Source organism: Rhea americana, unplaced genomic scaffold, assembly GCF_003343005.1.
Source record: "Rhea americana isolate MKP2758 unplaced genomic scaffold, rheAme1 scaffold_387, whole genome shotgun sequence".
Taxonomy (NCBI): domain Eukaryota; kingdom Metazoa; phylum Chordata; class Aves; order Rheiformes; family Rheidae; genus Rhea; species Rhea americana.
This window is the reverse complement of record NW_028186520.1, coordinates 66487-210665: the sequence shown is the minus strand read 5'-3', so window position 1 is coordinate 210665 and position 144179 is coordinate 66487. Positions and strand designations below refer to the sequence as shown.

The following is a 144179-nucleotide window of genomic DNA, read 5'->3' as shown; positions in this document are numbered from 1 at the left end:
TTTAGGATAATGGCAATGGCTTGAACATGTGTCCTAGCAGTAGGAAACTTGGCTTCAGTTCCTTCCTCTGTTAGCTGAAGTGGTTCAAACTTATGTTTTCCAGCAGTGTCCTACCCAGTAGTATTTTCTGATACTGGAGATGCTCAGCAACCAGTTTCCTGAACTGTCATCCCTAAAGTGATTAGGAAACTTACCTCAAAAGGGACTGGATGGTTCCAAAAGTTGCAAGCAAATAATATTGGTCTTTGATGTGTCTCTAGCTCTAATGGTGAGCAGTCTTTCTCTTTGCCTTCCAAACAGCATCCATGGCCTGTCTCCCATGGCCTGTCTCTTAAAGCCTTAACCACTGGAAATTTGAACTTACCAGTCTCCTGTGATCCATCTGAGCCTGGATTTAGTTCCATCAACAGGGTACCAGCTGTGTGCCACATGTTTTAATATGTGTATCAGCTACTCAGAAAGACTTTGTGAAAGAGCTTTATGGAGACAGTTTGCATTACAGATTAAGGCACATTTGCTACAGAAGTGTTCCTGTACAGCTGCTTCTTGTGAAGTAGTTGATGCAGACAGTGGTAGCCCTCTACCGCCAGGTAGAAATTCCACATGGGGCTGGCACCAGTGAGGAGTGCTAGGGGTTGTAATCTGCCTCCACAAGTCGTTCCTAGTTAAAGGTCTCCTCACCAGGTTGATCAGCCTATTGGCACAGATACATTTGCCCCACTTAATCAAGTGGATCCCATCTCAACTCTCAAAGAGGATCCTGTGATCATAAAAGCCAAATCCCTGTTGTCAACACCAACTGCACAATCAGTTGTTGATGTGCAGGGTCCATCCACTCTTCTTTCAACCATTTGTTGCTGTTGGAGAGTCCTCTGCTAGCAAGACCATGAGCATCCGAGTCCATCTTCTCAGCAGAAGGTGCAAGGACATTCCCCAGTGGATTTCATATTGCAGATATCTATGCTGCTAGTTTCCACCGTATTGATGAAAGTGGACTGGGATGTGGGGTGAGTTAAGTGATTTTTATATTTCCCTCCAGAAACCCTCTGAATGAATAAATTAAGAATAGATTGACCTCACAGACATTTTGCCTTAATAAAATTCAGTCTGTAAGCCCTGATTGCTTGGAGTGAAGGGGAGCTTGAGAGAAAGAAAGAATATCAATGCTTAGACTACAGCAGCTGTTTTGGCTTTCTTGAAGTTGTTGGCCTTACTTTTAGCATGGCCGTGCACTCCAGGTGATGGCAATTAGTTCTATAGCCACTTCAGTGGTATGTAGTTTTCCTTTGAACCTGCCTTGTGGTCATGAAGAGTTTCTCCAGGATGTGGAGGCTGGAAAATTCAGGTCAGGGCTCCTGGGGACTTTTCTCACTGCCTCTTTGGTTTTGATATTGGGATCACGTTGGAAGGAAAACTTCCTTGATCTTCCTGATATCCTTTCTTCCAGTTTCCTTGCTTTTCTTTTTGGATCCAGGAAGCTCGCAATACCAGAATAGGAGAGTGATTTAAAGAGGCCCATTTCTGCTGGTGTGAGGCTAGACCTCCTGCACACAGCCCCAAGCTTGTGCCCTTTCCATGCAGAACTTCCCTGCAGTAGTTCAGGAGCTGGCAGGCACCAATTGTATTGGAGGTATGGAGGAGCAGCCTTTCCCTACAGTGAAGGAGACAAATGTCAAGTAATTTGGGCATAGCCTAGAATAAATCCAGAATGGACACAACAGGGCCCAGAAGTTGGGAGGAGCTGTAAAAATATATTTTTATTCCTACCTCACAATGGCAGCTGGGTCTTGCAGTTGTTGCTTTCTCTTTTCCTCAGTAGTCTGGGGAGGAAAATGCATGGGATAGCAATGGGATGTTTTCTACCTTTCAAGTAATGTCGAATACCATTTAGAATGGAGAGCAGAATGTATTGACCCACTAGCTCTAGCATAGAGTGGGCTTTGGCCAGCAGCTGTCAGAATTATCATTCAGTTATTGTAAATGTGGCTAGAAAATGCAGTCCCAGCTCCCTTTGCTACTTCAGTATTGCCCACTAATTAAGCATCTTTCTGCTGGCAGATGTGTTGTCCTCAGGTCTGCTTATCTTTAACAAGAATCTTTTTTACTCATACCCCTTTCAAAGATAAAGCCCTTTCAGTGTCTGTTTCACTTAATTTTCTGCCATGGATAATTGGATTTTGCATGGTATGCAGTAACATTTCAACCATGGGGCTGAGAGATGAGGTAGTACAGGTTCTGACTGTGACAAGGCAAACAGGTTAGGCTCTTTTCTAAGTCTGAGCACGTGCTGAAAGTCCATCTCCTATAAAAGGACTGTCTTTCCATATAATCCCATTAAGTGAGGTGAGTGGGGAGTGCTCTTCCCAATGAGTGAATACAGCAACACGCTTTGGAGCAAGACAAGAAGAGAGACCTTTCTGGGTTGGTTTTGTGCTTGAGAGTGCCTTGCTTTTAGGAGAAAGTTAAATGAAGAGACATCCCAAGCATCACTGCTTCCTGGCCTGGATGTGCACACTGGAATACTGCCTGAAAACAGCAGGCAGCACTGTGGCTTGCTTGCTGTTCATGTTGTGTAGAGAGTAGTTTAGCGTAACCATGCAGAAATGTCTCTGGGACATTTGGGGATCCCAGGCAGCTGGCTGTGATTTATTCCCATGTTTTGCTTTTGTTGCCCAAATGCTCTTTAGCAGGCTGTACCCCACTTTTCTTTGCTTGACATGGGGGTGGCATTATGGTACAGAGTGAGATACAGGTACAGTGTTACATGTTGGGAGTCGTGGTAGACATTTCTGTTACGGCACTTGTTCAATTAGATCTGTCGTGATATCAGAAGTTAGAAGTGCAAGCTAGTTTGTCTCGAAGGGCTTGCTCTCTTCTAGCCATTGTGAACCAAACAAATCATGCTTTCCAGTGGGCTGGGCACCATTGAACTTGATGGGTCACTGCAGCAGCATAGCTGGTTTGCGTGTCTAGCCCTACTTCTGCAGAGGCCAAGTTCAAGGGAGTATGTCCCTGGGCCCCCTGGGCAAACCCCCTGGACCAGAAAGGCCCCCAAATTCCTCCTCTTAATCCTCTTTTCAAGAGCTAAACAAGGATTTCTTCAAACGGGTTGCAAAATAAAGAACCAGGAAAGAGAGGCCTTTTCATAGGCCTTTGGATAATTCTGCCTTGGTCATCCAGAGCAAGTGGACATGGAACTGTGCTGGGGCTGCCATCTGGGCTGCATGTCTGACTTACACCTTTATGGGAGTCAGCATGGTGGCTTGTGTCCAGCTGAYAAGACAGAACTATGTCTTCCACATAGATCTCTACGAGACTTGGGGAACTTGCCAGGGTTTTCTCACTGGGATGATCACTCAGAAGGGCTCTCTGGCAACATTGCAGGGGTTAATATAGTGAGTATGGGAGGATTATTAACTTTTTACATTAGTATGGAGAAGCAATAGCTCTTCTAAAGTCTGTGCTGAAGTGGCCATTGGGAAAGGCTGATATTTAACTTTCCAAAAAAACTCATTTCAAGGAGTACTGTAGTGCTTTTCAGATTAATTTTAAAGCAAGTAATCTAAGAAGTCTGAGGAAAGTAGAATTTCAGGCAGTCAAGGGACCAGAAAGCTAGAGGATTTCAGTACTGCAGAGGCAGCTGGGGCTGCTAAACTCTGCCCAGAGAGGATGATTCTCAGGAACTGGTTTGCTTCTAGTACATTGGTGAAGTTATGTGGGTGGGAGACAAATGTGAGCTCCAGATTTTTAGAGCAGAAAAGGTTTTTATGCCTTGTTAATGTGTCCGGTCCCATAAACATGAAATCTGTAGTTTCCTTTCTTTCTTTCTTTCTTTCTTTTTCTTTCTTTCTTTTTCTTTTTTTTCTTTTTTTTTTTTTTAATTTATTTCCAAAAGACTGATTTGAGGTAAGGAACTAATGGCTCTTTCTATACATCTCCCAGAAAGAACCAGAAGGAAAGAAATAGTTCTGCATAACTCTGAAACCAGCTCTCTGCCAAGGGATCTGTTGAGTACTTCAGGTCAGGAGTGCTCTTTCCTGAGGGAGTCACTGTTTCTTACTCCCCTGGTTGCTTTGTCATGGTGTGAAGCTTCTTATCTGGTAAAATAAAGGAAACTTTTATGTCTCCTTCTCTGGATGAAGATATGACTGTTCTTGGATACTGCCCTCTTTATTGCAGCAACCAGGACTTCCCAAGATGAACTCCATACAGGGACATTTATCAGCATTAGTCCTCTTTATAGGCTTCGTTTCACTGTACTGTGTGGTATCTGAGAGACATACAGAAGGATTCTTGCACTTTTCCAGAAGTGTGTGGTCTTTATTGCATTCAGATGTGCTAAAATTAATAGGTCACCTCATCTATGCATGAATAGGCAGGACTTCAGGCAACAGAAGAGGCTCCTTGAACAGGTCTCATTGATTAGCAGGAGTTTTACCTTGACTCTTCAGGCTCTGCAACAAACAGAGCTTCTAAATGTTCAAAATTAACTGGGATTGGACTTTGGTTCCTGATGACAGACAAGCTCCTTCCAGTGAAGACACCTGAGTCCTTGAGGATTCTTGCTCAATGTCAGCTCCAAAAGACTCTTGTGATTCATGGGAAAAAGTCATATTCCCTTCCCCTCCTCATGTCAGAACACCAGCTGCCACCAGTGAGCAGGCCTGTAGGCATGGCTAGCAGGCATAGTCTCTCCTGTACACCCAGCTCCAACCCAGTATTATAGACTGCTTCAAATCCTTATACTGGGAATGGGAAAGGGACATCCAGAGAAGAAGCTTCCTTGCAATGGAAATCTGTAAGCTAGTGAGGTGTCCTGTAGGAATGCATCTATTCTGATAAGTGCAAGCTGGCATAATCCGACTCCACATCTTGTTGGATGAATGTATCTATGTATTTTCGATGGAAGTCTTCCTGAGAATGCCAACTGCATTTGTCCAAGGGGGATCACAGCAAGTCATGAGTCTTGTTTTGGGTTGCATTCATCTGATGTCTAGCACAAGAGCATCCTGCTTCATGACTAATGCTTCCCCTGATGACCCATAATGGTGAAAACTGGAACTTTTTAGCATTAAGTGACAATTCTGCAAAAGAAAATGATAAAAATGTTGACATTATTTCCTCTTTCTCAAACCCACTTGGTCCTTGGGAGCTATGGTGTCTGAGTAGAGAGCATCACAGCTACTGTGGCTGAGTGAAGCTAGGAACTGCCATGTCCTTCAGCTGCCTTTTGTCATAGTGATTGGATGAAGGAGCGTATTTAGTAAGGTCTTTGTAGGGCAGAATAAAGAGAATTTGTCAACTGAGAAAGCAGAGGATGGTGATCTCAGTTGTGACACAGATGCCCAGGTTGGGAGATCAGCAGTCCCACATCAGAGCAGTCCCAGCACAGACACTGTCATTTTATAGACCTTATTTCACATCTTTCTATGTGCCATCCCAGGTACTCACCCACTCTTTATGCCACAAGGGGAAAAGTGCCTGGTTCAAACAGGAGAATGCTGATTGCTGTGAAACCTGGGATAAAACAGCTCTTTAACACTTCTCCCACACCCTTCCAACCTTCTTTAAAAGGCCACCATGCTGCACAGTGTGATAGAATAGGAGCAGTCAACAGTGCTAGAGACAATTTGTTTTTGCTCTGGCAGATTTCTCAGCTGACTCTATATACGGGACTGACATTCCAGCTGTGCAGGCCTTTGGAAGGGGTAAGGAATCTGATGGCATTCAAATTCACTAAAGTCTAGGCCTGGAATGGGGAAGGAATTTGTCTTCTGAGTATGACCAGTGTGAATCCTGTTGCCTTATTGATTAGTTCCTGTTGGGTTTTGAGAAGTCAGCCCCTAATCCAACAGAGCCCTGTTTGTGTGAATTGTTTTAATTGCAGTGTCTAGCTCTCCTGCACTTAAATTCTCTGTCGGGATGGCTGCTTAGTGTGTACTTCTGGTGACCTTCAATTTAATTGTCTAATTGCTTGCAGTCCATTTCAATTACTCCAGTAGTGTCTGCTAGCTCTGATTAAAACTGGTTTCTTTCCAAAAGTATCAAGTTTCCTCCTATCTCTGCATAAATAAAATATTTAGCTGCATACTAAAGTGTCCCATAACATCCCTATGGGATAGAATGAGTTTAACAGGTGAGATACTTCATTTCTTACTGCCTTGGGTCATTGTTGCTATTTCTAGGTCTCTCAGTTGTGATACTAAGCCCCAGCACTTCTTGGCATCAATATTTTGCTGCTTATGGAGCATTATCTATGAAAAGAGGCTCTGCTGATGTGGCACAGGAAATGCTCAGGGCAGGAGTAGTTGAAGCAATGGAAGTGGAAGAGGAGATGGTACATTTGTGCCAGTTCAGGAAGCAGATGAGGGCTTCAAATAGACTTGTTGAGTTCCAAGAAAGCTCATCCTTGTAGATCTCCAACGCCCAGCTGGAAGACCATGAGTCTAACTGGACCCACTCTGAACAGGAGATTGGACCAGTAACCTCCAGAGGTCCTTCCAAACCTTTATTTCTCTGTGATTTTATGATGGAGCCCAAGGACTGTATCTTGAGGATGTTTCCTCAGAGACCAATGAAGGGACCAAGCTATTGCTCACCCCACAGCTGTAATAATGAGTAAAAGAATACAGTTTTTCCCAGATTCCTCTTTAGTCAGCACAAACTTCTTTTTATAAGAAGTCTTTAACTTTGATTACTGCAAACACTCCAGTTAAAGGCACTCAGCAGGTAGCTATGGCAACCCTTGAGATAAGTGGTCTAAAATATACCAGGTAAAATAATGAAGGGATAATAATACGGTTTTAGTTCAAATAAACTATTAAGTATGACTAATGGTTTTACATTTAAAAAATATTCATACACCATATTTCTGGGCTATAAATTAGTAATGGTTCAAGGCCTATTGTTCGTCCCACCACTGTAGGTGGTCCCTAAAGAATACTGTTAATATATGCCTCCTGAATTTGTTAAGCCAGCATTCGGCAGGAGAAGATAAGTCTTGTAGCTCCACAAAATAAAACTCGTAAAGGGAGAAGAGAGAGGGGGAAGGGATCAGGCAGAATTATCCAGGCAGAGAGAACAACAGCCCCTTCCAAGAGGTGGTGGAACAGGGCTGACCTAACTAATTTAGTGTGGCTTTCTTCCTCATTTTTTTTTCCCTAAAATCATCTCTATTGGACCAAAATTAGACTGACTGGGTGTTAAATGCTGTGCATACTCACAGGTTGGGATAGTCATTACCATGATTTAAAGAACTAGTCTAAAGCGTTTTCCTAACTTGTGTCATGCAGTGGAGGACTAGCTGGCTGATAGCTAGAACTTCCCACTATTTGAGAGCTGACATTTCTGTGAGGAGTTGGTCTCATGCCTATGAGACATGAGACTCCTCAACAGAACTGCTAGCCAACGCAATGAGAAATTTTAGGAAAGCACAGCTGAAATTTGCTGGAGCTACACATTGTGTTTCTGGTTGGTAGTGAATCTTTGATTTTCTGAAGATACCCACAACCACAATGAGAGCATCTTTCCTCCTACTCTGCTCTTCTCCATATATGTTTCCCACCTTCATCCTACTCTGAAAAGAGCCTTTCCTTTCTAAGCTTTCATTTGCCTTTTGTCTGTGGGTCACACTAAAACAATTATACTTATCCAAACAGCAGGGAAGAACCTATCATAGAAACCCTGCATCCCCTTCCTCCTTCCATGAAGGATTTTGGATCATAAGATCCTTGCAGCTTCTTCAACTGATTCACTCCGAGGCATATAATACATAAAAGATTATTGTGTTAGATTTTTTCCAAAGTACTGGCACTGTGAAGCTGCCATAGTAAACAGAGTGGTATATGTCCTTTTTTTCTTCCTCCCTCATATTCCTAGGTAGCTGCACAAAATCCTGAAGGTCATAAGAAAAGGTACTTTATTGTTCTTATCAGCAGGAAAAAAACCTGTATGTGAATATACTTTAGGCTGGTAGCCAGGATCATAGGAAGAAAGGTATAGTTCTCCATGGAGTTACTTTTAAAAATGGACTTTGTCATTGATTTTTTATTTTTCAGAGGCTCTTCTTGACCAATGGAAATTCCTCCTCCAGGAGGTCTAAGTATCATGGTGTGCTTGTTTTTGTTAGGTAGTGCATCTGAAAGAATTTAGCACAACAACAGAATCCTAAATCATGCAGTATGCAGTATTTAATCAGCCATTGCCCATGGCAAGATTTCACAAGGAGGAAAGGGAAGGAGAATATGGATTCCCTTCATCTTCTTCAAGCAATGAGACCCAGCAGATAGGGGTCACATACAGTTTCAGCCCTCTGCATAAACCCAGAGGTGTTTCTGTTTTGCCTAGCGGACTCTCCTGCCCACTCCCAACTCCTGGAATTCGCCAATAGTCCTGCAGAACTCAGGAATTATCTTTGAGTCTGTGGCTGGCCAAGGAGGATCTGAGTGTGCATCTTCCCTATTAGTGTTATTCTCCATTTTGAGATGAGGATGATGCCTTACCAGGTGCAGCCCAACCAGGGTGCTAGTGGTGGTACCCCTTGAGATAGGCAAKGGCGAGCTTGACTCCCTCCTCACCCCTTCCCTTGGGATCTGCCACTGGTGAGGCAAGGATCCAGCTCTTCTGGAGTCAGAGTGGCGATCTGGGAGTCCAAGGCCCTTGCATCAACCTGAGGAAACCTGCTGAACTGGGCCCTTCCTCACTAACCCGACTGAACTGTGAAGAAGTTCTGGATCAGACCTTCCCAATGCTCACTTCATTGTAGAGGCAATCCAGAAAGCCATGCTTTCAGCACAGCAGGTCACAGCAGGTGAACTGGGGATTGATGTTCTGCCTCTGTTCATTAAACCCCTAAGCTGGGCTTCAGCTTCTACGAGCTCATTTAGTCTATCTTGTCTGGGTTTGGCACAGCAAAGCCTGGATGTCAGGTCAGACTCTGTGTGGTACCACCTCTAGTTTCTCAGTCTCCATATTCCTGAGTCATTAGTAAAAAAACGAAAGCCAGTGCTCAGATTCCCTATTGAGTTTTACTTCTGTTTGTTAGCAGGTGGCAGGAAATCAGCTTGTGGAAGGCAGTTGATACTGACACCTTCCTGCTAGCCAAATGCTGAAACAAATGTTGGCAGTTTTGGCAATGAGTGCCAAGGGACACACTGGAAACAAGGGGTAAGAAAAAAGGCAAGAAGGTTTGAATCTCATGCCAGTGGCAAACACTTCCAAGGAGAACCTGCCGAAACAGCACTGTCTGGGTGTGCAAGTGCAAGGCTGTAAGAATAACATCATAGGAACAACAGCATGGGAAAAACAGGTGGAAAATCCTGCCCTAGCGGTTCTGGAAAACACTCTTATGGTAGTTTTGTTGAGAGGCTGCAGAACTGGAAGCAAAAGGCAGGCTTCAACTTTGCAAATGGGAGGCCCTGAGCATTACAAAGGTGAAGGCGCTATGCGGTGCTGTGCGATATGGTGGTAACTGAGCCTCCCTTGCTCATGTGAGCTTGCTCCTATAGTTAGACCTGTTCTGAGGAAGAGCCTTGCTTGATGGAAACTCTGGGAAACAGCCGTGTTTCATCAATTTGCTATACATTCTGCGTAGCAGAATCATTCAGCTGTACGAGGTGTTGTTCTAGTCCACAAGGTCATCCTCTCTTTCTTGACTTCTCACTTGGGTTTTATCTGGTTTGTATAAAGATGGTTGTACTGTATGAACTCCTGGTTTTGTTTCAGGTAGGGATGTACCCTCATCAAAATGCAGCTTCCTATTAACCTGTGAATAAAGTCAGTACTTCCAAATTTCTCATGAAGCAAAGGAAGCCTTATGCTCCCCCAGGATGTAGTGTGTGCATCAGGTATTAGAGCCACTGTAAAAAACATGCTTGTGAGAAAGTTTCTGGGCAACTGGCAATTTTTTTCTAGCTTTGCATTAGCCTGTCATGATGCTTGTCTGGGCTTGACTGAGCAATGTGCGAAACACATTGAAAGAAAACAAAATAAAACCAAAAAAACACTTCACAAGGTAAAGTACTGTTCAGTCCCTCTCTCTTAGTGGTGAGAGCAAAGTGCTTCCCTAACTCCCTGTATTTCCTCTGGACTGTTTGGGGATTCTCCGTCACCTAGAAATGAGGCAAGGAAATGCTCAGTCCAGCTGAATAAAGGTGACAAAATTTAATATTTATTCTGAGCAATTGCTTTTAAGTAATCCAAGTTCTGTTTAGAAACTTTTAGTTTAGTCAAAACTGCCTCTTTCCATAATAATGTTTTTGATTTGTGAAAAACTTTCAAGTTTTTGATGGATGGGAGAGTTGGAATATAATTTCTGAGCTGAATCTCGTTGCTTAGGCACTTTAGAGGTGCCCACTTAAAAAGTGGATAATAGTGCTGTGCCATCCTGCTCTCCACTGTTGTTTTTTTTTCCTTGCAACTGCTATTCTTTCCCATGCTGATATTTCTGTTGAGATTTTCTTTCCCATGCTCTGTGCTTGCCTCCTTCCCCCTCCTGCTTGCAATTTCTGACCCCAGCAGTGGTGAGGAAGAGCAGAGGCTGAGCTGGGTGTTAGGCTGGCCTTCCACAGCAGCTGCAGAGCTATCAGCTTGCTTACGTGTTTCCTCTGCTCCATGAATTACAGCTGGGTGTCTACAACTGAGCAAATACACAAAGTGCCGTACGTCATCTGATGTACTTAAAACCTATCGTACTCCAACTGACAGCTCTCCAAATCCCAGCTTGCTTTACGCAAGGGCAAGAGAATGCTTTTTTTCAAAAGAAAGATCCAACAGAGATCACTTCTCCATCTTTCTATGAGGTGCCAATGAATAGACTGGCTTAGGAAATGTATTCTGGGCTCCACAAGTAAATGCTTTAATTCTGGAGTGGAGACACACATGAGAATGAGATTGATTCTCTGCTTCCCATGCAAATGCTTTCATAATTGAGCTGCGATTAGCAACTCYGGGGCGGTGCACTGTGTGTTTTTATAGACCAATAATAGATGTCTAGGGTGATTGGAGGCAATCAGCTTTCTGCCTGGAATTGTACAAAGCCCCAGATGTATAAAATGATAGGACACTGAAGTCTTCCCTACTCAGACTTATAAATACCCCATACTCCAGAAAGTAGGCCAGCTGTTCAGTAATGGGGAACAGGCAAAAGATCTGTGGACATGGTATTGTGCATGGCCTGGGCCATTGCCAGCTGAATCCGAAGGATTCTTCTGCTTATCCAGTGTCAGTGCATCTTCCAAACTACCTATTAGCTCTGGGTGTCATTATCACAGGGCTCCACTGCTGCTGTTCTAGCACTTCCTGAAAAACAAATATTTCCCATTCTCCAGAAGGCAGTGAGCCTTTTGACTTTGAACCACCTAGAAAATGGGAGAAATGATGGATGCTAACATAAGAAAGATCTAGCTGATGAAGGGAGCAGAGTGGGGAGACATTTACTGTCTCCCAAGTGAGGAATCCCTAGGGAGAAAGGAAGCAAATTGTGCTTGAAAATAGATACTGATGTGTTTAAAGCCAGAGGAGAAATTGAGATCAAGCCATTCTCTGTTTTGAAAGTGGAATGAAGACAAATATCCAATACTGTAATAAAGAGGATTCTATTAACTGTAGCCTATGCTTACCAAGGCCAGTCAGTTGTGCTGTAGCAGTGTGAGATGGATAACTTTACAGTCTTTCCCTGAACTGATATTACATAGTGTTGTTAGAGAGCTGCAGCAGAAAGTTATTCCTTTCCTGGCAGTGCTATGCTTCAACAAGGAAAGGACTCACGTCTCTGTTGCTTTGTTGTATTCTTAGCTGTTCCCTAATGAATGCAGGGCTCAGGGATAGATCATTCCCCCTTCGTCCCCACAAAAAGCAAGATTTTTCTGACGCTTTGCTTGCTGGGCTGCTGATCGTTCTGCAAAGTCCAGTGTCATAGTCAGCAGAGGAGGAGAAAGTTGGTAGCAGTACAGAAGGGGGACAGAGAGATATTCAGACAAAAAGGAAGTGACCATATGCCTGAGGACATTCAAAAGGTAATGTGAAGAACCTTTTCCCCACCTGAAGTCTTACCTATCCATCAGGACCTTCCTGGATAAGATTTCAGCTGAGATTGTGGGTATATCAGACCAAGCACAGGCTTGTGGTGCCGTTCACATTCCTGGCTGCCTGACATGAAGGCTCCCAAATCTGGTCGTAGGAGTATTAGCCTAAAGGGGGGTGATGATGGAGAGTTTTCCTTTTTTTAACTCTTGGCAAAAGTATTTGCTAACTATAGGAAAGCACTATTTTCTATGGCAGATACTCTAGTCAGCAAAGCCAAAATGTTGTTTGAAACAGTGTTTGTTGCTGGGTTTCTGCTGCTGCAGCTTGTGTGACAAGGTAAATTTTGCTTGTTGGAAGAAGACTCTCTTTGGAAGTTGGCAAAGACATGAGTAGATGGTGCCTTTCAGTTGCAGAGCAGAAAAGGACCCAAATCAAGCTTACATGGATCTCTTTAAGCCATAAAAATTCACGAGAACATGAATGCRACCCCATTATGGATCTGCAATAAACGTGGCAATAAATTAGAGGCAACTGATAATGCAACACTAATGTATATTTGCAATACAGTCACCACATGATAAGTGTCCATTTATAAAGCGATAATGAAGCAGTTCTGGATGCCTTGAAAGTCACCTCACGACACTGCTAAGTGAAAGGAAAAGATCTCTGTACTTGACCCAAAGGAAGTGTCAGAAACTGCAAGGGGGGAAATGTGAACTACCTTTGCTTCTCTGGCAAGGCTGGCTGGAGGAATGGGGAATCTGAGTTGATTTCTCCAACTTCAAGCTCCAAATCTGGCTTTGAGATGATGCTTTTGGAGATCCTTCCAAGCAAGAAGGGCAGTGATTTGCTGATAATTCTGCCAGATTGACACTGCCCTCAAAATATTATGAAACCCTCATAAAGCACATAGTAAATATACACATCAGTTGTGATGGTAATCAGATGAAATGAAAGGAATAAGTAACAGGCAGGATTAACAACCTAAAATTTTGCATTGCTTTATAAACCTGGAGCTAGGCAGCAAAGCAATGGGCAGGACTTCATAATTACAGCAGTAAAAGTGCAAGTGTTCTCAGCGTGCTCAGAGCAGGAGAGTCAGATGAATACTGCTGAGCTGGGGAAGCAGTTAATTCATTTCATTTCTGTAAATTTCCACCCTGTCTGGTATAACTTAACTTACAGCCAACGAACACAAGAGAGTTGCATCCAAGAGAACGACTCCTGTCAAGATGAAACCAGATGTAACTGTGTTATTTAAAGATTTTAAGGCTAGAAGGTGTTATTATGAATCTGTACCTTGCCCTCTTGCAATAATGCAAGCCTTGAAATGTCACCTAGCAATTTCTGCATTGAGCCTATAGCTTCTGTTTAAGTGAAGATGCAGCCTTTAGCAAGCTGGCTGTAGGCTTCAGGTGACAGACAATCTACTATGTCCCAAGGAAGGTTGACCAGTGATTAACATACCTGGCAGTTAAATATGTGCACTTTATTTCTAGTCTGAATTTGTCTAGCTTCAGCTTTCAGTGTTAAATAGTATTTTGATTTTTTTTGGAGATTGAAAATCTTACTACTTCTCAGTAAATTATATATCCCATATATATTTAAATAATTTCTTAGCTCTTGCCTTTGTTAGAAGCTTGGTGTATATTTTTCTTCATAAAGCATCTTTTCCAGAACTAAGCACTTTTTTGTTGCTCTTTTGTGAACTATTCTTTCTTCCTTTCCCTCCATCTGGAAACAGATTCAGGAGTGGTTACAGTCTAAAAGTGTTGCTTTGCTCCTACCTGGTATTCCCTAGGACTGTACAAAAAACATTTTGCCTGCAGTTTTTGTAGTAGGAATTGGTTTTTATTTRAACTTTTCTGTAGTCAAAAGTTCACTGACAAGTAGTCAAAGTCTTTTTCAGAATGTAATTCTGTGAAGACAGAAATATTTTTTGGTGAGCTCTCTATTCTCCTTTATCACCTTTCTGTTCTTGTCATGGTTTGCAAGATACTGTCTACTGGAAAAGTGAAAGAACTGGGTCATTGTTTTTCCTGTCCTAATCTATTCACTTTGCCCTTTGCTTTTAAGGTTGGCTGGCATATTCCCAACCAAAGTAAATAGCTCATTATCAACCTTGACAACACTAGCTAATGACCTTGGGTTCTTCTGTAACAGATGGACGTTTAATTGCTGCACCTGATCACAACACTTGTCGATATTATCTGATTCCTTTATGCACTGGGACCTCACAGAGTGGCTAGCAACACTCAGGAGAGATGCTGTCATCAAATCCAAAACTCACATCTGGATTTTCCTTGTCTTATCTGGTCATGAGGGATGCTCAATTCCATATTGGGTGGTATGTTGTGGTCTGATCTAGGCACATGAAAAGTGTAGGACTGGAAAGTATTTCAGTGTCACTGTATCCAGCCCTCTGCTTTTACAGATGACCGCCTTCCTCCTCCATCTCCCCAGACACATTGAGTTCCATCCAGCTTCACCAGTTATCTTGGAAGACTGATCTGGAACATGCACTTCTGATATTGAGATGATACATAAAACTGTGGGAGAGTTGTGCTGGGTTTCCAGTTCTGCTTTACTGAGTGACCACACTCAAATTATGTTCCTTTTAAATTTCCTCAGTTTCCTCTTTTTAATAATAGAAACAGTGTCTTTCTTCTCCTCAGCAATAAAGATAGAGATTGGAGGATGGAAAAGGCTGCAGCAAACAGCAATTCTAATATATATACACTGAGAGTTGACAAGCACCACTTGATCTAATCAGACCTGCTTTGAGCAAGGAGTTGGACTAGGTGATCTCTGGAGGTCCCCTCCAACCTAATTGGTTCTACAGTTCAGTGAATATGAGCCATTTGAAGTTGTGTTGATTTTTAATGTTTGCATAATTTTATTCTGAGACTGACTGTTGTAATTGTTGGATTCATTTAAGTGAATGGCTCTTGATATTTTTTTTTTTTTGAATGTGCATTAGCAAATCAATAAAGAAACAATTTAAAAGAAACAGATAAATTAGATAGTGGAGCCCTGCCTCCAGGCAGATTGATGAAACCGCCAAAGGGCCTCAGGCAGATTGGCCTGATCCAATGCTGTCTCAAACACTGAAACACAGGAGACCTTTGAAATCCAGGTTGGGCTCCAGTTCCTTGAACCTGGCTTACTTAAATCTGGGGCCACTCTGATTTATGCATGTGTACCAGCTCAGGCTCCAGCCTTTCTTCTCTCTTCTTCCTTCTTCTGAGAAGAATGAGCTGCAAACTATTCATCTGCTCCTGTTCATTTGTTACTCAAAGGCAACCTGCAAGGGTTTCTATAATTTTTAGACAGGCTGGTAAAGCTGAATCACTCTGAACTGAGGAAAGCTGGTGCTCTCGGAAATGCCTAGCATGAGACCTCCAGGTTACCGAAGTCTTTGTAACTCTTGGAGCTAGATCAAGTGTATCTAGTTTTACAAAAGCTATCCATTCACTCAAAACTGTAGCTAGATTTGAATGTTGGAACAAGTTGCGTTACGTTCAGTGAATTTCATGTCTTTTTCTACTGTCAAGGCCATGAAAATATGAAAGTGCTATAATTTGGCATGACTCATTCAATCCAATATATTCCCACTCCACCTGTATGCTTACAGTTGTATCTGTGTGATGGTGTGAGGAGAAAGGTGTGTTGTTCCTCACCTTGATCACACAAGGACTGGTACCAGGAGAAGGGCAGTCATGGGAGACCCAGGCAGAATGAACCTGTTGGGCAATAGGTTGGACAAGTGCTGGCTAAAAGCAGCTGCCAGGCTCAAGATTTCCAGAAAGAAGTTCTTGATCTTCTTGAGGAAAAAACAGTATTCCCAACTCAACATGCTTGAAAATTATCAAACATGTGCCTTCAAGAAATGAAATCAGCTTAAAACATCCTCAAATCTGGAAGTTTACATTTCCTTTTTTTTTTTTCTTTTGAGTCTTTCAGATTGTACTTTCAAGTTGTTTGTTCTCAATGACTATCAGGTACTTATCTAAAAGAACAGAAACTGATTATCCTGGAGTCGGTGGACTTCAACAGCTAGGACTTCAGAAAATGGAGAGAATATGGATTTGGTCATGAGATGGCAGTCCTTTTTACAGAGAGTGGTTTATGTCATTTTAAAAAATACTTTGACTCTGTTTTGCTCTGATGATCAAATCCAAAGTTTTTTGAACTTACCTCAAACTTTAACAGTGCCACACATCAGATGCTGTTTTTGACCAGTTAAGGATTTGGAACCATATTCAGAATCAGAGGGGCAAGTGAGCTGCTTGATGATTGGAAGTGAGTGAGAAGGGCTTTAAAAAACCTCATCCTTGCTGTTGCTTGCATCTATCAGAATTTTTCATCCTTTGCATTAATGCAGTCATTTTGGTTGTGCTGCAGAGGGGCATGCATCTCACATGTCTGACTTTCCTGATTTGTGCTTTTGTGCATTTTTCCTCAGAGCTTTTTCAGAAGAAACTGGTTCAGTAATTCAAACATGGATGAAACTGCCTCTTTCTGGCAGGTCTGCTCTCTGCTGCTTCCTTTTTTTAGTCTTTAAGATGTACTACAGTTTCTCCAGGGAATATTTGCCTTAGCCTCGCTCAGGCTCCAGCCCGAACATCCTAGCCAAGCCATTCCTAGCATTTTTCTTGTAGAATTTAGTTTGTTATACTTTTTCTGCAGGGTCTGCATGTACACCACCCCCCACCCTATTTGCCTCTAGTGATTTAGAGTGCAGTGTTCACACTGAGCTCAGAAAGCTCCTACGCTCCTTTTCATTGCTATCTTCAGCGTGATCGAATGAGCTGCTGTGGTGTATGATGAGCCTTCTCTGCATCGATAATAGGAGTTCAGACCCAGCGACGTCCTGTTTCTGGCAGGGGAAATATAGCTTTGATGGCTCAGAACAATTGCAGCCCTTCGTGCATATAGATGAGCATCAGTCAGTTTTACGCATGCCGGTTTTACACGGCTCACGCCACCTCAGCCAAGCAAGAGCAACACAAAAGGCAGAAATGTGTTTTTTCAGCCTGGCTGAATCTGGAGCCTTCAGGAGGTGTTAGTGAGCCATTGCAGGGGAAAAGTCTGCAGTGCAGTTGTTTTGAGTTGTACCTGATGTTCAGAGAGTTAAAGACATTTAATTAGCACTCTGCTCACTTCAGATTCTTTGAGAATCCTATAAATCACTTCCAAGCCGGAAATTCAGGCTGACACTTGGGCCAATTTACCGACAAAAATCCGAGGGAGATTTGCAGGGACACAGGGACTTTTCACACATAATCATGCTCTGTCTCAACAACTAATTTATGGGAGTTGTTTGATATGAGCATTTATTCATGTCTTATAAATATGGTCTGCTTTGCAAGAGAAGTGTACATTAGAAAGCTGTCACAATTCAGAGATATTTATCATGGCTTCAAGTTCCTTTTCTTTGAGACGTTAAAAGATTATCCCAGCCTGCAGGTGACTCTGCTGCTGCTGCCTATTAAGTACACTGAATCATGCAGTGGTTTAAGACTCAATGCRCAGCTAATATGTGTTAGATTCCATAGGTGTAGACATCTGGGTGAATCAGTTAAAGAAATATCATTTTCATTTTTCCCTATTAAAATGAAATAGTTCTACTTCTAATATGTATTTAAAGTTATTTTTTAATATGAATAATTTGGTCCAAATTTAAAAATGAGCAACAAAAGTGTAAAATAAAGAGAGACCTGCCTCACAGTGATAGATATGTTCAAAATTTTTGCCATAAATATTTTGATGTTTTTTTTTTTTTTTTTTTTTTGGTCAGAATTTTGAAATTAAGGGAGAACATTTCTCAGTGGTGTGAGTGCTGTGTTTTTTGTTTTGGGGGAAAGATCCGTGCTGCATATTTCATAAAGGCAAAGACTAACTGTTTGTTGTCATGAGAGGCATTAAAAAGGGGGGGATTTTGTCCAAGTGATGTTTCAGGTTACAAACGTGCAGGCATAGCTTGCAACTTCCCACTGTATGGCTGCCACTTCAACCCTTCTGATCCGTACTCAGGAAGAACATTTAGGAAGAGCTCAGTGTATGGAGGGAGAAATCCTAGCTATCACCATGGGCAGCTTTTCCACACCATGTGATTTTGGATTTAATTTCTTTCTGGTAACTCCCACCTAGACCCCTCCTGAAGGACGACCCCATCACCTGCCAGCCCAGTCACCATGAACTTCCCACCTGAATCTTTGGGGAAGCTGGAAGCCTTGCTGGGTCTTTTGGTTGCACATGGTGCAGTCCTAAGGGAAAAGGTGAGAGGCCAGCCCTGGGCCCGAGGCCGGCATACCATGTCTGGGTGGGCAGAGTTGGGTGACCTGCTGATCACAGCCTTCAGCCTTAGGTGCTGGGGCAAACTTCACCAACATTGGCAGGACCARAGAAGGTCCCATTGTACCTTAGTCTGTGAGGTATGTAGGCAGAGATTATGCAACTATCAGCTCTCTAGTATCTTTTAATAAGGCCCGTTACTTATCTCCCACGTAACTGAGAGAGACTTTCTACGCATGCCCCAATATGATGACTTCATTGTTCACTGACAATGATGAACTGATTAAAATGAAGATGTGGCACCTGATACTTATTGCAGGGCAGCGAGTGCATTTGTTTCCGCTCATCTTACTGCAGTTTGTTGTCGGGCTGGAAAATGTGGCCTGCACGAGTAATGCTGATTGCAGTGGGGTGCTGAAGGGGGAAGTGAGACAAGGATATGCATGAGAGACAATTTAGTCCTGAGCAGGAAGCTGTTGAGGAAAGATCAAGGAAGAAAGCTTCCTGAACAGCCCTGCCTCTGGTTATACTGCTAAGAGCTCCCAAAATTTGGACATAGTGTTCTTGGTAGTGAAAATCATCTGCCCTTTCTCCTCTACTTTTGCCCAAATTTCTGAGGAAGTGGTTACTGCTCAAATATTATGAAATCAGAAGACATTTTGATTGCACAATGCCTATTTTAGATTTCACTTGCCCTTGTTTTATTTCAGTAGGGCTCCTCATAGCTGCTCTTATTAATTTTGATTGTCAGGGTAGCTTGCAGCAGTAATCACTTGTGCTGTTGTAGATCACAGAATCACAGATTCATAGAATCATAGAATGACTGAGGTAGGAAGGGACCTCTGGAGATCATCTTGTCCAGCCCCCTTGCTCAAACAGGGTCATCTACAGCATTTTGCAGAGGATTGTGTCCAGATGACTTTTGAACATCTCCAAGAAAGGAGACGTCACAACTTCTCTGGGCAACATACTCCAATGTGCTGTCACCCTCACAGTAAAGTTTTTCCTCATATTCAGGTGGAATTTCTTGTGTTTCACTTTGTACCCATTGCTTCTTGTCCTGTTGCTTGGCACCACTGAAAAGAGTCCAGCCCTGTCGTCTTGACACCCTCTCTTAAGGTATCTGAAAACACTGATAAGATCCCCTCTCTGTCTTCTCTTCTCTAGGCTAAAGAGGCCCAGCTCTCTCTGCTTTTCCTCTTGAGATGCTCCAGGCCTCTAATCATCTTCATGGCTCTATGTTGGACTCTCTCCATGTCTCTCTTGTACTGGGGAGCCCAGAACTGGACACAGTACTCGAGATGAGGCCTCCCCAGGGCTGAGTAGAGGGGCAGGATCACCTCCCTCCACCTGCTGGCAACAGTCTTCCTAATGCACCCCAGGAGACCATTAGCCTTCTTGGCTACAAGGGCACATTGCTGGCTCACAGTCCGCTTACTGTCCACCAGGATTCCTAGGTCCTTCTCTGTAGAGCTGCTTTCCAGCCTGTCAGCCCCCCCCAGCCTGTCTTGGTGCATGGAGTTATTTTTCCCTAGGTGCAGGACCCTACACTTGCCTTTCTTGAACTTCAGGAGGGTCCTCTCTGTACAATTCTTCAGCCTGTCCAGGCCTCTTTGGCAGCACAGCCATCTGGTGGATCAGTCACTCCTCCTGGTTTTGTATCATCAGCAAACTTGCTGAGGAGACACTCTGCCCTTTCATCCAGGTCAATGATGAAGAGGTTGAACAAAACTGTCCCCAGTACTAACCCCTGAGGGACACTGCTAGTTACAGGCCTTCAATTAGACTCTGTGCCACTGATGACAACCCTCTGAGCTCTGCCTTTCTGCCACTTCTCAATTGACCTCACTGTCCACTCAGCTAACCCACGCTTCCTGAGCTTACCTATGAGGATATCATGGGAGACAGTGTCAAAAGCCTTGCTGAAGTCAAGGTAGGTAACATCCCCTGCTTTCTCCTCATCTACCCAGCCATCAGAGAAGGCTATCAGATTTGTTAAGCATGATTTTCCCTTGATGAATCTATACTGATTACTCCTGATCCCCTTCTTTTCTTCCACATGCTTAGAGATGACATTCAGGATGAGCTGTTCCATCACCTTTCCAGGGATGGAGGTGAAGCTGGCTGGCCTGTAGTTTCCCCTGCCCCTCTACTCAGCCCTGGGGAGGCCTCCTCTCGAATACTGTGTCCAGTTCTGGGCTCCCCAGGACAAGAGAGACATGGAGCTACTTGAGAGAGTCCTGCGTAGGGGTACGAAGATGATCAGAGGACTGGAGCATCTGCCCTCTGAGGAACAGCTGCGAGAACTGGGCCTCTTCAGCCTGGGGAAGAGAAGACTGGGGTGCGGATCTTATCAATGTATATAAGAACCTGAAGGGAGGGTGTCAAGGGGATGGGGCTAAACTCTCTTCAGTTGTCTCATGCGACATGACAAGAGGAAATGGGCAAAAACTGAACCACAGGAAGTCCCTCCTGAATATGAGGAGGAATTTCTTCACTGTGAGAGTGACAGAGCACTGGAAGAGGTTGCCCAGAGCARTTGTGGAGTCTCCTTCTCTGGAGATATTGAAAGCCCACCTGGATGCAACCCTGTCTAAGATGCTCTAGGTGACCCTGCTTGAGCAGGGGGGTTGGACTAGATGATCTCCAGAGGTCCCTTCCAACCTTACCAATTCTATGATTCTATGATTCCTGTCTCCTCCTTCTTGCCCTTCTTGAAGACTGCAGTGACAGTGGCTTTCTTCCAGCCTTCAGGCACCTCTCTTGTCCTCCATGACCTTTCCAGGATGATGGAGAGTGACCTAGCAATAACATCTGCCAGCTCCCTCAGCACTTGTGGGTGCATCCCATCAGGGTCCATGGATTTGTAGGTGTCAGGTTTGCCCAGAAGATCTCTCCTTGACCAAGGGAAAGTCCTCCTTTCTCCAGACTTTCTCTCTTGTCTCCAGGCTCTGGGATTCCTGAGGGATGGCCTTGGCAGTAAAGACTGAAGCCAAGAAGACATTCAGTAACTCTGTCTTCTCTGTATCCTTCCTCACCAGGGCCCCCACCCCATTCAGCAGTGGGCCCACTTTTTCCCTAGTCTTCCGTGTGCTACTGATATATTTGCAGAAGCCCTTCTTGTTGTCCTTGACGTCTCTTGCCAGATTTAATTCCAAATCAACCTTAGCCTTCCTCATTGCATCCTTGCACCTTTTTTTGCCTTGTCCTTGTTGCAGCTGTTGCATATAGAAAGAGAGGGGTTGTAGCATTATTGCCACATGGACCTTGCTGGTCCTGAGGGGAGTGGCTGATCCAGTGAAATGGATGTTCAGTCTACAAGATGAGCTCCAGTTGTGCTCTGGCTGTGTCTCTGAAAGATCATCCTATCCTTTTACGTGGACTGATAGTTTATCTATCCCTAAAATGTCTCACTTCTGTAGAGAAGAGTAGGAAGGTCCTAATTTCACTGCTGTCATCTTCTCTGTCAAGGCAAAGATACTGCATCCATGACATTTATGCACTTGAGTGAAAGGTCCACCTTACACATTAAAGCCTTGTTCTCTGCAGCAGCTGGAAAAGGAGAGAGGGGATCCTCCCTAGGTAGGGAGACTTCCTACACAGTAGGAAGGGCATCTCCTTACAGCTGAGTTTGGGTCTGGCAGAAAGGGATGACACCATCTCGAACAACCAAAGCGGATTGGCTTTGTGTTGCTGTCTGTCCTGCAGCTTGTTCTGCCACCTGCAGCAATAGGTCCTTTCCCCAAGCCCCTTATGACCCTGAGGCAGACAAACTGATGGGCAGTGGACACATGGCTTCCTGGTGGGCACATGGCATGAAGAGTGTATTGGAGAAGTGAAGCTGGAAAGCTGAACTGCAGGATGGAGTGGTGTAAGAGGCATTTGATGATTTCATGGGGCTAAGCTTGTGCTGCAGCTGTGCAACCTACAGAAAGCCTACTGCTTGCATTTTGCAAGAAGCTGCATCTCTCTTAGTGAAAGCCTACAGATTGTTATTTTTCCTCTCTTTCCTTACTCTGTTTCTTATTTTATCTTAGTCTTTTCACTTTTCCTTAAAAAAAAAAAACAAAGAAAAACAACAAAATCTTAAATGCCATTCAGTCTGGCAGCCCGAAGATGACACTACCAAAATCACCTTGGCAAGCTCTGCTGGGTTAAAGAGACACATTTGGCAGCTTTTTGCTGCTTTTCGTAAGCAGAGGCTGTCCTTTTGGGTTTGTTAAGCACCTAAAATGATTGGATGAGATTGCAACACTTTCTTTTAATGATCCCATTGGAGGCTGATACAGTTTTCCAAGGCATATGCTACCCATGATGTAACTGGTAGTAGATGATAGACATGCAAGTGTCTCATTTGGGGGAAATTGCAAATTACAATAGTTACGATGCTGCAAATTAAAGAGAGATGACATAGCTCGTTATTCCTGGTCCTGCTTGTATGACATCAGGCACTGCTGAGGCATGAATATCATTGAGGCACTGCAAGTAACATCTTCAAGTCTCCCCTGTCTGCAGCTAGAAGCTGTGTGTGAGAGGCTTGGTCTGGTCTACAGGCTTCATAGAGGGCTGTGTCAGCCCAGAAGAGCGGAACTGTATTAGCTTCAGAAAGGGAAGTGAGGTGCAGCTTTTGCTCCCCATCTTGGCTGTCCATCAAGAAGAAAAACAAGTGCTTGAAGCTAAAGGGCAAGGCTCAGAAGAAAAGAGGACACCTAGTTTGAGGGAGCTCTGGAGCAGGCTGCCACAAAGCCCTGAGCATTTGGGTGGGTCTCGATGGACTGATTCCTCAGGGATTGGGGTCCCCACAGTAGTAACAGGTTGGGTCCATGGAGCCAAAAGTTCCCACAGGACACTTCTATGACCGTTAATGCTCACAGTGGCCCCATCAGGGCATGAACAGACTCAATAGCATTGGCTAAGAGCTGTAATCACACTGGGAACAAAATACTTGGCAGCGAAAGGGGGACTTTTAGACGCCTGTTCTGCCAAGCAGAATCCATAGGCTTGCTTTTGGCTAGTGCTGATCTCTTCTCATGCTAAATCTCCTCTCCTATTAAGAGTTTAAGCCTAATTCCTCATTTAAGTTTATCTAGCATCTGCTTGAAGCTGCTGTTCCATTTTATGCCTTTGTGTGTGAGATTAAGACATCTTTTTACCACAGAGTATTTTCTCCCTGTGAAAGTATTCATGCAGTCTAATCAACTCCCCTTTCCTCTTCCTTTCTGACAAGTGAAAGCTCAGTCTTTCTGAGTGTCTTCTCTAATGCACTCCCCCAAATGCTTAATCATTTTGGTAGCTCTTTTCTACATTGCCTTTGAATTTTCCATGCTTCCTTCCGTCTCCAGATGCCAAAAAGCTGAATAGTATCCCAGGACTAGTCTCCTTGTCACAGCACGAGAAGTCACAGTCATGTGTCTGTTATAGCAGTATTGTACTTCTTTGCCAAACCCTCACTCTGGGAGGTCACATTCAGTCCTTTGGCTTTTGTGACACCCATTTGCTAAGTCAGTACTCCCTTCTGTGTGCAGTCTCTGTCCCATGTGTTTCTTCTCTCTAGACACATGGTTTTGCATGGTCAAGCAGACTTTGTATGAGCAGGCCTGGCTCTCTCAGTGATCCAAACTACTTTGTACAGCAGCTTCATCCTCATCAGTCTGCTAGGCTGCCAGTGTGTGTATCACCTGTCAATTTTATCTGTGTCGACTTGCAGATTGCAGCTGAAAATAGCAAACCATTCTGGGCATGGTCCCGCTTCTTGTGCCACCTCAGTAGAATCAGTCCTTTTTAGTGCTGATTTGCCATGAGTGGTTGCTACTTGATATCTGTCAGGTAGTCAGTGCCTAATCTGTTTAGTGCAAGCTTTATTGAGGTCATACAGTACGAATTTTTTCTTGAAACCAAATGACATTCAATACTGAGTCAAAAGCCTTCCAAATATCTAAGCCTATTACATCTAGACAGTTTCCTTTATCAACCAAACTTGTAATCTCATCACAGACTGAAATAAGATTTGTTTGACAAGCTCTATTTTCCATAAAATCAGATTGATTGACTTTATGGTATGCCCATCTTTAATTTTTTAGAGAATGAATCCTGTATGGAGATGTTCACAAATTTATTGTGGATTGATATCATCCTGCCTGCTGTTCTGGAATACTTGCAAGATGTTACTACTCTCTGAGGGCCACCTCTGCATGGGCTATATTGCTCTGTGATGACAAAAAGAGGAGTTTTCAGAAACTAGGCTTCTAACTGTGCCTCAGACCAGGGGAGCAGGGAATCCCATGGAGGGGGGCAGTCTGAAGGGCAAAGAAGCTCAGGAAAGATCTTCAAAGACAGTATCCTTGGGGTAATGGCTTTCCTGGGACAACCTTAGGTGGCCAGAGCAAGGATTCTGGTCTCTGACTGTGTTATTGGAGCTCCTCTGCCTGCTGCTGTGCTCCTCGTGTGTGAGGAGAGATGAGCTTTTGATAGGCTGGTCCTTCTCCTGTTGTACATCTGGGAGGAGCTGGGACGGGGTCACATTCGGGTTGCCCAAAATGCTGCTGTTCCTCTGTACCTGGAGATGAACTTTTTGTCATATAACCCCCACACCTGATACATGTGAAGACAAACAGATACATCAGGAAATTGGCTTAGCTAAGCAAGGAACTTAGCGTCAGCATAAATACTTGTTTCATTTCTACCAAAAATAGGATGGAACCAAACTGTCGTTTTGCAGGAAGTGCAAATTCAAAGCTATGTTTTTATAGGACCTAGCACTCCTGTGCTTTGGGCTGAGATAGGAATATTAGGTTTTTGCTGCAGTTATAGACAGTTCATTGACTTGCCTAGTTTATAGCAGTCCTGTGATCTCCTAGAATGGGTGAAAAAGGAAACCTAGATGAAGGTGCTCCCGCACTTTGGACCTTGGCCTGAGGCACTGTATCTGGCTTCTTGCCATCCTTGCCTTTGTTATCTGCCCAGAGTAAAGCAAAAACAAACACATTAACAGTGGTATTGGGAAGCCACTCTTAAAGAGCCCCATTCTTCTAAGAGCTGTCAATAAAGATTGCCTTTTGTAAGGCTTCACAGGTAATCTGCTCCCTGCCTGTCTGCAGGATGGTATGGCAGCATATGGAAGAGCACAGCATATGAGAAGTTAATTCCTCAAACAATGCAGATTGCCTAGCTGTTTGATGCAGGCAGTATAGGGAGGCTTGGTGAGAGTGCATATCCCTGTGTTTTTGTACCAACTTCTTTAAGAGCAAGAGACTTCTTTTTTCCAGCTTTCCCTGGAAATTTCTTGTTATCCCAACCTATTCCAATGTGCTATCTGGTTTACATGTGACATTTTCCTCTTGGAATTCTATATAAAAAGCAGTCAGAAAGGCATGTCCATCTTGCAGGCAGAGCATGGCAAAAGGTGCTATGGGGGACGTGGAAGCCTGGGTAGGGATGTCTCCCATGGAGGAACCTCATATTCTATTTTTTTGTTTGTTTGTTTGTTTTCCAGAAGAAGGTTAGGTTCTGCCTATCTTATTTAATGGAATGATATTATATGTTAAAACCTTTTTGCATTCCTAGTGAGCTGCCAGCAAGACAGCTTAGGGAAGGAATAAGGATCATGGTGGAGGAGACATTGGAGAGCAACACATCGCAGCAATGCTGCACTAGATGCTAGGGCACAGCAGCCACAGGCTGCATGCTTGTTGGTGCTGGAGCCAAATGCTTGGCTGTTCAACAGCTCAGTTACTCCAGAGCTGGGCAGCTCACCATGCTGCCAATGGTCTTGGCTATGTCTAACTCTGAGCAGAAAGGTTAAGACCTCAAAGCCTGTGCAACAAGGAGCTAGAAAGCAGCAAAGCTTCCCTCAGGGCCTGGGAAGAGGCTGAGGGAGAAGAAAGGTACTTGACTGGTGCAGAGGACACCTTCTCTGTAGCATGAGACATGACTTGACTATGACCGATTACTCTTCATCACTGATGAACATGGCCTAAATTACTGTTGGACAGTTTATATTGATGACAGTGAGCTGAGTTTCAATGACTTGCTCTTAATAACTTCAGAAGTCAGCAGCTGCAAACATCAGAGCCATTCTTAAGTTAGAGGACATGTGAGAGGAAAACACACTGCCAAGAAAATCTAGGATGGGGTAGCAGCCCCTGAACCACAGGACATTTTACTTCCCAGGCCATCTGTGCTTGCCTCCACCTCCAGAAGCTGTAGCGTCATCCCTTCCAGCAGCAGGATGCTTCACAACTTCTACCTCAGCCTCAGCCCAGGGTTTAAAAACTCATATCCATCATATTCATCCTTGTTTGTTGATATTACTGAAAATCACAGGGTCAGCAATTATTCCAGCTAACTAACCCTGTAACGTACCCATTCACATCCAGGTTTCTTCTYTGGGCTTGTGGGGGGCTGGCGATCTCTTGCCCAGCAGAAATATGTCTTGCAGGAAGAACCAAGCTGAAGGGAGGAGAACAAGCTGATGTTTGTACACAAGACCTCTGAAGCCACCTGCCTTCAATCTTAGAAGTCTTATTTTTTTGACACATTAACTGTAAGTTTAGCCACCTACCTACTTACACTAATTAGTCACCTACACTAATTTAGGAAAGGGGGCTGGAGGTGAATAAAACTCTTTGGATGACCTCTTTTTCTCAGCTCACTCCAAATCTCCAGTCTTTTCCTAGCAGTAAATGCTTCATAGAATCATAGAATCAGTAAGGTTGGAAGGGACCTCTGGAGATCATCTAGTCCAACCTCCCATGTCTATTTTCAGCCAGCCTTGGTACATGTCAAAGCTGAGTGTCACCACCACAGAGGGCACAGGTTTTCTCCTTAACACTCAGGCAGTGTGTATGGGGGGGTCAGCCTGGACTAGCTAAGATGTGTTTTGTGTTGATATCTACATCTATATCTCTGTCTCTCTATATATAGCTATCTATAATGATTATATGATATCTACCTCTGGACACATCTGGTGAGTGCCCTTGCTTAAGTAAGTCCCTCTGTAGTGATGGGCTTCCTTCCTCTGCACTGATTTGCCACAGCCCTTCCAGCTACTGCTGATGCACATTAGCTAACTTGTATTTTCTGAAGTGTTTTGTCTTTTTTAGTAACATTGACAGAGGGTCTATTCCTTGTTGTGTTTATGTACAGCAGCTGTACAATTACTGTGAAAAGCTGGAAGGGCTCCAGCTAGTCTGTATTATCTAAAATATTCCCAGCACCTCACCTAGTGCTTGAGCTAGCTCCATTTGGCTCTTGTCTTCTCACAATATTTATCTGCCAAACATCTTTTTCAGGTAGCTGGAATTGCTCATACAGATCTCACTGGAGTTGAAAAATTGATATAAATTTCCTCTGAATGAGGCTTAGCTAATCTGCAGTGTCTTTTGGCATCGACAAGGCATGGTTTAACCAAAACAACAGCAGTTCTTGTTCCCCTGGCAGCAATATCCAGAACCTGGGTACTGGAGCAAGTCCTTGACTGAATTTGCATGATCAGACCTTTGTGACCTATCAGCAGAGTCAAGGAAAGGTGGGGGAATATATCAGTGCATGTGAGTGTGTGTTCAAAATGTATTTTCTTGTTTTTAGAAGTGGAGTTGTTTTGATTGGGAGTTTTCACAAAATGTATAAAGCAGAGAAGGAAAACCTGGGGGTAATGTTTTCGAGCAGAGTATAACTAACTTTGGAGACTCTTCCTGAGTCTGAGAGTGCCTCAGGGATGTCCAAGTGTCGAAGGAGGTAACTAGACACACAGGAGTCTTTTGAAAGTGCATACAAAAAATTCTGAAGCCCACTGGATGCCTCATCCAGATAGACTTTTGGCTCTTGAAGAACTTAATATGACCCTAATGTGCTTAGGAACAGCTGAAAATACCAGTGAGAATTGAGCTGCATCCGTAAGTCCCCACAGCATTCAAAGAATTAGCTGCTATTTGCTGCAGGAACGGCGACAGAGGTGTCACTTGGGTGTTCTTTGAAACTACCTCCTGTTGGGAAAAACAAGTTTTTGGTTTCTAACTTACATATTTCTGAAAAATATATCTGTGACTGCTGCCTCCATGCTCTATCTACGAAGTATGGGTGCTAAATCCCTGGATTTGTCACTATTTTGCCTTGCTTGTCTATTTAGAGGAAGAGATGGTCTCTACTTTACCCGTATACAGCTCAAGCACTCAGATCTTGGGCATTTCTGTCCACATTCCTCTCTCTCCTCTGCTGGTCTAAGTAACCAGGGAAGTTTGCAGATTTTCGTATAGTTTGAAGTTTGGCAGCAAAACCACAATGAACTGTAGTATTCCAAGTATCTAAACTTCGAACAGTTATGTAACACTGAGAACATTGTTACTTTGACAGTCCCAAGGTCAGATATAGCTTGGCTGAAATTTGGGAAAATACGTTATTATTTTTGGCAGGCTTTTGAGAAATATAACTTTTGGACAATATGGAATTACTGCAAAGATGACAGAGAAGAAATAGATAAGGATGTGGAATGTCCCTTTTTATTTAAAGGAACCCCAAGGCAGTTTTGACAGGCCCTTTTCTGGACTCTGCGTATTTTGTTCTGCATTTTCTGTTCATTCAGCTTCCCTTCAAGATTTATCCGCAGTATCTTCATTTACCTATTTTTTTTTTTCTTTCAAGAAGCAAAACACAGAAGAATTGAGATAAAACCAGACCTTCCATGTCTTCCTAGTTTTAGGAACTTTTGAAGCTCAGAATTTTGAATAACTCCTAACATACAACCCCTTAACACTCCTTTGCTATTTCAAAATAAAATTAAATATCAAAACATGAGAATTGCACTTGTAGCTTGAAATGGAGTTAGAAAACTTATTGTCACTTTTTGGGGCTAGCTTTTCAGCCAATTTAAAATGCTCTATCACAGTCAAAGCTATGCTAATTAGCAGTAGATGAAAAGCTCTATCTCTACATAAAACCTTGCCTGGAACTGATCATTGATTTTTAATGCTACTACACTGATTTTTAACTAACTTTGTCATTTCTGTTTCATTAGTTAAAAATATATACATAAATATATATATACRTACATACAGAGATGCTTTCAAGAGAATAAATTAATTTCTTTATGGCTTTATCACTGTCAAGCAAAACCTATGTATCCTAGGAGATAAGAAGATTCTTCATATGACAGAATTTTTACAAAATAGTATTGGGATGAATAGCCATTATCTTAAAGAGAAAAAACACTCAGCACAAGTGCATGAAAATAAAAATGAGCATTTCAAAGTCCTCTGCAAGCGTGGGCTGTTTTAGATTTGGAATTTGCAGCAACCAACTCCTTCGTAGTCTTCAGTGCACTTGTCCTTGAACAGGTCTGGGAGATAGGGGAGAATTATCCAGAGCTGGAGGGCATGGAGAGACTGAACCCACAAACTGCAGATGTACGTAAATACTCAGCTCCCAACTATCTATGCACTGGGCCCTCTTTTGCTGTGCACCTCGCACAACGCAGAGTTGACCACTGTGTGTGCCTCAGAGTGCTGCAAGTAACCCAGCAGCGTGAAGAGCTTGAGTTGTTGACTGCAACCTCTGGATATTTCGGGGGAGGAGAGGGAAGGGAAGGTTGTGCCTTGAAACACACACCTTGTGTGCCTGGCCCAGGACCCCACATTGCAGTAAGAAGTCAGCGCGTGGAGGAGTGCTCTTCCTCTTTCAAGTGGCACTAAAAGGCATCTGATCAAAATGTGTGCTTTTTCCTGTAGCTTCCCTAACCCTCCTCCCTTTCCCACTCCCTTATGTGTTGCACTTTCCTCCTGAGAATATGCATATGTGCTTTCCCAGCCAGGCATCTGCTTTTAAAGATGGTCATGAGTAAGGATGCTCAAAAGAGTATTACAGCTGTCCCTGTGCCTAGCATTAGATGGTTACTCAGAGCTCCCAGAGCCCTGCTGTTCCATGGCAGTCTTTTAAATTCCCTTCCCCCCCCCAATGATACTTTGGGGTTCTGTGAAGTGGACTAGATTATATGCCCAAAGTTAAAAATCCAGAGGCAAAGTGATGTTTGTTATTTTTATTAGATTGACATGTGTACTTTGCAGGTTGATGTGTGGCACAGCACCCATCTTTGTGGGTTTGCAGTTGGCAATCCTGAAAGTGCGGGGAAAAATGTGGGGAAGAGACCAAAGTGCAGAGATGGCTAAACGTTTTTTTTGGCAGCAAGCCTTAGCTTACTTTGGCCATGCTCAGGACTCCTTTCATGTGTTAGCATCTCATCCAAACTGAAACAAGTGTAAAAAAGCCTCTAGTATTTCAGGTTGATGGTGGGAGTGTGAAACTAATGCAGGCTAATGGCTTTCCAGCTAAGTGGGTACTGCTCAAGAAATACTCTGTTTTTATAACAAAAGAACATTATTTTTTACCCGAAGGAAAATAAACTGCAGAGAAAAATGTTATTACAAAGAAAACCCTCTTCAGACCAAAGAAAACAAAGTATCATGGTTGATACACACTTACGCACAGCAAAATACTTCATGCCAGGCACGTGCATCCCACAGATACCTTGGTTTGAGGGTTTGGCTCTCAGAGCTCCATACTGGTAGATTCAAAGCTTCCTTGATGATATGACTCACGTCAGCAATAGTGGCAGAAACCAACAGCCACAGAGGAAGAAAGAAAAAAATGAATTCTGGAGGAAGGAGCAAGGTACAGAAAGAGATAGGAGATGCTGATATTTCAAGTCCTGCCTGTGCTTGAGCTTTTTGAAATTCATAAGGATTTGGGCTGACACTCTATAAACAAAAGTACATTTCCCTTCACTCAATTTTTAAATTCTCCAGAGGTAAAAAATGTTGCAAACAGACAGTTCTTAGTATTAGGTCTATTGTACATGGTGAATGCATATAGCGCTCCCACGCTTGTGGAGAAAAATTGAACAGTCAAAGCATAATTTAGTTATACATTCCAGATATATCTACTCCTCAGTTCAATATATTCATTACCTGGTATTGTTCCATGGCTACTTTCATTAATATGCATGAACAGCCCAATATACAGTAAAGGTAAATTTGTGTTCATATTGTTATGTAGATTTGATAACTCCCTAAATAAAATGTTGACATCTGTAGCTGGAAAGGACAAGTTTCCATGCTTCTCAGTTGGTAGGGTACAGATGGGGTTGGAGTGTTGTAAAGCCTGACCCTAGCACTGGGACAAACTGGGAGCCTGCTTTAGCTCTTCCTCTGACTCCTGGGCTTAGGTCCAAAAAGTGCAGTTGGGAAGGGAGTCATCGAACTGCCCCAATCTGAATGGTGGAAGACAGCTACTCAGCCAGCTGGTCCCATGCATGGGTTGCAATGTAGACCAGAAAAGAGGAGCCTCGCCCTAAGAACTGTTGCTGGCTACCTGCAAACAGATAAGAAAGATACTCTCATCCATACCCTTGTTTTCAGCACTCAAGTGTTATTCAGTCCTGCAGGCCAGCCTGCCTATCATCTCCCCTGCAAACCTTGCTACTGGCCTCACTACTGGGAAGTCTCTTCTAGAGATCTTTCTCCTGTATCTAAATAGGTGTACCATGAGTCCATTGCCTGCAGCTCTGTCTTTGCTATAACCCCACTAGGTAGCTGTAGACAACAATAACATCTCCCCTTCACCTTCTTTTCTCCAAGTTGAGCCAACCTAGCTCCCTCAACCTCTCTTCAAACTCAGTAGGCTCCAGCCCCCAGCCACTGTAGTGGCCTCCATTGAACTCGCTTCAGCTTGTCCGTATCTGTCTTGTACTGGGGAACCCCAATCTGAAAACAGCACTCCAGATGAGGCCTGAGAAGTACCAAAAAGTAATGATGTTGCCTTGCAGTGTGAGAGGAGGAGTATTCTGACATATCCTCTCATCAGCTCTAGTCCTTCTGCAGCCACACCAGAGACCTTTGGCACCAGCACACCCTGACTAACACACACACCTCTCATGACAGGCCTTACAAGCAGCTAGAAAGGTGGATTCAATCTGGCTCTGTCCTGCTGTCCCTCCAGCTTAGGCATCAGCCTGGCTGTTTTATTGCAGATGTTTCTGAAAGAAAAAAAATACATGCAGAGCTCACACCAGGAAAAGCAATGAAGTCACCTCCTAGGCAAGGTCTAGCATTTATAACTTCCTCCACGCTAGGTCAGGAAAGCCTGCACTGGTCTTTGGTGGAGCTGTACCTTGTAATAAGATGTTTGACTTCTATATTTTAAAACAGGGAAAAAACTAACCAGTTCAAAAAGGCAACTTGATTTTGAGTGATGAGGGAGGGGAAAACAGGTGAAAACCCAGCTGGCCTTTGGGCAGCCAGCCAAAATGTTTAGATTACCCACCAGCCTTTATTAAGCTCAGACCTGCATCCCTAGTTCCTTCCTGAGCTATGCCATAGGAATGTCTGCCTCTGGGCATGCCTCTTAACCCTAAGTTTGGGTGGTGTCAGGGGTGCTTGCAAATTATCGCAAACCCTGGTTGTGTAGTTTCAAAATCCAGTGTTCTCTATTGTGTGTTTCAGTCTACAATGTTGAAGTGAGATGTACTACGCAATGGAAGAGATCAAGGTTCCCTGATATTATTAGGAGCTTCAGATACTGTCCAGGATGTTCAAAGGATCAAGTGACTTACGGATTTTAATGAAATGAAACAAATAAACAGACCACTACACAAGACAGAAAAAGAAAAGAAAGCTGCTGTCCTAGAATCATAAATAAGTCCACGCATGAAGTAGGTCTGAGATTTATATCAGTATTGTTCCATTTCCCATGTACTATTGCTGCTTGATCGCTCTTCAGTGCAGAGGGGGTAGGATTGTTTAGTAATAGGTTCTGTGTTCTCTGAAACTTGTCTATGCTTTAGGAAAGGTTGTACCAACTTCGACTGTAATTTCTGGGAAAAATCTTTTTTTCCTAAAATAAAGGAGTCGAGGATTCTGGTTGTTTCCAGACAGGCACAGAAAAAATATTTATAAGGCTTTCAAATAATCTGATAGCTGGCAAAACTAGCTACCCTTTTTGAAAATTGTTAATAAAGAGTAAGAGCCCATATCACAAACAGTGTGACAGTGGTTCTGCCATTTGCTATGTGGTACGTCTTGGACTCGATCTAAAACTGTGTATGTTTCATGGAAAGGGATAGTCGCCTGTTAGCTTTTATTCTTCTCATTTTCGATTCATGTTTTGTCTTTGCACATTCTGACTTTATTTTCTTCTCTATCTAGTCTTTTCAATATGCCCTAGGGTGCCATTCCTAGTCTCAGCTCCTGCCACTGTAGCAGTAAAAGCATTACAGTCTTGCCTGCCACGAATTAGGTCTGCTACAACTTGGAGAAAGCCATAAGCAGGCAGTCTGCCTTCAACTTGGGTGGTGGAAGGGGGGACAGGTGAGGAGAGAGGACCTGGCTGAGCGCTCAGCTGCAGTACTGTTTTGTGATTGCTAATGAGCTATGATGGTGGGATAAGAGCTGCAAAAGGTGAGGAAGATGCCAGCTCCACAGTCCCAAGCAGTGATGGGGAAAGATTACTTCACTCACTGAGTAATATAGTTTTATGGCATCACATAGCAGTCGAAGAAATGAATCTCAAGCAAACGGTGCTTCTTCGGTAGGCTTGATGTATGCCAGATATCCTTTCTTTAGAGTTTGTTTGTTTTTTCTTTAGCTTGCCAATATATCAGTGGCTTTTAGCTGTCCTGCAGGAGCATTTCCACAGTTATGTGGGAAGAAATCTGTAGATATTTACATTTCCATTGTGGCAAAACAAACCAGAAATCTGTCTTGCTCCAAAGATGCAACTGTTATTTTCTTTCACTTCATAAACTGTGACAAGAACAAGGTGGACAGATCTGCAGTACTGAAACAGTTCTGCTCCTCCTCTCTTGCAAAGACTCAGAAAGGCAGATGAAGCCGCAGAACAGCTACTGCACAAAGAAAAAGCCAACTTCTTATATAGATCTCTTCAGCCTGGAAAAAAATATTTGAGAGAAGACCATCCTAGAGGTTTGACGAATGAGGCATGCCAAAGAGAGGGTGTGTAGGGAAAGGCTTATGCTTTTACTTCTAACAAAAACCTAGCTGTTATATGGAGCAAAATGAACACAAAGAGTTGATTCTTCACAGATCAGATAGTTGAACTATGTGCTGCAAGATATTGTAGAGCTTAAACGGCATACAATCACAGCTTTTCTTGTAAAAAAAAAAAAAAGCCACTTTTACAGAAAGAATTCTTCTTAAATGTGCCCATGCTTGGGAACTGTGAACCTCTTTCCTCCATCTGATTTGGGAGAACTGCACATCTCTTGCTGTGGAATGGCCTGGATCAACAGCTTTGCTCTCCTCCAAGCTTGACAGCTTAGACTACTGAAAATGGAAACCAGGCTCATATTAAAATGCGAGCATTTTAGTTTATGCATCAGACTGATATTATGCTGTAATTGAATTATATTCCCATGGTGCATATAAGATCAGGCTTGTAGTAATACAAATAATTAGCAATTAAATCTAATCAGATCAGTTAGCACATGGCAGACTCCACATGAAGAAGCTGGCCAAGCCTGTGTGTGGTAGGGAAATCCAAGGAAGAATGAAAAAAAGCTAATATGTGTGGATGGAGAGGGAAGAAGTGGAAATAATAGGAAATTAATTTTCAAGGGACTCCCTCCCACAAGAAAACCAAGAATGTTGTCTTAATCAAAGATCCTCTATGCAATATTCATCACTCTGCAGCTCAGTTCTTGCAAGATGCTCCATCCTGACCTGTCACAACCTGCCTTGAGTCCATCTCAAATACTTTTACTCATCTTCTTTTCATAAGCGGGTAATGCAGTGAGTGAAAGGCCAGTACCATAGCATATATAGAGATGCAGCTTCAGCCAAAGGGACCTCCCTTAGCTGCCTCCCAGCTGACAACAGACAAACCCTTGCTGATGACACAGACACTTCAGCATGCCAGTAGCATGCTGGCGTGGGTTCCTAAACTGGTACTCCCACTAAGCTCTAAGTAACTGCAGTGCTGTAGAGGCAACTTTGGATTGTAGAAATGTCTGTAACAGGAAGGTCCATGCATGTGTATTGGGAAGAGTGGCCTGAAAATGCACCCGGGCATGGGGCTCAGAAGGACTACAACACATGTCACAGGAAATGACAATAAGTATCTTAATGGAGCTACAGACACTCAGAGCCTAGTAACTACTGCAGGAGTCAAGAGAGACTAGCGCTCCTCAGCTGAAGCTGACTGTCAGGAATCCCTTTCCTTGAATGAGTCCAGTGGACTTGTACTGTAGTTGTACAGGCCCCAGGGATACAGGCACAATCTTCTTATCTATTCTGAGGATGCTGAGCTGGCCCTTGAGTAACATCAGAGCTTGGCAAAAAATTGCAAGTGTTTATGTTTCAGGGGCTGGAGAGATCCTGAAGGCAAGGAAAAGGGTGCTGCCTGTCAGCCTAGGAGAGCTGGATTAGCTGAGGCTGTCATGCCTAGCCTTCAAGGCAAGATTGATTTCAGGACTGGATGGGAGCCAAGGGCTTGGGCAGCAGGAGCTGCAGAGAGGCAGGGTGTGTCTTGGTGCCCATAGCCTTCCTTCTGAGAGCATCAATGTGGAGCTGCTTCGCTGTGCCCGAAAGGGACTGCTGCTGTCCTTGCGCTGTGAGGTCCCTCCTTTGGGCCTTGTCATTGCAGAGTCTTTTGACTGACACTGACGTCTTGTTTCTCTGAAATTGTCTTCACTCCTGACATGTGGGAACAGCCTCTGTGGAGGGAGGCCAGTAAGTAAGGGGGTTGTAAATGAAGACAAGGATATAGTCAAAAGGACTTGATTCAGACGGGAGCCTTTCTCCCAGATCCAGGAACAGACATACAGATAGACTTCAGGCCCCTGCTGGCAGGGCTAGATCCTGCCCTTCAATCTTTGGTAGCCTTTAGAGCAGGGGAATTTTATGCAGGGAGTATGAGAGCAGGCAAAGAGGTTCTGCTATTGCATGTACCAATGAGTCTTTCCCAACAGAAGTAAATACTCCTTCAGCACAGGTAGCAGAGGCAAAATCTTTGCACAAGAAGCCTTCTCAGCCTCCCTCACACTGCTGCTGAATGGAGTCAGTAGATGTTGCCTAAAAATATGCTTGGGGTGGAAATAGCCTGATTCTTCTTCACATCTGCTAACCGAATAGGTTACCCTATGGCGATTTCTTTCCCCTTAGACCCTGCCTGTCTCTCCACTGGGTGTGGGCTGAGCCTGGGCAATGTGGCTTGGACCCAACTGAAGTAAGTGCTTCCAGGGATAGATTACTCAATGCATAGGGCTTAGGACAGCTATTCTTCATGTACTGTGGAGAATTTCTCTTCATACCRAGGAGAGGTAAAAGATGTGGAGATGGAAATTGCTGTGTGATAGGTAATACCACAGTCTGAACATCTGTCTCTGGCTCAAAATTGAGCAAAATACTGCGTTTTGGCACTTCCCTCAAAAACAAAACAAAATGTTTTTAATAATTTCAGTTTGGATCTGTCAAAACAAGATGTCAAATAAAAGAAAATTCAAGATGTGCTTTTGCCAGCTGGACTTCGGTCTGATCAGTATCAGATATTCTGGAGACAAAACATTTCAAAATCAAAATAGTCTATGTTACATCTCAAAAAGGTCAGTGTGAAATATTCTGCTGCTGTGAAATGGTTTTACTTTTTATTTTCTCAATTATAAAATGTCCTTGAAACTGCAGCCAAGTTTTCCTCTTGATGGAATGGCATTTTCTGATTGAAAATGTTCTAAGGAAACATAAAGAAGATTTAAAAAATGTGACCAGCTCTAATTGCTGCTGTATGCCAAGAGTATGCTGACAGATCCTTTTTTTCTGAGGGAGCAGGAAAGGGGAGATTGCCTGGGCTTCCTTTTTTAATTTGATGATTCAAGAAGCTGCTCAAAAGTTACTGGTATGAATCACTGGCAAGGTCCCAGAAATGGTCAAATGAACCAAGTGGTCAGATGAAATAGTAAAGCAAGGTGAGGATGGGTTTTGATTTAAACCCTAATCTACACTGAGGTAATGTTCTCCATCTGAGCACCCACTCTCCAGGTCTGGTGTATGTCACAAAGGAGGTTGACTGGGACACACAGCATCTGGCTGTGTCCCACAGACATCCTATGAGGTTTGACTACCAGTGACTCAGCTGACAGGGCACTGGCTCTGGGGTGCTTCTCATTTTATCTAAATAAGCTGTTTAGCTGATGTCAGTCGCTGTCCCTCAAAAGGCTTGAGAGGAGGAGGGAAATGTTCTTTTTCTCATGCCATGAGCTAAGGAGTTTGCACCATCAGTGACACCTAGACACACAGAATGGGGGAGTTGTTTCTACAGACCATTTTATTTTCAGTTCTGGTATGAAGTTTCTATATTTGACTGGCAGATCTCAGCCGGTCCTGGCTGGGGACACCCCTGAAGCGCTTGTTGCAGACCAAGGAATCACTGAACATACCACTGTGTGGCCAACTCCACCTTCTACTGACCTCAGCCAGAGCCCCTGCTGCTTGTTGTGACTGTACAGCAGCATTTTTGTATGCATAGGGACACATACAGCTTCCTTTATGTCAATGTAGCAGTTGTATCTATGTCCTTTCTAGTTTCCGTGGTGGCTCATTTCCTTGATTAGACTATTATTCTCTCACAACCGTAAGTTACTCATAATCAAAGCACCTTAGTAATAATGCAAGCTATTGCTTTATGAATCTATTTTTGAAAGAAAATCCATATTACTTAACCTGCATATTGGCTCATTTGGACATTTCTTTTTTTGTGTGTAGACAGTCTTATATCTTAGGTATGTCTCAAATGAATAGAAAGTAGTGAATGTGCCAGGACTATTGTAGGGGCCTTCAAAATATAATGAATAAACCATTTCTAGGACAATATGAAGAATGGAGGCCCCAGTTCTAAATTTCAGGCAAACTCCCCTGAGTAGGCTGGTGAGCAGAGCTTTTCAAATAAACCTGGACAGGGTGGAAAAAAGGACTGCCAGGAACCTCAATAAGCTCAGCAAAAGCAAATGCTAAGTCCTGCACCTGGGACCGTGTGAACCAGAACAGGCTGATGGCTAACTCACTAAGGAGCAGCCATACTGGAAGAGAGTCCCAGTGGGGTGAGTTAATGGGAAGTCTGCAGTGTGCTCCTGCAACACAGAAGGCTGACTGCATCCTAGGAGGTATTAGCAAGATAGCAGCTAGCAGCAGGAAGTGAATGACCAGGCCTTTATATGGTCCTGGTGAGAGGCCATCTGGAGTGCTGTGTCCAGTCTGGAGCTCCCCAGTACAAGAGAGAGAACAACAAACTAGAGTGAGTCCAGCGCAGGCCACCGGGCTGACTGGAGGCTGAAGCAAAGGATGTATGAGAAGAGGCTGAGGAAACTGATTCAGTTGATCTGGAAGAAGAGAAGCTGAAGGGTAGATTTTGTTGCCTATAGCTACCTAATGTGAGCATGCGGAGAAGATGGAGCAGGATGAGAGAGGCACCAGCAGGTAGAGGAAGGTAATCCCCCCCCTYCTTTCCTCTGCCCTGGTGAGGCCACATCTATAGTACTATGTCCAATTCTGGGCTCCCCAGTACAAGAGAGACATGACAGACTGGAGCAAGTCCAGTGGAGGGCTACTAAAATGATGAAGAGACTGGAGCATCTCTCATCTGAGGAAAGGGTGAGATAACTGGGATTGAATGCAGTAGGAGCAACAGAGCTACTCATAATCGATCAGTACAAGAGGTGTTGTCTTCACCATGTCACCACACACTTCAACAGTACTGGCAACTCCTGTCCACATTCCCTTGACATGACTGTGATCCTGGTGGCTGCAACACTGATTCCTGCCTGTGAGGTCTGAAGCAAAACCCAGTGTTCTGGGTCATGCAGGAGAAAAAGGAGCATCAACTGCAATAATCAGCCACTGGAACAGCACATCATTAATAGACAGAAGCTGTTAGCAAAACCACACAGCAGGCAAAGAGCATCTTTTCAATGAACATATAAGGAGAGCATAGGGCTGAAGGCCTCATGGGGAGAAAACTGGCAGAACAGCAGCTTGAATTTAATTCTAGAAGGAAAGGAGTTCCTATTTTTTAATTAATTCATTCATTTGTCCAACCTCATTTCAACTCAAGATGAAAATTTTAAAAGCTATCTCAACCCTCCCTCTCTCCCCGCCCCCAGTGTTGAACCAATGTGGAAAGCATAGCTCACGCACAATACTGGGTTGGTTTAGTCAAAAGAACTGCCACTGTTCTTGTTCCTTCCTCTCCATCTCCATTTGATGCCTCTTGTCTTGGATTTGAAGCTCTCTGAGCTCAGGACTATCTATTCAGACAGCATCTTGCCCTGAAGAAGCCAGGCACATAGTGAGGTCTCCTAGGTGCTACCCTAGTGCAAATATTATGGAATCACAGAACAGTTGCGGTTGGAAGGGACTTCTGGAGATCATCTAGTCCAACCCCCTTGCTCCAGCAGGGTTACCTACAGTGTTTTGCAGAGGGCTGTGTCTAGATGAGTTCTGAATATCCTCGAGGAAGGAGACTTCACAACCTCTCTGGGCCATTTGTCCCAGTGCTCTGTCACTCTCACACTAAAAGGGGTTTTCCCTCATGTTCAGATAGGGCTTCTTGTGTTTCAGTTTGTGCTTGTTGCCTCCCTTCCTGTCACTGAAAAGAGTCTGGCCCCATCCTCTCTACACCCTCCCTTCAGATTCTTATATGGATTGATGAGATCCGCTGTCAGTCTTGTCTTCTCCAGACTGAGGAGTCCCAGTTATCTCACCCTTTCCTCACATGAGAGATTCTGCAGTCCATTGATCACCTTAGTAGCCTGTAGTGCTGCTACCAGGCAATTTTAACAAATTCTGGGACTAAAGAAGCMTGGTTTCCTACAGATGGTGTGTGTCACAGCTGGTTGTGCACTCTGAAACGTTCCCACCAGTTGGGTCTTTTGGCAGCATGGGCATGGACTTTGTAACATGCGCTGGGCTCACTCTGTGCCCTGTCTTTGCAGGCAGAGATGAGGTGTCTCTCTTCTAACCCACTGGTTATTTTTATGAAGCTTGTAGGCACTGCACTGTATTAAAGATGTCTACACCTCTGTCACATTTGCTTGAAATTGGTTACTGAATTAAAAAGTCACCAAAGCACACAGGTCTCTCTTATAAACACCCTCCAGCCAGTCATCATTCTAAGTGCGGATGCAGGAAGAAGTAAGGGGAGATTATAGAGCTGTTGATTGCTGACTGCCTGCAAATTTCCTTTGCAGCTCACCAGCTGGCATTTCCAGAGTGATGCATGGCTGCGTGCCCAGGGAAGGTAGCTGTCTCTGCTATGCGCAGACAGGCTTGTGTCTGCCCCGATCTGTTCCAGCCTCAGTGTACACTGATGCTTCCAAGCATCCTGCTTGCCCTCTGCGTGCCTCAGCGGGGAGCTCCTGCAAGCTGACCGCGTGTCAGTCCACATGCATGGGCAATGGGAGACATTCATCTGAGACTGACAGAGCAATAAAAATGCTACATTTCCCAAATGAAGTCACTGAGAATCAATGGAGGCATCAAGGGGTTATGAAATCCCATCAGATGGCAGAAGTAATATGTAATTAGTCTCTGACCTAGCCTATTATTTGCTGTTTCCTTGAGCTCTGAGACTTTCACAAAGAGTTTTCTTTCTTTCTTTTTTTTTTTTTTTTTTTTTTTTTTTTCCTTTCTTCTCTGTGAGTCTCTCCAGGGCTCTCAATGCATCTTTTGAGGCTAATCCACACTGACACCCTACATTATAGGATTAAGTTGGAGCATTCATGCTCTGAACTTTACAGGTTGATATTTTCCTAGTAGTGAATCTTGCTTGTCACTATAGCCTGTCATCTGCTAAGAATATCAGTGTCACTTCTTTGACACTTCCTGATTGAGTCAATGTGAGGTGAAGGTTTCACTTCAGAGAAGGAGGGAAGCAGTGAGGTAGCTGCAGTCTTTGGGAGAAGGGCTTCTCCTTCCTTTCTGGGATGGTAGAACCCTTTCACAAACTGAATACGTGGCCAAAATTCAGGAGGACRGAGCAACTTGTTACCCCAAAAGTGAAGCTTGTTAGAAATGAAGCCTCTTTTAAGCCTGGAGAGAACATAAAGGGACTAATGACTTCTGAATAACAGGTACATTCATGCTGAACTGAATGATAGTTTCAAAAAGCTGCTTTAAAAAACACCTGTAGTCATTTTCCTAGCATCCTTCTATAGATAAGAAAACCTCCAAGAATCTATCTTTGCTGAGGAGCTTCTTGTTGGTACTTTTTCCGGACTTCTGATCCACCATTCACAGCAGACTTATAATTCCTACCGCTTCTCCCAGCTCTCACAACCATTCCTTTCCCAAGGTAGGGATTAGACACAGCAAAAAGCAACTGTGTCTAACAATGAACTTGCATAGGGTGTTTTTGTAGTTCAGCATTTGGGCTGAAATATAAAGAGCTGAGAATATTTCATAGCCAGTCTTGAATGGTATAGCTCTAAACAGTGGGAATCATTTCAACAGTAATTTATGAAGATATTTCTCTGATTATGATTTCACCGTTCATATAAGTTTGTACACTGCAGTACTACCTAGAAATACTAACATAATCTGAGTAAGGCAGGATCATAGAATAGGATTTCTGCCAAATTAGCCAGCGCACACAATAGGAAGTTTATGCCAGCTATATTCTGGCTTGTGGAGGACAGATGGTACCTGGTCTGACACAGAGCTTGCAGGTGGAAAGATAACATGTTGGCATATTTTTGAATGCATCTGAACCGGTGGAGTATTTGACAGATCATCCTCCTCTCAGCTCTTTCTAGCCGGGCTTGTCAGGACAGCAGGCCTTTACACATCTCCCAGACTGCTGGGGGAAAGAGGTATTGGTAGGCAGTACAGGCATGGCAAAAATTGTTTCCACATCTGGCATCTTTCAGGAGCATCACTGCAGATGGTGATATATAGTCACGGCACAACAAAAAATGAGGTGAGTCCCTCTTTCTCCTCCCAGAGAGGCCGTACAAGCAGGCAAACATGTTTTTTTGTTGTTCTTGATGTGCAGGCTTGATATTCCTTGTGTGTGAATGTGCACTGACTTCTTGTGAAGCCATATAACTTTCTAAGTGTACCCCAGTCACTGTGTCTCCTCATCCAGCTGTGCAAGGAGGATCCTGCCTCTCTCAGCCAGACTGACCCTGCAGGCATGCTTGCCCAGAGCTGCAGGTCCATGACAAGCCACTAATGTAGAAGAAATTTGTTTGAGTTGTATACGACAAGCAAAGATAGACCCTCTGGTTTGTTTCTGCAACAAGGTGCTTCAGTTTCTTGGATAGGTAGTAGTTTATAGCTGCCTCCTTAGTCTGGTTTGATGAGGTGACTTGGACACTGTTTTGAGAAGCAGTATGAAGTCCTATCTGTCCAGAAAGCGGACAGCAACAGCTTAAATGCTGTACAAGCTCTTCTCAGCCCACTGAAGACCGAACAGAGGACAGCAACAGCTTAAATGCTGTACAAGCTCTTCTCAGCCCACTGAAGACTGAACAGAGGAAGATGTTTTTGCAGGAAGAGAATCCTCCTTCCAAGGTAGATGTAAGCCATGAGACAGCCTCAGAGCACCTCATGCAGTCCTTCTTGCTCTTCTACCAGCTGCCAATATTCAAAGGAGCTCTCCTTAGATGTTTCCTCTGTCTCAGCCACATCACAGTGTGTGGCTACACTGAAGCCTGAGTCAAGAAAACCTTGAGTCAGATACTACTTTCACAGCAGTTCCTCTCAGATTTCTCCTTCCTTTATCAAAACTTCCCTTACATTGCAGAACCAACCCGTCCTCTGGAGCTTCAGAGGTCCTTTCTCAGCAGAAGCTCAGACTGTAGCATTTGTGTTAGTGCCACGAATGACTCGGTTTGAGTCCCTTTGGCCAGCACGCACCCCTAGGTAAGCACTTGTGCTGCAGGTACTCAGAAAGTGAACCAAAACTAACACATAAAGCTATCAACAGGACTTTGATTCCCATCTTTGGGCTGCAGTGAGGATCTCTCCCTGGGATGCAAGCCCCCTTTAGCTTCCCTGCTCGTCCTCCCAGTGTGGAACCTCGATTGCCATACAATGTCCCAGCCCTGTGTTGCATCACGGGCTGCTCCAGCAAGCTCAGCACAGACATATCCTCACTTTTGAGCCAGGCAATGCTCCCAGAGCTGCTTCTGCTAAGCAGGTCTTTCCTACAGTACTGCACTCATTTACAACCCCTTGGGGCTTTCTGGAGATATCAAAGCTTCCCCCCATTGGGGATGCTGTTTTTAAGGCTAGGTGTGAAGGCCTCTATGAGATTTTTAAGCCCCCCCCCCCCCCCCGTGCCCCTGGGAAAGTTTCTTTTGGCTCCAGAAGAGGCTTTTTCCTGTGAGGTCAACATTCAGCCTGTACAGTCATCATCAAAAATCATAAGGCAGACCTTTCATCTGCAAGACTGATTTAAAAACAATGTAATTCTTATTATTTTTAGTAATATGAAATGATTCTGGAGTCTCTATACTTACTTTCTAATTTTTTAATTTCCATGTGAAACTCATGTAAGGACCAGGAAAGATTGCTTTATTTTTAAAGAAAATTTGGAGTTTCTTCTTCAGTAGCAAATTAAAACAAAAGAACTCCAGTAGTAAAACCAGTATCTTTTTGTGCTAGATACAATACGGGATGGTCCATGCTTCTTCTGCAATTAGGTGAATCAGTGTACTGGGGCAAGTTTCACTCTAATGCCTCACATCCATCCAAATAAAGTATCACACAGAGCATCAGCAGCTGTATACCATGTGTTTTAATAAACTGTATAACTAGCAGAAAAATAGTTTTGGATGTGTTAGTCCTCCTCCCCCCTAAAAAAAAAATCAAACTGAAAATCAAAATAATGCCAACACCAAAACAGAAGGAAMAACTTATCCCAGAGCAAAATAGACACAAAATACAGAATTAGAACAAAAGGTCTTTGATGACATTCTTGGGTAAAGAAATTATATTGATAAAACGCAAGGTAGTGAATAATAAAGTCCTCATTGTTTTGATCTTTTTTTCCCCTTTCTATATATGTATATACATACATACATATTTCTTCTGATAAACCCTTGGTAGGATGAAATGGTAGATCCAGAAGACAACAAAATAAAAGGAGCGACTGTGGGGAAGAAGTAAAGAAGAAAATTAGTGTGTCATTGCAATCTGTGAAATAAGAACAACGTTCAGCTCTCTTTCTTACAATATTCCATTATGGGGCAGCACAGCAAGATAATGTCACATATTATACTTCCATGGCTACGCTAAGAATCTCTGGTCCATGTCTGAGCTGTGAGTTTGTAATCTGAGCGATCTCATTCACTGCTCTGTATCTAAGCAGTACTTCAAAATGGAGGAAGCATTCCTTCCTCTGGTTAATTCCCATGCTTTTCCATGATTTTAAATTTTAAGTTGATTAGAATTTCAGTTTGCATTTTTTTCTTCTAGGTTTCTTGTATTTACTTTTGCACAGGTCTCCACAGTAAGGTGGAACAACCCAAATAAGCAACGTGCCACAGGATGTGCCTTTATCATGGTGTGACTGGATGGAGAAATTCATTTCGCAACAGATCCCATGCTACTTTGACCTCACACTCAGTCTGTGGAGCCAAGTCATGCAGTAACCCCTGCTGTTCTGCTTTGAGTGGGCCTGTGGGTCACATCTTAATCCAAAAACAGGGAAAGGAAAGAAAAATATTTTTCTTTTCCTTTTCTTGTTCCATGGAAACCTACCAACACAAGAAGAGTAGGTAATACCATTCTACGCTGAGGTCTCTGCTTCACCTTTAGGCAAATGAGTCCTGCATTCAAAAAAAAAAAAGAAAAAAAAGAAAAGAAAAGAAAAAAGAAAGAAAAGGGAAAAAAAAAAAAGAAAATATACTCTTCCTCCTGTTGTTGTATTGGTCTTTCAGAGAATGAGCCACTGTCCATGCTTTTCCAGATCTTGATGCTGTGCTTAAGAAGCAAACTAAGCACAAGCTCATGCTGGCTGTAAAGTTCAGGTCACTGAGAAGGTATTCAGAAAACAGCTAGGATGCCAGCTTCTTGTAAACTCCATATTGCAAAGAAAGCAAAGCCAAACCACCCCTCCCAAACACAAAACTTTTTCTCTTTCTTTTCTCTTTCTGTTTCTTTCTTTCTTTCGTCTTGTAGAGGTGTTCACAAAAAGATGCAAGACTTGTGCATCAGAAAAAGTGGAACTATCCTCATCCCAGCCTACCTTCCCACCCTACAACAACACACAAGACCATTTTATCCAGTACCTGCCCCCGGAAGGTATATGTTTGTCTCTTAATTGTTTTGGAAAACCATACAGTCTGATCTGCTGGGAAATTCTGTAGTATGGGCACCAGATGGTTGGTTCTCCCCTTTCCTGAGGCTCATAAATGGTTGTTTTTGGATAGATAGGCAATAAGAGCCACAGCCACCCCAACGTAGATGCCAGTTCCAATTGTGATGGACAGCACAGCCAGGAAGAGTGCCCGCCGGGAGTTGGAGCTTGCATGGTGGAAGTCCCCCTTGGCTACTGCTTTGTTTGTCTGCAAGATATACAACAACAACACATTATATTTATTTGTTTCATCTGGAAATGAAGATGAGACACACATTTGGCTGAAACATGCTCCTGGGATATGACAGTAAACTAGTTGGAAATCTTTTTTGTCAACGTTTTTGGTTGAATTCGGTTGCCTGCCTCATTCGGATGATGACAGAAACAATGGCAAGCATCTAAAGTGACTTTAAACTGCCTTTCAAGTTACATATATCCTAGTATTTAATGCTACACTTTATGATGATTCTTCAGTATGTGGACAGATGGATCATAAGACAAGTGGTCTGAAGGGTCTGTCGCCTTCAGACACATCTGCAGCCCTGCTTCTGTGAGAGATGGAATCCATATTCCAGCCTGACTGGAAAAGACACCAAGAGAAAAGCCCTTTAAAAATGTCACTAGGATCCAAATACTCCTCCAAGTCAACTGAAATGTTGGATCTGTTCTTACACGCAAAAGAGCAAGAGAAGCTGAACCTTTTTTTGCAGTGTGCTGTTCCTGAACATATTGCGTAGGTAGAACAACTAGCCCGGGATAACCACCACAGAGAAGACAGATAGACAGCACCAATTGCCTTGCATCCACCTTGGATCTGAACTTCAGTACAGGACACCAAACACTTAGGAAGCCAGAGCTAGGAGACACTGTTTCAGCCTTTACTCAACTGAACACTTACGCATATGAGCAGGGCACTCCCCTTGATTGCCAGAGTGATGATGCATATGCTTAAGTGCCAGTTTGAAGTGGGGCCACTAATGTTGGAGCCCGTCTTCTGCTTGGGAGGTGGTGCATTTGATTGGATATGTCAACTGGAGGAGGTTCTATTTTGATCATGTCAAAGAGGATTTGGTGTCTCTTACTCTGGTACTCAGTAGCTTATAAATGTTTCAGAAAGAACCAATGTCAAACAATACGTGTTATGAGAGGAGGAACAGGTTGCAGGAAGGAGGAAAAAGATCATTTCCAAACAGCAACATGCAAAAAAACTAGTGTCATGTCCCTTAATTTAGATGCGGAAGACATCCTACTTACTGTGCAAAGGATGTCAGACCAGGCTTTTTATCAAGGATGAACTGTGATTTCATGAGCTTCTTGTCTGGAATCTCCAGACAAACAAACAAACAAACAAACAAAAATGCAGAGCACTTTCTGGAAAAAATCCAGAGGTTTAGGTTTATGGACACATTTGTTAGGGCATCTTAAAAGTCTTGGCAAGGAAACCAGAGAAAGCTTTGGAAAGAGTTAGTCTTTCAGCCTTCCTCAAAGATTTTCTCCAAGCATCTGCTATCCAAAGCTCCTATTCACTGAAGTTAGGTTGGATTTATTAGACAAAGAGTAAATTCACAGGACAGGAGCTGTTTGTGCGTTTGGATAAAGAGAGGTAAACAATTTCAACTCCCAAAATGGAGGGAAAGTTTGAAAATATTGTAATATTTCAGTTTGTCATTTCTGAAATATCAGGTTATAGTATGGAAATTTCTATAATATTTTGAGCTGACCTTTTAAGTGAAATTTTGTATAGTTGTAAAACAGTGTTTTTCCCCTAAAAAAATGACCTAAATTCAAAATGAAAACAAATCATTAGCCAAAATGTCAAATAATATAAAAACCTGACAGTATATCTTGATTGGATTTAATAAAACAGATTCTATCTACCCAAAATGATGTGTTGAGCAACCCATAGGGATTCAGGAGGTTGTTTTGTTGAGCACTAATGGCTTCTTTCTCAGAGGATGTTCTACCTGGGAATAAATCTCACAAAAACAGCTCTTTCCTTGATGAGCTCTTGAGGATGGTCCTGACTTTCGCGAAAAGATTGTAGCTCTGGTGAAAATCCAGCTTCTCATTAAAACACTCAGACCAGCAAAAGATAGATTTCATGTATTAACCATGTGTTGCCATAGAATTACTGAATTTTGCAGCTTCTGTCATTATGATACAGTTTGAATTTGGCCAGCCCTTTCCTGGAATTTCTCATTTCCCACAAATTACTGGACCCAAGATTTTTTTCTTTTGGCCTAATGCATACTTTGTGATCTAGAAAAATCAAATTCCCAGTGGATTTAATTCAGGAGGCAGAGACCGTCAGCGAGGGCACAAAGGAAAGACAATTTGATATTCCTCCTTTAATCCATTTGAAAAGGCTTCCACTGAGATGGAGAAATCACAAATGCAGAAACCATTCTCCATCAGTGTAACTCCAGTCTGAAAGAGTTCACTTATGATTTGGAAAAATCTTTACTGCTGTTTCCTCATTAGTAAAACAATCCCGTTACTCTCAGATGACAGCATATGCAAATTATGGCCTTTTCTGCCGGTTTATGCTAGACAGATCTGGAAAATAGTTGGAATACAAAATGTAACTAACTGTGGCCAGTTATAATGGACTAGCATTTGGCAACTATTCAAGAAGACATATTCAAGACATCATGGAAATAGATATGAATTGCTTTATAGTTTTCCCTCAGTTTCTGATGACCAGGTGTATGTCTTTGTCTGGAAGTTGCTTTAATGGATGGACAATATCACCTGGCCACACACTTTTAGCCAATGGCTTCAGTGGAAGGAAACTAGCTTCTCTATGTCTCAGTGTGAACAGTTAGCCATTTTTTTTTAACAAAACAGGGATCAGATCTTCAGTATATCAGTGCACTTTGAGAAAGTCCCTTGCTTGTGATAACCATCCAACAGCTTCTGTCCCAGTCCTTCTGATGCCTGGCTCAGAGAAGTGACACTGAGTTTTGTGGGCTTCTGCAGTGTGGATGCCTGTGCTCTAGCAAACACCATGTGGGAAATGAGGACAAGAAATGTCTCGTGTATATCAGAGAACTGAGTGAAAACCACTACCACTTCCTTTTTCTATAAAGAGCAGATCGTGGCATGGTGGAGAAGGTGAAAGCAGTGGTCGTTACACTTGAAAAGAAATGAAGACATCTACATGCAGACAGTGGTCAGGCTGTTCACTTGTCTTCATAGGGTCTGTGTCTCAGATATGTGTAGCTGAAAATTAAAACTTCTCTTCTTAAAAGGCTTTTCCACCTAATCCCAGAATCAAACACCGTAGGAGGACAGCAAGATGCAGTCATTCTAATCTCTGACATCTAAAAAAGATAGAAGTGCAGAGAGAAATATCTGCTGCAAACACTACTAGGATTTTGCTGCCAGCCAAAATATTGGGACTTCATGCACAAAACCAAATCCACCCTCCCCTTCTGAAACATATTTTTGCCTCAAAAGCATGATTTTTTTTTTTTTACAATGCTACTTCTTGTAATTTTACACATCTGGTTAAAATTACCCCAGAAAAAAAGACTGATGCTGTCTCCACTTTCATTAAACAGCCTCATCTTGGACACTCGCAGCACCTGTGATGGACATCCCTGGGCACCAAAGGCACCTCTGTTCAGAAACCTTTTCTAAGATGACAAGTCTGTAAATCCATCCAGGAGTTTCTGCTCAATTAAAGGTGGAGATTGGGTAAAGTGCACCACTAGGGTCTTGCTAAGCCCCTGGGGATGAAGTGACAAATGGTAAAAGGCAGTGTTTGTCCAATCATTCATACCCACTCTGGAGGTGCATTTGTGTGAACTCCTCATTGCAAACTCAGCTCTGGCCTCACTGAGTGAATGAGACAATAACTTGTTTTTCCTTTCCCCTGAAAAGCAAAGCCCCACCTATGAAAATTCCTGGGCTGAATCCTTAGCAGGTATTAACTAGCCTAGCACAGTTGACTCTGGAGGGTAGTGCAGCAAGGACTTGTGTAAGAATAAAGATGCAAATGCTCTACTAACAAAGGCCTTGATTTACTAAAGCATCTCCAAGCTAAGCGCTTTAGTTTAAGAAAGTAAGGAATCCAAGCATCCATACTGATGGGTTAAAAGTGGGCACAGAAGTAAATGCTCTACCTAATCAGAATTATATCTGTGGATCTATTATTCTATCCATTTACTTCTTCCCTACATTGGTAAGACTGTGGCTGGCAGTCAGATGATTGATGAACCAATTTAATACCGTCTTTGAGCAGCAGGACCAACAGGCTTGATAAACAGAGCAGGTGACAAGTGCAAGACATTGGATGAATTACAAGTGGGGAATAATTCATCATATCAGCATGAGGCAAGCTCTGCCACCGTGCAGCCAGAAGATGACATATATTTTCTACAAAGGGTTCATCTCCATCTGCCACCACTGCCTCTTCTGCCACCACTGCCTCTTGGTAGTCCTTTGGTCTGTTTCCCCTGGAAGCCCAGATATGACCATCAACTTGCCAACTACAGGCACAGGCTTTGATGAAGAGACTCCAAGACTGAAAGCAAGGGATAGAGCAAAGACTAGCCTTCAATCAATCCTGTCTTCTAGAGGCTTTGGAAGTGGAAAGGCTGTTCTCTTTTCTCTCAAGCCAGGGAAGCAAGGGAAGGGGAAGGATACCTGAACATCTTACTTGGTTTAACTAACAAAATGAAGGTCTTCTTGCTTTGAAACACTTTCAAGGAACTCCTCTAGAATTTCCACTTGAGCTTCTGCAAAACGTGTTCATCATTTCTCTGGGTATGTTTTATGGGCTAGGAGAAGTTAAATACTGTACCTCCATAGCTGCAAAGATTAAAAAACTACATCCCACAATGACTCATATATCATACCCACAAAATACCTTCTGGCAGGCTGTCTCAGGAAACAAGAAACATATTGGTCACAATTATTAATCCTACCTCATCTCCCTGAGACTAGGGAGCAGGAATGGCCCCATGCAGTGGGAACATAGAATCCTGCACCATTTGGTCAGTGACAGAAAGGTTTATTTTCATTCCATGGGAAGAAATGGCTAGCAGAAAGCAGGGATGCACAGGCTCCATACAGCTATGACCCCAAATCTTACTTCTTCAAGTGGCAGGCAACAAATGCCACAGCATGAGGTGTAACTCATGCAGAAACTGCTTCTGCTCCCATCTTCTCTCCTGCCTTTCTGCCAGGCAAGAAATTGGCCTTGCTTGGAATTTGTCCAACACGTACTTCTGCTGGCATCAAATTTCTGGGTGATGAAATCTTCCCCCTTCTGGCCTGTGCCACTTACTTTCATTAAGCAAAAGGACTCCAGAGCCTTTGCTAAACATGCAAGTGGCAGAAGGGTGAAACTGGGATTTGCCTCTGGGTCCTGAAGACAGAAGGGATGTGCCAGTCAGCAGGGAAAGTCATGGGATTGGCCAGCACTAGACACAGGGAAACAGACTAGGATGTGGCAGGAGTGTTTTCAACCCTGAGGAGAGCTCTATGGCATCTGGAGGAGGGCTGTTCCAGTTCCATTAGACAGCTCTGCAGGCAGAAATATTACTCCAAACAAATGGCAAACGGTCCTTATATTTGTTGAACATTCGCAAATTCCATTATGTCTGTAGTATAATAAAAATGTCAGCCTGTTGTAACTTGCCTTTCAGGCACTGAAGAGCTCTTTTGCAGATTTTCACCATTTCTGCTGTGAAGTTAGCCCAAGAGATAGACATGATTCTCATGTGACCATTCCCTGTCTGGAACTTATTGTGGAAACAGTGGGGATCAGATATCACATGAAATGCAGACATTCCTAAATAGACCAAGATACATAAACCTCTCAGACTCAGTCCTGGACTTAATCTCTGCTGATACTTAAGTTTCTTTTCTTCCTCAAGAGAAGGCATCTGGTCTAGTCTAGCCTGGCCTTCTGAATGTGGTGTCCAAAACCAATTGCAGGATCATCTTCAGGAAATCCACACTCCAGTGCTGTTAGGTAGAGATTAGATATCTAAATTGGAATTTGTGTCTTTCCTGTAGAGAGGGATCAGCCCTGTCCTGAGCATTTAGAAGACAAAAAACATAAGAACTTGACCATGACCTGCTCTCACTGTCTGATAAGCTCTGAGATCCAGTTAGATGGCTTAGCATGCTGCTAAGGACTGTGTTACAATAGATTTTCCGCTAAGGTGATGCTCAGATACCATGAGAGCTTCGGGAAGCGATGACAAGAGGGTGATACAGACATGTCACCAGAGTTTCCTTGGCTCCTGAAACAGGGAAAAATGGTATGTGCAACTGATGCTGCTGCTTTGCTCAAGAGCTAAGTGCTCTGCTGCACCTCAGAGTGACAAAACACAGTCTGGCATGAAAACTTACCCCTCAGGGATTTCTTTCTACAGTGAATCCTCCTTCTAGTGTATGGATTTGTGCCTTTAGTGGCCAGAATGTAGCAGTGTGCAATGTGAGTGCATTTCAGTGGGCGTTTGTTACTTCCAACTAACAGTCCCTCTAACCTGCCTCACCCTTTTCCTGACTCTGACTGCACAGCAAGGCAATGCAATGAAAGAGCAGGCTTATCACGGTGAACGCAGGAGCAGCTACCTGCATGCAGGCAGTGAAAGAGGACAGGTTGGTAACTGTCTTGTGTTTTGGAGTAGTCTCTTTTCTTGCACTTCAAATCTAAGTGCTTTTAATCAAAACTTTCTCCAGCCAGATCTTCAAGTTACACTCTTCTTTGAGTGAGTATCGCCTTCCCTGCCCTGCAACAGATAGGAACTTTCAGAAAAATACTACCAAGTTCCTGAACAGTAACGAGGCATGTGGAAACGAGTGGCCTGTGTAAAGGAATTTGTACTACTGCCTAATTAGCTGATGCTCTGTTGGTGGGAGGGGGTATACTGGGAATAATACGTATTTCTGGAAGCCCAGGAAAGGCTCAAAAGAAGAAGGTATGACTGCAGAGAAGAGGATGTGAATGGAGACCAGTGTGAGCCTGCTTCTTCTACATGACCAACTTTCATAACATCTGGGTTTCAGCTGTCTGATCATTTTGATATCCATGTTTTCTGCTGGAATCTGAAAATATGACATAAACTAGGACATGACTCAGCCTCCAGATGGCTGACTGTGGCTTTCGATTGTGTATTCAAGTGCAGATAAAACCATAAATGTCCGAGTGAGATTTTGACACTTGGAAAAACATGAGAATAATAATGAGAAAGGCAGGCGTAAAAAGCCTGAAAGAGCAGAATGCAGAGAGATGTTTTTAGATAAGTTCCACAGCAACAGTAGTTCATTTGATTGTGCTTGAGAGAATGAGGTCTCAGCCTGTGATATGGGGACATTTTTTTTTTGACAGATAAAGGAATTTGAATTCTTTGATGCTTATAGTGAAGAAATTTTCCCTCCTCCACTTTGCCTCTAGCCCTAAGCACAATTTTATGTTTAGTGATGAAAGAGAAGAAAATCTGGGAAAAGTGACATGTGGTGGATCTTACTTTTGACATACAGGCATATGCTCATACAGACTTACACACAGTAGACAGGGGCTTGTGCCTGGACACATAGATGTGTACACAATCTGTCCAGAGTTGGATGCAGCTACTCAGGTACCAAGTCCATTGAACAATTTTTAATGACCAGTTTGGTCCCTTTATAGATTTGGACTCTTCTACCATCTGCCCACATATAGCCCTGCTGCCCCATGACTGTTTAAGTGCACTGAACATTTGTATGAAAGTGAAGTACATGGTCCCATCCTGGGTAACTGTGGATCCCAGATCTCATCTCTGGGAGCTTCTCTGCACATGAACCTGTGCCAGCCCATGTGGGCATGCCTCTTGTATTGAGTGGTGGCAGCAACCCCCAGCCCAAAGCCAACTCTGAGAAGTGGCAGTGGAAGCTTCTTTATGCTGTTTTCATTCAACTGAGGACTTATCATTTCAGCCCACTTCATTATCCCTTGTGGAAAATGAACAGGTCATTATGTGGGATTATTGTCAATCAAAATGTCTGTAGTACTAAGTGAGAGGGACGTTATGAGAAACAATCTCTGTGCAATTTGGCATGATCTATCTTGATTTTGCACGAGTTGCTTCTGTCTGCTTATGGCCTGCTTCTTGATTTGTGGTGGGTGGAAGAGCATGTTGGTGGATACTTTATGTTCACTGCAGTGGCGCTAGTCTCTCTCCCAGCCAACATGGGCCTTACCGTGGAAGAAGGAGCAGAAAATGCTGTGCAGCACAGCCAGAGAAGATCCTAACCCCTGACCCCCACATCTCACCCTGGGAAGAGATATGAAAGGGGGTAGTGGGGCAGAGAGAAAATGGGGGGTTCTGCCTTGAGCACAACAAAGTCTTTGTTCTTTACATAAATTATAAATTTCCTAGCTAACTGTTTAAGATTTTTAGAGGTAAGCTTAAAAACTTTTAATTCACCCTTTCTCTTTTAGTTGATATGAGTAGTATTCTCAGCTTTGTGTCACAACCATCTATTATTTCTTCATGTGTTATCCTGTCCTTTATCTACTCCTTAGCTGACATTGCTAGAACATTTCCTCTTTCCATGATCTCCCTACCCAAGGCAATAATCTTTGGGCCCTTCATTCCCATGCTTGCTCATGTGTGTTTTGACATGCCAGTTTGTCCAGGGAGTGGGCAGTGACTGTCAGCTTGTGTATCCATGCAGCTTGTCACATGGGGGAGAGCTGCCCAGCATGAAGATTGGCTGAGCAATGCTTTCCTCCCCTCGCTGGTGACAGGGGTTAATTGGGATTTTTCTCCCCTATTTAGCCAAATGCTGGATGGACTGGTGAGAGCTATACTCCTTCACAAAGAAAATAGGCCAACTGGTTCAAACCTTATCAGTGAGAACTGATGGACAAGAAGACAGACAATTACAAAGACCTCCCAAAACTAATTCAATCTGTAAATGTTACTAGTATATGGGTTGAGAGATGTGTGTATTTTAACAGCAAGGAAATGTCCAGCCTTGGTTTGCTACTGATTGCACAGAGAAGGCTCTCACATACAATCGAGTGGTAAGATAGCTAAACAGCAGCAAGCTGTAAACTCGGTTCCTGAGAAATGCTGGTAGCTTGATTTTCCAAGGAAAAGTATGAAGTGCCAAGAAAGCCCTATAGAGCCCAGCTGCCTGTGGTAGCAAAAAAAAAAAAAAAAAAGAACCCAAACTTCCATCTCCTTTTTCTATGCCGCACCACTTCCTGACACTGGTAGCAACTCTCTACTGCAATTGTCAGCACCTTCCTGTCTTCTTCCTGTAGCTCCAGACCAGGGTGACAGCAGCAAAACCTGTGGGGTGGTGTGAAAGCCACCACACCTGAGTATTTGTTTCAGGTCTCTCAAAGCTCTAGGATCTCTTGTGAGCAGCGACAGAGTTATAAGTAGCCCTAGACAAAATGAGTTCTTTCTGGCAGTTCTCAAGTGTCTTGCTTTGGTTTTCAAAATTTGATTTCAAAATCTAATGTTTATAATTTTCTTCCAATTAATTGTAACTCTCCTCTGCCCCAGTATAGATGTTCATAGAATGGTAAGGTTGGAAGGGACCTCTGGAGATCATCTAGTCCAACCCTCAGCATAGCCCCATACAGGGATTGAACCCGTGACCTTCGCATTAGCAGCACCACACTCTACCCAACTGAGTATAAAATATTTTGGTTTGGTTACATAAAACATTTAATTTAATTATAAAGACTTGATACTCAATTCTCAGAAATGTTGAAGACCACTTCAAATTAACCCCAGATTTTTTTTTTTTTTTTTTTTGTAATAATCTTTTGAAACACTGCAGAAATGGAAGGAGTAGTTATTCACAGAGCTTCAGTACAAGATCCTCAGACTAAGCCCTACTTCCCAGTTCACATCTGTACAATGCCTGGTGCAGAATGGTCTCATTTATAGGATGTAAAGTACGTTAGTCCAGAGACTTTGAGAACAGAGTAACAAGGCACACCAAGGTGCTCAGGGGGAGCTCTACAGTCACTTTTAGTTATTCAGCAAAGTGCTTCATTTAGCAGCAAGGAAATAAGGAGTCAAGGACAGCATCTCTACTCTTCCACTTGCTAAATAAATGAACAGAGGGGACCAGATCAGATCATTGGATTTTGAGCTGCATTTGATATTAAAAATGATGGCCTTTTGCACAAAATAGTGAACAAGATGAATAGAAATATTAATTTCATTGAGTGTAAAGGAGTGCCATCCCCTTACATCGCTAACTCTGACAGAGGTGTTATGAAGCTGTATGTATTTTTCCTTTTGATCTCAGTAGCAAAGTGTTTTCCTACAAGGGGCATTTTCAAAGGTGAAATCTTATAAGAAGTGAATTCTTGAATTTTTAATAATTCAATTACTGTGGATATTATTGAAGAACAATATTACGAAAGTAATACAGAAGTATATGTCTGCCCTCCACATGCGTCTGCWCATGGATCTACTGGAGTGAGGACATTGAATTGGATGGATCCTTGATCTGAACCAAAACATGCACCTGCTCTTATGAGTGCTCAGCATTACKGATTTATAATAAAGGTTGATATGCTGAGTTAACCCATTATATATCCATATATTTCTTTAACAGAAGACCACTTATTTTGTGTCTCTGGGTTGACAAAAATGGAGCTTATTTAGAGTCAGAGATAAAGTCATCATATAGTAATCAAAACCCAACTCTTTTCTGAAATATATACCTATATAAATACATATAGTCTTCACAAATCAACAGAACTTTGGTGGACAAATTCTCATTTGGCTCTAGCATCGGTCATGGTGCATCTAACCTTAAACTGACTTTCAGTAATTAACACGTTGCTTCTTCAGAAATTTAGGTCTTTCTGAGGAAGCTGTTCTCCTCATCACGGCTGGAATGGCCTGTTCCTCAAATGAACCAATTCCTGGGAGGCAGTGACTGCTCTTGAGAAGGGATGGTTGGGGCCTATGAGATATTTTGTGCCTGTTGCCAGGTGCAAACCTAAAGTTGTCTCTGTCATCTTGGAAAACACCTGGGAGGGGAATAATAAGGAAATTTTTTCTGATTGGCAGCTGATATTGTGGTGGAGACTTGGGAACTGCATCAGGTGATGTGCTCACTGCAGCTCAGAGAAGACACTCTCTATCCCTCATGCTCTAAAACATCCTGTGGTGGAGAAAGAATGAGTAAGAAAGAAAGAAAAAAAAGTGTGGTAAGACAGTCACCCTATCCTGATACCCATCAGCATCCTGATATCCTGATATCCTGATATTAATGCCAGCAAGGCACACCTATCCACAGGCTGAAGAAACTGAAGGGCATGCTCATTTCTTGTCTCAACTCCATACTCAGTAGAGGACAACTCAGTAAGTTCTCATTTTTTAATACAGGGAAAGCTCATCAGATGACTTGGAACAATTCATTTGTATTTGTTACTGATGCTGTCAGTGTGGAAATAGGGGGCTTAACCTTGTATTAAGCTGTCAACACCCTGACACGACTGCTCTGTCTTTCCTATGACTCAACGTCTGCAAGAGAAGAACTCCATGTTCTTCAGCAATGACATATCTCAGCGTTGTCATACCAGCCCTACTCTCCCACAAACACAAGTCCTCTCCTGCAATTACCGTGTTCCTAGGCAGACAATCCTCTGCTTCATGATACAGTGGCTTACGTGTGTGTTGTCTGTGAAATGGCTGTACCTCAGCCCCTGCTCTTCTGCTGTTGACTTCTTCCCCTTCAATCTCCTGTAGCTCATTTTTAGTCCTCTTATTGCCCTTTTGCTCCCGGTTCCCTCTCTCTTGCTTCCTCTTTTTAAACAGTGGCCCTGCCCTCGTATTTTGGGGGCTTTATCTGCACCCCTTTAAATGGGTGCAAGCTGGTCTGAAGGGTGGAGGAGAGGGTACATTGCGTTCTTATCCATACCATGTGTTTGAACAGGAAAAAGAGAGCTGTCTGAGAAACTGGGGTGTGGGTGTCTAAGAGGTGACCAGAAAGCAGCAGTCTCTTCCCAGGATGGGCAGCTAGAAGAAGCCCAACAGCACCCAAAGAAAGCTGGAGAGAGTTGTCTCATCCTTTTGCCACATGGTGAAGAGGGTAGAAATTCAGTGAGCTATCAGGGGAGTTTTCCAGAAAAGCTGCTGCTAAGGAGTGAGTTTGCTGTCTAACACAGTTTCCTGACCACGGCCGCTGGTCCCACACCTGCAGTGCCTTAAGCAAAAGATTGACAGTAGCTGTTGGGCCTCTGTGGGCTGTCCAGCACAGCACAAGCTGCTGGTTTTCACCTCTATAAAGGTGAGAGCATCTTCATTATGTCTGAGTCAGCTTTCATTCCTGCCTGAAGAGATAAGGAAACTGGCTCGAGATGTCATTCCCAAGCATTCTCCAGGTTTGGTACTCTTTTCTCCCCTGGCATCTTACTAATGCCTAGTGTAACTAATTTATTAATTTGCCTCCTTAGCTGCAGGTTTGCTCCCTGAATCTCCTGGTACCAGACTAAGAGATAGCAGCTTCTGGCTTCCTGAGACGAGCAGAGCTGCAGCAATTCTTACACTGGCGTGCAGGGACAATTTTAGTTTTGAATCATGGGGCCCCCAGTCAGATGATTTGCTGCTTTGCTGATAAGTGGTGGAATGAAGAAGCCATCCCAAAGCTCTCTTTAACAAATTGCTCTGCAGGCATGAGGCTCTTCCTCAGCAGAGATCCATTAACATACAAGTGTAAGTCTGGATTGTCTAACTGGGGCAGCACAAATTACTAATAAGGATCTTTCTTAGTGGCTCTAAGGGGTCATCAGCAACCTGGCGAAGTTTTTTAGGATCAAATTATTGCACAACATACAAACAAGAACATGAAGCGGGCCCACTCCTTCTGTCTAGTGCATACATATAGCAAATACTTTGCTACCAGCCATTTAATTGGCACTGTTGTGTCTAACAAAAATAATGAAAAATGAAAATCAGACACTCCCCTCTCCAGCCATTTGGCTTGTTTGGCAAAAGGCAGGCCAAGCTTGAGCAATGGTTGCTGCATATATCAGAGGGCAGCATATCTGCATGTATAGCCCTGTCTACATTTCCCATGCTGAGTAGAGACGCCGTGGAGAGGCAGGGGATGCACACGTTTGCTGTGGGAGGATGTGACCATATGCCACTGTCTTTTAGTGGTGAAGCATAAAAGCCTCGGCAGGATGCCCTGGCTGAACAAAGGACTTGCTCTGTGAAATACCAGCCTTAAAAGTCAGAGCAGATTCCCTTTGGTTTGAAAGGACTTTGCCGCTTGCTCTCCAGTCTCTTCTCTGTAAGGGGCTGAGAACAGGGTATGTTACCTGAGCTTCTGGCAGCGTGACAGCCATTACAGAGAAAAATTCCTTTCACATGTAAATATGTTGAACTTGGCCAGCTCATGCCCAGGATTACTCTGTAACATACAGGCAAGCAGAGGAAAGCTATAAGTCCGACCTAGCTTTTTCAGCAAAACCCAGCAGAAAACCCATCATGCTTATTAAATACAGGATGTCACTTTTCATAGTAGGAGTCAGCGCACTCTGCTATGACATGAGTTACCAACCATCAGCTGAGCACTGACAATATACAAGTGGCAGCAAGTGAGCAGGGTTAAGGACTGGATACAGAGATATAAACTGAGTGGATGCTGAAATACACAGTGCAATGGTGGAGCCATGAGAGGATGACTGCGCTGCTGAGGCACAAAACCTCTCCTAGCCTGAAATTCTTGTTCCATTTATCTATTAGAAGATTTCAGTAGCAAGTCACTCAGGTGGGGAAGGACTAGATAATAAAATATTTCAGAGTGCTATCTCTCTCTTTCTTTCTTTCTTTTGTCTCTTTACCCCACTGGGCAAAAAACATGGTTCATGATTCAAATACATCCTTTGTGAAAACATTCCAACAAAATATTCATGAACAACTGTTTTCATTATTTGCTCACTGCTAAATGACTTCACAATAGTTAAGCAGCCAGAAGTCTAAAGCAGCCGCCTGTGGTGGTGACCAACACTCCCACGCCGTCTCCTTCTGCTCCCTCTCCCTCACTTTCCTAACCCTTGGGGGCAGGCTCTCTCATTTTTCTTAGAAGTTTCAAGGTTCTGACTTTGATTTGTACAGTACCTGGCTCAAGGGCGATCCTTGTCCTGGACAAGTGCCAATGGCAGTAATAAAAGTACAGACAATATCAAGAGCATCCTAGTGACACTAAGTTAACTGCCCATATTCTTCTCCTCCATTAGAAATCAGTGCAAGATCAGGATCTAATCCCTTTTAAAGTAGGATAAATGTTATTACAGGGTACTATCAGAACCTTTTTGTTCTTTCAATTCAGAGATGAGGGTCTTAGAGCAGCAATGATGCTAACAGAAGAAAAAGCACTGAGTATAAGGCAATTTATGTTACACCTTTGCTAATCTTTCTATCTCCCACTACAGAAAAACCACCTGCTGATGCAGGAAATATTTCTTTCTTGTATAATGGTAGGTAGAGCTATTCCTGCTCAGTGGCGTTACCTGATGGTTCCTCATCCAAACAACAACATCATATGGAAAACTTTTGAGATTGGGAAATTATTGTAACAGGGCACAAATCCGCCACTTATGGTGTGAGTGGATACCTGATTTTGTTCCTGACTGTCCCAGCAAGTGTCCCTGTGACATGTTCAGACCTCCAGCTTAGACAGATTTAGACATGCTCTGCTGTGTGTATATGTACACTCTTGAGGGTGAAAAGTAGTTGAGAGAAGCAGTAGCTTGAAGTAGTCCTTCCAGGGAGTGGGATCGAATATATCCTCAGGCTGATACTTGGCAGAAAGAGGGACTTTAAGTATCCAAAGGCCTCTAGGATGATGGAGAGGAAGCCCAGCAGGGAAATAACAGTGAAGTCAGCTCCCTACTGCCAACAGATGAGTTTCTTGTGCCGATACTTGACCCAGGTACACAGGGATGTGCAGATGATGAGGGGCCAGCAGTCCACTTCCTGGGAAATGAACAAAGTCAAGTAGAGACTGCCCTCCTCAGTGTTGAGGAGGGAGATGCATCTCCAGTTGTGGTTTCACAACACAATGCAGGAGGAGCTTTGGGCACATCTTCACAAGAAAGGGAACTTTGCCTTTTTGCCAGCATGGGTCCTGGCTCAGATGCAAACCTCCCTGCTCAAGTTCTGTGATGCTTTTAACTCAGGCTAGCTGCTGAAGCTGCCAAACTATTAATGTGTGGTTGCTAACATAATTTCTATTGCTTTTTCTTCTGAGAGGACTTGGGGGATGAGGGGTACATGTTTCCTTACTGGGAAAGATGTGTCTGGAGGTTTATCTTAGCAGGACATAAGGGATCAGAGGAAGTTCTCCCCAAGCTTATGGGCATGCGGACAGGATACTAAGCCCCAGAGAAGACCAGGGATGTAGCAATGGGCATGCATGATCAAGGTTTATAGATAACATCTGTTGGATGAAAAAACGTACACACTACTGGACACGTGGGATTTTCATGGGGAACAAGAGAGCACATGAGCGTAGTTGGACTAGACGATCTCCAGAGGTCCCTTCCAACCTTACTGATTCTATGATTCTATGATTTTGTGAATCAGCTAGGTAGTGAAGAGACAATTCTAAGTTGTCTCTGGAGTGATGAATGATGAATGGTACAGCTTGAACCCCACATAAGTACCAAAGGAAGGCAGTCAGTTTTTGGCACACCTAGGTGGGCATTTTTCTGGCTTCCCCCACTTTTTGACTGGACAGGAATCTGCTGTGTGACGTGTCAGTCAGCTGAGAGAGAGGCAGTAGCATGACTCCACAGACAGAAAAACTTATCAGGACTAAAAATGGAAGAAGCTGTGTCACCGATCTGGAAAGAGTTGGATTTCAAAGGTGCACTTCTCCAGGGAGATGGAGAGGTTTTATTATTTACAGGAGGTTGCTTGGAACAAAGCACCAGGTCACGACAGGAATCTCAGAGTGTGTTTCACTTGTCATCACTGCTGTAGGAGAACATAGGCTGAGTCATCTCAGTGCTATTTAAAAATCATCTTGCCCTCTCTTCAACCTCATGTGAGAGATAGCAAAGGCTCTGGGTCCTTGCCCACAGTAGTGAAAGTGATGGCTTCAGCAGTTTGAGGCTACCTCGTTCTTAACTTTCAAATTCCCAATGCTTTTGGGTAGCCCTATATTATTTCCAGAGAAAAACACTGTTTTTCTGGAACATTAGCATGCCAATTCAGGAGTGTATCTTTTCAGACAGTTTTTAATTCTGTTTCTCCCTCTCTGTTTGGTCTCTAAAGGTGTTGATCTTGAAAGAACAATATTGAGAAGATAAAGCAAGGAAGCTGTGCTTATTTGAGTGGAACAAGACTGATGTACATCCACCATGGTGTTATCTCATCACCTTTGATGCAGCATCAGCTGACATCCCTATGATATTGTGGCTCTGTGAGTCGAATGGAAGGATGTGAATTTATACCATCACCCTCATGGCCTTTGAAGAAGGGTTGCTGTCCCGCAGATATCCTTTTCAGTTCTGGCTTGTCTGAGGTCTGATCTGAAACCAGCTGAAGCAGATGGGAAGCTTCCTAGTGATTTGGGAAACTTTGAACTGACTGCCTAGGGAGGCCCTTCAGATCTGATTTCTTTTACCTTCATTTGGGGCCTACTCTGTTGACTTTTCCTAGCTTCAGTGTGAAGCATTACTGTCTGGCAGGGAGCTATACATAGGAAACGATAATCCTCTTGAAGCACTCGTCCTCCATGCATGACTTCCTACAGTCTGGGATTATATGTCAATGGGAATACTTTGGCCTTCATCTCTAATGCTGATTTCTTCCTTCTTTAGTGCAGCTGCTCCTTTCTAACACTGGATTTCCTACTTCAGCAAACACAGAAGCAAATAAACTAATTCAGTTATAGAAGAGAGTAGAACTCACTCTCAGTTTTTCCCTTTCTTCTGAAGCTACTTTCTGTATGCTTTCCTTTCAAGGTAGCAAGGACAATACAAAGGTTAGCCATGGCTAAGCCTTACTAGAAAGGCTATTCAAGAAGGATGTTGACACTTTCATGTCATAGAGATATTCCTCTAGAGATAACAGTTCTCATGCCCAATTTTTTTCAATACTTCCATTAGCACTTTCCTGTGATTTGCTTTGTTTTTGCAACTTCCARTTAAAATTCTGAGATATTCAATGCCTTGATGTTTGAGCAGATGGGGGACAGGGAGGAAGGAAGTCAGGACCTGACACATTTTCGTGAACTCCTCCATTGGATTGGAAACAATGAAGATTTTTCTAGGCTGAACACTTCTGGTCATCACTTAGCTGACCTATGCTTTTTGTGTCTGGCAAGAAAATGATGGCTGAAGTACAGTAAGAACATCCATTCTTTGTGTATTAACTATGTGAAGACAGATGAAATTTAAACACAAAAAATGCAGAAAAGACACCTGAGCCTTTGTTCTAGTAAGGACCTGTGCTGTGAAGAGAAGGAGGTTATAGACCAGATACATTCTGCTTCCCTAGACCCCCACATAGTGGGGGCATACAGACTAATGACTGCACAGAAACATCAGTTCTAAAAGCAGTGTTTTTTAGGAAGAGAGAAGAGTTTATGATTCAAATTGTGATGCGAGACTACAATTTCAAGAATTTATTTTATCTTTTTTCATTTTTTTGTAGAGTTGTGGCTTTCAAGGATAGAAGACATTTTTAATCAATGCTTGGTTTGAAGTGATAGAGTTTGCATGTTATAGACTATAGAATTCAGGCCAGCTACACACAAGATGAAATTTAGAAATATTCCTTGATCTGTATCTTACTTAAGGATCACAGTTTTGATACTCACTTTTATTACGTTGAAATGAGTGATGTACCTATGGAAAGAAGGCACAATGTAGATACCTCTAAAGGCAGTGATTTTCTTTCAATGAGTAGATGAATGACAGATTTATCACCAGTGTAAAACTAGAGTCATTGTAAATATTAGGCTGTAGCTTTAATAATATTTGGTACATTGCTGCTATGACTTGAGTACAATTGATTTCCTTCTGCAAAAAGATATAATTATTTATTATACTTATATTACTATTACTGTTACTACTAAAATTTTTAATTGTTCTAATTTCTTTATTAATTCCAGGTAAGCTCTCCTGTAGGTTGTAATGGGCCAGAGCATGAGATGTACTTTTCTTTACATGCTGCTGGAGCACAGGTAAGCAAGTGAGCAGTCTGTTGGAAAGGTTCCCGAGATTGTGTAAAGGTACACAATCTGTCAACTTTCAAAACTTCTGCTATTAAAAATAATGGTAAATCACCTCAGTAATAAGTTATTTTGCATGCCAAGTGCCACAAGGTTGCTGAAGAATATAAAGTAAGTGGCATTTTTGGAAGACCTTCCAAAGACCCTATGCCTTCCTTGCCTTTCAGCAAGTCAGTCATTTTGTCAACTTCTGAAAGCAGAGGTATGAAGTCATGCTTCAGCGACAAAGCCTACTCATGTGGAACAGAGATCTGCAAAATCAAATTATGTGAAGGTCCTCCAAAGAAGTTCAGGGATTTATCAGCTAGAAATCAAGGCAGATATCCTGACATGGAAAAGCAGTGCTTTTTCCTATTCACAGAAGTTCTACTTCTAAAGTAGATGGGCCAGTTAATAAGGCAGATGGATAGTAGTTACTGCTTTGGATCATTGGCTTGAACCCTAAGGTGCTTAAAACCTGTTGCCTATAAGCATGTGAAGCTTTTTCTGCTGCACAGGGATACCCACCTATCTAAGTTAGCGAGGTGGGTGACTGGAGAGCAGCTTCATCGTGACAGTGTGAAACATCTCTCAGACTGAGATCTCTGCCTTGCCAGTCCTTGAGTGGATCTGGGTTAATCAGTCCCCATATGTCAAGCCTGTATATCACCTATGTTTCTTGTAAGTAAAGAGTGGAAAGGCAAGGTTGGAAATCTTGCTGACAGATGTCTAACTAACTTATTGGCGGGCTTGCACTGTTGACTCCACTCTTCTGGGACAAATGGTGGCTGGAACTGAGTCTGTTGAAGGAGTAGAACTACTGAGCAAGAGAAGTCAAGGATGCCTGAAGACCAGGTCTGCATTTATAACAATCATTCAGGAGGTCAATTACACCTCACCTTTATATGCAGATGGTTAGGATAGCATTGATATTCTCATTTTATTTGTAGCTGTTCATCTGCGAGTTGAACTGTGTTAAATGCAGAGAGGCCAGAGGTGGCTAATTGCTTATGTCAGTCAAGCTTTTAGCGAAGGAGAGAGAAAGTGAGTGTGAGAGATAGAGATCAGTTTATGAACCACTGCACTGGGGAAATTCTGTAATGGTAGGAGACTGAAAAAATTAAAAAGCCTCCCTGCAACTAAGCACCTAAGCAGGTGAATGCAGTAGCTCTCTTTGGTGGCCCCTTACTACTCTGGAGTTTGAAATTTATTGCTATTTGTATACCCTATCAAAATATCTTCTACCAGCACATTCAATATTCTTGTTGGGAAGATCTCCACATTGTATAGCAGACTGGCAAGTGTGCTTTGATTCAGACAAACACTAAGCACTTGGTCATCTCTGACTTCTATTCTGCCTTATAGCATCCTTCCCAAGTGGTGGTTATACCAGTGCTAAGTCTGTCTCACCGGAGCCAGCAGCAGGGATGTTATCCCTGCTTGCCTCATTTCTGCTTCATTGATGCATCTGAAGGCGGGAAGGAAAGAAAAGCATGTGAAACTGGGTAAGAGCACACAGATAAATTAAGGTATCACACAGTGATGACAAACTGCTCTAAGAGCTACCCACTGACCGGCAAGCGATGAGGGCACCATCATGAAGATCTATGTAAGGGCAACAGCAGCGAGATACCCAATGATATGCATCTGTAATAGCATTAAATTGTTCATGCTAATGTTCCTGGCCCTGGAAATTGACTGTTGAGACTGTTAGATTAACAGAAAAGTCCTTGGCATGGTTTTAGCTGTGCCAGCCATCAATGTGCCAAATGTTGCCTGGGCATGGTGAAGGAGTTAGAACAGAGCAGGAAGACTCCAAATATTCATTTCTGATGCAACAACCTGATGGAAGAAAAAACACTATGGACACATGCCATTCATGTCCATAGGCTTTAGGGCCAAAGAGCAGCCCTGGATATATTTAATTTATTAGCAAAGGTATAGCCAGTATGGTCTAATTCACTGGTTTCCACTTCACTGGACCATGGATGACCACCCATCCTCAGACTTTTTGCGAAAGCTCCATGTTAGACACAATGGTCATGACTGGTGTTGTGGGCAGAGTGGTCTGGGAGACGCAGGGCATGCATGCCAGGTTCAGCAGCCACTGAACTTGTGGGGAATTCCCTTCTGCTCTTCCTGTACTTAACTGTTGAGGCTGGAGCATGGGGTACTTCCAACCCTTATCTACATTAATTGAAACATAAAGGGCACATTTTGGATGCACACATGTCTATGCATACTTGACACATGTATGTAATAGCTGATGTAAATAAAATGACTGTAAATCAGATGCCAGCCCTGAAAAAAGTTCAAAATCCTTTTCATCAAGTTTTGAGTGAGGATCATTCTTGTTTATAGAGAAAAAATTACAGCTTTCCTGCCAGTGTCAGCTGATCTCTATGTCAAGTGGAGGTGGCATTCGTATTTTGAAAATGGGCCTGGGTTATTTGCATGAAACTGCAGCTCTTCCTGCTGTTGTTAAGCTTCCTTTGAAACTTTCCGAATGAGTTTTTTTACACCCGCCCACACAGAGAATGACACACTCCCAGGGCTGTTTGGGGAACTTAGTAACACACTTCTGCCAGGAAGCATTAGCAGTATAGCAGCACGATCTGAGACATCTCTTCTTCTCTGCACCAGCTCTTCCCTAGTTTTCCATTAGACAACTGCAAGGGCACTAACACACCTTGTTATAGGACTTCCCTCAAACGACAGGATCTAGCCTTCACATCAGTAATCTTAAGAGTCCAGTGCACAGCAGGATTGGAAAGAAAAACCTAAGATCACACAGGATCTTAGGAACAACAGCCTTGGTCCCTTAGCATGCTCCCTATGCTGGGGCTAGCCTATTCTTGGACATGAACAGCTGAAGCTAGAGACTTCTCAGAGCAAGAACACTTAGTAATGAGACACAGTTGTAGCCACGATAAGACACAATTGTGCCTTTAGGCATCAGCCTAAAGAGTCTAGTCTTTTTGTGTAGTGCTACTCCCCCTTGCTACAGAGGCATATGGAGGGTTTCCCATGAGCAGAGGTCAGACTTCTAGGTGGGGAAGGGAGGTGGAGGTCCAATATACCTCAAGTCTTTGAACAGGTTTGGTAAAGCAAGACTCAGAGAGAGTTAGGATCCCCTGAGTTTAAATGATATTGGTAGACACATACAGAACAGATCTCTGTCATGGTCCATGCTAAGGGAAAGCATTAGCTGAATCCTTGTGGGGTAACAGAAGAACTATAAGGTGTTTGGGGCAGAGGGAGCTAAGATAGGCAGGTAGGCTTTATAGATGCACCAGCCAGGACAAACCTCTCCACCCAGGCTGTGCCATAGACTTTCCTTTGCCTTCCCCTCACCCAGTTTTCATAGCTGATCAAGTGGGTGCCTGCTCCTTCTGAGGGCAACTGCCCTCAGACCTTTGCCAGAAGTCCCACATTCCCTGGTGGTAAATGTGGAAAGTGTCATCTGCAGGGCACACCAGAGATGGCCTAAGGACAGGTCACCAGGCAAGTTTGTTTCTGTGGTTCCATCTTGGTGCAAGCTGTTTTTTCTTTTTCTTTTTTTCTTTTTTTTGGCTCAAACAAATATCTGAAAGGTTATAAGAGGCAAGGAAAGACCTTAGAGATGGTGGGAAGCAGAAAGTTAGAGGCCTAAAAGGCTACCTGTTCTGCTAACTCTGACAGGGGACTGGATATGTTGTATCTTTCTTAGTCTCAGAGCCTGGAGTCATTTGACAAAATTTGACATAGCATCCTACTCTGCCCTTTCAAAAAGTCCTTATTTAGACACCTGTTGGTGGGAAAAGGATTGAAATGGGGAGTCCTAAAGCTTGAAAAAATGGGGCACAAATGAAACAAATTACAAATCGTGTTCAGGCTGTTTCTTCAGTACCGAAGTACCAAGTACTAAAGGAACTGGATGCTAAATTTACCAGGACTGAATGTAGTGGTCTCATATGTGTTGGTTTGAATCCTTGGAAATGTCTTCTCTTGTGTTGCCATGTTTGGAGGAGAGACCACTCTTTGGTTTTTAAGATATGAAAAAAAATGGAGATTACTGCTTGCTCCATCAGTAGCGCTGCTTTCCCCTCAATAGATATGAAACCAGGAAAAAACTAAGAGCTTACATAATATGAAAGAACAGACACACCAAATGAGGTAAGGCTCACCTAGTCCCATACCCAGTTTAGAGCAGTAAACAACAGATGCCTTGGGATGAATAAAAGGACAGGGCAAGGATAACATGCTATTTCCTCTAAATAGTCTCCCAGTCTTCAAAGAAGGCTGCTTGGAAGGTTGCTATGGAACAGAAATGGTGTAGGCATCTCTGATGCCTTTATTTATTTTGTTCCATTGTTCATTTCTTTTTTGACTGTGAAGATCTCAGCAGAAACATCAGCCTAGCTAATAGAGTTACTGACAGATCTTAAATATTAATAAACATATCTGCCTTCTGTAATATTAAGTAATGTTTCACTGTAATTTTAAGTAATGTTTCAGATAAGAGTGCTGTAAAAGCAGCTGCTTGCTTACAAGATCTGATTGAAGAGGATGTGCACTTCAAAGGGTGTGTGTGCGCAGTATGCAGAATTTGCAAAAGAGAATGACGAAAATAGCTGTGACTGTTAGTGCAGCATGCAGCAAAACTGCTTCTGTTTTGCACGGGTAAGTCACGAAGGAGGATATAGTTGTCAGCTGCACAGACATAGTCCCAATAGCCCAAGAACGTGGACCTGAAGTAGATTTCTCCATAGCACATTCTTCATTAGCGAACTTGCAAGGCTCACAGGAGCAAACAGCAGAGCCTGACTGAGAATTTTCTTTCAGTGGGTTTTGTGTTTGTTTGCTTGTTTATTCAGTTTGACAGAACATGATTACTCTCTCTGAAGATTTTGCTGGAGATGTATAAAAAAGTGTTGAGAAATGGAAATGCTTCAGTTACAGTACTCTACTGCAGTGCTCCAAGAGAGCTGCAGTTTGTCTGCCATATATCTCCTTATCAAAGGACCAACGTCCCCACCTAAATTGTCTCTCCATCATGATGCACTGTGACCAGGAGCTCCCTGGAATCACCTACAGGTAATCTTGCTAACACTCAGGAACAGCAGCATAAAACAGGGTAGTATTTCTGTATGGAGACATGTAGCTCTTTCAGGCTGCAAACATGGTTTTCAATTGTTTTGCTCTGCCTAGTGCCTTCTCACCATAGCATTTTTTCTTCTTCTTCAACTCTTTCTCACAGGGAGGGACAAAACAAAAAACCCAAATGTTCTGCTTTTGGACTAGCTGTCAAATCCTTTTTGACACAGTCTACTGGTATGAACTGATAATTATTCTTAATCATTCAGTATGGATTTACTCAAGAAAAATCCACATGACCAAACAGTTTTTCTCCTGCTGTTAAAAACTTTTTTCTTGTCTAATTATAGTGGGTTAACAAAATAAAACACCAAATAAGTAAATACTACTTCAAAAGAACACAGCCTTGAACTCAGTAATCCTTCAAAAACGGTTAGCTTGCTCTCTAGGAAGGACAGGAACATAGTATGTTATATACAAATCTTACATGATACCAGATCAAGCAAACCTGAACAAGTTACATATGTGATTGAGCTGTTTTATCAGTTTGGTGAGATTACCTCCACTGATCAAAGTATACAAAGAGCAGAAGGAACAAAAGAAACATAGAGTATCCTGCAATACTAACACTATATCTGAAAGCAAGGAAATCAAATAATATCTGGCTGTGTAAACAGCACAAAAAATGATTGCAGATAATGAGAACTATTCAGAAGAAACCAACCCAGCAGCCTATTTCATCCCACTACTTAGAAATACTATATACAGGAAATAACCAGAAATCATCTCATCTCATAGTGGCAGTCTTTACACTTTCTATATCAGGTTACAATCATTTCCACTTTCCCTTACATCATTCCTAATTTTGTGGGCCACTGATTTGTTAAGAAATGCTCTCCTCCATAAACAAAACTCCATCTTTGAAAAGAGAAGGGAAATTATTGTGCCAGCTCTCTGTATTACTGCATAGTTCATTCCTATTGCTTCTTACGAAGTTCCAGCTAGAAGCAGAATGTACCTCAGCTTCCGGAAGCAATACAGAGGCCAGAAATTTCATTTCCAGGGGACCGTGAGAGTTAGATTCTGCTATAGCAAGGTGAACATGTCTTTCATGATTCTCCAAGTAGAACTCTACATTTAGGTGGAAACTTAGGCAAAATCCAAATATTCTATCAGTTCAGCTTTTTTACATTTTGTATCATAGTGTACAGTGAAAATGAAAACCTTTAGAAGTTTTTAATGCACTCTTTTTTTGCAAAGGGAGAAATCTCACATATCATTTTCTGGAAAAACTAGGTCTTCTGACTTGCAAATCAATTTTTAAACCGTCAGACCCATCTCTTTCTCACCCCCTCAAAAGCATTGAAATTTCAGAAATGGAATTTCATCCTAAGGCAGATTTTTGAAGTTCTGAAAAATCCCTCTGGATGCAAAATCATTTGTTGCTCAAGTGGTGGATAACCTGCTGGTGGAAAGTGGCAGGCACTGAGCGTGTACTGCAAACTCTACCCTGGTCCTTGAAGAAATGAACTACTTTTCAGTCTCATTCACTTGCCCCTGTAGGTGGAAAGAGTGTTAGTATTCTGCTTTCTAATAAAGTTATCTAGCAACTCTGACAGGAGAGCCAGTAGTAACCCTCTCCAAGATTTGTGACTGGACTGGCTCAGAAAAAGCTGCAAACATACCAACATCAGGTAGTCAGTAAACTAATTCAAGATCGAGACAAATTGCTACTGTGGGGAATTAGTTATTGGTATGTTTTTTCCTAAACTATGCTGAAATCAGTTACAGAGCACAGAGTAAAGGCACAATAACAGATCAGTTCAAGGTATATCAAACTGGCATCAGAGAGGATGTTACCAAAACTGATGATAAGGCTGCAGAAATCTCAAGGTTCTTTCAGCTTTCTATATGAATGCTACAAAGCCATTTCTGACTGTTCATCTAAACTACTCACCATCCCCAACCTTGGTAAATACAGCATTTCACCTTCTTTACCTCTAGAAGGCTTTTCCCAAAGTTTCACCTAAAGCCATCTCACTCAGTCTTGGGCCAACGTTTTTTAACCATCCTGCAGTGGATAAGGGAAAGAGTTTATTCCTGCCTTGTTTGCATTTGCCTTTTACTTGGAAATTCTTTCTGCATTTCTCCCTGCTCATCTCTTCTCCAGAATTTTTTTCTACTCTGCTCTAAAATAGTGAGGAGTTGGCAGAAGGTATAAGGCATTCAGGAGCTGATAACACTTCCACACACCAAAAATGCAGGCAACAGTAAGAAGGGAGGGCTGGCGCAGGCAGAGATAATCATATGTATTATGCTGAATTTTATGTCAGGACCAGAAGGCTCTTTATTACATGATTTTCTTCTTTACTGTTCCCAACAGAGCAGCAAATGCATATACTAGACTGTAAACTTCTACAATGCAATCTATGTAAATCACAAATATAAGGCCATGTAATGCTCTCTCATGGTGGTCCAACATCAGCATCATCAGCATTATCAAAACCAAGGGGGGCATTATTGCCTTTGCTGGCATAGCTTTGCTAAAAGAGCGGGAAGGACTTTTTGCCTTGCATGCGTTGCAACCCTCCCCCCTCCGCCAAACTCAGCCACCCTGGAGAGCCACTACTTGCTAAATGGCTAGCAGCTCATTTTATCGCAGAGATGCTGACATGAAAGCTGACCCACTGGGGCTTTCTAAGCAATGACCCTGTAAAGTCATCCTGAAAAGTTTCCTCTGTTCTCTCACACTGAAAGTACCTTGGAGCAGTGAGGTTGAGCTAAGCCCTAGGGAGCACGATCCATACAATGGCTTCTGCTCAGAAATGTCCTTGCAGTTAGAGGAAACTGAAATGGATTTAGTGAAAGGGATTTTCTGAGAATGGGGCATAGCTGGTGGAAAGGGCCGGGTGAATCTCAGGGTATAGCCCTTTCCAACTTCAGGAGACTTACTCAAGAAATTTTAGAAGATGAACACAAGAAGTGTCAAGACAAGTGTTAGCCATAAAGCACTCTACTCTCATACTCCACGGAGAATGGATTTAACAGTCCCAGAGGAATTGCCTTCTTCCTAGGCAGGATTTTGCATCAAAAATGAGCTCCCTGCTTCTAACCTGTACCTGCCCAGTGCAACTGTGTCAAACCACTATGGGACTGTTGGAGCAGCTGCTGAAGTTCATCACTGCAGCTTTGGTTTCTCCTCTAGGTGGTTGGTTATCATAATCCAGTCTTGAGTGGTGGGCTAAACTGTCCTTTAGCCCATTTCTTGCCCATTGCCCCTTCAGAAGTTTCCAGGAAGGCGTGCTGGAGGCAAAACTCTGCTACACATACCATAGCACGGGAATACTTGCAGTCCAGGATGTAGCTGGTATTTTCTGGCCTTGGGAATCTTTGTGCCTCTTTCATCTCCCTGTGGAAACTGCTCACAGACAACTTTCCTCATGCCTGCCTCTGAGGAAGGGGGGAATTTACTTGCCGTGAAACACACTGTTTAAAAAAATTCCTCTAGAAGAAAACTAGTTTATGAACTGATCAGGAGCCCTCACTGGTGAAATGATCAGTAGTGCATAATTTCACATTAAAAGGCATTTGCCTCCTAAGGGCCATGTTAATGGAGTCTGACTGGGCTTTGATTTGGTTGTCCTTAGCTTCTAGGTATACAGCGATCATCTGCCACAGGAAGGCAGGCTGCATGTTAATGATCCTTCCGTGCAGGGAATCGAATGCAGCGAGCTCTCGCAAAGATCACCATGACAGACAGCTAATCAGAAAATTTAGTGCATCGCTGTAGAGGACCATGCCTCACCACGCCACTCTGCCAAACCATAAGAGACACGAATAAATTTAGATAACTGCAGGGCTGTGGCTGAAGTTGCAGGCCTAATATCTTGTCTTTTCAGTTCTTCAAGTTGCTGGCCTGCTGAGATGGAGAGCAGCTCTCAGATTCACTAGCTACAGAAAGAAGGCTTCACCCATATTCATGTGCTGCTAAGGCCATAGGAAAAGTGAACGTAGGAGCTGAGGAGTGAACTGCTCAAATGTGCTGAAAGCAGAATAAATGCCAGATGCAGAAGAAGATGTCAGCAGAATAGCTGACAGAGATCTCTTAGGCCTTCACATGGTCTCCCATGGATAATGATCCTTAGTGGATTCTCATGACATCAGCTATCATTTGGGGCCAGAAAACACCAAGTTGAAAAGATTACTGTTGAAATGGATATGGTGATGCAAAGCTGTATTGCCAAGTCTTACACTCCTGCAAAAATGTGCTCCAGAAAGCAGCCAGAGGACTGAGGCTTGTGGTCAGTAGCAACAGCAGAGAGGTGGAACAGCAGGAACACTTGTATATGGAGTAAAGGCAGAAGACGGAGGGAGTACAAATGGCTTGGGTGTGATTTCAATGCCTAACCGGGGTGTATGGATGTACTGCCCCTAACTGGGGCAATGTATGGGCTGAGTAAATACATCACTCRCTTGTATTGCGTTTAGTATACCAGTAGTGAGCTGGTATGCCAAAACTCTATTGCACTTACTCTTCCCCAGAGAAAGGTAATGATTTGGCAAGCATTCCTCAGACTTGTTGCAAGGGCATTAAGGTCCAGTTACGCTAGATTCTGTGCAAAGATGCAGTAACAAACCATTTCTCCTCTGTCAGCTTTTGTTTCAAGGAGTGTCCTTCATGTTGTTGATTTCCAGCAGATCAGCTTTCATTCTAGCAGCCAACCAGAAATAAGCTCTTTATTCTTAGAAACACTCTTTCAGCCCAAAAAGGCCAGATCTGTTACAGCCTGATTTGACACACATAAGTGACTCTAAGAAATACCTTACTACTACTCCTCATTCTTTCAGAGAACATTGTGTCTGTCTCTAACATGGTTTTCTTATTTACCATTCTAAATAAAAACCCAATGCTGGCAGACAGATGGATGAGATGAACTTAGAGGTCTTTTCCATGCCTGATATCTACGACTTTATGAGTCATTTCAGTTAAAAGGAGATGAAATGTTTGAATGAAGCTAAAAAGGCATGACATCATGACTCTATTTTCCTTCCTTGGAATTATTAATAAACAGAATTATGCTGAACCACTTATCGTTTAACGAGAAATCTTTAATTTGCTTTTCCCCAAATACTTCCCTTCCCTCTTAAATCAATTCACTAGAGAAAAGCAGGTGGCTTTCTGTTACACACATGAAACAGAACAACTTGGTCATTGAACAAATGGAATTTCAGGCATCACAAATGAATCAGCAATGTCTCAGCCATACATACATCTCAACAGCAATATTTAACTGTAGCCTTTAGCAGCATTTTTTGTTCTGGCTGCTTAGTTGAACATTCTGTACTGCTGGGGTTGGCTAAAATGCCTTAGTGAAATTCTCTTGACACTAATGTTTATGCCTTTCAGAGTATCGCTTTCTCTAGCGTATTTCGTTATGAAGTGAGAAGTCAGGACTTTTCTCAACAGTGAAACTCTCAGTAGCACRCAGTTTCACAAAACGACTGACATTCACCTGCTAAGGGACCTGAGATGGTTCTAGAACTCCCTATGGTTCATGAGTCTTCCATGGATATGGACTTCACTCCTCTCCCATCACCTACCTCTCCCTTCCCCACTGTCTTGCAACACAGGACCTCTTTCTTTGAATACAGCCCTCCTAACCTCAACCCTGCTCCAGGTGTTTACTGTGGCAAAGCAGACTCACAATGTGCCAGAGCAAAGGAAGAAGAGCATTACCCACCTTCTGCCTCTCCCACTCTTTGATGCTGCTTGTAGCACTGCCCAGTTATGAGAAGGTGTTTAAGACACGGACTCAACAGCAGAAGATGGTAACTGGCTATGAACTAACTATGAACTGCCATTTCATTGCTTGCTATGATGCTACAGGGATATTGTAGTATAATTCATTGCCTCTAGAAAGCCTACCTCTGCACTTTGGACAGCTCAGTGACCACTGAGAGTCTATATGAAGAGAAAGGAAGTCTCCCAATTCAAACTTAGGCTGGCATGAATTGGCTTGCCCCTTCTACAGTGGTTGAAGTGCTGGCAATGAGGAGTTTCCCAGATTGTGTCAAGGCTGCTCCTTTTATTTCCATTTTCTGTTTGTTTCCCAAGTCTGGGACTCCAAGGTTCTACTCTGCACATGGTGCAGAGAATAACTAACAAGGGTAATTATACGCAAGTATAACTGGGCATCTGTTTTTGTTACAGCAGGTCTGTAAACCCAACGCTAGAAATGTCTCACCGAGACACTATACTTTACTTGGGCTTACTCTCTTTCCTATACTGCCTTCTTCCTGCCTTTCCTCCTTCATCAAAATGGACATAAATCCTTTCCACATACATGGCCAAATTTAACTTTCTCTCTTTAGATTTCCTTTGTCCTTGCTGCTTTACAACACCCACATCAACACCCTTCAGACAGACTTCCAACTCTGGTCCCTAAATGTCCCTGATCATTTAGTTACTGCACTATCTGACCCTACCTTCTTCAGATTTTCTACCATAAACTCTCACACTTAAGCTAGAAGTGCAGTTTGTTTTAGATGCCCACAAGTGGAGATTGAGGGTGAAAAAGCAGGTGCCAGACACTAAACTCTTCAAGGCATCATTYTAATCTTTCCCTGTGAAAGAGATCAAGTATGAGGACATGGCAAAGTGGTTATCTAGCAAGTAGATCTCTTGTAAACAAGAACTACATGACCCTTTGCTCCTGCTCCTAAATAACTCTTCTGAGGGCAGCAACAGTTTTTCATGGGAACATCCTTTCATTTGACAGTAGAAATGATGAATAGAATTATTTYCTATTAAGAAAATCCTATGAGAGCTCAAAAGACCAAAATAGGATGACCTTTCTGTAGACAGGATCTGTCCATTCGATGCTGCACAGCTTGGGATTCCCAGCCCCAACTGATGTAAGATTATCTATCCTAATCCTTAGTGTTTGATCCAATAAATGGCATTTTAAGGGATACTTCACACAGCTTGAGTGTCCTGTTTCATGGGATGATAATGAAGCAGCATCCCCTGGTGCAAAACACTCCCTTCTCAGGGTCTGGCTACCTGCATTTAAGGTTAGCTCCAATATGATGCAGCTTTGATCGAATTGCTAGGAAAACAGCTAAGTTGTGAGAAAGAGCTATGTTTAAAAGAGTTGYGATAAGCTTTCTGTGGAGCCTCCATCCCTTGGCTCAGGATCTGTGTTTCAGCTCAGGATCTTGCCTGGTCTTTCCTTGTGCTATATTGTAGATAGGCCCGTGCCTGGCCCTGTAATTTGCTGATACTGACCTTGCCTTGCTGACTCTACCTTGGACCTGCCTCATCACTCCAGACTTGTCTGGTGATCTCTGGATTGTGGTTGATCCAGGTTACCATCACCGGCATGCTCTGCTGTCCTTGCTGGCTTGCTGAAGGACTGCTCTCAGTCATGGCCAAGACATTGCCCTGCCTTGCTCTTACCCTTGGCTCCCAGCTCTCCTCCTCTTGTGGAGTTGCCCTTATCTTGCTGTCCCTGACACCTCTGAGTAAGGGAGCTAGATCACTCAGAAATGGTTTTCACAGGATGAATGGAAATTTATGTGGGAAAAGGGTGCTGTCTGGTCTGCTGGAGTTTCATGAGAATTACCCATGCTAATGACAAAGATTGGAGGTTATTTTTGGTACTGAGACATTAGCATAATTCTCTGCTCCATCTGGCTACCCTAAAATGAAAGCTCTGGTATCTCTGATCTGGAATGCCTAAGACCTGATCTAGACAACATTTTTATTTTTATTCAGCAAAAGAAGTACAAGACAGAGTAGCTAACCATCACCACTTGTAGTAGCACCACTCCCTTCAATGTCCCCATTAGTGATTAATCATGCAGCAATGCAGTGCGAAAATGGTTGTTCCCAGCAACCCCACAGGGGCACCAGTGTCCCTGCTGATAGCAGAGAAAGAGCACACCCTCCTGACTCTTATAACAAATGTCCCCAGTTTGAGCACCTCATACAAGAAGCAGCTAACATAATTACCAGGGTTTACAAATCGTGGCATTTGTACATTTTACCCTTGAACCTCAGTGCAGCAGTTGCTAGGAACAATGATCTTATTTGCTTTTCTAACAAATGTAATAATGTATGGTGAAGACTCCATATTGATAAGGTGCAAGCTGGTCGATTTGGAGAAAAACTGAACACACTGGAAGGGTGATTTTATGCTAAAAATACTGTCACCACCCTGTGCTCATACTGGAGATAGCAGATGATGCACGTTTTGCCAAAGAGATTTCACAGAGGTTGCAATTTTCCCTTGCACAGAGATATGACAGCAATCTCTCAGCTTAATTAGTGATTGCCAAAATATGTCACACTTGGTAGGAGGTAAATTATTTTGGCCTTATCAAATCATTTTCAAACATGCTGTTTCCTTTGTGGTCACAAAACATTACAGCCTCAAATCAGCATGGAAGCTGTTACAGAGAGAAAAAAAAGTTCTTGTGATAGTAATAGGGCTCTGTAACAAAACACTGCATGCAGGAAAAAAAAAAAGAATTTCTGCTCCAGGTTTCACTGTCATATTGCTCACTATGAGACTGTTCAGGTCTGGTGGACTTTCCAAAATGAGCAGAAGCAGCTGTTTGCCCCAAATCATGATACGGAAAGCAGCAGGTCAACATAATCTTCACTCATATCTTATTTGAAAAGTGATATGGAAGTTCTGTTCCAACCAGAGCTACAAGTATGAGCTGCAATGAGAAAAGTTCAGATTCCTACCACTTGACCCTTTTTTCCAAAAGACATCTTGAATTCATGCCCTTGGTGCCAAACCCTGACATCTTAAACATTTAAAGTGAAAAACCTCAGATATGGTGGACTGATCTATGTAAGAGCTGTGGGGGTAATAGGAAAGTTCTGCCTCCTCAGGAAGATGCTCTGGCACAGCCTCAATGAGCTGACCTTGTATTCAGAAAACCAACACTGTACTCTTGCCAATACCCCCACTCAGTCCTTCCCTCTCCCAGTGGCCTGGTTGCCAAGGAGGAGATGACACCACAGGCTTTGTCAGTAAATTGTTTCTAGTTACACAGAGTAAAGTGTCCTGAGATTATTTGGCTGGATGCAACAACTCAACTAACCAGTGAGTATGTTTGAAACTGGCTGAATCATTTAGTCTACATGATTTCCCATATTCTGCAAACTTTCCATGGAGGAAAATAGTCACTTTATCCCTTTGTAAGGAACCTTGTATATGTGACTTAAACATACTTATTCCTCATGAAGAAAACAGTTTGAAGCCTTGAATACCTTTGCTATGAATAAACTTTCCTGAATTCATATGAAATATGACACCACTGACTGATTCTTTCCTCCTGCTTTTCTTAAGGTCCCTCTGTGCTATGCCAAGAGAGCAGAGAGAATAAAATTTCTCATTCTCAGCAAATTTGGCTTTGGCACTTTTTGTCTATGAACCAGCTGATGAATACAAGGCTACTTTTCCAGTGTTGATAAATAACTTAGAAACTCGAATCCTACTGGCTTTTAATGTGATTTGTGCTCTTGTGCACTTCTGGGGTTTAAAGAAAAGCTGGAAGGTCCCTGACATAAAATGACAAGCTTTGGTCTCAGCACTGCAAGAGCACAGGTCTGTTCATATGCCCTACAGTGACTGCTGCTCGTGGGGCAGCTCAGCTCCACAGGGCCAGTCTATGCGTTTCCTTTGAGAAAAACAAGGTCGTGTTCACAACACACCATGGAAAGCAGGTTTATTTCACTTCATAACCCAGCCACACTCTGGTGTCCTCATTTTGGTTCTTCAAATACTGAAATTTRTATGATTCTCACCCATCATCCCAGTAACATCCAGGACAACACAAGGGGAAAGTAAGTTTGACCTACAGATCGGTAGTGRTGTAACTGCACCCAGTAAGGCACATGTTTCTTTTCCAAGCCAATTGCAACAGTGTGCCAGTACATTTGTGTTTTCTTCAGGGCAGATTATTCCCTTCTGTACTTTCTCTTATATTTGGGAAGATCTTTTTTGGTATAAAACATATTGATATCAAATGACATTAGAGAGAGAATCTTTCTGAACTATACTGTTTTAATTAAAACAGTATAACTTCTGCTTGTAATTTATTCTTGATGGATTTTGAAAATTGTATCATTCATTTATCCTGGGCCATGGGAAATAGAAAATTTCCAGCTGAAGGAACACTAGGCAAAAGAGGCAGAGAGAGCAACTCCGAAGGATTCAGAGACTTACAGCAAAGCTAGCAAAGCAGGAAAAGAAAGGCTCTAGAAATGGCCAGGGCTTCTTAATCATGGTCCCCTTCCGACAGCCACCCTGTAAGATGCTCCTCTCTGCAAATCAGTAGGAAACAAGGCTCTATTTCAGCCTGTTTTGAACAAAATCACCTCAATGCTGAATCCAAGAGGCACCTGCAGCCTTCAAACATACTTACTGCTGCTTTATGCACTGACCATTAAAGCAAATGTAACTGAACCCTGTGCCATCATGAAATATATTAAAGGTCAAATCACCCTATAAATCTAGGAGAGTACTGTTCATTCCAGCAGTGAGTGAGTATAGTTTTTACAGTACTCCTAACACAGCTTGCTCTTGCAGCCAGGAGGAGCAGTGAATCTCTCAACATAATGTCAAAAGTGCTTGATGAAGGAAGAAACCTCCAGAAAAGTTTGCTAGCTTTACTCAACTTACTCTTCTTAAATATTGGCACTGGTCATCTGCTCAAACACAAGGTGTTGTGTATGTCCTGCTGTTAAGGATGTGAGATCTCACGGAGAGAGGCATCACCCATAGAGAGCTGAATCACGAGCAGATGGGTGAAGGTCTTTCTGCTCCTGAGATCACCTGTTCCCTCAATGGAGAGTAGCCACTGTGGTGCCTCAACTATATGTAGCACGGATGAAACAATAACTGAGTAGGGTCTCATGTTCACAAAGGAATCCTGAACAGAGATACTCTGCGTTTCATCCCATGTCACAAGCAGAAGTCCCTTCTTGACCGTGACTGTTGCTTATATGACACTTCATTCTTTCCTGTTTTCAATATTTCTACTAAGTGACTTTAAAAAACATATGGGGAACATAAATCTCTGCTTGCAATTCATGAGCAGAAAATAAGCAAATAATATTATCTGTTCCTCTGGCTGAATCTAATGCCCTGAAATATTTCAAGATTTCTTGTTGTTAATAAAAAAATGAAGGGGAACTAATGCTGTTCATTCTTGTTCCAGACAGAGTGCATACATATGCTGGAAACCTCTAACATGATCCACCTACCAATTAATAAAAAGATGAAATATGTGTTATGGTTGGTTGTTATTATACAACAAAGTAGTTATTAGAAATGGGAGAAGGAGTCATAAGGCATCACTTTTACTGCCCTATCAGAATTTCTGAAGTCCTGAAACAAACTTCTGGAGGTTGAGAGGAGGAAAATTCTTAAAGCATTGACAGAATAAAGTGAGATACAGTAATAATAAGAGCCAATGCCTATATGATTTAAATATTCATCATCCTAATGGAAATACTGCAGGCTCTGGCAAACAAGAAATTTATTTCCACCACAATTTACGAATAATCACTGCATGACATGTGGCAAGAACGTCTTCCCCAAGTTTAACTAAGGAAAGCTTTCCAAAGTAGGTGAGATGTCCTGAAGATGTATCAGGAAAGGGGTAGGGGATGCTCATAGTCAGTCCAGCCTAACCTGTCACAGCTGTGGCTCAGTGGATGCACTGAAACTTTAGCAAAGACAATTTGGAGAATATTTTGACCTATGCTGTGTCAAGGTCCCATAAGGTCACTTAAATGATTGCTTTACAAGAGCTTCTGTGTAAGTGCAAGCTCTTAATTAATTGCTTCATTAATTGTAGTCTGCAGAAGCCTGCTTAGAACAATGGCATATGTGCTACAAGGTCAAAGAATGAGGACACATTCAGAAGAGTTATTGAGTGTGGTGTCTTGAATGAAATCCAGAAAACACAGACTGGGAAGATTAGTATTTAGTTAGTTCAAAGTCCCAAGTGTCTCTGGAGATCAAATCCCATTTTCAGGGATATCACACCCAGGGGCATTTGGAAATTACTCTGTCTGCCATTATCAGCCCAAGGACCATTCTCAAGTTTTGCAGCATGCCCTTGCCATAGGGAAGTAAAATGGTAGGAGTAGTTACGAAGCCTGGAACTGTGAACAGGGAATTCTCCTCTGACTTTTGGTCCCCACTGTGGGGAGTGGGCATGCTTCCTACCAGAGATTCCCCCAGTGAATCAGTGAGCAAGGAAATAGCCAGATCCCATGAAGAACCCTGGAAAGGAGAAAAAAATTGGTCTTCCTGCTCCCACCATCACCTCTAGTCATTTCTATGCTTCTTGCCAGGGACAGAAGACTAAAGGAAAGGGTTCTCAGGGTAATGTACCTTATATGGGAGTCCTGATGAAACTCTCCCTTCTTCTCAGGGAAAAGGAAGTTAGTGACTAGACAGGGAGATTGTTGCAGCTTRATTTTCCTGGGCATTAAATCCTTTTTGCATCTACACAACACTTCGGAGTGTTGGAGCCATATAACAAAAGCAAATCTACTGAGGGAACTGCCTGTACTGACCATCCTATAACTCCCTAGTGCCTTCATTCATGAGCAAATAAAGTGCTATTGCCATTTGGAGCATTTTAAAGTTGAGGAGGAACTCAAAGAGGACACAGGATGAACTAAAGGTATATGCCTATGCCTATGGTATCACCCCATCATTTATTCTCCATGGGTGATCTAGGGCACTTGGGCCTAGCAATTCTGGGTAACAGCTAGTTTGAACTGTGTCCTTATTCTTGGACTTCATGATGGCAAAGCATTCGGTACATCCAAGGTAGGCAGGATAAGGGATGCAGCGGAGCAGGGGTTCCCAACTGCATCCCTCCTGTCTTGTGCCAGGAGCCCTACTCTTTCATATCTGCCCTCTTCCACTCTCTTTGGAGGAAGCTGAGTCCCTCTGAGAATGAAAATGAATTTGCATTCACTCAACCAACCCTGACTCTTTCACACTTCTTGGAAATAATACAAGAAATTACCTGTTGTGGAAATGTCATTCATAATCCATTGCTGATCATTCCACATAATAATACCACTCTGGCATGGGAAAAGTAAGGAGAAGAAAGACTTCCGTGATATGAAAAGGTTGTTCCCCCCCATCATATAAAATATTGAATTAGTTTTATTGCCAACAGTACATTCAGACTATGTGTATTGATAGGTGCGCTTTAATGCCCTACCTCTGTGGATACACCTGAAAAAAAGCATCCAACAAATGCTAGAGTTGTTTGTATTAGGAAATCACTCTTTGGGAACATTGCAGTAACATTAGATAATGAACTAATCTTTCACTTCTCAGTGAAAAATTCAACCACATTAGGCACAAGTGAACCAAGGGCTAGGAACAGGGTACTCCAGAGACAGGTAAGAGGTAGTACGAAGATTGTTTCAGACCAAGACCAGAGGTATTGAAGGAGGAACATATTTGTCTGTCTGAACACTCCTGGCAGCCTGAATTTCTAGTGGTGGCATCAGAGCATCAGTGGCTCAGTATTTTGTCCAGAGTTGTGGGAACAAAAAACAATCTCTCCATCTACTTTAATGGGATAGGTTTATCTCCTGTTGGCCTTGTGGCTCTCAATCTTTCTGGCTGACAGGAGTATAATTTTGTAGAAGTCCCCCTGGACAGTGCCACTAGCAACAGAAATCTGTCTTCTGTCATGTTGCCTCCCAGGGGCCCATGGTATGATTCTTCTTCTACGTCTCAGTTTTCACTTGAAGAAACCCTTGCGCTCAAAGGAAGAGTCTATAGGCTCACTGGGGGAACAGCGATAACAAGCATTTGCACTGCAGTAAAACCTCAGAGCGTAACCACTCTGGGGATGCATGTTGCTCAGGCACAATGGCTTAGAAAAGTGGCAGCCCTGAGGAATCTCTTCTTCTTTCAAATAGTGTAGGAGTTTGTATGACAGCTGCCTGCCCCTCTTTAAGATTCTGCCCTGCAGTGGGTCCTTAGATCCATCTACTTTGAATCAACAGGTAATCCAGTATTTATTTTAGGCTGGAGAGTCATTGCTCTTGAAAATGCAGTGTGGCATTTTAGGTGCAAATTGCACATCTGCAGGAAGATCTTAGTCTCTTCCTTTTTGACTTCCTTGTATTTTATACCAAAATATATAAAAAACATCGCTTCTGCTAATGGAAAGTCAGACAATCCAATGAGGAGTTAGAATTGTCTACTAGGCATCTTTGGAACGAACAGTTTACTAGATTCAAGTAGAAGTGTTTTTCTGCAGCCTATTTGGAACAGATATGTAGATTGTAATCACAAGTGATCAATTCACTTTGCTGTACATCCAAACAAAGTAGTAATCCAGTAGCCCTCTTCAGAATAGCAGCTGAGAGATAGCAAGCTGCTTATTCAAGATTAGAATATAGCCCAGGGTCTCTGGTACACAATGTTGATTTTTCTGAGAGGAGAAAAATAAAACTGAGCATTCTGCAGACTGCCAAGAAGTTAACCTTAAAAATCTTTGCTGTTGAAAACATCCCTTAATTTTACTGCTGCATGTATTAAACATCAAACATGCAAGTCTCCTTTATTTTATTTTTTTTTGAAAAGGAACCTGTCAYTATGCAAGATGAAAGAAAACTCTGTTATATGAACAGCACCCAAAGAATTACTCCAGAAATACAGTCTGATTTCTTTATCATAGGAGAATTCAAGGAACATCACCTATCACCTTGGATGAGAGAACATTCTTCACTTTGCCTTGCCTTCTGATACAGCTGTTCAAGCAGCATCCAAAGTTGGATTTTTTTTTGACTCCCCCAACAAGTGGTATGGGCAGAATGGGGTGGTGGGAGTTGGGGAACGGACCATGTTCCCTTCCCAGATTTGCAACTGATCTTTTTTCACCCTTGTTTTTGCAGGGAAACTGACTGGGGTGAAAATAACTGTCCAAACCCAATACAATGGGTTGTTTTGAGACCCATTGCTCTTCTGTGTAATATAGGTAAGCCCATTGAAAATTTATCAACAGATTATGATGTTTTCTATGGAAGCATAACATGGCATTTTTAGGCTTTGAACTGAAACAATGGTCACAGATAGGACTGAGATGCCATTTCATTCTGTGCATAGCCTCCAAGCATGGGAAGCTGTGCTCCTGAAAGTACAGAAGCCAGCAGCGACTTCTTCAGAACATCTCAAGCCAGTCTTTAGGAAAATTGCCTATCTTTTCATTTTGTGATGAATCCTTGGCATATGAAGTGTCTAAGATGGAATCAGTTATCAAAAAACATTGGAGAATTCTGCTGGCAATAATTTTGCATTTCCCTCCACTTAGAAAAGCAAAGTACGAAAGCACAGAGTGGGCTGAATCTCTGTTGAAGCTGTCTGTCATAGCACCATTAACTTCTCTATCAGAAACCACTGACAGTAGCTAGGGAGCTGCCTTCTTGATTCCAGCTGCACTAGTGGTTGCAAAAAAATAAAGGCTGAACGACATTTCAAAAAAACACCTGAGGTGCTCAAAATACATTATCCCATCCATAAATCTGTCTGGATCTAAAGGTTAGGTATCTCAGACTTTTGCAGGGCTGGAAAGAGGTGCTTTTGTTTTCCAGGAGGAAACCAGTGACTGTTACTCCACAACTCCACAACCACACTCTCCTGGAGGGTACAAAATGTGCCCTATTCTTCTCCTTGGTCTGGAAGCATACTTCTTCTGCACCCTCTGGAATACCTGAGCCTACTAAAAAAAAGCCTTTGTTGATAGGATATCCCTGCTAATTAATTAATTGCTCCCTAATTAATTGCTAATTAATTGCTGTGGAAGATTTGTTACTCTTTAGATGACTCCACCAGAAATGGGGAAAAAAAGGCCTCTAAATGATTATGTCAGTTGTACAGACACACTAGGCTTACTGGTAAGAGCACAAGTAACCTGCTGAAGTTACATTATTCTGCACTGAAATAATCCTCACCATCTGTGAAATAATGAGCCAATACACGAACAACAAAAAGTACTGTCAGGACAAGAATAGGATGCCAAGAGGAGGTAATGTTTTACACTCTTGAAGCATGACTGCATTGACACATTCTGTAGCCCTGGCTGTCTCAGCATAATGTGCGAGGCATAAGTGTCTGATACAGAACAATTCAACCTAAAAAGTTTGCCACTGGGCATGATGTTCTTATTAATAAAAAAGACCCCTCAACTCCTCAAGCATTTCAAATTGGTTTCATTTCTGGCCCAACAACTTCCTTGTAATTAAACACCTACATAATGAGCTGATCCCTCCTGAGAGTGTTACCTTTCCAATTATTTAAGATCAGCTTAAGGGCTAAAGTAATCAGGCCGTTCATTAATCTAACCCCCTTTTGTATCTGTGATTTGTGACTTGGAAATGTGACGACAAGATCAAAGGGACAAAGAGAAGGAAGAGGAAATTATACAGGATATTTATAAAGTCTCATGACCCAAGACATCACCAAAAGCACGCTGAAATCAGCAAATGCTGACATGCAACACACTGCAGATCACCATTTTCAGTGTGCACAAACCTCTTGCTTCTCAGGAAATATATACCCTAAAGGGAAGAGTTGGCAGAAGTAAAGTCTACTTGCACTGTAAGTGCTGTCTGGGAGCCAGCTCTAGCCTGGAAAGCAGCGAATTGGATGAGGTGACAGTTGGTAATCACCACTTCTCCATGGTTATAATAGTCTGAAGCAGCACTGCTTCCGGCAGCCCCTTAAGAGTCAAAGGACAATGAGAAAGACTGCAACTCCATTCTGGCTAGTTTTTCCTTCTCTGAAAGGAGCAGAAGTTGTAAACTTTGAATGTACTGGACTGTGTGATAACCTTTTGGCAAAGCCAAGGAATGTCACCCAAATGTCCTGAATCCAGGGCCAGGGATATCCATTGCAGAGCTGCTCTTCCAAGAACGAGAGACCCAGCACTTTCACATCATGACATATGTTCTTGGTACTCTCAGCAGATTTCTGTCTGCATCACTGATGAAAACGGCAACTGCGTTTTTTAATGTTGGCACTGGCCGTGCTGTTCAGTGTTCACCACCAACCTATGCCCAACAAGTCTGCCATCTGCATTATGGGAACAAGGGGAGGAGTGTGGACAAGTGGTCAGCAGTGACATCCTGCAGACCTGCTCCTTTGAATGAAGCCTTGTCTGTGTCCTGGCCATGCAAATCCTCTGCTCCCTGCATGGTCTCTGCAGGCTAAGGCATGGAGCATTATCCTCTGAACACCTGCCTTTCAACCCGAGCCTTGCCCTTGCCCTTGCCTTACCCTTCAGGCAAGACCTAACTATAAGGGTAAGATGGCCTTATACAGGCTATCTCATTCCGTAACCTGCTCCTAAGTTAATTCCAATAATCCCAACCTTCCTCCCCTCTGTTTCCCCACTCTAACCCAGCAGAGAGAAACTTCCTTTTCATTGATGCCATTTGTCCTTCCTAGTCTTTCAAAGCTTGTTGGATCCCCATACTTGCTTCTGCTAAACACCGTGAGATTGAAGCATCTTCACACGAGAAAGAGCCTGGACCTCACTGCTGCAAAAGTGAGTGACCTGGCCCCATGGCTAATACTGAAGGGATAAGGGAGCACCATGATGCCACTTCTATGCTGTCAGCCCTTGCTCTACAGTGTCAGCTCCCCACTAGGCTAGCTTCCAGAGAGGGCTTGAATCCATCACTGGATTCAAGTTACAGAGGTATCTCCGTGACTGCTGAGCACATTCTTTCACAGTCCTTTTCACAAGAACCAGGTCCCAAGAGTGTTATGTTGGACAAGTTGTAACTGTGGCCTGCTCTCAGACAAAAACCTGGTTAAATGCAATAACCATGTAGAAGTGAGCAGAAAGGGGGCAATTCACACCAGCTGAGAAGGTACTCTTAGGGATTTCAAGAAAGGGCCCCAGAAACTAGGAGTTGGACAGTCAATAAATAATAAGTATTAACTAAATAGAATCAATATTAATCAACTATTATGCTTGAAAGAGGCTCAGAGAAACCCACAAGTCAAGATATTGGTCATCTTTCTAGTGGCTAGGAAACAACTTGTAAGCATCAAATCTCCCAGGACCAGGGCCTCTCATGCAAGTACAGCAGAAGTACCAAGGCCCTTGGCCGCTATGGCAAGGGACCTGCACAGAGCTCAGCTGGGAAGGTTTCTGCCACAGAATTCCTAAGCTCCTCTCACAGGATTTTGACTCGTGGATAATTTCAATTCCTTCCCAAAATAAAAGAGAGTTTGGTTGTCCGGAGGTTTTCTCATAACCTTTTACAGTTGCACAACTTCCAAACCTGTTTCTTTGTTACTAGGATGCATGCATATACATGCCCTAACATGCACACCCAAAGCCAACCAAACAATAYGGGATTCACTTTTGAATTATCAGGACAGATAGCTCAATGGTTTGTGTGACTGAAGGCAAAGAAAAGGCTGGGTAGCCCCAGAAAGAACATRCAAGCGATCCTACATCCAAACAGTCTGACTGAGAGCAGCAGCCCTGCTTTACACCAGGAATTGTGTGATTTGATTATCTTAGTCCAAGACACCAGAAAAGGGCTTTCTCATATAAAGTTTAAGAAGGTTAAAGCTCAAATTTCTTTGAAAGTCAGCTTCTTTGTATAAGTGTCACTACTTAATCCAGGAAATGACACAACACTAAAAATCAAAAATTGTTTTTGAAAATATAAGAGCCTGGTGTCTGCTCACTAGCTATTCTCTTGCCTTAGCTATGTTAAGGCACATCTTGCAAGTAAAGCTTGGCCTATTGGCTCATATATAGCAATTAAAGCAAAATACTTCAGGTTAATTTACTCTTTGCATGTGCCGTTCCACCTCACATACAAGGGAATGAAGCACCATACCCTTACTGTGTACATAGTCTCATGGCCATGGATGCTGGCTCTGTCTTCCAACTCAGAAGCATGGAGCAGAGAGGATAAAAAGCCAGGATGGACTAGTAGAACACACACAGGTCTTACTAGCACCACCAGCTGTTTGGTGGAATGTGGCAAGTCGCACCAGTGTCCTGTATTGGTTTTCACACTTGGGTTGGGGTCCAAAAGTCAGATTTATAAAGAATAAACAACAGATAACACCTGGCTGTTATTTCAATGTTATTTTCAGCAGTGGTTAGATGTCAAATTTTGAAGCAGGCAATCAAAGAAAGTGAAATACGTTAATGTGTCCTGAAATTACAGTCTCTGGTCTCTAATAAATGTTGAGGTCATACTGTCTTCCTCCTTCCAGTGGGGACACAAAGATTATCTCTCTGTTCTACCTTGTGATTGCCAAAACAGGTCAAAATACAATTTTTTAGAAGTGTCTCTCTCTGAAATTTGGTAGAAAGTAATGAAGAGGTTCAGAAGTTATCATGAGGAAAGACAAGCTACTGTTATGATCTGCATCCATAAGAAAGTAAGAAAAACTCCTTTCACCATTGCACAATCCCTACTTTTCCTTAAAGACAAGCAATGATTTTTGGCACTTTGCCCACTTGAGAAATGCATGGGTGGTGGAAATAATTACAGAGCAGCGCACCCCTCAATCACTGTGTGAGGGGAGTAATTACCACGTAGAATAAGCACAGCAGACGGGAAGTGATTGCTTTCGTGCATTTGGATGCAGTGTGCTGCCTGAAAGATTTCACGTTCTGCCAGAGAGGAAAGTGGGACTGGATTTTGAAAGCTATTTAGGCACCTAAGCATGCAGAGAAGTGTCCAGCGGGATTTTCAAGTGCATGTCTCTGCCTTTTGAAAAACCCACTAAACCTGTCTCGGTCTCAGAAAGGCAGAGGAAATCTGGCTTCTGCTGCTTGCAAAAAATGCGAAGAGGGAGAAGCCTGTGAAAATTTACATTGCCACAGGCAGTGAGGTTAAGCAGGAAGGATTTTGGGATGACAAAAAAGTTACACTATCTGCAGGTTAGGAAGGACTTCCTGCTGGTCTGACACAGCTCTGGGGAGATTATATGGAAGCTGGATGGATGAAGTGTTACATGTTGCTGTTTCTGTTTCGGCCAAGCTGGCATCTCAGACTCTGTGGGGAAGACTCAGGAGGGGTAGAGGGCTCCAGAGGACCACCTTCACCCTTCAGGAGAGCAGATACAAAATAAAGTCTAGTCCACACAGGTAGACCCTCTACAGCTGTGTTGTTCAATACAGATGGGCTCCAGGAAGCCTTAAGTCAGCAGCACATCACTGAGAGCCTTGATGGAAACACTAAGTCCTATACAGAGTGGAAATAGCCACTACAAGTACATTACTTTTGTGGAGCACAGGGAAAATTATTTTTTTAGTTCATAAGAGCATCTGTGAAGCCTTATGGTATCAATCCTCATGCAGTTCTTTTGCACCGTGACACAGATGTATGCAACATAACTGTATCGCCAGGTGCTGCGAGGTTTGAACTGAAAACACCTGTTCCTTTGGAATGATGTGCACTGCAAATATATCTTCTGCAAATTTGGTCTAGATCTGTAAATTCATTGGGGTCCTAAAGAAGATCAGATTTTTGAAAAGAATTTGCCACAAATGCTAAGTTCTGGCCAAAAGAATCCAGCTAGTGCTGTTGCCTTTGCAATTCCTATGTGGTATTATTTTTCCCAGACTGAACTTTCCTGTAGAACTACAAACAACTTTGAATGCAAATGCTAAGCTTTGATCATTAATTATAGCTCTGACTTTTGACAAAGGACGAGGAATGTTAGGCTACCCCTTTGTATTAACAGGGGATCTCAAATACTATTCAGGAATTCAAGCTAAAAGATCTATATAAATAGAAATCACATGCTAATAAGACATAATATTTTACTACCTCACATATAAAAGATCATTCTGAATGCTACCTCATTTCATCAAGTCTCTCACCTTGTTTTCTAAAAGCGGAAATTAAATGCTTAGAACTGTCTTAATCCATCATTTTATCTGACAGTTTTAGAAATGTCCATTAAAACTTTGCTATATAGCAGTCATTGCCAAGACATAGGAAATTCCAGGAATTGAATGAGTGAATTACTGATTCTGACACTTTATTTGTGAGATGACAACATCAAATACTACAAAGGCAGGCTGTCCTCTTTCTGGCCTACCTGACCTCCATAATGATTAATTATTCAAATATATTTCCTGGAGGCTGTTTCTTCATAACACTGTAAAATTACTGTCAGGTTTATGGGTCAAAGTATGAATTTGTATGACTGTTAGTATTAGTCTAGTTGGGTGCAGGATTTTGTCTTATTTTAGGGATTTCTCAGCAATACAAGGTTTTGGTCTTTGAGCTCACTAGCCTCTTCCACTGAAATGATCTTCCACTGGAAAATGCTGATTTTTTGAATGTGGGGCTTTGCAGTATTACCAGTTTCAGTGAAGCCTCATGGTTTCTCAAGGCCTTGATGGACTTTCGAGAGGGGAAGACACACAGCAAAGATACCTGCCTGGGAACTTTGGGAATAGACAGACTAATATGCTTGTGCTGGACCAGACTGAGTAAGGATTTGACCACCTTTCTGTACAAGATTTGGGAAATGACTTCTCAGCCTACTGACCCATTGCAGGTGCAGAGCTAAGAGAATCTCAGAGAGATGGGAGGAAAGGAGCACGTAGGGGTGGGATGACGACGACGACTATCTTTTTGTTGAGGAGAAGGGAAAAGATTTCTACTTGCAATGCAAAAACAGAAATAGAAGTCAAAGTTTCTCAAAAAAGCAGTACCTTTTCCTCACTGGATCTAGCCAAAGCCTACCTTGGTGAATCCAAGGGGTCAGTTAATAGAGATTTATTCACTGTCTTGCAAACGAATAGAAGCAAAGCACCTGCCTGACCTTTCTTGCTGATGGCTTCTAATTTTAAGCAACTACATTCAGCAGTTCCCCATCATTAGGCTAAACTAATCCAACTGTACATTTCCATTTTTTTCAGTGCCTAAAACCTTCAGCACAATAAGATGATCTTTTCTGGCTCTCTTGTGACCTTTACCACCTTCAGTACGTTGCTACCAAGGTCTTCCAGATTCATGCAGCCACCGGGAACAGTTCACAGCTATTGCACATGTCCTGTGCATAGCTTAGCCAACACACTAGGTCTCAGCGCATTTGACTTCTCAGCCATAATGCTTTTTAGTACTTTATTATGTTGTTTGTTTTCCTTTTAGTGGATTATGTTATGTTCTTACTATCTAGATAAAACTAGCTAGCAATCTCCAGGCCTTCTGAAGGACACTACTTCAGGAAATCAATGAATGCACTATTTTTACCAACACAAAGCACATACAAACATTGTATTAATAGTGTCAGGCTCAGAACTCTTTTTTTCCCTGCAGTATCAGTAAAAAATCCTGCCTAACCCACATGTGCAAAAGGCATGGCCATTAAAACTGCTGATGAATAGCTCTGCCTGAAGGACCAAACTGCAGAATACCAAAGTGCATGGACTTCTCATCTATTTTTTTACTTGTTATTGTCATCCTTATCAGGCAAATCCCTTGACCCAAACCTTGAGAAGTAAATAGCACTCAGATAAGGAAATTTGTTATTTTCTACTGGACAAACTTTAATTGTCTCAGAAGCTTAGAAGTTCAATGAAAGACATTTCCTTTAAAGTAAAAAATGGTAGTACTATACCTCTTTGATATTAAAGACTAGTGTTCCTCTGATCTAAATGCCTGGTCTGGCTTGACAAATACGTGGTGCTGGTAAATGTTTAGAGCAGGCAGATTAGAAAGGCAGGTTAGAAAGTTAATGATTTTGTTACGGTGGAGTACAGACTGTAGCTTCCAATAGGCCCTGCCACTATCAGTAAATAGAAATATAAGTGAACATTTCCTTGCAGCCACTGATGAGACTATCAGATGAGACTCCTTTTCTGTCATGTTATGCTATCTGCCATGCTGAGAAAGAAACTCAATAATTACTCTGCAGGCACTGATGAAGACATACTTGTCGAAACAAATGATGAGGCATTATGTGGTTGTTAGGCAGAGGCTGGAAATTAGCAAGCTCTTCTTAGGAAGGAAACAAACTAAAGCACKTGTGATGGTGCCCTCCCTCCCGTCAATGTCTTCCTACTTCCTACTCTTCCTACTCTTCTTCCTACTTTGCCATGGTCCTTCCCCTCTCGCCCCCATAACCTCTGTCATAGAGAGGCCGTCAACTACCACTTCTCTTGTTAGAAGTATTTCTGTATTAAAATAGGACAAGAGGAACAAACTGAGCAATTTTTCACAGAGAAAGGTTTTCCTGGAAAACAAATCCACTTCTGCAGAACAACGTTTTTTCTGCTCCTGGAAGGACATTAACTGGTTTACTTTTCCAGATCATCAGCTCAGGAAATAACAGATTAATTTTTCCCAGTGAGAAACCTGAGCATTTAATATAGCAAGGTGTTTTCCACTAGAAAATCATGCCCACAGAAAATGCCTGGCTGGACATTGTATAAAGTGACATAGAACCAGACCATTGCAAATTAAAGCCTAAAATATTTTGTAGCTTTCTCTGTCAGTAAAATATCTCACAAGACAAGCACCATTATCATGGAAACATATCAAGCAGGGGACAGAATCACACAGAGGTCACCCTGCTTAGCCACGTCCTAGCACCCTGAGAGAGTGTGTCTCCCATGTTTGGGTCTTGGTTTGGGTCTTGGTGAGCTTTCCTTGCTGTTGCGGAGTCATAGACACTGCTTGGATATAAAGCTCTGAATTAGCAGGAGACAATTTTGCATTACCTCATGAGACAGGTAAAAGGCAGCAATTCCCAGTGGCCAGAAGCAGCAGAGCATGGAGAATACAGTGAGGCCGAGATGGTCTCTTGGTGGCATCATCAGGAAATTGTCTTCACTCTCAGTGTCACTTGAGTAATCACTCTGGAATAGCAAGGGAGAGAGAAATGTAAAGGTGCTGGTTAATGATATTATTACTTCTCTGCCACAGGGCAAGGCTGTGATCACCTGTGCATAAAATTCTGTCCAGTCACTCTATGGTGTTTCTTCCACTGAGTCTCCAGTCCTYCTCTAATACTAACAGTGGAAGTCTTCTGGTGCCTTACTTATGACAACCTCACCCTGGGGTCTCTACCATGCAGGGCTCTTTAGATGGGTCCAGTTCTGGCCATTTTTATCCCTTTTTGGCAGAGGTTGCACACCCATTCTGCTCTGCTGTGGCCCCACAGAAGAATGACGGGACCACAAGAGTCTCTGTGGAGACTACCTGTCTGATATTTCAAACTATCTTTTCTTTTAGATGAAGATGAAATGGAGCAAAGATTTTCTAGATAACTTTAATYGAGTGATGAACCAGAAAATTACCAGTTATGTTGCTTTCTAAAGGGATTAAATACTCTCAAGTTGGTGGAATCATGACATTTTTGAGAGTTTTCATGTAGACTTGAGAGATGTTTATCAGATTGCAAGAGAATAGTAACAGGAGTTTTCCTAATTACGTCAACATAAAAACTCTGATCAGGAAAGATGAAGTCATCATAGTAATATTCTAATTTAATAGTAGAGTCGCACTGTGAACCCAATTTCAATGGTTGAAGTCCTCACAGGAACAGGAGGAAAAGGTACATAATTGATCAGATGACTTGACTGTCAATCACCAACAGTGACAGAATAATTTTGGTCAGAGGGATCTGGATTTTGTAGCTTAGAAAGAAACCAGAAGAGCTACTCCCCCACCAAAAAAGAAAAAAAAAAAAACATTTCAAAAGATATGCCAACTTTCACAGCTATAAGTAACAAATGATCCACTTAAATACACCTTAAAAAAAAAAAAAAAAAAAAAAAAAAAAAAAAGAAAAGAAAAAAAGAAAAAAAATCATAAATCTCAAATCAAATAGCAAAAGGTACATCTTACTCCTTCCAGCTAAACATTCATTCCTTCAATCCAACCTTCCTCCCTAATGTTCTCTCTCTTACAACATGCCCCTTGCTACTCCCAAGCCTGAGCTTTTCTAATGGTCTTCCCTTTCCAGAAACCTTTGTAATATAGGGAAATTTTCAACAATTTGGCTAGCTAGTTGGCTGTCTTCACTTGCTCTTGGTTCTGTAATAGCTGTACCATGACACTGGCACAGGATTGGATGTTAGGCATGTTGAGGAGGCAGAATTACTGTTAGCAGTTACAGTCACCTCGGTTTAATCAACTAATCTAGCATAATCAGTGATATTCTTGTTCATAGCAGTGTTCTTTTGATGTTTAACAGCCTCCATATAAATTTACCTGGAACTTTTCATAGTTATGTCACAATTTCATTAACCTGACTGAAAGCTTTTAACCATTGCAGAATAAGCTAGAGAATATCATGACTAATAATTTTCAAGGTTCAGGTGGTGAGCAATCTGAAATATCAAACTGATGCTTTCTAGACACCCACAGCCAGCCTATCCATGGCTCGTCATTAACTTGCAATCAGCATGTTGCTTCTGGAAGGGGATTACTGCAGAGAGCAATAAAGAAATCCATGCTAGACCAGGTGATCTGCCACATTCTCCTAAATTGCATTCTTTCTTTCAGAGAATAGTAATCAACAATATAAAGTAAATATTCCTTATCTTTATGCGAGTGACAAGGCTCCCAACAATCCCCTGAATTCATGTGAAAGGCACGTGTGTAATCACAGCATATTCATGCCTTGGCAGATGGGCAGCTGCAACAAAGTGGCTCCCAGCGGCTTATGCTGTGAACTGTTAAGAAGGATGAAGCTGCTGCTAATGCAACGTACTTTGGTATCATTATTCATCATGTCAGCAGGGTGMTCACTGGGCCTTACTTTATAGCCCCTAGTCAGGGAGTGGAGTATTTCCACAGCAAGTAGACATCAAATTCATGCAAGGAGCTGTTCACAGCAGGAGCACAGCAGGTGTTCTCCACCCCACCTTCTGGAGGAGATGGTCTCACCATTGTCTACTGAGGAAGAGTAGGGAAATAAGCCTCTTTCCTGAGATAATTTAGCTAGAAGAATAATAGTACACAGCTCAAGCTAGGGGTGGTGACCCTTAAAGCCCACTTGGGCTTTGAGTGACAACAATAAAGCAGAAGGTCTCTCAACATAGCTGAAAGATTGTTCTTTGTTTTATAGCTTACTTGCCTTTCTTTGTGCTTCAGGCTTCAAAGCAGTGTGCCCCTATCCCCATCTTTTGCAAATGGTACCATGCAGTTCATCCACAGTCCCTACCACTTACATGCTGTAGCCTGGGAATATCACTGTACCATGTCAGAGTGACAACTCAGAGGAGTCATGATAGAGAAAGGGAATTGTTCTAGATCCTGGCTATAATTAACAAGATTCATTGAAAGGCATTTGGAGGCTATAGAAGGTAACTTCCCAGCCATGCTCCCTCACCAAGGTCTGGATAATAAAGGTTAATATCCCTTGGCATGGCTCAGTATCTCTAGACTCCAGTGGCTTCTCCTTTAAGGGAGAAAAATAAATCAAATACTAATGAAGCATAATCACTCATGTAATGCATTAATATTGTGTCTACTGAGGAATATAGAGACATAAAGCATGTCCTATGAGATCAAACCAATGATCCATCGAACCCAGTGTTATGCCTCTAACAGCAGCAGCAGGACATGGCAAGTAAAAAAAGCACATGTGAACATGGTCACTTTGCCTGCAGCACATCCCCTGTGCTCGCCAAGCATCCAAAACTCTTGTGTGAAAGATGTTAGAAAGAACAGCCTTGCCAATTCCTTTTGATATCTGCTTGTGGACTCCTTCTCCATGAATTTAAACCCCTTTGAACCTACTGATCCTTCACGACCTCCTGTGCAGCAAGTTCACCAAATTTCACTACCTGCTGTGTAAAGAGTGATTTTCTGTTATTTGTGTTRAGCCAATCTATTACTAGTTTCCCTGAATGTTTCCTGGTTCTACCTGGAGCAGGTTTGGTGAACAACAGCTCTGAATTCATTCTGACCTTCACCTTTTGTATTTTGTCAAACTGGCTCATGCGTCTCTTGGCCTTCCAAAATGGAGAGTTCTAACCTTTTTCACCACTCTTTTTGTAAGTGGACTGCTATATCCCTTTGATCATTTGTAGCTGCCCTTTTCTAACTCCACTATGTCCTTAAGAAGCAGGGACCACAACTGCACATGCCACTCAGAATGTGGGTGCGCCTAGCTTTTATATAGTGGCAAAATGATGCTYGCCCTCTATATTGTTCTTAGTACAATTCTTCATGACACTCCCCATTTTGTTGGATTGTTAGCTTGCTCTGAACACTGTTCTTTGAGATTTCACAGAACCACCAATGATTTCTCTATAGTCTCTTTCTTGAGTTGTAGCTCCCAGTTACAAGCTCAGCATCATGTCCACATGGATTATTTTTCCATAAATGTATTACTTTCCATTTATTTACAGTGGGACTCAACTGCCACCACTTTGCCTACTCAGTTTTGTGCAGTCTTTTGAGAGTTGTTCTCCACTGCCATGGCATCTGAATACCTAAAAACTTAATAAAATCTGCAAACCCAGATATTTTTTTTGACCACTCCCTCACTAGGTTATTGATGAAACTGTTGAATAAAATCAGGCCTAGCAACAGCTCCCACTGCTGCCTCTTCTGTTTTCAAAAATGACCATCAAATCCTATCCTCCTCTGGAAGGAACTCTTTAAAAGAAGAAATCACTAAATCCAGAAACCTTTGGGCACTAGTAGATCACCTCTCCATGTGCAAATTTCATGGCCTCGCATAAGCCACATGCCTCCATCATGCCACACCTTTCACAGAGCACTGTTGTGACCAGATCCCCACAGCAAGATGTCTGAGCAGCTGCTGCTGAAAGAACCATTGCAGTAAAGCTTCTCCCTTGGCTCCATCCTGCTTGTGTACTTTCATGTCACTGTGGAGAGCAACTGGGAAAAAAGAGATCAGCCAACCTTGGCCTGGGATGCTGAAAGCTGTATGAAGGGATCAGAACCATTGTATCCAAGTTTTAATTACTAGTCTCATCAGTTTTGATCTTCTAAGATACATGTGACTGCAAAAGTCTACAACTCATCAACTTACAAAACTGCAAAATTTTAAAGCAAAGCTAGTAGGAGGCACAAGAGGAATCCAGTGCTGCCTCTGGAATCAAAAAAGAATAAAATACCTCTAAATAAAGGGAAAAAATGTTGGAATGCCAAACATCTAGAAAAGAAAACTTCATTTCTCATGTGAGAGAACTAATGACAAGAAGAAACCATGACAACCAAATTGCAACTCAGAAGAATATAAGGATTCTGAACGAAGACTGAGAAGAATGAAATACTGCACAATTTGTTGTTCTGCAATGAAACTAGGCTTAGAAACCATCATATATAGCTGGGGAGTAATGTTATGCCTCGTAATTTTTGCTGGATCAAGCCTGTGTGTTTTGTGCACTCCTGTTTTACATTACTTTCCAGGAAATAAAACATCCTAGAGATTGCAGACTCCTGCTTCCAGCAGGTATTCTATTGCAATTTCAGCTGTCCAGAATTCCACTCAGATGTGGTTGTTCAGAAAGTCCCTTCCAAAATGGGATCTTCATGTCTGAATTTTATTTCTGCATAAGCATTACAGGAACATAAATGCAGCTCTATACAGTGTTCCATGCTTTATTAGTTAAAGTCCATTTTTCCCTGTCAGAGAAAAAAGGTGATTTCCCTACCTCAGACCAGTGGGTACTTCACTGTAACTGCTTCCAAGGGAAAGCTGTTGCTGGTTTGTTCTGGGCATGCACTGCCCAGACCATTGGCTCTTCCAGTAATGTCGCATGTTTATCCCAGCTTGCTCTTTGTCCACACTGCAGAGCTGTGCAGAAGCGGAACCCMACCATGTTCAGCACCCCAAGGGATGTTCAAGAAGTCTTTCTGGATGACTGGACCCTGGGGGGAGGTTTGGGACACAACAGCTCTGCTCTTCTCAGTACAAAGCAGGATATTCTAAGTCTATGCAAGACTTACAGCTGGTAGCGTTAGAATAAAATATRCCTGTCATGGGACTCAATGTGCACAAACCCCCTTCAGGACCCTTTTTTCAAATTGCAGAAGAGACACAGCCAAGAGGTCCTTGAGAATGCTGAGAAGAGGGGTTAAATGGAAGAGAAAGAGGCTTAGAATCCACCTTCTGTTTCTTTGTATTCTTAGGCTCAGGCTGGAGCAGTGAGTTTCACAGCAGCATGAAGCTCTTTGCAGGGGAAAAAAAGAAGGGAGGTTTAGCTTGAAAGCACTACATTTCCTTTCTTCTTTTACTTCCCAGAACATTCTGTTTACTTCATTCTGCAGAGATTGTTTCAGACATTGCTCAGGAAAAGAAAGAGGTTTTTAAGAGAGAACTCTGATGTATTCTTTTGTGCCACACACATGAATAATTCACCTTGTTGCAGTCCTGCATGCCATCAATAGCTTGGGTTTCTCTAAACAAGCCAGCTCTCTAGGGGTTTGGAGGACTAGCAGGAGTGTAGTATGACAAATGATATTTCTGGATACAAGATGGCAGTGCATTTACACATGAACTCTAATAGGGTGGTATTTCAGCTAGGAACTCACATAATATTTCACTGGCACCACATTTGACAAGTTGTCTATCTATTAGTAGTGGCATAAAGAACTCATAAGATATTTATATGCATTCCAGCAATATCTAAATAGGGAATCATTTGATTTCAGGGATGGGCACAGAAAGGATAAGTTTAAACCTTTGACAGAATGTGCAGCCTTCTTCTTTCATCCCTGGTAATTGCTGGAGCAAAGTGGGGCAGTATATGCTAATGAGAGCTGTTTCAGAAATGTTCTTCCCTCTAGACAATTATAATTTTCATAGGCAGCCTGAATAACATTACACCAGGACCTGAAAAACACTGCTGGTAAAAACCATCAAGAAGTTAAACATGGTTAAACAGYTGTAGTAATGGGTAGGACACTTAGTTTGGATGTCTCCTGTTCCTCTGCCACATCTCCCAGGATTTTTTCGGGTCCCCAGGCTTGGAAAGGGAAGAAGATGTTTTCCTGCAAGCTCTAGTAACTCACTGAAGGCACTGCTGAGCTGAGCAGAGCCTTCCTGAAGGCAATGAGAGATAACAGAGCAGCAACCCCTACAAGGTGGCTGGGGGGCTATTCAAAGCCAAACCAAATCACTGTCAGTCAAAATAGCTGCTGTTCTCCAGAAACTTTCTCTGCAGCAGTTTTCTGCAAGAAAACAATTTTTTCTGGTTATAAACAGCCCAACTGTCTTCAAACAAAACTTTGGAAAAAACACATGACTGGCAGGGTCCATAAAAGTTGTTCCCTGCATGTGGTCATGGCTCCCCGTAAGTATTACATAGTGGAAATCTTACAAATGGGTGAATTATATTTTTCGCCATATCTTAAGAAATTAAAAATCAAATCCTGAAAATCTGTGGGCAGGTGCTTGGCACTAACAAGGGCACTGTTAAGGAGAGAGAAAAAAGGCAAGAATGGGTACAGCTCACAACCCCAGGGTCTCATAGAGTGCATTTTATTGAAATGCATGAGTTGGTAATTCACTTGCCCTGCCATGATGCACACAGAATAGGAGGTGGCCTTGGGCTTTTGAAAGACAGTAGCTTTTCTGTACAAAGCTCCCTGCTTTTGCTAAGATTTACAAAGATATTCTTACTTCTTGCTTTTCCCAGTCAAAATTAAACCACTGTCATCACATTTGAGGTTGGACTAGATGATCTCCAGAGGTCCCTTCCAACCTTACTGATTCTATGATTCTATGATCACACAGCTCCCAGACCAACATGGGGCACTCAGAGGCACCCAAAGTCTTCCCGTCATTATCTGAATCCTCTGGTTTCACAGTGGCCTCAAGTCACCACTGCTCACAGCAAAAGTTTACACAGCAAAGAGCTACACTGTCTGAGGGAGCTGCTCTTCTTCAGCTGGTCACTCATTGCTGGCCTTCTCTCAAATGTGAGACCAGCAGATCCAAATATGGTACCACGCCCCAGCCCCTATCCAGCACAACAAACTTGTTCAGACCCTTCAAAAAGGGACCTGTTTTTACAATTTTCTCCCCCARAGAAGTCCCAAAGCAGATAGGGATAAAGGCAGAAAAGCCTTACAAGAATTGAGCCTTGATCTGCTGTTACACTMTGCGGCTCCCATCCTTCTATGAGCTGTGGTGTGGCAGGCAGAAAACCAAGATATTCAGCAATGTGCCGTGAATCCTGGATGGCAAAATCATTTTTTTTCAAGTGTCTCATACTATGGATGCAAAAATTTGTATTACCTTCTCTTGCTGTTCTCTTTCAAAACACTTGATGAAGTCAATTTCCTCACACCTCCAGTTTTACAGGTAGTTTTTTAGGAGCACATGTTCTCTGTGGAAAGCTGACCCAAACCTCCTGTAGTACAGCTTTGAAGAGGTACCCTGATTTAAGACCCTACTTTGTAAAGACTACTTAAAAAATCTCGCAGAGAAAAGGGAAAAAAATTTTGATAGGAAACTTTTTATTTCTCCTTGTCCTGCCTATTTTTCTGACCTTTCTAGCTCATCCTCTGGCAGTTATTACAAACACCTTGCTGGATTTGGATTGACTAGAGCGAGACATTTTTTTAGCTGCCAAAATGTCAGGCCAATGTGTCAACAACACCATTAAGCAATTATATGCTTGCTGTGGTCACTCTCATCAAAACTACCGTGTGGGAGAAGCTAGAGTAAAAAGGCAGCATTTAGGCATTTTGTTTCAGTTAAAAAAAAAAAAAAAAAAAAAAAAAAGAGGAAGCTTTTCACAGCCACTTCTGAAATGTTGTAGAAAGGTGTGATTTGAGTCAACACCATCACAGGCCTTGCAGACAAACTTTTGGCTTTCTGTGAAGATACTGAGCACTGCATTAGTGGTACAAACTGGGAAAAACACTTCTCTCTCCCTACCTTATCAAAACAGAGAGAAAAGAGAATAAAAGAAACGTCAGGCTTTTGTGCTGCCCCTGTGCTGATCACAGGGTGAGATATCAGTATTATATGAGGTGAAAACAGAAGCTTTAAGTCTTGTTATGTCTCATTAGAGAAGATTCCTGCAAGAGTGAAACACAAGAAAATAGCCTCTTGATCTTGGACATTCAAACTACAATTTTCCTTCAGACAGGCGATTGGGTCTTTTCTAAGTTAGGAGCCTGTGACTAGTGTTGGACAAAGTTTGGGGATCAGCAGTATTATATATACCCTCCATCCCTACAAACAATGCYAATGATAAATCTGTACAATAGTTGGGCAGCTGGTTTCAATCAAAAAGCAAAAGATTTTTTTAAGTTAAGAATGTATCATTTAAGAAAGAATGAAATTGATTTTCACAGTGTGCGCCATTTGGAAAACAAAATATGTCTTACTTTAGTGTGAACAATCAATGAAGCACAGAAAGCTAAAAAGAAACATTACATTTGGGGTCTAATGAAGTGTTTCACTTCATCAGAACCAATTATTTGATTTCAGAGGGAAGGGATTCATTGTGGCAAGAAACCCAAAGACTTTTGGTTGTGTTTTCATTCGAAGACAGAAATGTCTCACGGTTGAGCCAGTAAGCAGAACAACCAGCTTTATGCCCAGCTCAATTCAAGAGAAAGTAACAGATGATGTTGGTCTGCTATGTTAAGACATGCTCCATGTATGTGGACAGATCCTCCTGGCCCTGGCCTTARGAAGCATTTAAGCATGAGTCTTTTTCCAATTGTGACCAGTCCTTTCAGAAGCAGGAGGGACATGCTCATCCCCATTAGGATCAGTGGGAATTTTGTCCTTAGTATTGGGAGAGTCAGGACTTTACCCAACAAGTAATGATCAGCACTCATTCGCTGTCCTGGCCAGAGGAGAGAGTTATATAGCTGATCCCATTCAGATCAGCATTTGGAAACAGCACGTGTAGCAACAGATTTTTCCTCCCCACCTGCCTTTCCCACAGATTCCAAATAACATCTGACCTCTAGCTCTTGGAAATCCTCTTCTTCCTCCACATCGTAGGAGAGAGTGTGAATCTTGATGTCATCTGCTGAGAGGTCAATGAATTTGCCATCTGGGTACTCCAAGCTGTCTTTGGTGGGGGAGTGATCTTCAATGAAGGTGGTTTCACAGCACTCAGAGCTGATGTTCTCCCCCCACGAGCGCAGCATATTCTCCGAGTAGAGGATAATGTTGGGCCGGTAGTGAGACTCCACGGTGCGCTGCAGCATGTTGGGATCCAGGAGCTGTTGCACAGGGTCATTCCTGCCATTCTCCAGGCAGCTCTGTGAGGAAAGGCTCCCCACTCGGTGGCCTTGGTACTGGGGGGTCGGGTACACAGAGACCAGACCATCCCGACTCTCTGCCACTAAGTTCCTTGTATTAATTAAACCATTCCTCTTCCCTGTTTCAGCTATCTTATTGTGCGTTAGCACACTGTTCTGTTCAATCAAACCATCCATACTGGGAGATGTCTCAGGGAATGGGACGGGTTGTCCTTATTTCTTGTACCTTAGAAGCAGGTCACACTGGAGCAGTGGCTCCCATTTTCCTAAGGAAGAAAGGAAATACATACTAAGGTGAGAACATAAGTGCTAAATAACGTATCAGGGCACCCAATTCAGCTTCTCTATGGTATCATCTCATGAGGAAATACCTCCCCACCTATGCACACACACTGCTCTATTCTCCAAATATATCCCCACTTACAGAGGTGAAAAAAAAAAATCCATGAGCTAGACTAGAGCAGATGACAACATGTGGTGACAGAGGACTTCCTGAGATGCATTGTTAATGGGGGGGGGGCACTGCTAGAGAGCAGGTTTGATACCTCCTCCATCCTTCCACACATACAACACTGTCATTTTGGGGACAATCTCCCCTTCTCCTAAGCACTCAAAAGGGAGAAGCTTTTCTTTTAAAAAAGTTAAAAGGATAAAAGGACCATTTTCAGTTCTCTGAGAGCTGCAATTACAAAGGCCAGGCTGCTGATGTCTTTAACCATCAGTTTCTGTGGCTCACGTTTCCTCTTGGCAAGTACTTCACTATCCTTTAAAAATCCAGCTAAAGGAAAAACAAGAAACTAGCTTTCTCTAAATTAACCGAAAAAACCACTACCTGAGGGCAACATCAGATCTGACCCAGAGGAATTAAAACTCTTCCGAATATGGCTTCAAATCCCCACTGCTGCTCTGCTTGTGCTACTTCCACCAAGGCCTCTGAGGCTGCTGTATGGTGACAGATTAAAGGGCTGTGATGGGGCTTGTTAGCGTGATCATCCCCACACAGATCCACTTGGAAAAAATGAATGCATGAACAGGTCTTGCTTGAGCCCTGAGACCTCTTCCTATCCTTGCGCACAGGAACAACAATTGTTTTCTGTCCCACCTGGCTCTGTTTTGTGTGACTTGCACTGAGGCATGAGAAATCAAAGGGATAACTCAGGCTAAAAGTACTTATATCTAGCCAAAATAACTTCTCACCAGGACACCAGTTTTGCCCTCATGAAGCGAAATGAAACTGCTTTTTGAAGTATGGATGTATCTATCATACCAACAATGAGCTCAGGATTTTGTTTCTATGCCTGATCCAAATCACAGAAATGCTCCTGGCTTTAAAGAGTTTCATATTTGATTTTCTAAGGCCAAATCCTTAATATGAGGTTAAATCTCCCCAAAGTCCTGCCTGGAGGAAAACCAGAATTATATACATATTTGTATAATTTTATATATGTGTACGTAAACACATACGTATATAATATATGCACATATATGTATTGATATACACGTATGTACGTATGTTTATAATTTTGACTTGGTGCTTCTCTCTAATCTCTCTTCATATCAGAGATCCTCTTACACAGCAATGGCTAGTAAAAGCCTGACTTCATTTCCTCTAGTTTTCCATTAGGCCCACAGAAGATATTTAAACCATTGCTAAGATCTGGCCTTCTGTCCTTACTCTGGGAAGGAAGTTGGAAGCTTGTCTACTGTTCAAGAATGTTTATCTAAGTATATTCCAGTGTTTGTATTCACAGCACTTGGTTTAACATGAAGCAAAAACATTTTATGCTTTGGGCAAATAGCTCAGAGCATGTCCTAAGTGAACTGGGAGAAAAGCTGCACAAGTAAAAACCACCATGGTGGAATCCCAGGGAATTTACACTGCACTAGTCTAAGCCCTCAACCTGGGAAACCTGCTGACAAAATTAAACTAATTTGCAGATTCACTAGAAAGCTTGGACTCACCATAGGATTAGTTCTGATGCCTTAAATCCCTTTGCAGTAGATACAAGTTTGAGAGCAGATGTCCTATCTTTCCAGTGAAAACTCATTTACGTATGCAATTACGCCTGTGCTAAATGAACAGAGGACCACGTCTTTCCTCCCTCTGCTCCAAAAGAAAYCAAACAAAAGTACACCACTGACATGAGAAAGGTACAAGCTGAGGAAAACTAACGGGTATCCAGCAATCAAAGTTGTTTCCAGATTTTGCTCAGTTCTCACAAGCTGGCTTGAAAACATGCAATGGCATAAGCCCACCTGCCATGTAGGACAATCTGTTGACGCCACTGAAGTCAGAGAGATATCACTCCGAACTGTAAGCTGCCTCAAAAGCATTCTTGGCCCTGACATTTGTCCAAGCAAACTGAGGTGGTCAATAGAAATGCCTTATGGGCCTGCTGCAGATGTGGTAAGAATTGGTAGGAGATGTGCAAACCAAGCAGGTCCCTTCCCAGAAAAACAACTGAAGACATCAAGATTTAGTCACTACATCAATGGCTGAAGCAAAGCATGGGTCAGGCCTTCCACTTCAATGCAGTCACATCACACCAACAATGGAATATTGTTTGGTTTGAACGGCACTCAGGAAAACACAATTTTATGCAGTTTTGTCTCTCGTCTTCAAGTGTGCTGTCAGAGTCACTTCACATTGTCTCTATACTCTTCTATTATCTGGATAACATTTGGTTCTGAAATTGCAGGTCTCACCCTAGGCATTTCATTGACAGCTGTGCTGCCTTAATGGAGAATGCTCACTTTGAATGAGTGCAAATGAGACTCCACGGACATGACACTTAAACTACCTCTYCAGGTATCTGAAGGGAGGCTGTCAAGGCGATGGGGACAAACTCTCTTCAGTAGTGCCTTTCAATGGGACAATAGGAAATGGGCACAAGCTGAAACACAGAAAGTGCCCCCTGAATATGAGGAGGAATTTCTTCACTGTGAGAGTGACGGAGCACTGGAATAGGCTGCCCAGAGAGGTTGTGGAGTCTCCTTCTCTGGAGATTTTCAAAGTCTGCCTGGATGCAACCCTGTCTAACATGCTCTAGGTGACCCTGCTTGAGCAGGGAGGGGGTTGGACTAGATGATCTCCAGAGGTCCCTTCCAACCTTACTGATTCTGTGATTCAGCAAACTGGTGCTTGTTCTTCATGTAGTTTTGGGTGGTCATCTTGTTGACTTTGAAAGGGCTGGATTATGAGAAAGTATAATTCCAATCTCCTAGCCCCCTTTAAAGTTGTCTTGCAATGGGACAATTCAAAATCATGAGAAATTAAAGTCATCCTTCAGTCCTTCCCACATAGGAACAAGAGGAGGAAAGTAAATAGAGGCCAGAGGGAAAAATGCTTTAGTATATCTCAGTGACTTAAAACTTTACATAAAGTCCCTTAGATGACAGTGTGGCCAGGACTGCATCAAACAATCCCTTGCTCCCAGTTGTTCACCAGCCTAAGTGACACGGGAGCCAATGTCTTGGAAAAAATTGACTGAAAGGAGGCCTGAGATTCAGTGACATTTGAAAAGGTGATTTGGCTCCAAATTCTTCGGAGCACTGACAGATAAGATCCTGCAAAATCCTGAACTTCAACTTCTCATGATGACTTTGGGTCTCTAGGACTGCTATCTCTACCAAGGAATTAAGGACAACTAGGTTGCAGGCTCAAGTATTCTCTCTAATCACCCACACTGCTAAGGTGTTAACACATTCTACAATATGACTTCAGCCTGTGCTCTCTCCCAGCAATATCTAGGCATAGTTTGGAGCAAAGAGGTGCCATAAGTGTTCCTGAGAGGCATGATGTGCAAAGCAACCTTATTTTGGTGGGTAAGAGAGTTTAGCTGCATGGACATGGTCTATGTTTTACCATTCAACCTGTGGAAAATAGGATGAACACTTGTTTAATTTATTTCCTAGAGAAGTCAGAGCCTGAGTTATTTACTTAGCCCTGCCATGGATCTAAGCATCTGTCTGGCTAGTGCCTACCTGCTGTACATTTAAACCAATCTTGTAAACCAGGGTCTTTTTGCAGATTATGAGTGACATCATCCCCTCAAGATGGGGGAGAGAGGAAAAAAAATCATCCAAAATGAGGCAAGGACAACACAGGTAGCATCTTTCCCATAGCATGCTCCTTCAATAATTGGGCTAATAAGATTCAAGACACCTTCTCCATAGTCCCACACAGCAGTGCAGCTCTCGTGCCTTGGGGAAGGTCAACCAAGAAAGAAGCAAATGGCCACATGCAACTGTTTAACTCTAGTGTCATTTCAGTCTGCAGCTGGCTGGCTGGTTACCTTATCGCAGCCTGATCCAACGTTCTCAGCCCTGCAAGTGTATTTCAGAGAGACCTGGACAGGCTGGAGAGCTGGGTGGAGAGGAACCTCCTGAGGTTCAACAAGGGCAAGTGCAGAGTCCTGCACCTAGGGAAAACTAACCCTAGGCACCAGTACAAACTGGGGGGCTGACCTTGTGGAGAGCAGCTCTGCAGAGAAGGACCTGGGAGTGCTGGTGGATGACAAGATGACCATGAGGCAGCAATGTGCCTTGTGGCCAAGAAGGCCAAAGTATCCTGGGGTGCATTAGGAAGAGTATTCTCAGCAGGTGGAGGGAGGTGATCCTTCTCCTCTACTCAGCCTTGGAGAGGCCTGATCTCGAGTACTGTGTCCAGTTCTGGGCTCCCCAGTACAAGAGAGACATGGAGCTACTGCAGAGAGTGCAGCATAGGGCTACAAAGATGATCAGAGGGCTGGAGCACCTGCCCTCTGAGGAATGGCTGCGAGAGCTGGGCCTCTTCAGCCTGGGGAAGAGAAGACTGAGGGGGGATCTTATCAATGTRTGTAAGTACCTGAAGGGAGGGTGTCAAGGGAATAGGGCTAAACTCTTTTCAGTTGTCTCATGTGACAGGACAAGAGGAAATGGGCACAAACTGAAACACAGGAAGTGCCCCCTGAATATGAGGAGGAATTTCTTCACTGTGAGAGTGACAGAGCACTGGAAGAGGTTGCCCAGAGAGGTTGTGGAGTCCCCTTCTCTGGAGATATTCAAAAGCAGCCTGTATGTAACCCTGTCTAACGTGCTCTAGGTGACCCTGCTGAGCAGGGGGGTTGGACWAGATGATCTCTAGAGGTCCCTTCCAACCTTACCAATTCTGTGATTCTATGATGCTATTGCTTAATGGTAAGGAGTTGGTGAGACTCTGATGCCTTTTCATTGTAACAACTTAACAGCAGAAAATAATAATAATAATAATAACAACAACAACATCATCAACAACAAAGTAGCATTGATTTCTCTTTTCCAGGTGAAATCCCCAAGTGGCTTGGCCATTAGGCTTAAATCAACAGCTCCTTGATTACCAGTGCATTTTGATGCATAGCTGAAACAAGGTCAATTGCTGTCTGGAGAAACTGAGAAATCTTTGAGACACCCAGAGATTTTTCATCAATAAGACCACAGACACCTGAGGATGTTTGTTTGGAACTGGATGTGTAGGATGGATGAGGTCAGTCTCCTTGTGGAGTAACACTGTACCTGTAAACCTCAGACATGAACTGCTTGATATTAAGTTTTAGGTGAATAAAGCAAGTGAAATGAATCCCCTCAGGTTCAGCTGGAGGAACAGCAGACACAAGCGTGTGGTGGTGTGTGATGCTTAGGGGCCAAAAAAATGCAAAATTCTACACTATGCCTCAGAGCCTGAATCCTGCCTGGAAGGACTTGTTGGAGGATAGCGCAGTTGGTGAAAGTGTGGTGCTAATATGCCAAGGTCACGGGTTCGATCCCATATGGGCCACTCGACTGAGGGTTGGACTAGATGATCTCCAGAAGTCCCTTCCAACCTTACCAATTCTATGAGGAGGAGGTTGATCCAGTCACTACATTCCTGTCCATAAGTGATGGTTCAGGTCAGAGTCACATGTTTGGGACTTCCAGGCAGGTTTTAAAATGAACATTGACCCATTTTCAAGGCCAAACAGCAGCCTGGAGGATCCTGGGTGGCCACAGGACTGAGTGGAYAACTTCTGACAGACAACTTGAGGCAAATGCGGGATGCCTTCCCAGCAGGGAGTTGACATTCAAAGAAAAAAAGAGAGTCACTCTTATTCCCTAGGACTCATAAGGACTCATTTCAAAATGATTCTGACAGGAAAATGAAACTCATCAGAGGTTCAGCCCTTTAAATAAGAGAACTATTCAGTCTGTTCCAAGATGGGGAGCTAATTTAACTGGTTTAATTCAGGTTTTATTTGTCCTGATGCAACTTGAATTACTCCCGACAAATTGCTCAGTGGTACTCAGGGTAACCTGAAGTAATTCTGCTCTTTCCAACTTGCAGCTGGAACAAGAAGGGAAGCCTAAGTTCAAACTACTGACAAATGCTAGATCCAGTTTGACCTATATTCTTCTCTGGGGATAAGACCCAAGTCTCTGTCATTAAAAGTGGAGTTATTCATTATTAGAATATTCATTATCCCCCTATTTCCTTCTCTCTCTCTCTCTCTCTCTCTCTCTCTCTCTTTTAATAAAAAGCTGCAACCAGTGCCAAGATATCTAGCCTGAGCTGCTGTGGTTTATTAAGCTATTGCTTGTGTTACAGCAGAGCCCAGATACTGTAGCTGAAATCAGGGTTGTGCTCTGCAGGGTATTCTGCAGACTCCTGCTACAGTGACAGCAGCTGACAAATTAATTAAGCAAAGGGTGTGAGAGAGATACATACAAGTTTTAGAGAGGGCAAGGAGAGAAGAGCTAAATGCTGTGCCCCAGGCTCTAGGAGACAAGGAGCAGAAGCCAGCTCTGCTACTCCCCATCATTTTGCAATTCCTTTGGTCTTCTACAACCAGGTAGGATGCTCTTGTCCTCCTGCATCCATGGAGCTCTTTGCTTCCTACAGCTCTAGCACAGCCCCAGGTGTTTCAGCCTTTGGGGTGTCCATGTGAGGGACCAAAAGGTCTGTGTGAAGCAGTTCAGTTGCCTTTGAAATACCTTTCCGCACAACAGATCAGAAAAACACTAATTCAGGTAGAGTTACAACCTAAAGGCTCTCACCTGGCCATGTCAGACATCACTGCTCCACAGATACAGTTTATTTGTAGGGAAGCTTGGAGAGGAAGGCAAGCTATGGTGAAGGTAGAGCTTCCACCATAGGCTGTATCCCTTGCCATCCCCTGTAATTCAGGCAGAGCGTCAGCTGGGAGAAAGGGCTCAAAGAGTTGGTATTCCCCTATGTGGAGATCTACCCTGAATATAGGGAGAAACTTCTTCCCCATGAGGACAGTTGAGCACTAGGAGAGGTTACCCAAGAAGCCTGTGCAGTCTCCATCTTTGAAGTTTTCAAGATCCAACTGGATAAAGCTGGATAAAGGCCTGTGGGACCCCATAGATGACCCTGCTTTGAGCAGGAATTTGCACTAGAGACCTCCTGAGGTTCTTTCAGTTTGAATTTTCCTGTGATCCAAACCTCTATTCCTAGCAGACTCCCCCTTGCCTCCCATGCTTGCAACAAGACATTCACTGCCCCCTACCCTCCTGCCAACCCCACGGTGATTCCAAATCTAACACCAGCAAGGCAGGAAGGGACAAGCACTACCCTTTGCAGGGCTGCTCCATCAGCAGAAACCAATAAGTCCTCATGAGCAACAGATTCAACAAACTGCTGCTGGGTTTGATGCCAGAATGCAGAAATCAGAAATGAGAAAGCTTTCTTAAAAAAATGAGCAAGCCGAATGATGATGGCTGCAGCCTGATAAAAACCACAGTGTGAGAGCTCTAGACAGAGCTTTGGAGGCTGCGGGTTTCCTGCTGCAATCTCTCAGGTGTGAGGGTTTTTTTTAATGGATAACACAATAGGCTTCAATGTGGTTTAAGGTCTTTCAGACATCCAGAAATTGCATTATCACAGATAGACCTTTTGCTTGAGAGAAATCACAGACAATGTATGGATCTGGAGAGAGCATTACGACATACAATATTTAAGGAAAGGAAGGAAGAAACCTTTCCCACTTGTATTTTTCTCTTTTGATTTAGCTGTGCTCATTAAAAAATTCTGTTTAAAGGAAATGCTGCTATTTCAGCAGCTGAAATTCCTTTTGACCTATAAAGTAAACTACAGGGAGTTTCATAAGGCAGTTCAACTAATTCACACTGGGAAAGTTAGGAATGCATGCATTAGTGGCAGTTAAATGTTTAATTGCAAACAGTGGAGCTAAAATGACTTCCATGCTATTTTAGCATTACCAATAAGCATCAAATCCAGTGTGAGACATGGGCTTGTCCTGCCCTGAAAAGATATTATCATCTAAAGGGGGGATGGATTCACAGTGCAGTGAAGTGCCCAAGGTCACATCGCAGGCAGTAGCAGAGTTGCAAATAAAATCCAGGTCTCTTGATTGCCGGCTCAGGGGTATATTTAAATGTGGAAACAATTACCATATGTAAAATAAGCCTGTCTGAATAACTGACTGCTTGGTCCATTAGCTGAATCAAAGAATGGGAGGGAGAAAAGGAGGAACCTTGTGTTGACCTAAACCAAAAAAAAAAAAAGTTATACCCATGCAACAAAATATTTCCTTCTGGGCAGATGGAAGCATCTTATTTGAGCAAAAATGAAGTGTTATGTTTCATTTCTTTATTTTTAATCAAATGAACTGACTCTTAGTTCAATCTGCCTCAAGTTGTTTCCAGCAAAAAGTCAGGTTTTTCTAGCAATACTCCTTCCCAACTGATTTTGCCAGTAACAGCTCTTTGCTGAGTTCAGTCTGAAATCACAATTCTTTTCATTCGATGATAAAACTGTGCTTTCTAGCTAATAAATGACTGACCTGAAAAACAGCACCTGGCTGTAATGTAAATAACCCTGCCTGGTGTGGAAGGCACCAGTATAAAAAACACCTTTCCATCTGCACAACTTACGGCAATTGCTTTGCAAAGTGGATGCAGTCCAAAATCGGGCTCCGTGCCTTTTTAAGAGAGAAATTCATTTCACCAGCTAATCAGGAAAGCCTCACTTTCAGACAGCTATTATCAACTACCTAACTGTATCTAGACATGTGAATGCTGTGAATCAGCTTTGACCAAGAGTCTGGTGAGTTCATTGCGAGTGTACAAAAAGCATTGGATCCTGTCCTAACTCTGTACCTCCACATTAGCCATCCTCAAGAGCTGTTCTGTGCAATTCTCAGATTATGTCCAGCCCAGTAAAACTAACCTTCGTGAGATCAGAAATAGAAGCAAATGCAATGAAATAGCTCAGATCACTACCTTCACCAGTGCAGCCAGGCTGAAGGATATGTTTGTTAACTCTTAAGAGCAGAAAATTGTGCTGCCTTCTGCTTTTAAAGCAAGTGAATATAGCTGTTCTATGGGGTGCATAATTGCAGCCTTAATTGTCTGGAGTGCCCTCACTGCAAAAAAAAAAAAAAAAAAAAAAAAAAAAAAACTAATACAAAGTGAATTTCACAACTCCCCTACATGCAATGGAGAGCATTCCCAGCCTCTGCTTAAGAGCTGCTCCAAAGTATGGAGAAAGCTTGATGACCTCAGCTCCACCTTTATCAGGCCAAGTTTGGGGCTGGAGCAGTTCCTCTTGCAGATTTAACCAGGACTCATGCTTTACACAGTGGAAACACGCACAGCTGAACTGCTTGTTTCACAACATGTGATTATTTATTTGGAGGATGGGTCATATTCTCAGGTGAAAATATACAATATCTCAGCCCGCATGGTTCCTACACCTCAATCTAGATGGTTTCTGAGAATCAGTCTAGTTTAAAAGGTCTGAGGAGGACTGAGTTACCCGCTGCCTAGTTTCTGTGATGCCTGATGTTGCAATAAATCCAGAACACTCCAGCCTAGAAGAAGCAACCTGATGTTATGGCCTGTAGAAACCCGCAGCATGGCAAGTAGGCTGGAGCAGAGCATCTAAATGAACTCAGAGAAGATAATCTGTCTTCACTCAAGAATATCAACCATATCATGATTTCCAGGCATGCGGATGAATTGCAGGAGCAATTTAACCCAAGACACCTGCATCCTGCCTCTTTTCCCATTTACTTTGATATCGACAGAGTAGCTTCAAAATTACCACTGCTGCCTCACAGGATCACCTGCCTATGGGCTGAGTCCGGTGCCTCTCCTCAAAATAAAATCTCTGKTTAACTGTATTTGTAACCAGGCTGGCCCATAGACAGAAACACCCAGATGGGGCTCCTGAGGTGGCTCGACTGATTCACTCAAAGCTGATTCCTCACCGGCAGCTGAGCCCCAGCAGAACCCTAGTCCTTGTTCACGCAGCTCCTCGGTCTCTGTTGCCCTTGTATTCAGGCAGCAGGGCAGGATAAAACACATATTCAGTGCTTATTCTACAGGTAACACACCAAAGCTATGCTCTAGGCTGGGATTTAAGGTACTCTTAAAGCAAGAATGATAAATAAAGAGAGGATAGAGCAAGAAAGCAGTCTGATGGTACAAACTTCACACAAAAATAAAGTGTCCTCATCTCCTGCCCCAAGCAAAGCACCCCAGAGTTAGAAGTCACTTTCTCAGCAAAACACCTTAGTGGTACTGTAAAATCGCTAGTGCCAGTTCATCAGGGTGAGCATGATTAGATTAAGCAGCCAGTGCTGGGGCAATAAAATCAAGCTCACTTCCTCAGGATCTAGAAGAATTGCAGAGACAAGAACACACTGTGGGACAAAAGCTTTGTGGAAGAAGTGATTTCAGCATCATGAGTCTGTACCTGAGGGCTGACTGGACAAACAGGAAAATATTGGAAAGTAGTATTGGTGGGTTTAGATCAACCTTGAAAGTCCTTTTTAACCCCATATTCATCCCTTCCCTAGAAATCAGAGTTGAGATGACACTTGGGGCCCATTACGCTCAGGGCATTTCCAGAGTTTGAAAAAAAAAGGACATACAGCCTGTTTTTTCCAGGACTGGAAGGGGCAGAGGAGCTAGGGGGTCTCTATACAGGAGGTGCAGACATTTGGCTGCAGCAGGTCCACTCAGCATCACCTCAGTAATCTCACAAGCAAAATGCAGTGGAGAGAAGGGAGATAATTTTGTTGAAGAGAGCACAAGTGTAGGAAGAGCAGGGTAGATGGGATTGTTGGGACACTACATATTGAGAAGTGACAGCATCTCCTAGGACTGAATCAGCTGTTGCATGTTGCAGGCAGCTGCTCTGAGAGATGTCCTGAAGGATCATGCTCTGCACAGACGTCCTACAGGACTGAATGTGGTATGAATATCTCATGGGATCTAGGACGAGCGGGTCTCATCTCAAGGAGCTGAASTCTTCACTTATCTCATAATTGTCTTCCAAGAAAATTATTCAGTTGCAAGAGCAACTTCAGAGATTTTTCTGTTCCCTGTATGGTTTTTTAAGGGGCCTGAGCTTTCCTCAATCAAAGCACATAAACCTAGATAAACCCCATCAAACCTGTACTCAAATTCCACCAACTTGATGTGAATGATCAGTTTATTTTTCCATACCTCAGTGAATAAGTCTCAGAGCTTAAGCACAAAAATACTTTACTGCAAGGATTTAGGCGGATGGTTAATGAGGGACCTTCACACATTCCTATTTTGTACAGATTCATATATACAGATACACATTAACAGAGATGTTGTGCTTAAAATTAGGAGTGCTAAAGGCATGCATGGACTCACACCCCTCATGTACTGCATCACTATTTTAAAATGCAGTCTTTGCTGATGCTATGAAAATAACCATAGTCCATCACTTTTCCTATACTATGACACCAGACTCGCAGCATGAAATCCTTTGGGCCAGATTCTTAGATGGCATAAGCTGGATGGGATCTATCTAAATCCTTAGAGTCACAGCCAGGTATCTCTGCTAAGCAACAACATTTTGTGGTGATCTCATTGATCAAAGTAGTTTCCAAGTTCTACCAGAGAAAGGCTGTGCAGGAATGTTTGCTTTTATGGCCAGAGGATGTGTATTCAGACAAGAGTGGACACACATTTACACACCCCCAGACACCATTCACTTTTGTCAAAGCAAAGTCATTGCACATGCAGAGTATTTTCCTCTTATTTAAATCTCTGCATTCTTTTTTTTTTTTTTTCCCAGTGGCAGATAATGACTTGTAAAAAGTCTAATCTCCAAGTTGAAGAACCCCAAATTTGCAAGTCTGGGTATTTACTTTGCACTTTAATTTAATACTAAAAGAATAACCGGTATTAAAAGCTCTCCTGGACAGAGATCTTTATGGCTGATTTACAAATGTCTGCAGATAGGAATTTACAGTGGAAAGAAAGACAAAAAGTCTTGCCTAGCTAGGCTGCACCTTTTCTCTACTATTATCTTTAGAAGCCAAAACATTTTAAATTCTGAAAGCAGCATTCATCAAGTTAAATGTGTGTGGTGGTACCCACACACACTAGTACCGCATTACATCTGCATTTGTATATTAGAGAGCCTTGCTGTATGAGTGAATTATTCCAGAGCGTATGGTGCCAGTGGTGTTGTGATGCTTGCTTGCCCACTTAAAAAGAGAAAACTTCATTTAATTCCTACATATGCATTCATCTTACATACATCCTGGCATGAACTGTAGTTACCAAACTGCCAATAAAATGTCACCTTGGCCAGTAAATGAGAAGTGGCTTATTCTTTGGAGTGAGGAAATTTGAAATTAATACAGAGAACATCTAAATGCAGCTACTTTGAAGATGATAGCTCATTAACTATAATTAAGAGCAAGTCATTTAAATACATGAATGTAGAAAAGTGTGTTCTCTGTGCTGACTGCATTTTGTAATACGCAAGAATCCCCCAGAAAGTACCATTTAACTCATCTGCTTGGCTTTAAGAATATCAAAGCATCTTTTAATTGTTGTTAATGCCCTGTTTATGAGGGATTAATGTCTAATTATTTTTGATTTGAATATTTAATGTCTCTGGAAAGTTTAGATCTTCTTTCCTGGCTTCTTTCTTTCTAATTACATGCTAAAGCTGCAGCCTCTCCTCTAGTGATTTTGAACACACATTTCAACAGATTGCTCTCCAAAGCAACTCCTGCCACTAGGTAGCTCCATGTTTTTAGGGGTGAGAAAAGCCACCAGCACTGCAAGTCCTGGACAAACCTCTTCGTCTACAATGCACTTTGGACCTGATATAGCAACTGGTTCTGTTTTGGGAAGGCTTGCAATCCTGTGGTGCCAGTTCCAGAAAGGTCTCAAAGCATTTGCCAGCCTCTTCCTACTTAAGGGTCCTCCTCCATCTCTTGCAGGATGCTTTGGTGATACCCTAACCAGGCAGGGTCAGGCAGGGGGGAATTGCCCAAGGTCACCCCTCTCTGCCACTGAATGACAGGGACCTCTTACATCCCCACTCATGTCTCCTCACCTTAACCATCTTTCTCTCCAACTTAGTAGTCACTGCCTGAAAATTAAAGACAGGGGAGAGATGAGGGGAGAAGGAAAGGAGATTCATTCTGATGCCTCTTGCACAGGGTAGTGAGGGGAGTGGGCAGCTATGACTGCGAGTGGCCCAGCCTGTTCCAGCACCCCTATCCTCCATCTCAAGCTCTGCTCTGGGACCCCACATGGGGACCACGCATCTCCACACAGCTTCTCTTCCCCCTGCCCAGTGCATCAGGAGGGGTGATCGGGTGTACTCGGAGGGGAGGATCACTTAATACAGTGAGTTGGAGGGGCTTTCTCCTGGGCAAGGGAAGAAAAGGGAAAGGGGGGTCCCAGCGCAGTTTCCCTTGCAGAAACCCCGACGGTCCTCCCAACCCAGACCTTGCCACGGTCCCGGGAAAAGCCCGCTCCCTCTCAGCGGCACCGCCGCTGCGGCTCCCCCGGGTGCCCCCCGCACGCCGCTGCCGGGGCCGCCCGGCGCGGGGAGGCTCGCAGCAGGCCACCGGCTGCGCCCCCCGGGTCTCCCCTGTCCCCCCCTTCCCCCACCCCCCCACGGCGTGGCTGCGGCAGCCGCGGGCCCCCTCCGCGCCCGGCCCCGCTCCGGGCAGCCCTGCACACCCGGCGGGGGCAGAGGGGGACACGGATTTTGGTTCGTCTCCCCCTGTCCCCCCCCCAACACACACACAAACACCGAGAGGGGATTGGGGGGGGGGTCACTCACCTCCCTGCAAGGTGACCGCAGCGTGCTGCGCCCTCCGGGGGCTGCAGGAGGGGCTCCGGCTCCGGCGGCGGCTCAGCGCCCGGGCGCGGCGCCCGGCAGCATCCCGACGGCGGGGGCAGCCGGGGGGCTGCGGGGCCGGGGGGAGCCCGCAGGAGCCGGGGTTGGGGGGAGCCCGGACAAGCCGGGCAGGGCGAGCGGCCGGCGGGGCTGCGCCGCCCGCACCGCCGGGCTGCACTGTGCGCTCCGCTCGCGGGGAGGAGGAGGAGGAGGAGAAAGGGGAGGAGGAGGAGGAGGAGGAGGGAGGCAGAGGAAGCCAGCCCTGCGTGGCGGAGCGGGCCAACTTTCCTCCTGCAGCAGGAGCAGCCTCAATCCCTTCCCTCACAGCGCCCGTGCCCAACCCCTGTCCCCAGTCGCCTCCTCCTCCTCCTCCTCCCACCCGGGCCTTCCTCCCCCCGGGGGGGGGGGGGTGTCTCTGCTGGCCTCTTTCCCCGGCACTCAGCACCCCTCTGAGGGGCACTGACTTTTCCCCCTGCCTCCCTCCGGGAACCAGACTACCTCCCTCCGCTCCTCTCCACTGGCCGCAGAGGCACCCTGGCAGCGGCACAGCCTCCTGCGAGCCCAGGGCTGGACACAGCCGCTCTCCAGGGAGCAGGGGAAGGCTCCGGCACGTTTAATGAACTTTGCGTTATTTACTTATTTTGCTTTTTGGTATAATGACAAGCATACTGCACAGCATGCCGTGGCAGTTGTGCAGCATGCCGTGGCAGGGTGTTCCCTGCTTTTCTGATAAGCGTAAATAATACAGGGAAGCAGGGTTCATTTCTTTTCGCATCCCTAGCATGCCTGCTAGCCAAGTCATTTGCCTAAAAGCTTCTCTGTCACTATTTCTTTCTAGATGCTTCAACATCTATGGCTTAAAATGCTATCAGAAGATCACAAGTCCAGTTTAGATCACTGTTCTCCTTTGCCACTGCAGGGAGAGGGACACAAAGCCTTATATTTGCTGTGCATTTTTTGTTATCTCCACCTCTTCACTTGGGGTAAGGCTGTTTTCTCTCTTTGCTTGCTTATTGCTTGTTATTTGTATTCCCCAAATAATCCATGCCAAATCTTTGCTGAAGGTGAATGTTTAAGTTTTAAAACAAATAACTTGTGCCCGTCTTGGAGATTTTCAATAGAAAATCCCCCAACCCCGTTTTTCCCTCTTTCACAACTTTTAATTCTTTTCCATTGTGCTCACTCTTCAGCTTGAGCAAAGATAATTTCCCTTCTTCTTTAGTCAGCAGAGCCCACTCCATAGGATATTTCAGTTTCATGCCAGAAGCAAAAAACAAAACAAAACAAAAACCCCTCAAAATTTTGTCTCTTTTGGAGTAACAAAAAGTCCAGAATAATATCTGAATGTTCAGAAGAATTCAAATGTTTTCCTCTTTTTTTTTTTTTTTTGGTTTTCTATAAGTTAATATCAGTTGTGACTTGATAGATTGATTTTGATATGCCTCTGAAAACAGTAGTGATTGGTCCTTTTGTTCAGCAGACAATCCTTTTGATAGAGCTCTGTTTCCCTGATGGAAAGATAAAAATGACCTCCTAGAATGTTTTCTTCTGTCTGCCCCCAAAACCTGTGTAGCTGAAAGGATCATGGCATCCAGGATCCTCTCTTGCACAAGGGACACCCTCATCTGCATCATTTCCACTAACATTAAAAATAAATAAATAAATAAATCTCTTTCCCAGCATGGGCCATGGAAATCAATAACCCCTTCCCCTGCCTGGTGAGATACCTTCCCTATTGCTGACAGGTTGAAATCAACCCTGAAGCTGATGTGGCTCTTCTTCCAAACTCTCATTTTGTTTTTGGTATATCCCATGGTGCTCACAGAAAGGTTTTGTCTGTCTAAATATCTGGACCCTTGTTGGTTCCTGACTTGGTCTGGGCTTCAGCGAGATTTTGAGTCTTCCTCAATATAATACATGCCTCTAGTTTGTGAGATCAGCTCTTTACAATAGATACTTGGCACTAGGGCAGGATAAGTATTTAAGCAGTAGAACTTATAGCCCCAAAGTATGATCACCATGACTCCAAAATTCTTTTTACTTTCCCTTTTTTGGGAACAAAAACCTGCAAGTTACATTTGTTATGCCTCTACTAAGTAAGACTTTTAAGAAAAAAAACATCTTTCTGTTCTACCAGTACAGTAACAAAACTGGAAGGAGTACTTGCATGCAACAAAGTAACTTATAGCTACTGCAATGCACATTCTTACTGCCAGACATTAGTGGTCCTGGTTGGAGCTATCAGCTGGTTGGACACCTAGTGAATTCCTAGTGAAATATGATTTCTTAGTGACTACATGTATTTTTGAAACAGGAGGAAATGCAACAAAATTTTGAAAAGGGTTTGTTAGTTTCTTCCTTGAAAGAGAAAAAKAGCATTTTCACAGAACAGAGCAGAGGAGGTATTTCTGGGTCATCAAAGGCCACCTGTTTCAGGCAACCCTTTCCTGCCTCCTGTTTATTTCCTTCTGATGCTTCCAAAATGAAATGTTTTCCATGAATTTATCAAGCTGATGTTTGCTGATGTCATGGAACTAATCATTTTCAGTAACATTGTTTCCCCACCTTTCCCATTCTTCCTGCACCAAAATATGAGCATTCTTCATTCAGTTCAGAAAGACCTTTGGTCTTTGTTTAAGTGAAGAAATCAAGCCTAGTAGGGTTTAGTTGAGTTTGGTAGCAGAACCAAGAAAATGCAAGTAGTGGAGGAATCATGACCCAACAATCTTAATGGTTGTGACTATTGCTACAGGAGAGACTTCACCCTCTCTTCTCTGGTCAATCTGACCAAAAAAAAAAAAAAAAAAAAAAAAAAAAAAAAAAAAAAAACCAAGGGAAGGGTCTACCATTACTCCAACTAGTGTTAATCATGCCACACCTCTATTTGCACTAAGCTTGCCATGAATTGTCTGTTCCTGACACTGGGAATCTAGAAATATATCTAGTCTGTTTTTTTCTAATTTTAACTCTTACTGTCCGCTCAGTGTGCTGCGAAAGGGCAATACATTTTATGTTGCCTTGTCTCCTTTGCGGGAGGACTTTCAAAGATTAATGGAAAGGGACTTGTGGTGATACAAATAGCAGCAGACTAGTTTTATTGTTTGGGTGTTTCTCATCATGTTTAACAACATTGCTGAAAGTCCCTTTCAACACTAGCATGTTTACACCAGGCATGTGCCCCTACATCCTTCATGCATTTTGCTAACACATTTCACTGGCTCCTTGGTAGGTTCTGTGGACAGGGACAAATTGGGAAGCTTCATGTTGTGTGTCTAGGAATGGAAACTAACCCTTTCTTTCTGCTTTTAAAGGCACCTTTCATCCCTCCAGGGCTGACGCAGATGGGCCTGAGCAGGAGAGCTGCAGTGGCATGTCTCCCTTGTAGACAGAAGCACATAGCACTGAGGTGAAAGTGAGAAGGGTGAAGAGCTGTTTGAAAGGAACAAAGAGGGGAGAAAAAACCCACCTCCCTCAGTTGTGGTTTTTTGAAGCTCACTGCAGCTGCTCGCTAGTTTAAGTTTATGCCAGCATCCTGCTAGGATGAACTACTTGCCAGCCAGTGTATCCCACCCTGCTTTGAGAACATGGCTCTGAGTGGTTGCTCCCCAGGGCCTCTGAGCAGGGCTCAGCTATGGCCTGAGCTCCTGAGGACTGAGTAGTCCAAAGACTTGAGGAATAGAAAGAATAAGTAAACAGAGTGGAAAACAAGGCCATGGAGAGCAGGGGGAGAGAGATGGGGAAGGATGCAGGGCAGACCAGGTTGGCATGGGAGACTCCATGGATGCTGAAGTCCCCTGCTGGCTGTGAGGGGTTAGAAATTTGGGATCTATCAAAGCAGGCTGTAAATAGAAAATGCTACCTGGAAGCAGAGGTTACAAGAGACACACAAGCAGCTTTTCCTATCACAGGTTTTCTTTTGCAGAAGGTAAGGAAGGGATGACCTTTTTGAGACATAGCTCCAGGTAAATCAGTTCACTACTGTTTGCTCTTATCAGGGCTGTTGCAAAGAATTGTACTGACTAAGCATCTGAACAAAAGCTTTGGTGAAATCATCCTGGATTATACTGCCTGAAGCACAGGTTCCTGACCAAAGTCACACTGTGCTGATTAATTGCTCACTCTTTGCACCTCCAGATGCTCTGTACCACCGTTAGCAGTCACTCTGCAAGAGTTCTTGGAGACAGAGTTGCTCTTAAATCTGTCTGGGAAAATCCAAGAGAAAATTCACCAGGGAGGTATCACAGTGTGGGAGCTGGGGTGAGTCCCTCTGCAGAAACCACGTGATGAGTGCTGCAGGACAGGAGGGCAAACTGTGGGACAGCTGTAAATATTTTGAGAACATCATTAGCTGATACAGCTGTTGAACTGCTCGTAGGAGCTGGTGGGAGAAGTGTTAGTTTGTCGTTCTCAGCTCTCCAAGAAAAGTCAGACGCTTCCAGGGTGGTGAGCGCTCTGGTAGAGATGTAGGACACCCCCTGTAGGAAAGTGGAAAGAGAGAGACCTGAAAGTGCATCCCTGAACTCTAAGCAGAGCAACAGCACCACCTACCACCAGAGACAGAAGACAGAGGACAAACAAAATACTGCTCCTCCACACACAAGGTTGGAGGGTAGGTCTTCTTATTGGCCAAAGAGAAACATCATTCTTCAAGTAGGAGAAGCTGGCTCATAACCTCTCTTGCAAACTCTTTCTTGAAAGCTGCTACTGACTCAGTGGCTGACTCTTAATTTGTCTATGATCAATCATACTTCAGAGAAAATAAAATATCACTTACTGCCTCTAGAGCAACAGTTGGGTGGTAGACTGCCCCCCCCCCCAAGTTATCTCAAACACAACAGAAACAGAACCCAGCTAACATGGCAGTGCTAACTGTTTTAAACGAGGTAGCCTGGCTGATATGCTCAGGATTAGCAAAYCAGACCTGTGGTTGTGGGATGATCTCACTGGATCCCACTAGAGACGAGAGATAGATGGAGGGGATGTAAAGGAGAATGCTTGGAAGAGAAGGGCTAGAGGGTGGTATTTAGAGTGAAAATGACTCAGTAAAAATTAAAACAAGGCTGCAAAATTGCAAGATTTGTTCACTGTGTAGGGGACATAATCTGAGACCTGTGCTTAATGTCAAAGTCCTACACCGTTTGCTTCGTCTTCCTACCAGATGACAGAAATGTGCAAGATCTGTGACTTGCAGATCAGCACCTAAGAGTTCTGCCTACCCAAAACCCTGACACAATAGATAGTGCTGGGTGCTGAAACATGTTTTAGTTTGATTATAATTCAGAGTGATAGTACAGAGTGGATAGTGTTTGGGAAGTAGCCCAAAATCTGGAATCTATTCCTGCCAAAGGCAACAAGAATCTCTCAATTTAATTGGATCAGACCCCAAAGGTGTAGGCAAAAGTTCTTTTAACTTTATGAGGAAGGAAAAAGGATTAGCTCAGATGGAGCTGAGCTGTGTGGGTGCTGAATTTTGTGTTGGTTTGTTTGCCAGTAGTTCAGAAAGAAAAATGGAATTTGTCTTGGGTCAACGCAAACAAAGCATTTTTCTTTTATTATGTATTTATGACAAGTAAAATGTAAAGTAAAATATATAATTTTTTGATTGAGTGAACAATTTAGATTGGCCCAAAATGGAATATATCATTGCTCTTTTGAACTCTTTTTTTACTTTTTTAAAAACTGGACATGCACACTTACAACGGAAGAAAAGTCAGAAAGAAAGTCACAAAGAATCACTGCCAATCTGTGCGTAACCTTCACCAAGAAAATACGGCTGCTGGATGTCATCTGATAGGAAGATGAAGCAAGCAGGGTGTAGGACTTTACCACTGACATTAAATTGATTTGAGAAGACCTTCCACCTCAAGTCCTCAGCCCGCTCTCTGGAAGAGGTTATCTGTATCTCTTTTGCTCTTGATGAGTTACATGAATTCTAGTGAAATGGCCTAGTTTCTCAGAAGTCTGGGAGCTGAGAGACTCATAGGGTCAGAAATATCTCACTCCTTTTACTTTGTCATCTGTGCTTTGTCTTACTGCCTGTAATTCTTACATTGGAATTCTCTGGGATTGTTATGGAAAGCCTCGCAGTAGGTACCGGCACAAATGTTTCTCTGTTCATAAGACAGCTCCTTGATGAGGAAGAATGGTTCCCAGGGAGAGGGATTTGTACCATTTCTGAGCCTTCTTGCATTGTTGGTCTGTGCGCTGAGATAGCTGGGAAAGACATTTGTTAGTGCTAATTAAAATGTGGCCATTTGCCAGATAGAACCCATGCCAAGGCCACCTTTTGATTTATTATAAACAAAGGAGCCAGTCACTGGTGACAGTGTGTGGGTGCTACAGACCTTGAACAGAGTCAAACAGATATGTGAGATGATATAAGTTCCCCTTGGACATGATTAGGGATCTTCTGTGTTGTTCACATTAAAATACCTTTTCATCCACTGGGGAACTGTGGCATAACAACCTTGGCAATTCTGATCTAAGATGAGGACCAGGCCCTTTTCTTGCTGCCTGGAGGCTACACAGTGTGGAGCTATCTACATGGTCTGAAAACCTCAACAGTAAACATACACAAAGGTCACAATAGTTTCTGAATTCTCCATGGTCCTGAGGATTTAAACTAGTCACTGCCCGTCCTGAAGTGCTTCAGGGGTGGCAAGAAACAAACAAAAAGCCCTTTCCTTTCTGTAGTTAAAATCGATAAAAAGAAAGAGGTCCAGATTCCTGCTCCCATCTCATGCTGTAGCTCCAGTGGACTTGGTCCCCTTGCTCTTCAGGATGACTGTCAAGAGCTTACCACAGATGAGGTCTGTTAAGGTACACAGGCAGGTGACTAGGTATGGCTTCAGATTTAGCTAGCTGGGCAGACTGTGAGAAACTAAGAGACATGCAAGAAAAGAAGCTGAACATAAGAAATGACTGAGTAAGAGGCTGACAAAAATTACAGGCAACTCGGTTAAGTCATGTGAGAGACAGCTTTGCTTCACAGATAATTGAAGGAGAGCACTGGAGATGTTTTGGGGAGTAGGGTCTTGCAAGGACAATGATGCCTAGGAGACCTTAATAGTAATACAGGTAAGGCCTAGCTATCCAGCTGTGCATTTTGGGACATCTGAGGCTAGCCACTGAATGGACCAGGTGTTTAGAGCCTCTCAGGAAACTCTTATCTTGCTTWGCCAAACAGGAGGAATAGGATCAAATCATTTATGCAGTTCATGTCTATGTGAGCGCTGTTGGTGTGTATGTGGGTGTCACTAGAGGCTCCTGTGGTGGTCTGTGTAACTGGCCATGTTTGTATTGTGTGTATCTGCCTCTTTGGGATATGTGATCAGACTCTCTGCTGGCTGGAGTTGCAAATGGAAGCAGAAGCAACTGCATGCATTGCACTGAGGCAGGAGCAACCTCCTGTCTCTTAGAGACCACAAAGATGAGCAATAGTGTATGGGGAAGGAGAAATCCCCTGGGGCTCAYGGTGCACTGGATTTGGCTAGTCCTTAACCAGGTTGATTCATGCAAATGAGAGTCAGGGCCATGATTTCATCTTCCAAGGCCAAATACAAGGGAGGAACTCTTGCATTTCAGCTGGTATACATGGATTCAAGTAAGGAAGAAAGCAATGCTGTTATGAAAATTTGCGCAAACATGAGGAGAAAGGGCAAAATAATAGAACATTATGTTTTCTAAGCATTATAGCCATGAGGAGATAGTTTGAATAGTCCTTGATGAATGATCCCACAAACTTTTCACTAGACTCACTAAGGGAATTAATCTATCCAGCTAACAAATATCTAGTTGCCTGGAATGCTTGTTGAATTAACCGATGCCACCTTAAAATGCAGAGGAGAATGTAAATTTATCTTGCTCATGAATTTCCAATGCTTACCTGCCTTTTATGTATGAGGAGGATTTTTCTTCTCTTGAAGTGGCAATTAAACAGTGAAGACAGCTTGTCACAAAGATAATATCCTAACAAAAACCTGGGCAGTGCAGAAAGTCTGTGAGGGACTCACCAACATGCTGTGTTAAGACTGCTGTAGAAAACTCCCTGACTTGCGACTTGGCTCATGTGGGACCCTGCTTTGATTATGGAGCAGCTTGCAAGGTGCACATACTCCACTTGTCCTAAGCTAGCCAGTGCTTGCAGGCCCAATGCACCTAAGGGTGGATGGGTGAGCTGTTCAGGAAATCCTTTCCCTCAAAGACTCCTCTCATCCAGGGCAAAAACGATCTCAAAAAGACATGTGCTTAACTAATTGTCATCTGCCCTGTTGGCTTACCCATGTGGGTCTGGAGACAAAACTACTTTTGTACTTTTCACCTTGCTCATCAATGTCCCCGGAAATCAGATTTTTTTTCTCCCATTGTAGTGGGGGAATCACCTGCAGCCTGTGGCTCTCTACTGGTATCTTTGTATGGTCTTATAGGCAGCAGGAGTTTTGGGATCCCTTCTCACAAAACAGAAGATATGTAATGGAAAAGGAAAACATTTTCCATGTAAATACAATGTTATAGGTAGTCAGGGTGTTCAAGGAAAAACTCCCATCGGAAATCAATGAAGAGTTGTGCTTCCAGATTAATTGCTTGCTTCTGTCTTTAGCATCTGGGCATGGACTCAAAAATGATAATCCAACAAAGCAGCGCTGAGCTGCTCCTGCAAACAGTCACCATCAATAATGAGAAATACTAGGAGAAGTACTCTTTGAAATTCAAATCAGAAGAAGCATCTTTTAAAAGGGAACTCAAGAGAAGCAGAACTATCATGCACCACACATTAACTGTCAGGCATGTGACAAAATTCTGTGTATTGCTGTTTTTTAGGAGCATTAAATTTATTCCCACGTTATTAATGCCATACCTGGGATGAAGTAATTAAACTGGCAACCCATTTCTTCTGAACTAGGGGCCAGATCTTCAGCTTCTGTAAATCAGAACAGCTCCACTGCAGAGACTTGAATTTACAACCAGCTGGGGATCTGAGCCATTGGTTCTATAAAGGGAGACCTGAAAAAAACAGTCATCATTGTTCCTTCTGCTCCAGAGTAAGGGGAAGTAGGACTAAAGTTCCTGCTGTCCTGGAACTGCTCCCAGAGTACTCTGCAAGCAATCTGAAAACATCTCCCAGCAGATTTAACAAATTAAATTTGAAAGGTTAAATATTTAACAGTTTGCTACTGATTTGTTCCAAATGGGCAAACATAGTAGCTATCATATCCTATTTCTTTTATAACTAAATTCATCAGCAATATTTGTAGATCTGTTTTGACAGAAATGCCCTGTTATGCGTGCAAGAAAAAAGTTGATGTAGAGTGCATCACCGTGTCCTCCCCTTTCAAGCTTTCTAACAATATCTGGTTTTTGCTCACATTCCAGGATGATTTCCAACAATCACAGCTGACATCAAATGAAGCTAGGAAGTGCCAAGATTCAAAACAGAGAAGGAAGTGGTTCTCCATGCAGCAGGCTGCAGAGCTGTAGAGCTTCTCGCTGAAGGATGCCATGGATGTGACAGTTTATATGAGCACAGGAGGAGATGGAAGAGGTATATGGAGGAGCAATTCAGTGAGTAATGTTGAATAGATAGAAACTGTGTCTGGTTCATGAAACCCTGCAGCTGCAAAGGGCTGGAGGATAGCAGAGGATCAGAAGTGTCACCATGTTTGCCCTGTTCTTGTAGTTTTCCCTCAGCATCAGCTTTTGGCCACTGTTGGAGATGGACTGACTTTCAGTCTGACCTGGGAGGCTTGGTGAGGTGGTGGGAAGGATTATGCTGTAGTTTTATGACTTACACTTAAGCTTTCTCTGATAGGTAAAGACTATTTTCATTTGGGAGGTCTAACAGCACTGTTCCCAAATTCTCCTTGGTAAGTTTGAACAGCTCTGTCTAAGCTCATATCCTCCTCACCCAGATGTAGCACTTCTGGGAAGGAGAAAACAGAGGTTTTATTGGCATGTATAAAACACAATGAACAAACTCCATAAACCAGTAAAAAGCACTCCATTTCTGCACAGTGGCAAGCATGGAGAGCTATATACAAGCTAGTATTTAATTTGGTAAGGAAATCAACCCTTCTTCAATAATGCCCTTAAAATTCATCAAATATGGTATGTCCCAGCAGATTAGCGGTCTCCTGCCCTGAAAGGTTACTAACAATGAGAGAACATCTCTTTTAAATCCTAGTCAGACAGCAGCCTGTCACACTCCCTGGCTCTTCATAACCTGTAAAACAACACATGCTCCAGCAGAATGAACACACAGCAAGCCAAAGATTTTGCATTTTATGCCACTCTCCCTCAAAACTGGATCCCAAGAACTCCAGATTCAAAGTTTACATTGGCTTATCTTCAAGTTATACAACAGAGCTAAACCTTCCCTGGGCATGCTATAGACCCATAAGCTGGGAACACGCACTGCAGAAGAGGTTCAAATCATGATGGTCAAGGGTGAAAATTACCATTTTCTCAGTTTTATATCTCCAGGTAGTGACATTAGTGACAGGCAGAAACCTGGAGCTATGGAAGGCAGAGGAAGTTCTGCTACTGACCTTCCCACTCATCTTGCATCAGCATTAATCTGCCTGTATATTTAGGGTTACATCAAAGAACAAATGCTCCTTGTAGAGGTGTGGGACTGACTTTAATTCCTGCCGTTATCTCCAAATCTCTTACACAAGAGGAGAAGATGGGCTAGGCTAGAGATAATAAATTTGCCTTAGAATTAAAATAAGGGTGTCTAGTTCTTGTATATACTGAGACATGGCTTGCCAGTGCAAAGGGAAGACTCGATCACTGGACATGATCTAGATATGTTGATATGAACTCCCTAGACCTTCTGTGAATGGTGTGGTGAGCCAAAGTGTGATTATGGGCTCCTTTTTAGCCTGGCCCTATTAGGATCAGATGCAGATGATCAGTCTATTCAGCTTAAAATCCACAGGAGACCAAGAGAGAGAGAGACTCCCTTCTGCATGATGCCATTCCTCCTTTGGTTGTTATCAGGAAGCCTGATGGAGGCTTGGAAGCAGAGGAAACAGTTGTTTAAAATCATGCCTTACCCAGATGAGTCCCTTCAGGGTCTGGTAAGGAGTGAGATCCTTAGGAGAAGATTTGAATGGTAATATCTTCTTTGTTTCATCCCTTAAGTGCTAAGGAGTTTCTTCCTCCTGTATATCAGTAGACTAAGGGTTTGCCTCATGGGACAGCAGTTATAAATGCAGTTCATAATCAACACTCTAAATAAGGGGCATTGGGATGGAGTCTTCTCTACGTCAGGCAGTATTTTCTGAAATATCTTAGTAAGTGAGAAGCAGGGCTAGGCAAAGCACATCTGTTGAAACTTTATTAGGCAGAAAAGTAACTGTTGCAAGATGAAAACTTCTCTTGAAATCTGTTTACTTGCTTGTGTATCTATTACTTTGCAAACAATGCTGCAGAACTCTTGTTTTTCAGGTGGTAGCCCTTGTTTTCGGGGAGTTAGGGTTTCTGTAAAAAAAAAAGTAGAAATTTTCTACTTTTTTTTTTTTTTTTTCCCAAACCTCATGATTTCATCTCGGTGACTCTGCAAAAGCCTTAGGCTCTACAGGATGTAAGGATGTGGTTACCTAGTGCTTTTGCCTACATGCTATTGCATACACCCTAAAAACCCGAGACAGGCAAACTGCTCTTCCTTCTTCTGTTTTAGGTTGATTAAGATGTGTAGATCCCTGGATATGGGCATTCACACCCCCAAGGTAATGAAGAGGGATTGTTCAACTTTATGAGTTTTGACACAAGTATTCCTGAAATAGCCACTTAGGCAAGATTTAAATCTCTTTATGCCATCTGCTTGCAATGGGAATTTACAAGTTGCTTAAAGAATGAGATCTGTTTAGTCTTAACTAAATTTGAGCGACTTCATTTTACCATATGAGTGGACTTTAAGTTCCAGCGGTCTCTCCTGATGACTCTTTTTCACTTCATGGCCAAGCATCTGAGATTACTGATATTTTGGGAGTATAGATGAGGTGGTTGCGTAGGTACTCCCTTAAAATCCAGTCCTTTCAGTTTGAATAGTACCAAGACTGGCGTGTGTTTGTGGGAGGGGGACAGTCACCGGCCATATGTCAATGTTGGATGCTATATCATGCAACTGACTGTGACAGCAATTTGCAGTGTATACTGGACAGTCAGCTTGAGGACTTCAGTGCCCTAAGTGAATATATTTATGCACTAGAGATGATAGTAGAATATGCTCACAGGTTTATTTTTCTTACTTTTCAGAAGGTGACTGTTGTATTCCAGTGGTTTCCTTAGCACTGGATATAATCTGTGGTCTCTTTGCTGTGGGACAAAGCCAGGAAAATTAACTGCTGCACTATGCATGGGACAAAAGCAGTGGGCTTTGACTGAGGAGAGGAGCTCCTGCCACATCACCTGGTTATAAATGAAGGCACACACTCATGATGCTTCTGCAGAGCCTGGGGGACCATCCTCTTCTCCTTCTTCATAGGTTAGAGGAGATTCTGACATACCAAGGTAGGATAAGGAGGCCAATATCTAGGAAAAAGTTAAGAAGTGGGTCTGTATCTTGTGCAGTGGATAAGCATCACTAGAAAGCCTGTCCCTTTGGGAACTTCCTCTAGGGAAGGAAGGTCTTCTGCTTTCTGGACTAGGTCAGTGAGCTCCTGTGCCTGTAGGAGGCTTTAGCAGGAACCTTTGAGTGTAAAACCAAACTCAAATGCGATGTCAAATGAAATACGCTTGGGTGCAGAGGCCTCCCAGGAACTACAGCCAACTTCTCCCAGAATGGCAAAGTTTGTGGCTGATGCAGTCTCCACCAAGGCTTAGCAATGCATTTCTTTTCTTCTTCACACTTCTCCACCAGAAGTTCCACAGCTGAAATCCAGTTATGTAGCTCTATAGCAGAACCTATTATGGTTAATCTATCACAGAGTAAAAAAGAAATACGCTAATGTAAAAAGTAGGTGGGGACTGTTTACAGCAASTATTAGAGGGAACCCAGTGGTACTAAAACCCTTTTTAGAGCATTTTGGTACACCTTAGGATGCTTCAAAAATTTTAGGCTTTGTAAGTTTTAGGTTTATTAAGTTAGAACTTTCTGCTTCACTTAGGCCAAAGAAGGAGAAATCAAGAAAAAAAAGGAATGAAAGAAAATGCCTTCTTAGGCAAGAATCCACAGAAGTAATCAACTTATCATGTCCAGTGCTTGAACAAAGTACAGAACATGATAAGTTCAAGTAGCCACAGTGTATGAAGAATAAAGACAAGTTCAGATCTACTCAGTCTGGACATAAGGCTTCTGCTTGCTTTATTTGTAAAAATGCAACTTTCTTCTAGAGGTGAAGTAATCAGAGGAAGACTCTGTCCTGGAACAGAGTTCCTCTGGCACTGAACTCTTATTTCTGATGAGTTTGAAGTTTAACTTTTGCATCTTGGTGAGAAATCTGCCTGAAATGCTGCACTTCTGAGTGTTTCTTTGAATTTATAAGAATTTCAGTACTGAGATTGTTTCCTTTCTATTGAAGTTTGTTTAAAAATTGCTGCATATTTATTTTATTCTTTCAATATTTACGTTATGTTTCTAAAATCACATGCTATAGTCAACAATCAATATTTTCAGTGAAATTATTTTCAAATAAGTTCTTTGGAGCATTTGCTTTTTGTGGAGCTCATTCATTCAGCTCTCTTGGTTTCCAGCTCATGTCTGAGGGTCAAGATATATCAGATGCTTCAGTACTTCTTTGGAAGGTGATTACCCCCATGCAAAGCTGTTGCTTGRGAGTGACAGGGACTCCTGGCATAAAAAAGATTCAGTATTTTAAATAGCAGGTTTGTACTAATTGGAAGATCTGGTGAGGGTTTCTGCTCCTTAGGGATGGTGTTAGAAATATGGCTGAATAGTTTCTTTCTCTGTGTAGCAGTCTGCTGTGGAGAAACCAGGAGGTCTCTCTGGGTCCTGCAGGCATGGGGGCAGCAACTTCTTTACAGCTCAAAATCTGCTGTGAATCATCCATAAAGAATCAGGCTGAGGCTTGATTCTTGGCTCCCTCAGTACCTAGGAAGGGTCTTCAACTGTTCTCTGATTCCTTGTTCTTCCCAGGCTTTGGGAAGACTGTCAGGAGGAGGAAAAGAAAACCTATTAGTTTATTCTATTAACTATTTTAACAATAATTCTATTAACAATAAATCTATTAACAATAAATCTATTAACTGTTCCCATCACATTCAGTTCCATGAGGTAGGCATTATTCATTATTTTAGTATTAAAGATTAAATGTATTTTAAAAAACTTATTCGGATGGTTGAAAATACCAGGAATATACACTTCTGCAAAGGATGCTTTTCACAGACTTTCCATAAAGATGTTATAATTTGCACTTAGCTGCAGGACTCGCATGACTGAAGCTAATGGCTAACGTGACCCAGTTTACCAAAGCAGGTAGTACCCTCTGAAATATCTCTTACACTTTTATTTTACATATTAACTATTTTCAGTGAGTATTAAGATATTATTTACATCTTCTTTGTATCTTAGACAAAAGTTCTCTAACCCAAAGTAGGCTGTGTACACTTTTGGTATGAATCTAGTCCAGTCCTGCAGAGTTTACCCTGCACATCAGCAGGATACTGGCACCATGACTGACTGAGGTGAATGCTTGACATGACTAATGGAAGGAGAAAACAGACGTGACCAACCAAAACAAAATCCTGCTGTCCCTGGTGGAGGAAACAGGCTCACACACTGACTTTGGCGTCTGATTGATCTGCCTGCTTGACCTGAGTAACAGAGAGATAACCAAGGGTTATCTTGGCTGAGTGATGTGACTCACTGAACAGAGGGAGGTGACTGAAGTGATCTAGCTGGAAGGCTTCTTGCCCCAAGCTACCCCATCAACCCTGCTCAGCTGGTGCCTGAGATGATCTATGCCAAAAAGAAAACCCAGAGCCATTTTCTACATGTAGAGACATGGAGTAACCAGCTCAAATTCAACAGTTAGTATTGTACGTTTTTRAATATATTGAAATCTAAATTTTATTAATTGGTTATTTTCATTCTTTATTTATTATATCAGATGTTATTATTATATATATTATATTATCTGATTATATCAGATAAGAATCAGATGGAATCCACCCAAAAGTTATAAAAGTACTAAAATATGAAAGTGCTGAACTACTCACTCTACTGTACTCTGACTTCATGAACCAGACTTAGATTAGAGGAATGGAAGGGGCAAATGTGATCTTGGCAAATGTGGTCTTCCACCAGTTACATGAGGATCATTGGAGCTATAGCACAGAGTAAGAGTACTAGACACAAGAACAGATATGATACATCAGAGAAGAGTTAACAAAGCTTCATATCATCAGATCTATTAGCATTCTTTGGAGGACTCTAGATAACAGTGAGTCTTATCCAGTCTATGCTTCTTACAAAATGTAGTAGGCATGATCCATCACAAAAGCTATGAAAACAAAAGTGGCTCAGGCTTGCTGGAGATTCATAGGCAACTCAGGACAGGGAGCACAAGGAGGTTACAGCAGATTTTTCATCGTTGACCTAAGAGACTTAAGAAAAAAAAGAGAAGAGAAATAGCCAAGACTGCAGATGATACATAATTACCCAGGATGGTCAAATCTTAATTGTAGTTAAGTGAAGAGTGGCAGAAGACTCTCATGGTATTAAGTGGTTTACAAAACAGTAAAGAAAATTCAGTGTCAATAACTGAAAAGAAACAATAGCACGGGCAAGTAATCCTTAAAATACATGTTTAATGGTACTAATGGTAGCCTGGCTATTAACACTCACAATGCAAATCTGGAGTTGCTCTAAATAGGGCAATTTTCTGAAAATACCAGACTGGTACCTGGATACCTCTGCATTGCTTTCTTCATGGCCTGGATTAGACTGCTCAGTCTGCTCCAGGCCCAGGTGTGGGTCTGGGAGCAGGGCAGCGAGCTAGAATTTCCACACTGCTCTAGCTGGGGAGAGCAGTATACAAATTATTGCTGAGGGGTTTCTTGCTTTTCCCCACATGAGATGACAAACCAACTCAGTCTATTATAGGGAAGGATTTTGGGAACAGTGGATTCTGTTACATGTCTGTGCTTTGTCCCCTSTGCTGTTTCTGTGGGGTTTTCATCAGTTGTCCTGGTCACAGACTCACAGAATCACAGAACAGTGGAGGCTGGAAGAGACCTCTGGAGATCATCTAGTCCAACCCTCCTCCTCAAGCAGGGTCACCTAAAACACATTGCACAGCTACTTTCCAATAGCTCTGGTCAACCCCCAAGCTGTAGTGGTGCATGCAGTTATTCCTCCCTAGATGTAGGACCCTTGTGCAATTTACTGATGAGAGCCTGTGAGACCCCTCTTTTGCACAAATCTTCCAAGAACATAAAACATCTCATCCTTTTGATGCTGGGACTTGGCCTCCTTAGCTTGATCTGTCACCCCATATTTCTTAGGTCTACAAGTCCCTAGCTTGATATTTGATATGCTGGTGAAGGGAGAAGCTTTCCAAAAGAGGAGCATGAGAAGCAGTGTGTTTTGTCTGTATCACTGCACACTGAACGGCATTTGATTTCAAGAAGTTGAACTAAGAAAGACCAAGCTTAATTAAGAAGTCGCTTTGTTTCCTCCTGCTGGTGTGATTTCTCTGTTGGCAGATGGCACTATTCTCTTCAGCACCCAGAGCCTCATTCAGGGTTTTCCATCTTCTTCTTGAGAATTTTTCTAAAGAAGTCCAAACTTTTCTTGTGACATTCTCTTTTTCCAACTATTCTTCACCATCTACCTCATCTGTTGCCTGTCTAATGTATCTCAGCAGCAGGATCATGTTTCTTCACTAAAGATTTAGCCAGTCTGTCCTTTATTGTTTAAATAGTTGTCATTATATGTTTCTGTCCCATCTTTACTGTTTTTCTCTCCATCTTTCCCAGCAATGTGCAACCAGGCCTTGCTTGACTACATGGTCATTAACATACACTGCACGGCTGGCTGGTGCTGTTGTTATTCTCATTATTTCCATAATGGCTGGAGCCAGAAGAGAGAAGCAGCTTTAGGCATTATACAAACAAAGACAATCTCTGATGTACACAAAAAGCTCTAGCATTGTTCAAAATAATCCTGAAATCATTTTTATAGGTAACCTACTCTTCCTTTAAAATATTCATTTAGACCATCAGAGAAATCCTACCAAATGGGATGTGCTCAGCCCAGCACAGTTTTTGACAGAGCTGACTATTTTGTGTTAGCTCTTTCCCATCACCTCATTTTCCAGCTAATTTTTTGGGGTTACATTTCAGCTACAGCACATGAATCTCCAGAAAGCTTCCACTTGTTAGAGTATTCCTGTGTGCTTTGGGGAATCTAGCCACATATTTCAGTACTTCAATAGCAGCATATATGTTATCAGCTTTTTAAGAACTCTAGCCTCCATTTCACAGTTCATAGACATCCTTCCCCTCCCCCCCCCAAAAAAATCCACGTGAATTGGCCTTTCTGTTTATGATCATTTTGTTCTTGAGATCTGCTGTTCTCAAGCATTACTCCAGCACGTTGGAAATGTGTTTACCTTCAGCCAGCCACTGCTGACCAGTGCAGTGCAATAAATCAGCAAGTTAACGTCATGCACTCATTTTGCTTGATCCGTTGTCAGCACAGGGACATAGGCTGAGCCCCAGCAAACATGGTGTAGTTTGCATTTTGACATAGTGCCAGCACTCATCTGCATAGAATATCAAAGGCTGTGGCTGAAACATAGGAACAGCTTGTAAACAACTGGGCTGTGCTCATTAATACTGATTATATTGTTTTCTTTCTGCTCAATTCGTTAGGGAGATTGACCATATTAAGCCATCGCATGGAAGATGGCTGTGCCACTGGGCCACAGATAACGTAACACCAGGGTAAGGGCTAGGGCAGATGTGTAGGCAGTATCAACAGGACTACTGTTGATAACAGTGCGATCAACAAAGCACCAAATACAGCTGTTGCATGTTTTCTAAGCTTTCATGTTAGAGGATGAAAAGCTGGACTCCTAACTGGTGAAATCTCAGGGTTTGGTGTTTCCAAAACCTGGGCTCTGTTCCTGGCCTAGCCAGCTGGGAGGGTATTCTCTGGCCAACATGCTGCTTTCGACATCTGTAAAACAGTGATAATACTCCCAGCTGGTTCTGGAAGGCTTAGTTGATTAATATATGGAAGACACTATATTGATGCAATGTTATCATCACCAGAAAATAAGTGGAGGCTAAAAATAGTATAGTACATTTTGACAGAGCTTTTGTTATTTTCTTTTGATGTTCAGTTCTTCTGAGTCTGTCTTTTTCCCTGTTAAAGAATCCTAATTAACATTTTCATTATCATTTCATTACTGGGTCCAACTTTTGGCACTCTGTGGGCAGCCTCTAATCATGCAGTCCCAAATGTGATGAATATTTCTTGGTGCTAGGTGCACTACAAATATAYTGAGAAACAGACCTTGCCCTCAATATTCTGAACAGAGGCAGAAGAGGGGAAAGAACTGGGCCACAGTCATGTAGTTTGACATGATCTGAGTCTCATAACCCCTATTCTCTAATCCATCCATCTAGTGGAGAGCAGACACACTCCCACCTGGGGCCTGGCATGGAAGCAGTTAGAAGATCCTAACCTAAAGCTATCCCTCCCATCATTATAACAAGGAATGTCCAGGTAACAAGCTTTTTGTGGCTGTGGCAAGGCAGAACTTTGGGATTCTGGCCATAAAATAAGGCACGACATTGCTGATACAGTTTCCCCAGCTTTTTAATGCTAAAACTGTTCAGCAGTTTGGACCAGACTTCCTAAACTGCTTTGACTTGCTATGACTCTGGGGTTGAAAAAGTACACCCAGTTCTGCCTCCCCAGACTTTACAGTCCTTACCTTCATAGGTTCCCATATTGCTGTGATTAACAGAGCAGCTGTATGGAGGCACAATAGAAACAGATTGAGTAAATTGAACATCTTGATGTGCCTCCTTAAGTTTCTATTCATAGAATAAGAATTAAGACCATGATAACAAGCATCAGGGATCAACACAAAACATCAGACTTGGTACCTTGGCTCTGATAGTGCCAAGGTTTGATGTTTATTGAAAAGTATACAGATAGGGCAAATGTGGAGCAATACTTTCCCAAATATATTAGTTTTATATAAAATGGCTCTGAATGCCTGTACGTGCGTTGGTTGCAGTGGAAGAAGGGATATTTAGGGAACAGGACTGTGGTCTTCAGATTGAGGAGTGATGTGAGTAAGTGTGCAAATGTGGGGAGAGGAATGAGGGCTTCAAGAGCAATATCCATCAGTATTCATTGTGCCATCCTGTTTTGGAGGGAAGGAGGTTTTAGCAGTATGGGCAGTAACCATGCACTACCACTGCCCTTTGGGCCAGAGAACAGACGAGGACCCTGTTTTTTAACTTAAGATGTAGCCCTGGGGACTGCCATGATCATAAAGATAACAAGATTCAGAAGATGGTCCTTATTTCAGTAGCTGGACATCCTCCCCAAATTTGTTACAGCAAGTACCTCCTGATTTTGAAGTGCCAAGCACAGCTTTGGGCAACACCTGAGATAAAGGAGATTGCGGGGCAGGTTTCTTCTACTCATTTTTTGCTAAATGTTGAGAGTGACAGTGCTAGAATTTGCATGAATGACCTGACCGTCTTAATAAGACACACAACAACATGAAAATTTTAACAATACCATTAATAATTATATGTGGCATGACTTATATCAGAGCTGCTCATGTCACACACTCTATGTTGAAGGAGGTATGTGAAGCAGGATTGTCTTTATATGAATTAATCATGACATGAACCTCTGTGGCTGGCTTTGTTCCACATGTGGTGTCACACACTAGCTGCTTATTGAAAGGCTGAAAACTTTTCTCTCTCCCCTCCATATTTCTGTAACTCACTTGACGATAAGGTAGAATATTAATGTAGTGTTCAGCTGTCACCTGATATTCTTGAAACATCTGAAGATTCTTGCACTGAAGTACAGAACTCCTCAGGGAATGGAAGGATGAATGGGTAGATAAAGACAATCACGGAATAGGTAATTCACATATTTGTTCATGATCTGAAGCAGATTCTCTTTTTTCTTGCTTTGCTCTCCATAGACATTTGTAAAGATACTGGATTTTTCTGAAAATCAAACCTGCTTTGACACCTCTGAAAGCTACCTGTCCCTGAGTTCTGTTCCTTATTTTCTAAAGTGAACCTCAACTATGCTACAAATGAACAGATATATAGATGTCTCAAATGAACTGAGCTTTAAACCTAAAAGCCCTTTGGGATGAACTTAAATGTTTTACCATGTCCCAAAATTGGCTTTTGCAGGAACAGCCAAAGATGATGGGATTGTCCAAGCCCAGATATGTATTATAGTGATGAAACAAATTACTTTCTAGTACCCATTTAGCTTCAATGGCTGTTGAAGCTCAAACTGAAGTGGGCTATTGGTCTCTGGAATCTGGTCTGCATCCTTGAGGCTCAGAGGTGGTCTTCAACTCAGTGACAAGGCTTGTCTTAACTTTGATATATGCAGAATCAACCCCAGAAGTATGATGAAATAATAATAAAAAAATCCTATATATCATCTTCTGCTTAATAGAGCCTTCCAGTACATCTCCTTCTTCATAGCCTGGGTGTTTTAAGGGAGGAGCAAATTAAAGTAGAGCTGAGTGAACTGAAGGGAAGTGAATTCTAGGTTTTACCAGCCTCTGGCAGCAGAGATAACAGGCTCTCTGTATTTTTTGATTACTGTACACTTTATATCCTGGGAAGGAGTATTCAGAGCTAAGGGTGGGTGTATTTGTTATGTCTGGTTCAGAAACCAGAATGAATAAATGATAAACTGTGGAATGCAACTGGACTGCTAATAAGTTATTCTACTTTTCTTGGATGCAAGAGAAAGAGAGAGGATAGGAGCCAAGCACAGCTGCATGCCTTGCACAGGTGCAGAAGAGCTGAGGACACAGGGAAGAGTATGTTGGACTTGGACACCAGAGCCATGAGTTGAGCAACTGACTGCACAGATGTCTGTGGGCAGCCAGTCTGTTAGTGGGGAAGCGCGATAGGTTTACTACTATCCCTGCCTAGAAGAATGAATATCCAGAGCATCTAGGAACAAGATCCTTTTCAGTGATAATTTTCCGTTGAATTTTGGCTCCCAAAGAGAAGATGAACATCTTTACCCTTGCCTTCAGCCATTCTGCTAAAGTGAGCATCTTTCACTTATCTCTTCCCTACCTGAATACCAGATCAAGATTGGTTAGACATTTTACTGACTTAATGTTCCATGTAGACTTCCTTCAACATGATTATTTATCAATGTATTGAATAATTAACTTTATAGCCATGGGGAATTTCATTTTTACTGTGTTTTGTTTATTTGTTTGTTTTTTTTCAGCATTTTTCCCCAGAAAAGAAATAATCAAACTGTAAATACAGAAAAGTTGGAATGGAGTCCAAATTATTTTTTCATTAGTTTGCCTAACATGAACAACAAGCCCCCACCCCCCTCTGCCCCGCCTTACATTTGGATCACAAGTCTGATTTTTATTCTTTCATTCTACAATGGAAGGATTTGCATGGGAATACAGAAAACTGTTATATCTATTGTTTGTGATAAATTTAACCCTCTCCCTAGCAGCAGCATTAGGAGTCTGACTTGCATTTACAACAAAGCCTAGATACCAGTTCTGTTACTGCACTAGCGGAAACAGCTCTTCATGTTAATGAGAATCAGACCCAGTGTGTCCCTGTAAATATTGAAAGACACTTGTGAGAACTGAGAATTTTGCTCTAGCTCCATTTTTATTAAGGGAGTACAGTGACATTAGTCGTATCACACTGGAAATTGGAAGGAAGACAGTACTTCCACCCTAAAACAATCCATGAAACTCTGCAATCCAAAAGATGATCCCAATGTTTTTGTAAAAAGAAAGGCGACAAAGGCATGTTATTCTTTCTCTGTGAGCTACCATTACCATTCTGTGTTTCATATATCCAGGAAAAGTGCAGGACACCCCCTGAAAAATATTGTAGAGCTGATTTGATCACATACTCTGTTGAGGAGGCCAAGATCAACAAGTCCAGGTGAGCCTTGCAGCAGCTGTTCAAGGCCTGGTATCTCAGCTCTCCACCATGAGTGACTACCTACAGCACAAAGTCCCTAGAGGGACCACGTACCGGCCCCTTGGCCCTTCCAGCTCACAAATCACAAGCAACAGGGGTGGCAGTGGTGAGATTTGCTCTACAGACACAGTGGCAGTGCAGGTAGTAGGTGGTAGGGATGATTAAGTAGTTTCAGCTGTTTTCTTCAACACAAGCAAGGCAGAGCTCAAGACACCCACAGACTCCTCATTCATGCAGCATCCAAGCACAGATCCTTACTGGAGAAGCCTCACAAGGAAAAGTAGTGCTACCTACTGGGTTTTAGTAAACAGGAGAATGGTGGGTGACCACTGGAAAGGTGAATTGAGGTTTCTAGAGTCCTAAGAGCACAGGAGGGAGTAAGTTTTCTCTGGGGCTAATGAAGGTAGAGTGGAAGAAAATGGCCATGTTTGTGATAGGAGGTTTTAAAGCTAGCCATAAAGTAGTTTGGGATATGGAAATGCACTGGAAGAAGAGGCCCCCAAAGCACTTCATTGGAGCTGGCTGCACAAAATTCTCCTGGAATTGTCCAGATAGATTGTATTTTCCCTCAGAGCAGGAGGAAGTAGGTGCTATAGGCTGGAATTCAGTGTGTCTCAGCTTAGCAAACCGGCAAGAATGTGCAAACCCATGCAGGAGTCCTGTGTGATGGTTTTGCTATGCAAGAGTGGGGCCCTGAGACGATAATCTGTGATGAGACCTGAAATACGTTAAGAACAACAACATTTTTTTTCCTAGTCAGTCTCAAAAACCTAATCTGGAGATGCTCCAAATCCATTGCACACATCCCCTGAGTCAGGACCCCTGTCTGACACCCAGCTGCCTTAAGAGAATCCCTGGGAAAAGGTCTGTGGGGAAATTGCAGCAGCTAAGAGAAAAATAACATTTTTGAAATATACAATGACGCTTCTATCTGATATGCCAACTCCTGCCTAAGTATGTATAAAAAACTCACAGGCCAACATAATTGAAAACTCACTTGTGAACAATAGAAGCATAGAAAATCTGTGACATGCGTATGGGCTGACACCAGCACATACCAGAACACTGCCCGTGCTGACAATTTGAACCTCTGCAGATCAACCTCCACAGCCCATCAAATTGATTGTGAGCATCTCTTTACCTTCTAGGTAGGAAAGACATAATGCACATTGACCTCCAGGCAGCATTTAGGAGGGAGCTGAGCCTTCCCCACGACTGTTTTTTGTTGCCCTTTGCGACAAGCCTCTCAGCTAGAAGACCAAGTGCTACAAAAGATTACCTCTTTCTGCTCCCTGTCTTTCATCTCTGACTAGTGGAGAAACCCCTTGCCTGTCCTGCTGGAAAAAAAACAGCTTGCACTCATGCCTTCCTGAGGTGCTGATCCTACCTGGTGATTCTAATGACTGTAGTGATACCCCTACCCATTAGCCTGAGCCCCAGGGGTCATATGGTTGAATGAGARCAATAGCTTTTATTTCCTTACAGTATTACATTTCTAGCTCATTTGGCTGCAGGCAGCAGCTTGACACAAAAGCCCTAAGGAAATGAGAAGATACCAACAATTGTTCTGTATTTCAGCTGTTTTTAAGCTAATTGAATCTTGGAGACCTGACTTCTGGGTTTGAACTCCTGAGGATAGTAATTTCATGACAGTCTTTGTGCCTTGTTTTACAGCAGACGTCCTTCAGTAGAGCTCCCTCCAAAGTAGAGTGATGAAAGGCGGCACTAAAGGACAGCCTGGCTCCAAGTCTCTGATCATCCTGCAAGGTGTCTTTCTTGCTGAGGAAAGGTCTTGGGAAAAAGCAAGGTCATGCATTGAACCAGAGATACCCACCTGGCTCAGATAAAGCACCACAAGGTCAGATGAGCTTAGTGCTAAATTCAAATATTTTCCTGTCCACAGAAAAAGACAGACCTCTGTACCTGTCATCAGTTTAATAAGGTCTGGCAGTTTTACTGCTATGAATATCAGACTTTTTCACTTACAGTCTTTCTCTCTTGTTCTCTCTGGAAAAAAAAAGAAAAAAAGAAAAAGAAAAATGTATCTCCCCATGTTATAATTACTTCATATAGGATATTTTCTGCTTTGACTTTCATTTTTGCCAGGAACTCACAGAAAGTGTGTCACTCTCAGCAAGCCGGAAAAAGGACAAGGGCAGCCAGGAAATGGGATGTTTTCCTTGCTGTGGCAGAGCCCTTATGCCATATCACCAGTGGTAAGCACTGCTTTTGGCTCTAGTGCAAGGCCATATGGTGGGAGTAGGTGGGAAAAGCCTCCCCCATGTAAAGAGAAATCCTCTTCTGCTGCACGCTCTCAGGAGGTGGCTCCCATGTGCACTGCAACTTTCGTCTCCTTCAAGACAAGGCAGAGGGTCCAGTTTTGGCTGCAGAGAAGCATTAGAGGGGAGAAGCATTAGAGGGGAGGAGACTAATAAATGTTCAGCTTGAAAAGTCTCCAGGACTAAAGGGACAGATGGGCAGGGTTAGAATAGTAGAGCAGGTTCCTAGGCAACAAAATGAGTTATTTAGACAACTGTGGCTGAATTCCTGTTTCTGTCATTGCCAAAGTATCTGCAGAAGGGTTTGGGAGAAAGTGCTAGAAAAAATCAACAGACAACAATAGATGAAGAAACAGAATCTGCAGCCAAGATGGACTGTGCTGGAAAGTGGGACTGTGGCTCTGGATGCCTGAAGGCCTCGGCTTATACAACCACCAGTTTCTGCTGCTTAACTGCACAAATCTTACACAAAAGTGAACATTTTCCCTGCCTTCTGGCTGCAGGCTGGCCGAAGGCCACACAAACTGCTGGGAAAATGGGTAAACTCCACCACCTTCCTGCATCACTTTCGCCATCTCAGCTTGCTCACCTCCTGAGAAAAAAAAAAGAAACAGCTGAATTTAACATGAGAGCATTGACTTAGTCCTGTATGGAGAATGTGACAGGCAAGATTTGCCAGGAGAGGTAACACTTTTTGTGGGGGCAATTCACGGAAGTGGATAAAAGGTGCAAGCTTTAGAGGTCCCAGGTCCTTCTTCATATCTGAAAAAGGAGCAGCATGACAAAGGCTGGAAAACTGAGCTACATAACTGTGKATATTAAACATCATGGGCTCTACAGAAATATTGGTTTTATGGCACTTTATAATTCTTATTGCCTCCTCTCAGCTAACATCTTCACGTTCCACAGTCAATAAAATACCTGTCTCTCTTTTTTCTCTCTCTCTTTCCCAACAGTTCTTTACTTCTTGCTGTGCCAAAACTTCTGTCCCCCATTTCCTGAGTACCAGCTACCTTTTCTTTCCAAAGGTGTCACTAAGTTAATTAACTTAAAATTTGAGCAATCATTCTCAGTTTGAGATTTAGCCCTGCAGAGTGCACCTGTATCTCRGATCCAAAGACAGGTGCGTGCGTGCGTGCGTGCGTGTGTGCGTGTGAAAAACAGCTCATTCCGTGCTGACTATACCAGTAGGTTTAATAAAAGCATATAGTGATTAAATTGACTCAGCTCTGGTCCTGCTGTGTGAAGTGGGCATGATTCCTGCAGACTGAGTGAATTTGCAATCATATTTGAAGCTTTTTCCTGGCATGCAGAGCTGTTCTGCAACGTTTGAGCTGTGGACTTCAGGAGTTCTGGTAAAAATGACTTTTCTATCAACTGAGAGGCAGGGAGCTGGTCCTGCATGGCAAACAGCATGTGTACAGAGGCTCATTTTGAAACTCAGGCACTTTGAACCACAGTGTTCGCAGCCAGTGCCTGGCTCACTGAATTGCACTATTAGAATTAATCACCTACATATGGAGGCTGTACAGTTGAGGTCCCTGCCCAACCTCTATGAATCTCTATGTCTTTGGTGCTATGAATGCTGTTGGGGGAAATGCTAAGGGGAAGAGAGAAGAGGAGAGCGAGAAGAGTGAGAAGAGAATAAGAGCAGATAGAAATGAATCATGTTAAAAGATGAAAAAACACATTTTCAAGGGCCAAGAATGAGGGTTGGGCAGCCATAAAAACATTGCTGCATCACACAATACACCAGTATTACACCAGCATACTAATGTTGGGTTGATGCTGGCCCATGGACAGCATCCAGTCTCCCAGTAGATCCACAACTATGCTTCCACTGAGGGCCACAACTATGGGCTGGACTCAGCCAAAAGAGTGACTTGCCTCTGAATTTTTCTTGGACCTGGTAATACATGTTTTTCCAAATATGGTCAGTATAAGTTGAGGATGAACTGGGGAAGTTTGAGAAGGCATTCTTATGATGTGATTTCTGCATTATATTAAAACAGTAAAGATAATTCCTTCACAAAGAAAGTCAGACCTCTGGAGCAGGGTTTTCTGTCATCAACATCTCACAGTTTCAAATTGCCTCTCCAATTTATTTGTCTTGCCATATCTCTTACTCACCACACTTTTGCACACCTTCTGGATTTAGCTGGTTCAGCAGTATTTTTGTGAAAGCATTTTAGGGAAACTTTAGGCACAGCTGGATGACAGTTGTTTTAGAATAGCTCATTTAGCTGCCAGAGAATGCCAGTTTTGAGTGCTCATACTCAGTGTCAATTTGGTGGTAAGATTAAGCCAGAAAACAAGAAAAGAAATAGAATAGGCAGAAATGTTCATTTGAACATTTCTTTTAAGAATTGTTCTGATTTTTCCCTTCAAAACAAAATTTTAAGGACAAATTTAGCTCTACGTGTTTAAAATAAACAGCTATTAAAATGAAGAATCATCTCATTTCAGCTTAAATCAAATATTTATGTTCACTGAAATTATCCGAGGAAACCTGAAGATTCATTTCAGACAACTTTAAAAAGTTCTACAATTATTATTATTTTGGTTAAACTACTGAACAGAAAAGTGATTTATTTGCCCAGCTCTGATTAAGGCAGAGAGAAACTTATTTAAGCACTTTGATTAATTAGGCTTCTATTCCCAGGTGAGCAGAAGTGGGAATTCCAAGTCACAGGAAAGTATTGCTTCTCTTTTCTTCATTACTTCAGTAAATGGCTTTAGACACACACAGGTATTCCCATCCGCTAGGATGTGCATGCTGCTAGGGGCCAATTCATGACATACAGAGTCATCTATTTTTTGTCTACACCAAACTTACTATGACGGAGGCAGAGTGACTTGTTTCTGGGTCTCAATGTCATTTTAATGTTAAATAAAAATAACCGTGCCTATCCTCCATATTCACCAGACTGTTTTCCATGCTTCTGACTTGCATTTCAAAATATTTTATTAGAGCTGGTGATCTAGGAGAAGGGGGGAATAAAAGGAGAGTGAAAATGTGAATACTAAGAGCATTTCAGAAATGTTTTGCTTGAAAACTAACRTATTCCTACTTGAAAACAACTCTCCGTGCTTCTGTTCTCTCTGCTGAGGTTACAGTCTTTACCCTTGTTTCTCTTCTCGAGAAGGAGCAGGAGTGAACCTCTCGCAGTAGTGCATCATAGGACATGCAGTCTGGGGATGCTGGGCCAAGGAGAACCTGTGAGGAAATCAATTTATGACACCTCCAAAGTATTAAGGCAACCTCACCATAATGGGAAAAAATCAGCAGAAAGTGAATAGATTTGGGGGGGTGAGGTGGGGGAGGGGG

At 42.8% G+C, this 144179-nt stretch overlaps 1 protein-coding gene across 3 annotated transcripts; it reads right to left on the bottom strand.

The window, feature by feature from the left end:
• Positions 1-44094: 44094 nt before the first annotated feature.
• SYNDIG1 (synapse differentiation inducing 1) lies at positions 44095-116586 on the bottom strand. 3 transcript variants are annotated; one of them, XM_085313462.1, is made up of 4 exons: positions 116349-116586; positions 101936-102504; positions 92743-92880; positions 44095-45883 (listed from the first exon to the last, which is right to left on the bottom strand). In XM_085313462.1, the coding sequence occupies exons 2-4, from the start codon at positions 102413-102415 to the stop codon at positions 45725-45727; spliced, it is 777 nt and encodes a 258-aa protein (XP_085169588.1). In that variant the 5' UTR covers positions 102416-102504; positions 116349-116586; the 3' UTR covers positions 44095-45724. The 3 variants fall into 3 exon arrangements, with proteins under 3 accessions (XP_085169588.1, XP_085169591.1, XP_085169590.1); XM_085313465.1 differs by lacking the exon at positions 116349-116586 and adding an exon at positions 115611-115630; XM_085313464.1 differs by lacking the exon at positions 116349-116586 and adding an exon at positions 110556-110676.
• Between the last annotated feature and the right edge of the window lie 27593 nt (positions 116587-144179).

Excerpts from the sequence above, each read along its gene's own strand:
- SYNDIG1 (XM_085313462.1), bottom strand. The coding sequence starts at position 102,415 with ATGGATGGTTTGATTGAACAGAACAGTGTGCTAACGCACAATAAGATA. Across the intron at positions 92,881-101,935 it reads AGGATTTCCAAGAGCTAGAG|AGTGATTACTCAAGTGACAC; the intron begins GTCAGATGTTAT and ends TTGCTATTCCAG. Across the intron at positions 45,884-92,742 it reads CCTTTTACCTGTCTCATGAG|ACAAACAAAGCAGTAGCCAA; the intron begins GTAATGCAAAAT and ends TATATCTTGCAG.